This window comes from Gracilinanus agilis, chromosome 1 (genome assembly GCF_016433145.1).
Source record: "Gracilinanus agilis isolate LMUSP501 chromosome 1, AgileGrace, whole genome shotgun sequence".
NCBI classification, from domain to species: Eukaryota; Metazoa; Chordata; class Mammalia; order Didelphimorphia; family Didelphidae; genus Gracilinanus; species Gracilinanus agilis.
This window is the reverse complement of record NC_058130.1, coordinates 632,740,970-632,865,348: the sequence shown is the minus strand read 5'-3', so window position 1 is coordinate 632,865,348 and position 124,379 is coordinate 632,740,970. Positions and strand designations below refer to the sequence as shown.

At 36.9% G+C, this 124,379-nt stretch overlaps 3 protein-coding genes across 3 annotated transcripts; 2 read left to right on the top strand and 1 right to left on the bottom strand.

The window, feature by feature from the left end:
• Positions 1-9,636: 9,636 nt before the first annotated feature.
• On the top strand, positions 9,637-14,167 carry TP53INP1 (tumor protein p53 inducible nuclear protein 1). The gene is made up of 3 exons (XM_044658202.1): positions 9,637-9,748; positions 10,282-10,621; positions 13,837-14,167. The coding sequence occupies exons 1-3, from the start codon at positions 9,637-9,639 to the stop codon at positions 14,084-14,086; spliced, it is 702 nt and encodes a 233-aa protein (XP_044514137.1). The 3' UTR covers positions 14,087-14,167.
• A 21,963-nt stretch (positions 14,168-36,130) lies between these two features.
• CCNE2 (cyclin E2) lies at positions 36,131-49,571 on the top strand. Its single transcript, XM_044668456.1, has 12 exons — positions 36,131-36,232; positions 37,476-37,515; positions 37,604-37,700; positions 37,792-37,848; positions 38,845-38,996; positions 41,293-41,428; positions 43,172-43,318; positions 45,372-45,467; positions 46,635-46,769; positions 47,519-47,630; positions 48,769-48,926; positions 49,458-49,571. Exons 2-12 carry the CDS (start codon positions 37,502-37,504, stop codon positions 49,569-49,571), a joined length of 1,218 nt encoding a protein of 405 aa, XP_044524391.1. The 5' UTR covers positions 36,131-36,232; positions 37,476-37,501.
• Positions 49,572-50,344: 773 nt separating this feature from the next.
• Positions 50,345-108,835, bottom strand: INTS8 (integrator complex subunit 8). Its single transcript, XM_044668446.1, has 27 exons — positions 108,706-108,835; positions 106,294-106,468; positions 105,091-105,231; positions 104,604-104,675; positions 100,872-100,923; positions 99,492-99,674; positions 96,438-96,545; positions 95,456-95,608; positions 91,406-91,506; positions 88,908-89,049; positions 88,145-88,215; positions 87,027-87,202; positions 79,249-79,382; positions 78,317-78,427; positions 74,242-74,443; positions 69,729-69,850; positions 67,780-67,964; positions 66,752-66,785; positions 60,974-61,030; positions 60,836-60,897; positions 59,510-59,628; positions 58,419-58,522; positions 55,963-56,013; positions 54,463-54,536; positions 54,315-54,379; positions 53,970-54,013; positions 50,345-50,987 (listed from the first exon to the last, which is right to left on the bottom strand). Exons 1-27 carry the CDS (start codon positions 108,833-108,835, stop codon positions 50,871-50,873), a joined length of 2,985 nt encoding a protein of 994 aa, XP_044524381.1. The 3' UTR covers positions 50,345-50,870.
• Positions 108,836-124,379: the final 15,544 nt, after the last annotated feature.

Sequence of the window (124,379 nt, the reverse complement as noted above, 5' to 3'; positions counted from 1 at the left end):
CCCCCTACATCCCCCATCCTGGGAAGATGAGGGAGCCAAGGGGGCTGAGTTCAGACTAGACAAAGTCCCTGCTCCTAGCCTGGAGAAGGCTCCCTCCTCCCCCGGCTTGGCCAAGTAACACTCAAGGGCATTCTCTCAGAAAGTGCTTCTTGTCCCCCTCCTCTGGAGCAGGGTCCTCCCGTCCAGCCTTCTCAGACTTTCCTCCTCGCCCCCCCCCCCCCCAACTCTGCCCCGCGTTGTCCCCCAGCTTCTCATCCCTACCCACCCTCGCTCTCCACTTCTTTGTTGCCCGGGCTTGTTTCTAACTTAAGAAAGTCTCCGGGTCTCCGCTCCAGGTCACGTGCGTTGGTGACAGCCTCTCCCCTGGCGGCCCCACGGCCCCTTCTCTCCCCATTGGCTGCTGGGACTAAAGGGGCGGCTCCGGGGGCGGTGCAGTTCATCAGCTGTTCCGAGCTTTCTACAACAACAAAAGGACCGGAGGCGGTGGCTCTGGAGCTTTAGTCACTGCGGGAGCGGCGGCGGCGGCCCCTGGAGACTGAGAAGGAAGACTAGGACAGGAGCTAGACGCCGCTTGCTCCCTTTGCCCGGCCCTTCGCAGCTACCTCAGCCGCCCGGGGGCGTTGAACCTGCGCCCCCCCCCCCCCACTAGCTCCTCAGTCCCTGGCTGCAGCTTCCGAGGCCAGCGTAAGTGTCCGGGTGCGGGAGGGGAGTGGGTGCCCAGGGCGCCCCGACAACTCACAGCGGGTCTCTCTCCCGGCTTCTGGCGGGATTGGAAGCTGACCACCCCTCACCCTGCAGCCGGGGTCCCCCAGCTCTTCTTCAACCGCGCCCGGAGCGCTCTTTATTGACTTTATAGCCTTTTCACTTCCTCTTCCCGGGCCCCCGGTCAGCCCCAGGCACCTCAAACCTTAGATGACCCTTTAACTGCGGCTTCCCCTAGAACTCGGCAAGGGGGGCCGAGCGGCGGTCGGGGCTAGGACACAGGGCGGATGCCCGGGTGGGGGGCTGCTTTAGGAACCGCTGGAATCGGGTGTGCATCGGGTGTTAGGTTACTGCCTCCTCCCCCTCCCGGGTGGCCTGTTTTCTCTGCCGGGGTGGGCTGGACCTCCTTTTTCTCCGCCTCCTCGAGCTCTCCTCATCTGCACCACCTTCTCAGACTGGCTGTCCAGGCACCTAACCCAAGACCCTCTCTCTGTCTTCTGTGTTCACCCGCCTTCATCTCTGCCCCTCGACTTCTTTCTAGTCCCAGCTACAATTCACTTTCTGCAGGAAGCCATCCTGAACTACTACTAATTCTACTGCTAATTTCTCTATCTTGTATAGAGTTGTTGGTACTTAGTTGTTTGCATATTTCCTCTCCAATTAGATTGTGAGCTCCTAAAGAGCAAGGACTGGCTTTAAAAGCCTTTTTCTTTGTATCCCTGGCATTTAGCAATGTTTATAAATTAATTGACTTTATTTGTGGAAACCGAAGCAGGGATCCATTCCGCATCCGCTACTTTTAACTCGTACTGTTTACATTTTTATTCTTACTGACATTACTTAACGCCAAAAAATCAATACGCATTTATTTATTATACAGTGAACCCCAAAGAGGGCGAAAGTCAGATACACTTAGTAAGCTCTCGATAAGTATTTTTCTATTTGCTTTCTTTTGGCTTCCACCAATAGATTATTTGTCAAGGATACTCTTGAGAGTTGGCTGCTTAGTCCCACGTTTTGTTCCTTTTCCATAACCATCTTAAGGCACTTAAACTTCACCAAACCTTGCGGTCTACATCTGTAAAATAAGGATAGTATTGACTTCACAAAATGTGAGGAAAGCCATGTGTGTTAACCTTAAACAAGTATAGGAATAAGTTATTGCTTTCCATTAAGCTCTTGGGATGATTCTAGGTACTACCTTTACTAACCTAGAAGAACTAAAATTTGGGTCAAGATCTTAATGGCTTTGGTGACAGACATCAAACATTCTGGTGCCCAAGAACTATGCAAGTGTGTTCCTCGCTTTGGCTGCATCTGATTATTTTTTTTAACTAAATCAATTTTCAGAAAACACTTTCTGCTTAGAAAAGTTGATATCTGCTTCAGTGGAGGAAGTCCTCAGAGGTCCCCCAGAAATTGAATCCAGTATGACTGCTTTATATAACAAAGCTGGATGCTAGTGCTGTTCTGAAGCACAATGCTTTTCATTTAAAAATAACAGGACCTGTTCTTAGTGTTGATAAAAGTATACTAGTTAATCCTCATGATTGCCTTCTGTACTAATTATAGATTTAAGGCTGGGAATAGTAGTGAAGAGATTAAAGAAAAGCCCCTTTCTTGTAATCTCTAGGGAATTAGCCTCTGTTGTAGTCCACTCTTGCTCTTCCATATTTTGAAATAACTTTGCCTGGGGAGGGGAGAGGAGTGAAAACTGATCTTTCTGGTTAAGTTTAACTTTGTATTCCTCCCACCTACTTAAATATGCCATGAAGTAATGTACATCATATAAGCCTATCCACCCTAGTAGCTTTCTTGATTAAAAAAAACAACAAACAAACCTGTGAATAGTATGACCTATTTTTATTATTGAAAGTGACCTATCTTTAAGGAAAATGTGCCTTAGGGAAATTCAGTGATTTGCCCAAGCCATCCAGCTTTTTACAATACTTTTTTATTTTTCATACCACTTTAAGGAGTCTTAGAAATCATGAAGTTCAGCCCTTTCATTTTACAGGTGAAGAGACTTTGTCCATAGTTAAAGCTTAATTTGTAAGGAGTTCGGACTATATAAATACAGGTCACCTGACTATTAATTCAGTTCTCTTCCAAGACTGTATTTAAAAAAAAACAACAACAACCAGGGGGCAGCTGAGTGGGTTGAGAGCCAGGCCTAGAGATGGGAGGTCCTAGGTTCAAATCTGGCCTCAGACACTTCCCAGCTGTGTGACCCTGGGCAAGTCACTTGACCCCCACTGCCTAGCCCTTACCACTCTTCTGCCTTGGAGCCAATACACAGTATTTGACTCAAAGATGAAAGGTAAGGGGTTTAAAAAAAAAAAGAAAAGAAAACAATAACACCAGAAGTGGATTTTTGTTAATGTAGTGGGGAAAATTTGTAAGTTCTGGGAGGGAAAGATAAAGTTCGTAATCCTGAATCTATACTGTAATCTTCTGAAGGAAAATGTTTTGACCAAAGTCTTAAAATAATTTAATTTCTGTGACTGGTTTATCTCTCCACCTCAACCTTTTTCTTAAAAAAAAAAAAAAAAAAAAAAAAAAAAGTTGTCATTCTTCTCTAGGGAGTGGCATAACTTTGAAAGCACCAAGTTAATGGGTGGGAATTAGTACTTAAATTATATCTTTTTAGATTGTCTTTCAACCTTCTTGGTAACCACAAACCTGAATGAATCTGTTAGGGGAATAACACTAATTTATAATTTGGCTGAATAGTGGAAGCAAAAAAGCATTGGGGGAGGAGTCCATATAGTTGGCTGAAAAGAAGGTGTATTCCTTTTTGTCCCTATTTATTTTTCTCCACATATCAATTAAATCTAATTTTTCTAGGACTTCATTCACCTCTCTTATCTCTTTCTTTCTTTTTTTTTTTTTTTTGCCCAATGTTGGCTGATGACCCCTATAAGACTTAGCTTGAAACCCCTTGTAGCATGCTAGGATTTGGCAGAGCTAGAGGTCTGACTCCTGAGGTATGAGAATAAGACTTTTAAGTGGAACCTTTAAAAATCATTTTTTAAAGTAGCTTACAGAAATAAGGGGCATAAAGAGGAAAAGAGAAGATGATTCTTTTAGCCTGGTAGTGTGAAAGTGAACACAAGCTCTGACTGTACACCCAGATTGAAAACTTCAAGGTGTGTAATGTTTTTTGTTTTGTTTTGTTTTTTTTGAAGTTTGTTTTTTGGAGCCGCCTACTGGCAGCTGAAGTACAATTGAAAAAAACTATCCCAGTGAAACTAGTGGGTTATAAAAAGTAACTCTGATTGAGGCTACATAGTATCTTAGACTTAAATTCTGGGACACCAAACAAAATAAAACCTCTTTGTCCATTTTAATTATAAAATAAACAAATTATAAGGGAAAAAAAGACTTCTTTTCTACACCATGTAAGAACATTTTACCTTGTATTTATGTCTGGGGCTATACCTTACAGATGATAGGAAATCCACTCTACTAATGGCTAGTTTTTAAATCTGCTGAACAATCTTTTTCAGTTTTTTTCAGTTAAGGACCCTATTCCTTTTCTGTAAATATTTAGCTCAATCTTGTCTACACAAAGTATATGTCATTTAACTTGATTCACCCAATGGAATAGGCAGTATAAGTATTTATCCCATTTTTTCAAATGAGACATAAAAGCATCAAGTGGTTGTAGTCACATAATGGTGAACCTATGATGTGAACTTGGTCTGTAGATCACTAATCTTTCTACTATATTATAGTATACAGGTGTATAATTCAAGGAGAGGTTTCTCTTGTTTTGATCCTAGAAACACAGACTGCTCTCTTGCTAGCTGTTCTCTTTAGTTATATTATACATAATCCAAGATCCACTAGTTCAAATATAATTTGTAGTCCTGTTAATTTATTGGTTGAAAAGAGCTAACACCATGCCTCAGTATTCTACTTGATTTGCCAGGGTTGTATTTTAAAATTTTATGTTTTGGGTCTTACAGGTTAGTATGGAGAATACTGGTTTAATTTGAGGTAGTGTCCAGTATAGTAAAGATAACTGGTAAATATGCAAAATCAGTGAATGCATAGTGAGCTCATGAAAGCACAGTCCCCCTTGTGAAATGAATTGCATGTATTATCTGAAGTAGTGTTTAGCCCTACCAGTTCTATATAGAGCCAGACATTCAAATTGCAAAACTTCTTAATAATAAACATTTATGTAGTACTGCTATGTACCAGGTTCTCTAAGAGCTTTACAAATATTTGTCTCATTTGATCCAAATATTACCTAATTTATCCAAAGAGTATTCTGCCCAGGGCTCAGAATGGCAGTGGAAGGACATTGCCAATGTCTATGTTAAATCATAAGGTATTTTAAAATTTTAATTTAATAGATATTCTTCATTGAACTCATCAGCTAAGGAGAGCAGCAAGGTTACAGATCTATAGTGCTAGACTTTGATCCAAAGGACCTATTGTTTGTATCCTAGTTCTATTTATTACCAGGGTGACCAGGGTCAAGTTTCCCTGAGGCTCAGTTTTTTCTGTTATCTATATTGTATTTTTATCTATTTTGTTACATATTTCTCAATTACATTTTAATCCAATTAGGGCCACAGTTGGAAGTTTTGTTGGCCATGAGTTTGATACCTCTGGACTAGATTTTAGAAGATTCTGTCTAGGTCTAAAACATGATCTTTTGAAAGCTTGCCCTTCCTAATATTCTTTTGATGGCGGCCATTTAACCTCCCCAAGATTTCTCCCAGCAGACTGCTCCTTTCCACCCTACTCCAACTATTGGTTCCTATCTCTTATTCCCTACAGTACATAGTATAATCACTTTCTAACAACTGCATGACCCTAGGCAATGATGGGAATGGCCTATATAGTCAGTTCTCCAAATCTGTAATTCTGTGATCTTCTTGCCTGTACTAATTCATCCTTCACATCCCTGAGTAACCTTCCATTTGATTGATACACTGACTTTTTCAGTTGTTTAGTCATGTCTGACTCTTCATGACCCAATGGACCAAGTATATATAGAGTTTTCTTGGCAGATTCTGCAGTAATTTGCCATTTTCTTCTAGGTTTGTTTTTGTTTTGTGCAGGCAGGGGTTAAAAGACTTGCCCATATTTGAACTGTAGTCTTTCTGACTTTAGGCCCAGTGCTCTTATCCACTGTGCCACCTAAGCTGCCCAAATGATCAGTATATTACTCAAAAGCTTTCATTGTTCCCTGTTCACTGTATTCAGTGAACTTATTTCATTACCTTATTTGGGGTTTTCTTGGCAAGGGAACTTGAGTAGTTTGCCATTTCCTTCTCCAGCTCATTTTACCGATGAGGAAACTGAGGCAAACAGGGTCAAGTGACTTGCCCATGGTCACACATATTTGAACTCCTGAAAATAAATCTTCTTGACTCCAGGCCAGATAATCTTATTTCACTGGGCCATTTAGCTGTCTTTGACTCCACTCTCCTAATTGGTGATTATTTTCCTGATTACCTGTTCAGGAGAAGCCCATCCATGATAACTTTATTCAGTTACAAACCATTCTCTGAACTTTTCAACTCACCCTGCTATGGTTACCATTCTCCACCCCCCCAACCTAGTTTGCCTTAATGTGGTTTTTCCCCATTAGAAAGCAAACTTATTAATAGCACAGATTTTTTTGTTTCCTTATTTCTATCCCTACTGCTTTAATATAAGTAGCTCCAATTCTAGTTATCTAAATTCCTTCCAGCCTAGCTCCACCCTTCATTCTATCTAGTGAATCTTCTGCTCTGTTGACTGTCTTCTACTTTGTCCAGCCCATATCTTGAGGTCCATCTCCAGTTTTGCTTCAGACCACAACTTCATGCTTATCTGTCAAATGAAAGTGAATTTTTGAAAACTCCAATTTTTTAACATTTTACACCTTTAGTTGCATTTTGTCTTTCTTGATGTTATCATTATAATTTTTAAAATGTCTTTTCCCCTCTATTAGATTATGGACTTGTTGGAACAAGATTTGTGCCATGTTTTGGTATCCTGATTACTACAACAGTGCCTTGTGCTCTGTGGAACTTAATGAATCTTGAATACTTGCAGAATCTAGGTTACTGCCCAACTAAATGCCATAGTTGGACCAATTTTCACTTGTTATGGAATTACTATATACCAGGCACTACATACAGTAGTTAGTTGCCTTAGAATCAAGTCTCTCTCTTTTTTTAAACTCTTACCTTCTGTCTTGGAGTCAATATTGTGTATTGGCTCCTAGGTGGAAGAGTGGCAAGGGTGGGCAGTAGGGGTCAAGTGACTTGCCCAGGATCACACAGCTGGGCAGTGTCTGAGGCCAGATTTGAACCTAGGACCTCCCGTCTCTAGGCCTGGCTCTCAATCCACTGAGCTACCTAGCCGCCCCTCAAGTCTCTTTTTAAAAAATGGAATTTTGAAATGGAAAGATGTTGCAAAATCCTTATTTTATAGGTAAAGAAATGAAGTTCCAGAGGAAGAAAAAGGCACCTGTTAATAACTAATATTGCCAGGTTAGAGGTTTGCTCTATTAAATATAATCTGTGAGCAAATAATGTTGGGAATTGATTAGGCTCCCTATTCATTGGATTAAGGAGGTCAAAAAGTCTTGGGCATATCTTTCTGGAATTGTGCTTTTAAAAGGTTTGAAACAATATCTTTGTTACAGAGCAATGAAGGTTCCCAGCATAAAATAGTTTCCACTAAATAAGCATCATAGGAAAGCTGACAGTCAACTGATTCTGGACCACACCCTTGTTCCTCATAGTAGGAAAATTTACCAGGGGGCAGGGAAGCAGCTGTAACCAGCAGTATTTTCCTGAGCAGGATTTCCTGCCCTGTAACTGCAACAATACTTAGCCTACTTGGGGCCTCATCCCTAAGCTTCTTCAAAGCAATGATCAAAAGGGATGAAATAATAGTACTATAATAATAATAGTAATACCATCTACAGTACCTAGCATTTATATAGCTCTTTAAGGTTTGAAAAATTCTTTATTAATATCTCATTTTTTTTCTTGTAACAACCCTGGGAGATAGGTGCTATTCCCAGTTTACAGATGAGAAAAACTGAGACAAATGGTCAGTCAGTAAACATTAAAATGCCTACTCCAGTGATGGGTACCTTTTGAGCTTGGTGTGTCAAAATTCGCCAGAAAACCAAGCATAACATTGGTGGTGTGTCACTTTGAGGAAAAAACCCATAATTTTGCGATATTAATAGTTTAAATAACAAATGTATCATTGCAATCTATAACTATTTAATAAACTAAAGTAGGTAAATTAATTTAGGTAGAATTGTCATCTATAGTGCAGAGTGTCTACACTACACTACAGCAAATGTTTCATCCTCGGCATGCAGCCCCATACTTCTGTACGTGGCCGCATGTTATTGAAAATGGCAACATGTGTCAGTGCGTGTCATAATTTTGCCATCACTGGCCTGTTCTGTGCCAGGTACTGTCCTTAGAGCATTAGTGATAGAAAAAGAAGCAAAATAAAGTCCCTGGCTTCAAGGAGCTCACAGTCTAATGGGGTAGACCGCAAATAAACATATACAATCCCGAGCTCTATATATACAGTAAATAAGAAATAAAATAGAAAGCTCTAGAACTAAAAAAGTTGGGGAAAGGCTTCCTGAAGAACTAGGGTTTTAGTTGAGACTTAAAGGAAGCCTGAGAAGCCAGTCATACCAGTGTCCCAGGAGGAATGTGAACTAGGTCTTCCTGACTCAACAAAGCACTTAATCCATCTCTGTCCCTTGGACTGAGGGTGAAACCTTGTAGAATTAGGCACTCAATGTTAATTGAATTTAGCAGGCATTGGAAAGATTTTGGCAACAATGTGCCAAATAATTTTCACCTCAGTTGAAGTCAGTATGTAGGACATTACAGAAGAGGTACAAGAGCTTGGAATGCATTTTAAAATTGCATTTTACTTTTGTCTAGTAGTGAAAACATGCATGAACATGATTTTCTTCATGAACTTTTTTTTAATCTAAAATTTACTTTCCATTTCTAAATTTGAGTGTTATTTACAGACTGCCTGTGTTGAATAATGTTAAATCTTAATTTTACATGAGTAAAACCAACGTTTTATATTGAGCTTTGTTCTCCTTTTGAGTTCAATACCCATATAATAAATCCCATAGAGATAGGAGTACCATGAAAGATGCTGTGCTGAGAATAAGAAATCTGTATTAAGGCTGTCAGAACTTTGGCTCTGGCTTTATAATGCTCTTCCTTCAGTGCCATCTTTGTTGATTGATCATGTAGAATGTTAGCCACTAGAACAGTGATGGCAAACCTTTTAGAGACAGAGTGCCCTGTGAAGTGAGGAATGTCCTAAGCGCATGTGGAGAGGGGGAAGGGAGTGGCCTGAGCCCCCTCCACTTCCCTCCAGGTCCGCTGCCTGTGAGTTGCCCACCTTACTTACTCCCCATGGGCTCCCATTGGCTGCTGGGCAGAAGGGCAGAGATGTGAAAAAATTTAATTGGAGAGAGGGGAGCAGCTCTGCCTGAGTCCTTCTGCCCTTCTAGTTAATGAACTTGGGGTGGGAGGTGGGAAAGGAGGGTGGCTATATGCCCACAGAGAGTATCCTGCGTGCCATCTTTGGTACCTGTGCCATAGGTTTGCCATCACTGCACTACAGCAAATAGAGGGAAAAAATTACTTTCCCTTCCCCTACCCTCCCCCCATGAAGTACATTTGGCTAATGGCCTTTCTAGAAATAAAAAGACTCAAGATTGAGAGTTCTATAAAGTAAATGTTTAGCAATAATTATTCTTTTTCTTTTTCAGCTGAGAATAATGACTCTTCATGTTCCATACCTTATTTAAATAAGAATTTATGCACTTTAATTTCCTGTCTGTGCCATTGCGCTAATTTGAAGACAGTGTTTTGACATCACAGCTAAAGAACCAGCCAAAGTTTCATTCTTGCCTTAACCATGTTCCAGAGGTTGAATAGTATGTTTGTGGGTGAAATCAAGAACTCTTCTAGCAAAGAACCAGAATTTAGTGAAAAAGAAGATGATGAATGGATTCTTGTTGACTTTATAGGTAAGGGATCTTTAGTATGTAAACATTATGAGAAATGATAAATATTCTAAGTTTGTACACAACTAAATCAGCAATTTTAAGGTCTTTCAAGATTAAAATTTAAATTATCAAGGCTTTATCAGAAAAATACATAGTATTTTATGCCAAGTAACCAAAGTGATTGATTTTCTAACCTTAAACTGATAAAATTGGAGCTAGCTTTATAGGAAATTTACTTTTATTGTAGAGAGTGAACTCTTTTTTTTGGCAGTTTATTTGCTTAAAAACCCTAACACATGAGAAAAATCAGTGATTAGAATCCATTAGGTGTTTAGTAAAAGTCATGGTTCATAATCATTTATCTGACTGAACAGATAACCTAACCAATTTGTTTATGAAAGAGAAGCATTTGAACACAATGTGATGTTAATAACATTTTTCCTTTTTTCCCCCGTATGCCCTATGAATTTGATTATTTAAATAATCAATGTGACATCCATTTCCACTGTGGAACTCACAATTCAACATCCTGTTCAATTTGGAACATGATCCAGACACTAATTTTTCAACAGAAGTAGAAGAGGAAGACGGCAATGAAGAATCTCCAACTGATCATCCTCCAGTTTTTTCCTGTTTACCAGCTTCCCTGGAATGTTTAGCCGATACTAGTGAATCTTGCTTTGTCCAATTTGAGGCCTGTCCAATGGAGGAGAGTTGGTTTATTACTCCTCCCCCATGCTTTACTGCAGGTGGATTAACCACTATCAAAGTGGAAACCAGTCCTTTGGAAAACCTCCTCATTGAACACCCCAGCATGTCAGTTTATAATTCCTCTCGAAATCTTAATGAGACTAGCTGTGAGACTGATGAATTTCATAATCCAAGCAGCCCTAGGTAAGTTGTCAGTAATTTATATGATCTATATATAATATGTCAAAGCATTCACTTTCTTTAACTGTAGAACAAAGTCTAATTTGAGATGGGAAAAAATCCATTTCAAACAAATGGCTTAATGAAAGAATGTACATGTTGAAACAATTGTGGTTGTAAAGTGAGAAAACCCCCTTTTTTTTTGGTCTTTAGAAGCCTTCTCCATGATTATAGTCTGTGCATTAAATTATCTCATTTAGATATAATTTAAAATAACTGAATTATAGTTGGCTTTGTAAAGTTGCAAGTGGCATCTAAAAATATTGCCATGTGTATTAGATTCTTTTTTCTTTTCCCTTATCCACATTACAAGATTTGAATGTTTTTTAAGTTAGGACGTCACATAACTCAGAGATCAATGTATTTCCCTCCAAATGGTGAACAGCTAACTGAGATGCTGAAATTTGAGTTTTGGACACAGCCTGGCATTTATAATTATAGCAATTGGACCAAAGTTATTTTGCCAAGGCATTTCTTTGCCATTGATATCATAACTCATAATTATATGACACCTCAAATCATAAAGTGCTTCATATATATATATATACATTGATTTATACAATTGTATGGGGTGAGGTTGGCAGAGAAGGTATCCCTAGCTAAGGAGCCACTTATTTTAGATTATCTAGAGCAAGATTCCTAGGGCATTATCACTTTGTTTTCCTACTGCCTTATTTGTACATAGCTCCTGTCATTCAATAATATACATCATAATTATGCCAAAGTTTGCAAAATGCTATTTGCAATGAATATATGCCTTCTGAACTAAAGAGAACTTACAAGAAATCAAGGTAGGGTTCAAAATGGGTAGGATTGTTGATTTGCTACCTTCTTTGATTGGTAAAAGAATGTGTTTGGGAAATGTGCCTTTAACTGGCATGAATTACTGTCTTCACCTAAAGTCTGTCATAATAATTAATGTACCTAAAGCACTTGATCCAAAACATTAAATATACAAATTAAAAAACATTGATTCACTCTAAAACAATTTGGGGAAGAGAGAAAAGGGAAAATTTATCACTTTGTTAATTAAAGTGATTTATTTAAAATGTCATTGAAACTATACCTAATTACCCAATTTCTCTGTTAAAGAGTTATAAAGTTTAAAAACCCAACTATGAGATTGTTAATGTATAAATGAAACCAAGTTGACATCTGATTTTTGCAGTGTCTTAAAAACCCTTTGTATGTCTTCTAAAATTCTGTGAAAAAATTTTGTATTTCAATTTATTTTTTTAAAACTCTGGAATGTAGGCATTTCCCAGCTTACACTCAGACAGGTGCTGCACCTTAACACCTGGGAAGTTCTTATGCTTCCTTCCTGCTGTTCCCTCTGTCATCCCTTTTCCCAGCCTACCACTGCCCCAACTTTTACTGGCTCTTGCCTGCAATTGCTTGGGAACCCTCTGGTTCTCCTCTTACCCCAGACCTGGTCTAATTCTAGGCCTGGAGGTGGTGAAGGGGAAGTAGAGGGAGGAAAAACTTCAAACCCAGCAGCCATCCCTCTCTCAGACTTCCTTCTGGCTGCAGTGTCCTAGTGAGGGAAAAACCCTGATTGGAGGATGACAGTGGAAAGGTAAGCAATGAGCCAAGCCCTGGGGCCCAAAGGAAAAAAAAACCAATGAGTCAGGGTGGGGCCTGGGGGGTGTCAGGGACAGAGAAATTAAGTAAAGTTTAATGAACATTAAACATACAGTGTTTCCCACTCAAGAAACGCCTACATATTACATAGTTAGACATTTAATAACTGATTTCAGATCCATCTATCCCAGTATCAATGGTAGGTATCATTTTTTAAAAGAAGGGATAGACTATTTTTAATCTGTTCTAGCTATGTTACTGGTTAGTCTGTTTTAGCAATATTATGCTTAGTAATGTTGCAGTAGAATATTTTACTATTTCACTTTAGAACTGAAGAAGAGTCATACAACGCTATGAAAATGATGGATCTGAGTCCAGGTTCATACCTGATTGCATTTAAACCTTTGTAAGGTTTTTTTTATGATAAATTATCTGCGGCCATAATCTTAATTGGTTTAAATAATATATATCTTAAGAAATTAGAGTCAGATAGCTTTTGATAAAGAAAATTTGACCAAGACCTTACATTAAAGTTAAAATAGCACTTGAAATCTCTTTAGTTGTTTAATAGTTCACCGTTTGACATTGTAGGGCCAGGAAAAGCTGCTTAAGGCTCACTGGCACAGTAAGTATTTCACCACCTTGGGATTTATTCCACATTTTAAAGTTTACTAGTAAGACTGTGAACTTTTAGTGGAAGAGCTTTGTTTTTTATTGGCTTTATATGGGTTTCCTTATATTTCTTTATATATTTCCTTATAAATTCTGCTATTTAGAAAAAGCCATATAGTCAGATATTTAAGCCATCCAGCAAATATTTATTGAGCATCCATTTCAGATGATTGTTATTCCTAAATACATATAACCAAAATTATGCAGATGAATGAAAATAGCCATGTAAATTTCAGTGTGCAGACCCAATTCTCATGTGTATTATGTATTGGGAATCACAGGTTTTGCATTCTTGTTATAAATAAATTTCAGATCAATACTATTTGATCTTGAATATAGAAAGCATGCTCTATGGGCAGCTAAATGGCTCAGTGGATAGACAGCCAAGTCTGGAATCTTGGGTTCAGATCTGGCCTCAGACACTTCCTAACTGTGTGATTCTGAGCAAGTTGGTTAACCCTATTTGCTGAGCCCTTACCACTTTTTTGCCTCAGAACTAAAACTTAGTATTGATTTTAAGACAGAAGGTAAGGGTTTAAAAACTAGAAAGCATGTTATAATGCTATTATTCTAAAATAAAAATTATTTAAGTAATAGAATCACATGGCTAGTTTTTAACACAAATTTGTATATAACATTGGTCAAATAATACACTCCCAACTATTTTTCAAGTCTAAAGACTACTCTATACTAAAATATAGATACCTTGTCAGTGAATTTTACATATGGATGTTTCTACTGACACTCCAAAGATTGTACAGTCAAAGATGAATTCTTTGGATACTAGCTAGTACCTAGGAGTATAGAGGGACAAAATGTTCAAATTTAGCTTAAAGTAAAATTTGTAACTTTAATTTACAAATAACTTATAGATTGAGTCAGTAATGTTCTGTTGGTGAACATCTTACGTATTTTTGTTATTTCAGATTGGAAGTACAGAGTGAAATGGGGCAACATGTTCATTGCTATGTTGCAGCTCTTGCTGCTCATTCAACTTTCCTCGAACAAACCAAGAGCTTTCGTCCCACCCAGTGGATAAAAGAACACAGTGAAAGACATTCTTTGAACAGAAATAGCCTCCGTCGCCAAAATCTTACCAGGGATTGCCACTCTCGGCAAATCAAGCACAATGGGTGGGTTGTTCACCAGCCTTGCCAGCGTCAGTACAATTACTGAATATTCCAAGTCTTAATCATATCAATTTGTTGGTATATTGCTCTTGGTTTTATGCATGAGAGTGTGTGATGTGTGCCTATGTGCTCGCATAATGAAGGTGTGTATTTGCAGCTTGACTGATGATCAATCATTTAAACAGAACTATCTCTAGACAATTTAAAAAAAAATTTACATTCTGTGTATCACACAATGCCTTGCTCTTAAGAGTTAACATTTCTTTTTCTAAACTTTTCCAGAATGTTTTAGAAACACCAGTACAATTGCAGTGTTTAATATTTTGGGAACATCTGACTCAACTAAGTTATACATGAGTTAGCCAGCATTTTAAAGAAACTTCTTAATGAGTGATGGAATAGGCAGGTTTCTGCTGAATTTTTTTCTTTCTTTTTGTATTACTTAATTAAAAGTTTGAGTAAACAAAATTTCTCAGGGTCAGTCATACACTTTAATGACCAGTACTTGATAATCTTTTCTGTATATAACGAATACATTTTTTTTACACACTAATACAAGCGTTAAAAGGCAATGGTTGCCATGGACATAATGGAATCATGACTGAACTTGTTGAAAGGGAACTTGATATTTTGCTATTTTCCTCAAATCAGTCATACAGTTAATTTTGATGTCAGGTACATTTAGGCTTTAGTTTGTAGACAGGAGTTAGCTATCCTTCTGATTATTATAATGTGGTACAAATATTACAGGTTATTGTGGGACAAAAAGACCTGTTTTATTTAGTAAGATTAAAAGCAGATCTGTGGTTTATACTTAGAAATGTTCATTTATGTAAAGATGCTCATTTGTTCCAGTGTTTTGATTTCTTAGAACTCTTTCTTTTTTACCTATCAGTTAGTTGCAGAATTAGAAAATAGCCATTTTTGTTACATAAAAATTAATACAGCCTCTTCACTTTTACACAATGACAAGTGCAGGTCTTTATTTCCAACCTTGAAATAGGTTATTAAATCCTTCTTTTCTACCATTGAGCCTGTGCTGATATGTGATGTGTGTGGATTGGCCCCTGATTAAAAAAAATGCTTCCAGATCAATATTGTCTTGAATGGAGATTAGTTTTTTGGCTCTTATTCAATGGGCTGATTTTTCTATTTCAGGCAAAATCTTGAACTACTCTAGCCTCTCTTTCCCTCATTCAATAGAGGAATAAAAATACCTACCTCACAGGGGTATTGTGAGGATTATAAATACATTTGAAATGGAGTTTTAGATTTCTAGAACTGGACCTTCCATGTAATTCCAAGGAACTAGCTCTACTGAATAAGTTGTTATTTGGGTAGGTAGTTCAGGAGAGCATGGTGCTAATGAAGCCAAGCTCTGATTTAATTTCTCTTTAAGATAATTAGATTCACAAAAGAAAAAACCTCAATGACTACCATTAATGTGTAGCTAGCCTTTTTACTTTTTAGTATTTTTAGTATTTAGTGATGGCTTTTACTGAGCTATCTACACAACAAATTCAGTTCCTTGTATTACCAGGGATTATTAGAACAATTAGAACTCTGAGCCCACATCTACTAGTAATAGAAGGAAATCATCAGAGTGATACTGAGTTTGTCCTATTCCAAACTACAATCCAGCCCTCATTAAATAAAGGAAAAGCATTATAATCATGCAGAGTATTACTTTAAATAGACTTCAAATGCCCGGGAATATGGGAGTCCTTTTCTTCTCTTTAAGTGTGCAGAGTTATGCTCTTTATCAAATAGCATGAGATTATTGGAAATCAGAAGTCAAATGGTTAGTTTATTTAGATGCTTAAAATACTTTGTTCTTCCAATAGCACTTAGAAAGTGTCATTTTCAAAGTACAGGACTTCAAGTCTACTTTTCATGGCCTATCCCCATTATTTACTTTTTCTAATTAGGGGCCACGTCCACAAAGCTCTGTCAAACTGGGCTAGTATTTTGTTACTGCTTGTGTTTACAATGGAGGAGAATGATTTTAGGGCAGTACAGTTTGATAACTTGAAAACAATATGGTTAAATGGTTTCTGAGTATTGAGGAGGAAGATTCATATATATAGGTTACATGAAGTGCTGGTACCTCACTATAGATCTGACGTGAAAATTTGCTGTGGCCACGTGAACAGATTTCTGTATAAAATTATTACATCTTTTCTTTTCCTTTCTAGAGGGCTTTTAATTCATTTATTCATTCTGTTAGATACTAACCCTTTGTTTGCCTATCAGCTTATTATTTTTTTTATTTAAATTTCTCTTTTAAAAACTGTTGGAATTTTATAGGGTGAGACGTACCAGGATATAGTCTATACTGTAAGGATGCTATGGTATTTATGTTGGCATCAAAATTTCCCACCTAAAATTTGGTTGAAGTTCTTGATTAATTCAAGGTGTAAGGCAAATAGCCTAGTAGGAAATGTGAATGAGATATTTTTTGATATATGGCCAAAGAGATTAGATTTGAAATTTTCTTAATAAGTGTTAGTGATGTGAAATGTCACTTATTCAGCCTGTACTCTATAAAATTCGATACAAGAAGTGTGCCCCTTTTAGAATTTCTTAAATAAGACTTCTTCCACTATCTTCAGTTTGAGTTTTTGTTAACACTTTCAGACATTACTTTCTGTCCTTCGTATTGTCTTATTACTGTGCTATAAACTGAAATGTTACTATTTTCCATATGAATGCATTTATACTTTCATTTTAAGTTTGATTTGTTTGGTGTTTTTACAGTTTTAAAGTAGTTTTATTCTAAAGTTTCCTACTGTGGGGAATTTTTGTTACTGTCCAGTTCTTGATTTGTGCATGCCCTGGTTTACATACTTTACTGTCATCGATTTGATTCTCTCCCAGCCCTAAGCTAACCTCTTCTGGTGGGAGAAGTCAGTTTGCCACCTGATAAAGACTTATTATTTGCTTATTTTATGCTTTCAAAGTGAAATCATACTCTTTAAGTCCTTTTTATTTTCTTAAAAGATCAAGGGAAGAGTATAACCTAACTCCTGATTTTCTTTGAGTTGGAAAAGACAAAAATGAAGGAAGATTAAATCTGTTCACCTCAAATTAGACCATACAAATTGTCATTTTAAATAGTGAGATTGAGGAAGGAAGGGAAAGAACTTCCAAGTGTTAGGCCTTCTCTTTTTGTTATTAGAGACAGTTTGAGACTGCTCTTTGCACAGAGAGATAATAATCTGTTGGCTGTTTTTTGTGTTTTGATTATGTTATTGCAATTTTTAAAGCCCTATTCTTGCTAAAAGTCTTTTGTCAGCAGTCAAGTCAGAAAGGTGATTTCATCCCTTTCCGTATGTATGTTTAAAATGTTATTTAAATTTTTATATTTAGAAAATAAACTGTCCAGGTTTAAGCAGTTTGAAAACTAGGAAAGTTAGGGCCCATGCAGCTAGGAGGAAATCTCTGTTTTAATTAATGTCTTTGTGTTGGGAGAAGAAGTTACTTTCAGAAAAGGCAGCTTCAGTGCAAGATGATATATATGGTTGCATATCATTGGGGATTCTTTTAATTTATATACATTGTATTTTGTTTGTTTGTTTTGGTTGAAATCTAAATGTTATGCTCCATAAAACAATGCTCTGTATTTTGTCTGGAATTTTAAGGGATTTTTGTTTTCTGACTGGATGGCTGTTTACAAATCAAGCCACTAGAGGGGAGATTGGGCTGAAGTGCTAGAAGAGTTTGTGCTGGCACCTTTGGTTTGTTTTTTCTTCAGAGGTTCTGAAATTTACTTGTTATCTCTGTTTTATAAAGAAGTGGCTTTGGTTTTGTTTTAGAAATGTTGTGAACACATTGATTTTTTTTTTTACCCCCCCAAGACACAATACATATTGTAACTAGATTAAATAGTATTGTCACTTGGACTATGTGCCTTGTAAATGTGTTTCTATACACAGAAAATTTGAACAACTTGAAAGACTCAAGGACATTCAGTTAGGAGAAATACTGTAAATCAATCTATGCATAAATGGCAGCTTATTTCTTGAGCCACTCACTGTCTAGTTTCTGTTTTTGTAGAAAATTTTGATATTGATTGGTTCATAGATGAATGGTTGGTTTTACAAAACAGACTGAAAACAATACAGCACTTTGCCAAAAAAACAAGTGTAGCATTGCTTAGACATGTACTAACACCAGTTTTTGTATGGGGGTGGGAGGGTGGGGTAATCTGGTGCACTTGCTGAAAGTGTATGGTCTTTATCTGTCAGCAAATAAAACGTCTTTTGCTCTGAAATTATTTGTCCACTTTTTTATTTAAATCTTTTTGTAAACACAAATAACAAGTAATCTCAGATGTAGGATGTGGTGTATGTAACCCAGTTTGCAGATTAGGCCTTCATCTGAAAGCATAGTTATTAATTCCAGAAGAAATGTACATATCTACTACAAAACATAAAAATACAATACAACATAGAGAATGTTAATTTGTGATTTCCTAAATCAATATGCAACCCACTGCTATATAATGGGTTCAACTCTCAAAGCTTCTGATGCTAATGTTTCTATAAAGATGGAAGGGAATGGAAAGCACTATTACGTGCCAAGCACTGCTAGGCACTAAGAATGCTAAGAGAAAATCAGGATAGTCAAAATATATAAGATTTTAGCTTCAAGAACCAGTGGACTCTGGGGAGAGCAACAGCTGAGCAAATGGTCTCCCACTATTTGGAAGGGAGCAGTGGGTTGGTGAGAATGGATTCGGATTTTGGGTTAACTAAGGAGCAGGGGTTCCATGAAAAAATGGTTAAGTAAAATAGGTTTAGTATAAATTCAATAGTATTTTATTTTTTTTAAAACCCTCATCTTCTGTCCTAGAATTAATACTAGGTATTGGTTCCAAGGCAGAAGAGTAGTAAGGGCTAGGCAATGGGGTTAAGTGACTTGTGCAGGGACACAGTTGAACTTCAGAACTCAATTCTCTAGTAAGTATTTTTTTCTAAGTACACTAAGGTTTGAAAAAAAACCATTATCCTAAGGTTTGTAAAAACACTTAAAAATAAACTCCCTTACTTTCCATCTTGGAATGACTTGCCTAGAATCACACAGCTAGGAAGTCTCAGACCAGATTTGAACCTGGACCAAGTCTCTAGGCTTGGCTCTCAATCCACTGAACAGCTGTCCCACCCCACCTCCCAACCCTTTTTAAAGATTATTTTTACAAAATAACTTTTAAAATAAAAGAGGTGGAGTCAAGATGGCAGAGTGAAAGTAAGGACTTAACTCCTCAAAATGAATTCTGGATTGGAGAACTTAACAGAGTGAAACAATGTCCTATCCCAAGACAACTTAGAAGGCTAACAGAAAAGGTCTGTCTCAGGGCAGCTGGGTAGCTTAATGGATTGAGAGTCAGGCCTAGAGATGGGAAGTCCTAGGTTCAAATCAAGTCACTTGACACCCCCATTGCCTACCCTTACTACTCGTCCACCTAGGAATCAATACACAGAAGTTGGGGGTTTTAAAAAATTAAAAGAAAAAGAAAAGGCCTGTCTCACTGGGACAGTGTTGTGTGGGTGAGAGTAGAGTGCCATCCAATGGAGATGGCCTTGGAGCACAGGCCTTGGAGGCACCTGAATCAGTGGCAGCGACTTTCAAAGCTCTTGGCCCACAGACTTCGGAGGTGGGGAGGGGGAAGACAATTGGTCAGAAGATTACTGTGGACACTTGTTGATCCTGTGCAGGACTCTGTTGTTTTGCCCAAACTGAGATTCTAGTTGCAGTCCTGAGTCAAAGCCCCAGGGCATAGAGGAGCCCTGGGCACACTAGTTCACAGTTCCTGATAGAGTTCCAGGGCAAAAAGAAGTGTTTGTGGCCCCTCACCAACCAGAGCACAGGCTCAAAGAGAAGAGATCATTCTTTAGATCATACCATCTTAGAAAACTTAATAGATTCCCCAGAATTGGCTTTTGAAAAAAGCAGCACAAAAATCCTAAAGGTTGGGGCACATGTCCCATACACCCCCAAAATAGAGCCCAAATTTAACTTAAAAGTTAAATCCAAAAACTAGCCTGGAAAAATGAGGGGAAAAAAAACAACAAACTTGATCTTACTCTGGGAAAAGGGAAGATCAAAACAAACTCAAAAGAGGTCAATGTCAAAAAGGCCTCAGGCTAGGCTGTGAAGAAAAATGTAATTTGGTTTAGGGCCCCAAAAGAATTCTTGTAAGATCTCTGTAAGGGCTTTTGAAAATCAAATAAAAGAGATAGAGGAAAAATGAGGGAAAGAAATAAGAGTGATGGAGGAGAATCATGAAAAAGAAGTTAACATCTTGGTAAAGGAAGCACAAAAAATGGAAAAAGATGTACACAAAATTCACTGAAGAAAACAATTCCTTAAAAAGTTCAAAGAGTGAAATATTTCACTGGGAAAATAACTGGAAAATAGATCCAGGAGAGATCATTTAGGAATGACTGAAGAGGCAACTAGATGGCTAAGTAGACTGAGAACCAGGCCTAGAGATGGGAGGTCCTAGGTTCAAATATAACCTCAGACACTTCCTAGCTCTTATTGCTCCTCTGCCTTGGAACCAATACGTTCCAAGGCAGGAGGTAAAGGTTTTTAAAATTAAAAAAAAAGTAAAGCAAGGATGGCCATTATCACCACTGTTATTAAATATTGTTCTAGAAATAAGAAAAAAAGAAAATGAAGGAATTACAATAGGCAATGAGTAAATCAAATTGTCACTCTTTGATGATATGATGGTATACTTAGAGAACCAAATTAAAAATTAGTTAAAATAATTAACAATGTTAACAAAGTTGCAGGATACAAAATAAATTCACATAAATCATTAGTACTGCTATATATTACCAACAAAGTCCAGCAGCAAGGGATAGAAAAATTCCATACATAATAGTAGATAACATAAAACAGTGATGGCAAATCTATGATACGTGTCAGGACCATTCTTGATGACACGTGGCCACATACAGAGAAGTATGGGGCTGCATGTTGAGGATGAAACATTTGCTGTAATGTAGTGTAGACACTGGGCCCTATTAGATGACAATTCTATCTATTTACCTATTTTGGTTTATTAAATAGTTACATATTACAATTATACATTTTTGTTATTTAAACTATAAGTATTGTGAAATTATGGTTTTTTTCTCTAAGTGACATACCACCCAAGTTTTGCTTGTTTTTTTGGCGAATTTTGACACACCAAGCTCAAAAGGTTGCCCATCACTGACATAAAGTAACTAGAAATCTACCTGCCAAGACAAACCCAGAAGCTATGTGAACATAACTACAAAACACTTTTCACACAAATAAAGTCAGATCTAAACAAATGGAAAAATATTAATTGAGTAGGTCGAGCAAATATAATGACAATTCTAACTAAATTAATTTAACTTATTCAGTGCTACACCAATCAAATTACCAAAAATTATTTTATAGAGCTAAAAAAATAACAAAATTCATTAGGAAGAACAAAAGGTCAAGAAGAAATTTTTAAAAAAGTGAATGATGGGGCAGCTGGGTAGCTCAGTGGATTGAGAGCCAGGCCTAGAGACAGGAGGTCCTAGGTTCAAATCCGGCCTCAGACACTTCCCAGCTGTGTGACCCTGGGCAAGTCACTTGACCCCCATTGCCTACCCTTACCACTCTTCCACCTATAAGTCAATACACAGAAGTTAAGGGTTTAAAATAAAAAAAAAAAATAAAAAAAAATAAAAAAAAAAAGTGAATGAAAGCCATGCCAGGTCTCTTAACTATATTATAAAGCAGTAATCATCAAAACAATCTGGTAATGGTTAAGAAAAAGAGTGATGGATTAGTGGAACAGTTTCAGGACACAAAACACAGTACTAAATGATCATAGTAATCTAGTGTTTGATTAAACCTAAAGATCCAAGCTTTGGGACAAGTACTCCCCATTAAACTGCTGGGAAAACTGGGTATGGCAAAAACAAAGTATAGACCAACATCTACCACCATATACCAAAATAAGGTCAAAATGGCAACATGATTTAAACATAAAAGATGTTACCCATAAGTAAATTAGAGGAGCATGGAATAGTTTACCTGTCAGATCTATAGAAAAGAGAAGAATTTATGACCAAACGGAGATAGAGAACATTAGAAAATATAAAATGACTAATTTTGATTACATTAAATTAAAAAGGTTTTGCAAACAAAATGAATGCAAGGAAGATTAGAAGGAAAGCAGAGAGCTGGAAAAAATATTTTAGAATGTGTCTTTGAGAAAGGACTCATTTTTCAAATGTAGAATAACTGAGAAAAATTTGTCAGAATACAAGTCATTCCCCAATTGATAATCAAAGGATATGAATAGGCAGTTTTCAGATGAAGAAATTAAAGCTATTTATATAGTCATATGAAAAAAATGTTCTAAACCTCTAATGATTAGAGAAATGAAAATTAAAAAAAAAAAAAACTCCGAGGTAGGTACTGTTAGATCGGTGAATTACACAGAAAAAGAAATTGATAAATGTTAGAGGGCATGTGGGAAAATTGGGACACTAAAGGACTGTTTGTGGAGTTGTGAACTGATCCAACCATTCTAAGAGCAATTTGGAACTATATATTAAGGGCTATGCCATTGTGGATACTTTTTAATCCAGCAATACTAGTACTAAGTCTGTATCCCAAAGGAATCCCCCCCCCCCCACAAAAAAAAGGAGAGAAAATGAGCTATTTATACAAATAATATGCTAATCTTATAACAGTATATAATATAATCTTTGCTGTTGAGAAGGGGAGAGATAGACATTCCAAACTTTTTTTTTTCAAACAGAGGAAGAAACTGTGACTCAGAGATCTGAAGTGATCTATACAGGGTCATAAATAGTAAGTGGCAGATCTAGTCCTTGAATCCAGAGCTTCTGCCATAATGGTATTCTTTTCATTATATCAAATTGCTTCTCTTTATATGGCACTTTTTTAACTCAAGTGCCACTCAACCATGGGTCACATACAAAATTCCAATGGGATCAAGCCATGCATGGAAAGTTCTCTCTCTCTTCCCTTCAGACTTTTTGATGTTTTTTTTTAGGGATTAGTTTAAAAAGATAATAGTCTTGCCTTAGTTTCTTCGTGTTGTTTTGTATGTGAAGTCTATCCTTGATTTCTTCACTACTCAGAACATGGATTTTGTTTTTCATTGGGAGGTATATCATTTGACATTGAGCACATATTGGCAGTCTAAAATAGATTTAACAGCATTTTCTATTTGGTGAGCGAGGAGTGGCAAAATGCCTTCAGCTGGCTCTTAATAGAAAAGTCAGGAATTTGATTTAATTTTTCTATAATTCATTTTACCATAACTGATTTCTACATGTTAAACCAACTAATTCAAAGAGGAATTTCAAAAAAATAAAATTATTTTAGTTGGATTATATTGATAAGTTGGAAAAAAAAAAGGGGGGGGGGAGCAGCTGGGTAGCTCAGTGTATTGAGAGCCAGGCCTCAAGATGGGAGGTCCTGGGTTCAAATTTGACCTCAGACACTTCCCAGCTGTGTGACCCTGGGCAAGTCACTTAACCCCCATTGCCTAGTCCTTACTGCTTTTCTACCTTGGAACCAAAACAGAGTATTGATTCCAAGATGGAAGATAAGGGTTTAAAATTTTTTTTTTATATATATATGTTTATGGGATTGGGAAATCCCATTCCCCTCAAAGCACTCCCTCTCATGTCCCACCCCATACATACCCACCCTCAGCTATAGTTCATTGACCCCTGTCCTACCACCATCACTCAGGCTCATTCAATAAATATCTACAACCCAATCAAAATTCTGGTAGTTGTCACCTATCAACCTCCAAGACATTCCTCCTTTCTTCCTTAAATGAATTTAGTACCTGGCCCACAATCTTTATTTACTTCCTAACTTTTGCGTTCAGACTAGAGAACTTCTACCTAAGTGATCCCATAGCGTCTTTTCTGAGAGATTCTCTTCCATCATCTTCATTTTCTCACTTATCTTGGCTCTCTCCCTATCTCCTGGCTCCTTGTTATTGCCTACAAATAGGCTCATAGCTCTGCCATCCTCAAACCCTCTCGCTTGATCCATCCATTTGTGCCTGCCATCCTTCCATATCTCTCCTGTCTTTTGTAGCTAGATTCCTTGAGAAAGGCTTCTAGAAGAGATATTTCCACTTCTAAGAACAATCAGTTCTCCTCCTCCCATTGTATCTGGAGAAGTCTTGGGGCTTGGAGGAGACGAGCCCCAGATGTGGCACCTCCAGGAAGAAGGTCAGTGGTACGAGGAAGTCCGCAGTCAGGCTGTGGGGAGTTGAGAGAATAAGGAGAGGATTGTTGTGATTGGATGGTTGATATGTATTTTGTCTCTCCCATTAGATGGTGAGCTTCTGGAGGGCAAAGATGGTCTTTTGTATTTCTTTGTATCTCCAAACATTAGCACAGTGCCTGGCACACAGAAGGTTTTTTAATAGGTGTTTACTGAATGATTGATACTTATTCTCAACTTGGTTTTGACTCTTTGGGTGGGAGAAACCAATGTCTCTGAGGGAAGGCAGCCAGGAGTTGGACAATCAATCTCTACCCAGAGCAGTCAGGTGGTGCAATGGATACAGTCTAGGATCCTGATGGCAAATCTATGACATGTGTGTCAGAACTGACACACGTAGCCATTTTTGATGACACACAGCTGCATGCAGCCACATACAGAGAAGTATGGGGCCACATGCCGAGAAAGAAACATTTACTGTAGTGTAGTTGGATTTTCATTAGCCAATGAAATTCAGCAACAAAAAAGTCACTAATAGGCAGGTTAAAGAATTCCCCCTCCCCCTCACTTATCTTAGTTCACAGCACCCCACACAAGTTAAGTAATATAAGACCAACAAAAGAAACCGACTGACAGATGAACAAAGAAGCCACTAAGCAGGTTAAATAATTAGCTTTTGGTTTATTAAATACAGTTATATATTACAATTATGCATTTTTGTTATTTAAACTATAATTATCGTGAAATTATGGTTTTCTTCTCAAAGTGATACACCACTCGAATTATGCTGGTCTTTTTGGTGAATTTTGACACACCAAGCTCAAAAGGTTGCCCATTACTGGTCTAGGACTCAGAATGAGAAAAACCTGCATTCAAATGCTGCCTTAGACATTAGTTGTGTGACCCTGGACAAGTCACAAACCTCTGTCTCAGTTTCCTCATGGGGAAGATAATAGCACATACCCCACATTATGGGGAACCACAGTTAACATACATAAAGAGCTTTGATAATTTGAAAGTGCTATATAATTGATAGAAAAATGAGTCTATAAGTTATACCTTGCTTATCTAAAAATTACCTATTTAGCAATCTCAGCTGTCCAGAAATTGTCAGAGATTAGCAAGGAAGCAAAACAGGTCTCTACAAAACTGAGAAAGGTGCTTAGAAGTCTATGAACTAAATTTTTTTTTTCAGGCCCAAATTCAATCTTGTCTTATACATGGAAAAAGAGAAAACTTGAGTGTTTTATCCTACTAAGAAAAGGACAGAGTGGTTTCTTATTTAATTAAATTTAAACATATTAAGAATTTATTCCCTGCAAAAGTTGGGACTAGGCATTCCACATAAAATATAATAGAGGGGGCAGCTAGACAGTAGATAAAGTGTCAAGTCTGGAGTCAAGAGGTTTCAAATCTGGCCTCTTATACTTTCTAGCTGGGCAAGTCTCTTAAATTCAACTGCCTAGCCCTTATTCTTCTGCCTTGAACCAACACTTAGAATCCTAAGACAGAAAAGGAAGATAAGGATAAAAAAAATTACGTACATATACAATACACACACACATATATATATGCACACACACAGTAAAGAGTATAATTAGGTAAAAGAAAATCAGTGTTTCCACTGAACAACAGAAATTCTTTTTATAAAAATAATTATTTTTTTCTAATTATATGTGAAAACAATTTTTAACATTCACTTTAAAATCTTTTGAGTTCCAAATTCTTTCCCTTCTTCCCATCCCCACTTCCTGTGACAGTAAACAATTTGATATAGGTTATTCATGTGCAGTAATACAAAATATATTACCATATTAGTCATGCTGTGGAAGAAAACAGATAGGGTGGTGGGGGAAACTCCCAAAGAAAAATAAAGTAAAAAACAGTTTGTTTCAATCTACATTCAGACTCCATCATTTCTTTCTTTGGAAATGAAGAGCATTTTTCATCTTGAGGCTTTTGGGATTGGCTTGGATCACCGTATTGCTAAGAATAACTGAGTCGCTCACCCTCAGTCATTTTACAATATTGCTGTTACTGTATAGGTAGGAAAGGGCCAGATTGTAAAAGACTTTTGAATGTGAGAGGATTTTATATTTGATCCTTGAGGTGACAGGGAGCCACTAAAAAAGGGAGTAACATGGTCAGACTTACACTTTAGGAAGATAATAATCATAGCCAACATTTATATAGCTCCTACTATGTACCAAGCTCTGTGATAAGCACTTAACAAATATTTGGTCCAATCCTGGGAGGTGGGTGCTTTTATCCCCATTTTGTAAATGAGGAAAAGAAGCCAAACAGAGGTTAAGGGACTTGTCCAGGGCCACAATGAGCATGTCAAAGGCTGAATTTAAACTGTGATCTTCCTAACTCCAGACCTCACTGCTCCCTCAGCTCACTCTGGCAGCTGAATGGAAGATGGCCTAGGATGAGGCCGCCTGTGCTAGGTTAACCAGCCAGCGGGCTCTGCCAGTGGTCCAGGTGTGAGCAGTGAAGGGGCTAGCTACAGGCCATGGGGACACCTAGGGGACAGGTCTGAGTGCCTGGGAGGATGATGGTGCCCCTCAGAGGCAATAAAAACACTGGGCAGTGGCAAGGGTTTGGGGGTAAAGGTAATGAGTTCAATTTTGGACACGTGGTGCTTAAAATGTTCTCAGACCACTCAGTTGGAAATCCACAATAAGCAGTTGGATATTTGAGCCCGGAAGTCAGGAGAAATTAGGGCTGGACAAGCTGGCCTAAGAATCAACTGCATAAAGATGATCATTGAAACTAGGAGAGCTGATGAGATCAGCTGCTGATAAGAAATAGCTGAGAGGGAGAAGAAAATGGAGGCAGGACGGGGTCCTGGGGAGAGCCAGCAGAGGAGACTTATCAGGCGGATAAGAGACCGAGAGGAGAGGGTTTTGGGAGAGAGTGGTGTCTTGGGGCTGGGGATAGAGCACAAGGCCTGGAATCAGGAAGACCTGACTCCAAAACTGAACTCCGGGCTGGGCAAGTTATAAGCCTGTTTGCCTCAGTTTCCTCATCTGTGAAAGAAAAGGAGAAAGAAATGACAAATCCCTCCAGTATCTTTGCCAAGAAAACTCCAAATGGGATCACGAAGTGTCTGACAGGCCTGCAACAACCAAATAACAAGAAAACCTAGAGAGAACAGAGTGATCAAAGCACTAAGGGTTGTAAAAAGATCAAGAATGGAAGACAGGAAATAAGCATTGATTGTGCCAGGCAAACCAAGGTGAAATGATTTGCCCAGGAAGTAAGTTTCTGAGGCCACATTGGAACTCAGATCTTCGTGACTCCAGGCTCTGGCACTGACCAAAGGAAATCATTAGTCACTCTAAAGAGAGCAGTTTGGGTCGAATAGTAAGGTGTGAAGCAGATTCCAGAGGAAGGGAAACGCAGGGAACCTTCCATCAGAGACAGCCTGAAGAGAGGATTTGGAGGGGGGGGGGGGGAGCCAGGAGGCCAGGAGAGACTGAAGACACGTGTGTGTGTGTGTGTGGGGGGGGGGGGGGTCAGTGGTGCTCAGAGAGAAGTTGTGCCTCCTCAGGTGAGACAGAGGAAGTAGATGGGGGAGGGGGCAAAGAACATAGAGGTGATGCTGGGGGAGGAGCAAAGGAGAGGGAGCTCGCCCAAATCTCTCAATTTTTTCAATGAAATGTGAACCAAGGTATTCAGATACTAGTATGGGTGAGTATTAAGAAGATATGAAAAGGGGGCAGCTGGGTAGCTCAGTGGAGTGAGAGTCAGGCCTAGAGACAGGAGGTCCTAGGTTCAAACCCGGCCTCAGCCACTTCCCAGCTGTGTGACCCTGGGCAAGTCACTTGACCCCCATTGCCCACCCTTACCAATCTTCTGCCTTGGAGCCAATACACAGAAGTTAAGGGTTAAAAAAAAAAAACAACTCTCCAGTGCAGTTCTGACCAGATTAAAAATGTAATTGAGAAGTACTTAACAAAATTAATAAAAATACAACAAAACAAATAATATTGTATCATAAAACTAAGCAAACATGTACTAGTATGGATCCTGATATATGATTTCTTTGGATTTAACACCACTGGTCTATTAGAGCACTATGGGATTAAATGACTTACCTGGGGTTGCACAGTCAATGTGTCAGAGGCAGTGCTTGAACCCAGGTCATCCTGGCTCTGAGAGCCCCTCTCTAGTTACCATTGTTTACAGAACACTAGATTATAACATGACTTGACAGAGTGCTACTATTACAACTATTCTATATTTCTGTAACTCTTTTGAAACTTATAGGGATAAAAAAATGTTTCAAGTTCATTTTTCTTGCATCTTCAGAAAAAAAACATTTCAGTTTTCTTCATTTTAACAGCATAGTACTTATATCTATAAAATGAGACCTCAAAGTCTACCAAGTTTCCAGCCAGGAAAGTCAGAAAAAAGATAACAGAAAGAAGATAAGAAGATGTTATAGAAGATGGTGAAATTCTAACAGATTCTCTCCCCTTTGTGCTATCATCTTCAAGTCTATCTAACCAAAATTAAGGAACTGAAACTGAAATAAAAAAATAAGCTCAAGAAACTAAAACTAGTTATGAAAGTGATTGTTACATGCTGTCACAGCATTTCCTTTGCATTATAAACTGAATTAAAAGGAAGTGAAATATTCCTAATTTATGTGTTTGTGTAATACTATAAAAGCACACATGTGTTCCAAATGGGCAGGGCCTATTAACAAAAAAACAAGCTACAATGTAGTTGGCTATTCAAAATTTCAGAAAAGCAACAAGAATCATAATAAAAATAGAAAATTTGGAATTTGGGATACTGAAAACTCAAAATTGTCAAAAGAGTCTTACAATGAAGGCATGAATCAGAATTAATAGGGACATTTGGTTTTTCTCCACTTTGAATCTGCCCTCCAGAGATCCCCTGCATCCCTAAGACTATGGGCTCTCCTGTGAAAATCCACATGATCTTCAAAGCAAGTATTTATCCATCCATTATTCATTCATCTAATAATCCACAAATATTTATTCAATATGCTAAATACTGTAGGAGATTCAGAGGCGTAAAAGATACATATTCCTGTCCCAGAATTTAGTCTTGGTAGGGAGATAAGATATTATACACAAGTAATTTGTCTTTAGCCGACATCATATTGCAAAAATGTCTAACACCTTATAACAAAATCCCATGTTAACATGAAATCCTGCTTTGTCTTGAGGCAGGAATCAAGTGGTTGGCAATCACCTGAACTAACTTCCTCTGTAACATTGTTTCATTTAATACCATGGTTAGGTAGGATATGCTCACACATAAATGCCACATGAGTGATATTGGCAATGATTGCTAAGAAAAGCTTCAAGGAAAAGGTGGGATTTTGACCAAATTTTTAAAAATGAGGTTTTTGATAGGTGGAAATGTGTTGGATGCATTGTAGGCAGAAGAAACAATACAAGCAAAGGTATGACAACAACAAAAAAACACAACACACTTTCATAGAATGGTGAACAAATTTGTCTGTGACATTATGTACTTTTAGGGAAGAAATGGGGGAAAAAATAAAGGAAAGCAAGTGGGGCAGATTGTAGGGGGCCTTGAATGTTGGTATGAGGGAGGGGAAATACAATGAATATGAAAATGACATGCTAAAAAGTTTTAGGAAGGTTAGTCTAGCAATAGTGCATAGGACGATGACAGACAACCTTTTGAGCTTGGTGTGTCAAAAAAACGAGCATAACTCAGGTGGTGTGTCACTTCAAGAAAAAAATAATTTCACAATATTTATAGTTTAATAACAAAAATGCATACTGTATTTAAAAAACCAAAATAGGTAAATTAAATAGGTAGAATTGTCATCTATAGTGCACAGAGTGTCTACACTACACCACAGCAAATATTTCAATCCTTGGCATGCGGCCTCATACTTCGTGTCATCGAAAATGGCTACGTGTGTCAGTGCTGACATGCATGTCATAGGTTTGCCATCACTGGCATAGGACAAGACTGGAGGTGAGAGAGACTAGTGATATGTGACCCATTAGGAACTACTGCAATAATCCAGGTATCTGGGACATTGGTTTGGCCTAGCCTTGATATTAGTAGGAATGGATGCTAGAGCTGGACACAAAGGAAGTTATAAAGGGAGGTGACTAGGACATGACGATTGACTAGCTGTGGAGAAAAGGAAAAAGAGATGAGTCTAGTATAGGGGGTAATGTCCTAGAAAGGCCTGGGTCCAAATGCTGCCTCCAATACTTACAAGTTGTGTGACTGCAGAGAAGTGGGTTATTTAACTTCTTAAAATCTCAATTGTCTCATTGGCAAAATATTTCTTCTGATTCTGCTGTATTGAGTATGAGCAAAGCACTTAACCTAACTCTTGTTTCCTCATCTTTCTACCCCAGGTGGCTAATCACAGTGCCTTGCACATGGGACATATTAATGAAAGTTCAATAAATTAAACAGAATTCAATTTTGCCAACCTGACCTTTCAAAAGACCTTTCTTTGATATTTCCCCCTGGTATCTCACCCTAGGAAATCTACATCCAGGAGACTATAAGCTGTGGGGGGCCATCAATAAGCTATTTGACAGCCAGGCCTATTGCAATTTTGTTTTCATATTTCTACTGCCTAGCACAGTGTCTGTATATGAATTCTTTTAGTAAATGTATTGGTCCTGAGGCCTGTCACCTTGACCTTTGTAACATCTCTGGCATATGCCCTCTTCTCTCCTTTGACAGTTACCATTCTGGTGCTGGCCCTCATCAACTCACACTTGGGCTCCTGGTTGGTCTGCCTATCATAAGTCCCTCCTCACTCCAGTCTATCCTCCGCTTAGCTGGTAAAGTGATTTTCTTAAAGCAAAGGTCTGACCATGTCCTGGTCCTATCCAATAAATTCCAGAGGATTCCTGTCACCTCTAGGATCATATATAAAATCTTTTTGTTTGTCATTCAAAGCTCTTCATCATTTGCTTCACCCTACCCTCCTCTTACCTTTCCAGGCTTCTTCTATCTTATACCCCACACTAAGTATTCTACAAGCCAGTGGCACTGGCTCATCTTCCTACTTTGGGCATGTTCTCTGCCTGTCCCTCATGCATGCAATGCCTTTTCTCCTCATCTCTGCCTCCTCAATTCTTTTAAATCCTAGATAAATTCTGCCTTCTAAAGGAAGTCTTTCCCAATCTACCTTAATTCTAGGATCTTCTCTCTGTTAATGATTTCCAATTTACCCTATATATAAGGTCTTTGTACGTAATTTTTTGCAAGTTGTCTCTGAAGGGTAGATATATCCTTTTATCTTTCTTTGTAACTCCAGGCCTTAGCATAGGGCCTGGCTCATAAAGAAGCATGTAATGGTTAGTTGGTTGGTGGTTGTCTTTGGTACTCAAAGAGGACCAGTGACATCATGCTGATGTCTTTGGACTCAGGAATTAATTGGATTGAAGTGAGGCAGAGTTGCACAGCTGGCTTCATTCTCTCTTCCAGGGTTATGCAAATCTAGTGGCTAGACAAAAGTCAAGGTAACTGTGATGGCTTAGGATGCATAGGATGGATGACTTTGGCTTCTTTGACATTTAACCAGGTGTGGAAAAAAGGATACAGAATAGTAATATTTTTGTGAAAAGATTTCCCCTTTATCACACACACACACACACACACACACACACACACACCTCTTAAACTTCATGTAAAACTCCAGACTTCCAGATTCTCCCTAGGCTAGGAAACTGGGCAGGACTTTTGTTAAGAGAAAAAGATTAAGGGCAGCCATGGTAAATCTGATCCAGTTAAAAGAGTAAGCTGGTCCCACCCTCCTATCCCCTACCCCCAACTCCTCAATAGATAGAACTCAAGACACTCCCTAGCTGTGTGACCCTGGACAAATTACTTAACCCCAACTGCCTACCTTTTTTTGCTCTTCTGCCTTGGAATCAATACTTAGTATTGATTCTAAGACACAAGGTAAGAGTTTAAAAGAAATAAAAGAATGAGTTAAAGTAGTTTGGCCATGTGGCAAAATGTGCTGGCATCTTCCCAATCAAAGACTCAAGCCTCCTGTGATGAAGTAATGAGGGAGGAGTTTAAGTCTCTAAGCCGACCTAAACACTTGAAATATTCGCCAATGGAGACTGGTAGAGGAAGTCCTAAGGTGGAGTTGTTAGGCCAATCACAAAGAGGACTCAATTCCTTTTATAAAGAAGAGACAGGACTTAATTACTCACAAGCCCCTGAGAAAGCCATTCTTAGTTAGCAGACATGCATGCATTTGTTAATAAATAATGTTATTCTTCGAGAAATGGCCTCATATTCTTTATTGGGTAAAAATGTGAACCCTATACACCCTCTAAATGTTTCACAGAGCAGCCTTCATGGCTGCTGGAACAAATTGTTATCATCTGATCCTTCCACATTGGGGAAGTCTGGGGTAGATACTCCTAACTCACCAATGGGTTTGAGGACTATCAGTTATTCTCAACTTGGCTTAGCCCATCTGCTGAGATGGCTTTATTGGGATGTGGTTGCTGTGCTATACCAGCTTCTTCAGAGCCACATGTGAGAGCTGGGTGGAAGATAGACATCAAAGGAGGAAAGCACCCTTGAAAAGGGCTTAGCAAACCCTTACAGCAGAGGTCTCAATCTTCCCCAAACACCCCAGTAGGCATATAATAAATGTTTACAGACTGACTATATCCATTGTTATGTAAAACCCATCACACAATTAAATAGCTATAAAAGTACAATCAATAGAAACCACTATAGTTTAACAAATCTTGTAAATTTCCCAATTTCCTGTCCTTTTCATTTGTATTTTTAATAACTCTTTAAGGTTTTGTGCCCATATTTCCCTAACCATTAGGTAAGAACAGGATTGTAAATTTCACGAGGCTGGGACCAATTTTTTCTAAAGTTTTTCAACTATCTAGCATGTTAATAAATATTTATATGAATTGCCTGGATGAGAACATTCACTCTAGTTAAGGCTTCGTATTTGTCTTCTCCATCCAACTTGTCCTTTTCACAGACTGAATCCAACATAAGAAAACAATATACAAATATTTCTAGGATTGCCATGGCAACCGAGGTTATTCTGATATGATTTTCCCACCCTATTTGGGTTTTTTTCTTAATTCAAAAAGAGAATGAGGTTCACAACTTTGCACAATTCTACCTCACTTAAATCCAATTCATTCACAAGTCAAGATGTTGATCCATGAGGTTCCTCTTCATGTCGAAAGGACAAACAACAACAACAGATGTATGCCAAGATGTTGTAATATAACTTTGGCAGAGGTAAGATCAGTCATTTCTACCTTGGAGTTAATCTTACTTTTTAAAAGGGCCTAAGCCTACAAGCACTAATAGATCATGTTTTTGGCTCCAACCTCTGATTTCATTGACAAAGAAAATTGCAGGGGGGACATTAAGAGAGAATAAGTGTATCACACTGACATTATGTGTCAGAGGCATGACTTGAATCCAAGGCTGGGTCTTGATTATTCCCATGATCCCTTTCCTCGAAAGCTGAAAAAGTATTGAGTATGGGCCTCTAATGAACTGTATGTTTGTAATCCAACAATCAGCCTACCTAAAAGTATTCTGAAAACCTCATTATTGCTAACTTGATCTGAGTATTCTTTTTAGCACTTAACATAACCAAAACATGTGCATTTTTACATATAAACACACACATGTGTGTAAGCACATGGTATGTATATACATAAACATATAAAATATATAAAAACCTATGATATATACATAAACATGTAAAATATACACCTCCATGTATATTTTCTTAATATCCAGTGGTACTTAATATATTCTCTTTTTTCTAAAAGGGCAGAAATGACTCCAATTTCCCTAAAAAGGTGACCCTAAAAGTAGGATAGATGCCTATACATGAATATATAAACACTCATGTATACACATACATATATGTATAAAATATTCACATATGCCTATAAAATATAGGTATGTAGTCTCTTAATACACGTTCTCTCTTTCCAATATGGCAGAAGTGACTCCACTTTCCCTTAAAGGGAAAGACCTCACTTAACTGCCACACTAATCAGGGTATTTGTTTAAAACATAACCAAAAAAAAGTGCATATATAATACGTGTATACACATATATACTTACCAGTATATTTTCTTAAAACACAATGCTACTCTGCCTCTTCTCTTTCCAACATGGCAGAAGTGACTCCAATTTCCTTTAAAAGGGGACCTTATTTTGAAGATCTCATTTACTGCCAGTCTGTGTACATATAACATGTTCATATTTTAAATTGAAGTGCCTCCTTTACAATTTGGTAATTGGTTAAGTGCTCTTTTATTCATTCTAAATACTAAACGGTCTCGGAGCCACTGTCTTGATTTCCTTTATATTTTGTCCATAGTGGTTAGGTTTTCATAGCGATCAATTCACAAAGACTTCTGAATGCATCTTCTACACCCCATTCTCCCTCACCCCTTACTCGCCGCACCCTCGGATATAGCCAGTTCACCCCTCCCTAGAAAGGAAGCCCAGCCGGACACCAGAGAAAGCAACCAGAACAAACGCAGCTGGCCCTTCCACGCGGCCAGAGCCCATTCGGTCGTCAGATGACTGAGGGCACGGAGGGTCGGCGCTTCCCGCTCCAAACCACAATCGGCACCGCCCCCCTTCCCCCGCCTCAGTAGGAGCTCCTCGGGGAAAGAACCCTCCTCCCCGATCCTCCGGTCCGAGGCTGGGCTCAAGCGACTAGGGCTCGCGCTTAGCTACAGCTTCCTCCAGTCAAAGGAAACTGAAAGTCGACGTGTCTCTGGGGTCTGTCCCGCACTGCTAAGTGAATGGAGGGTGAAGAGTGGTGATCAATTCGCAGAAGTTAAGGAAGAAGAGGGAGCAAGGCGGGTGCCACTCGTCTTTCATAGATATGGAAGGGGCTGGGCGGACTCCCCAGCAGAGCCTCCGAAGGCTCCCGCCCGCGCAGGGGCTCACGCGGGAAGCTACAGGGCGGGCTCACTGCGCCGTGGCGGGACTGGAGGGGGGTGGGCACTACACGTGGTCCAGACCTGGGCCCAGCTCGTCCCCCTCGGCGAGTAGCAGAAGGCCAATCCCCACTCCTACCCTCTCCCGAACGTCCCGCAGACTAAAGTCGGGGTTCACAAGCAAGCATGGAATCTTAGGGGAGCTGGAAGAGGCGGCACGGGGAAGACCGGGCGGAGCGCGCAGTCTGCCACAGGCCTCTGGGGATTGAAGGAGAGGCGAAGACTCAGAACAGCAGCGGAAAATGGAGAGATACATACCCGAGTCCGCAGGCGGTGGCAAAGGGCAACGTTTATGGCTAGGTCCTGCCTTCCTGCCAGCCTCCTTCACGCCCAGGGACTAGGATGAAGAGCGGCAGCTGGGGCTGCACGGAGCCCCGGGGTCGGTCAGGAGCTGACAAGCCTACCAGCTAGGTTCAGACCAGGGCCCCGGCACTGTTTACATTCTGCTGCAGCTCCACGTTGTAGTGCCTTTCTCGCTTCCCATTGGCTAGAGCTGCTGTCCCAACCCCGCCCCCTTCCTTGAAGAGGCGGAGCCAGCGCTGTGCTGGGAGGGGGAAGGAAGAAGTTGCCTCTGGCCGCCGCCACCTCCTGCTTCTCCTCCGGTACCGCCGCCCGTATGGCCCCAGCGTCTCACCTCTTGGGTTTGACGGGTGTCCCCTCTTCGATCAGCATACCCACTTCTTCCCCTTACTCTGTGGACCCTCCTTACAGTTGCCACACCCTCGGGTCTGGCCGCATCCTCGCGGGCGAAGAGGCGGGAGGAGAGTCCTGGCGGGAGATGCCGGGACAGGAGAGGAGGGACGAAAAAGGAGGCTCCGCCTCAGCTCCCCTGCTCACCCCAGAGACTCTGGTCTGGCCCTGGCAGCCCGCGACTACCGTCGCCCTTCGCGAAGGGGAAGAGGACCGGGCGAGGCGGGAGCCAGGTGGGGCTCGCGCCGGTTGAGTTGGGGCTCGCGCTGGAGGACGCTCGTGCGCTGGGCGGGGCGGGCGGGGCTGGCGAGCGGCGCGGGCCGAGGCGGGGGAGGGGAGCAGGCGCTGTCCAGAGGTGTCAGTCTCAGGCGCATGCGTACGGGGCGGTGCTGGCCCCGAGGTATATATAGGGTTGGCGCCGGCGCCAGCTGAGAGCAGATCTGCATCGGGGCTGATGGTGGAGCAGGTAATGGGGGCTGGGGACCGGGGGAGCCCCGCTGGGCGGAGCTCATCCATCCTATCTGGTCTGGTCCCTTCCCGCCGGCGGGAGCTCAGGCCGGGGAAAGGGGACTCTGGAGGGTTCAGCTTGAGTGGGACAGCTGCGTGTCATGACCCTGGCGTCCCCCCAGGACCCTGTTGCCCGAGGGCGGGCTGGCAGAGCGCCGTGGAGAGCCCGTGAGAGCCGGGAACCAAGAGGGTGTCAACTTAAGAGGGGATAGGGCCCCTTGCCTGCTTTAGGGTCAGGATGGGGGAAGGGGCGGGCAGGGTGAGATTTGCCCCCTTTGGTCTGGGGAACCTCCTCTCGTTTGAAAATAACCCATTCTTACTCTCCCCTTCCCCAAGCTGTGGTTCGGGAGGGGGAAATCTGGCCGCCCCCTCCCTGGCCGCGGGCGGAGAAGGAGGGAAGAGAGGAGGAAGAGTGGAGACTGAAGGACACGACCCGACTCCCAGTTCCCTCCCCCTTCGGCTTCCCCGCCACTGCCGCTCTCCAAATTGGCGCGGAACCGGCTTCCCCAGCATTTTGGCTCTCCACCTTTCCCCCGCCCCCAGCCCTGGTGCAGTTGGGCCAGGGTCCCAGGCGCCCCCTTCTAGAGGGCCAGGGAAGCATGGAGTTCAGGCTTCTACCTCCAGGGAGGGACAGAGGGCTGAAGTGCCCATACCTCCCCTCCCGCATGGGAGTGGGGGTCGTGCAGAGGCGAAATCTGTCTGGGGTAATTTGCTTTGGGCCTCTCTCTGTGGGATGCTGCATATGGATATTTGGATTTTTTTTTCCAGTGTGCATACTATGCAACTTGGAGCACTTCACCTGGTGATGGGTAAAAAAAAAAACATTGTTCTCCATAAATTAATTTGGAAACAGTCTAGAATGAATAATGAAGGGCTAACCAAAATGACTGACCATCTCCCCAGTTTACTTTGGTTTATGGAACACATATCTGAACATGTGGTTTACTGTTTTTCCCCTTCCTTCTCCAGAACTTTTGAAGAATCCAAAGAAAAAAATGTCAAGACGAAGGTAAAATTTTGTCTTGTCTGTATCAGAGTTTGTTGAGTCACAACAGATCTTTTTTTAAATTCTTTCCCTTTTTGTACCCCATTTGTAGTAGCCGTTTGCAAGCTAAACAGCAGCCCCAGACTAGTCAAACAGATTCTCCCCAGGAAACCCAATTCCTTCAAGCCAAAAAAAGGAAAACGACTCAGGTGAGTAGAGAAGCTCAGAAAGCTAACAAGAGCACTTGCTGTTAGTGTTTTGGAACCTCGGTTTATCTTTGGTTGTTTCTTATATTTCTAGGATGTAAAGAAAAGAAAAGAGGAGACTGGAGCCAAGAGACAGCAATATGAAATTAGGGTAAGGCAAGACTGGGTGGGAAAAGATGGATTGGTGAAAGCCTCTTAAGGGTAGTGGTGGAAGATTTCTGGGCAGTTGCTTCACAATAGAAAAGGTCCATGTGACATTTTTACCTTGAAATGCTGCCTAGAGGTTCAGCCTGGAGTCTGGGTGATTTAGGGTATATGAGCCTGACTGTTACAACTGCAGGGTACAGAATAAGTCAGTCTTCTAGCAGCTGGTTCCTCTTTATAAATCCCTCCCCCTTGGAGTGGCCTGGCTAGTCCAGGGCCCGCCTAATCCTTTCGGATATACTGCTCTTTGTTCACTTCTTGACTAAAAGTGTTCTGTTAACTACAACCTGGGTAGCCTGCTACTGGGGTCCAACATCTAGAAGCCCAGACTCTTACTGGAACCTTATTATCCATTTTCCTATACATTGCCAAGCCTACACACTTTTCCTACTGCTCCCCTTTGAACCCATTCTTTTAGAAAATTTCACCTAGTCCTTTTTCAGTGTTTTTACTTTCCCAGTTAAAAAAGGTTGAAGTGATTCTTGGGGCAGGTTTAAGTAAAACCTGAGAACTTTATTTTCAAAAGGCAATGAGGAAAATGTAAATGTAAATTTTTTTGAAGTCTAGAAATTTGGTATTCTAAAACTATACATTTCCCATGCTCCCTCCCCCACTACCTGTTTCCACTGAATTAGCTCTATGGTGACACCATTTTCAACCCTTACTTCTTGCTTTAGATTTTTGCTAGTTGCAAAAATTTGGTCCTTTTGCCATATTTTGTTATGTCCCTTACAAACTAAATGTATGTTTTTATAATTTACGTGTTAAATATTTGGTTGCTAAAAATCAAATTGCTATGTATTTACAATTGTTTTAAGAAAAAAGTGTTTTTAGAATCACAAATTTTCATTTGTAAAAATAATCAAGATAGTAGCCATCTTTTACTATTGAATAAAATGTCATCAAAAAAAACCCAAAAACTTTTTTCTCTTTCTAATGATAGAATTGTTGGCCACCTGTGTTATCTGGGGGTATCACTCCTTGCATTATTATTGAAACCCCACACAAAGAAACTGTCACCAGTGACTTCTCCAGGTTTACTAACTACAGGTTTAAAAACCTTTTTATAAATCCTTCACCTCTGCCTGACCTAAGGTAAGTTGTTTTCAGTTTTTCTAAAATATATGGAAAACCCAAACTATTGCTGATTTAATTTAGTGTTGTGTCTGAATTATTATTTGGCTCCTTTCTGAAAAGCCAATCTAAAACAAAGGCAAATATTCTAAAATTAAAGCAATTTTGTGTGTATTTTAAAAATTTACTCTTATTATTTGTTAATGCTTCCAAGTGACATAAAAGATAGGATAATGAACTTAAAGAGTCAGGAACATGCACATTTTGATTCTGGCTAAGAAAATTGGTGATTCTGGCTAAGAAAATTGGTGAATGACCCTAGGCAAGTCCTAACCTCTCTCAGCCCTAATTTCTAAATCTATTTAGGAGAGATTAAAAAGGGACACCTAAATGGCTCAGTGGATAGAGCCAGGCCTGAAGACAGGAGGTCCCAAGTATAAATCTGACTTCCTAGCTGGGCAAGTCACTTAAACCCTGAATGCCTAGCCCTTACCACTCTTCTGCCCTGAAAAAAGAGATATTAGAAAATCTGTAGCACTTAGTTCAAAAGATTGTTATAGGAATCAAATGCATGTAAAGAGATAAGGAAACTTTTATAAGTCTATTATTATTAGAATGAATATTGCAAATATGGCACTTTTAAGAGGTTCAAACAACTATTAGGTATCAAAAATCCTCTTTGTAAAAACATTCTAACTGAACTCATTATCTCTAGTCTCCTCTCTTCCACTCTTTATACAATTGTCAAAATAATCCAATACAGAGAAGGCCTGACCTAAGTCTAATAATCATGTTCCAAATCCTTTATGGCTTCTTTAGTCAACAAGCATTTTATTGGTTATTACGTGCCAGGTACTGTGCTAAATGCTGTGAAAACGAAGAGAGAAAACTATGTCCTATCCTTAATAAACTGATTCTAATGAGAGAATTGCAAATAATTATAATTTAATGAGAGAGCTTGCAAATAATTATGTACATGCAATATACAAACAATGTATATCTAGTGTAAATGGAAAATAATTTTAGAGGAAAAATATTAGCACTTAAAGTCCAAGAAAGGCTTCCTAAAGAAGATGGGATTTGAAATGAGTCTTGAGATGCCAGAAAAACTATGGGGAGCAGAAGGAGGGAAGCATTCAAGGCACCAGTGTTATTAGTTCATAGACTTAAGTGGAAGGGAAAAGTACAAGAGTAGAAAGGTGGAAAGGAACAAGGTTGTATAAGACTTCAGTACTACACCATTTTATATTTGAGTTTAGGGGTAATAGAAAGTCATTGGAGATTAAGTGGGGGCAGGTGATACGGTCACTCTGGGACTTGAGGCAGTTGAATGAAGGACAGACTGTACTGGGGAAGAGACTTGAAACAGAGAGAATCATCAGAAGACTAATGCAATATAATACAGTGGAAAGGGTAGCAGTTGCTAAAGTGGAGAAAAAGCAATATTTTGCCCATAGATTGGATAGGTGGGATGAGTATGAATGACAAGTTGAGGATGACACTGTGGGCATATTCCTTTGTGGAGCTTTTATGGATAAAATTTTTAAAAAAAAAACTCCTTATTGTGGCATGCTGATATACAAGTTCCAGCCTCCTGCCTTATTTCAGATTACTTTTACATACTGTATAAACTGGACAGCTAGACATTTACAAAATAACCTCCATGCATTTGTTTACATTCTCTCCTGGCTAAAATATTCTTTCTCTGTCAAACTTCTTTCTCAAACACTAAGCTTATGTTTTACCTTTTTTTTTTTTTTTTAAACCCTTACCTTCCGTCTTGGGGTCAATACTGTGTATTGGCTCCAAGGCAGAAGACTGGTAAGGGTAGGCAATGGGGGTCAAGTGACTTGCCCAGGGTCACACAGCTGGGAAGTGTCTGAGGCCAGATTTGAACCTAGGACCTCCCGTCTCCAGCCCTGACTCTCAATCCACTGAGCTACCCAGCTGCCCCCTGTTTTACCTTTTTAATGAAGTCTACCATGATGTACTTCCACACCCTTTCCTAATGCTTAAATTTTCTCTGTCAAATCTTCCTGAAGCTGTTTAGGTCCCTTCTCATCATTTTATTTGTACTGGTGTATTTGTACATACATGTTGTGTCTCCCTCTTAGTCTGTAAAATCTTTAAGGGTGGGAAGGAACTGTTTATTCATGTACCCTTATTTCCTATGCTTAAGACTGTGTGCAGGGTACCAACCATCCTCCTCAATGTTTGAATTTAAATGCAAAATAGCCATATACCTTAATAGGTCCCTCAATAGAAACAAAGTACATTTTTGCCCAACAAATTCTACATAATATTTTCTCTCTCATAGTTGGGGATGTTCTAAGGATGTCTGGTTTAATATGTTAAAAAAGGAGACCAAATATGTTCATGATAAACATTTTGAAATGCTACATTCTGACTTAGAACCACAGATGAGATCAATACTTCTAGACTGGCTTTTAGAGGTATGTATTCAACTATTTTTTCTTCATTTCTGAAACTAAAAATCAAATTGTCCCATACTCATACATATGTCTTAAAGCAGAAATTAGGCTAGTGGTTTTTATAAGAGGTTTACAGTTGATGGCATGAATAAAATCTGAAACGATCCTTATGTCAATCACCACATCTGCAATAGAGAGACTTAATTTAAGATAGCTGGACTAAAGGGTTCAAAAGCAAACTAGTTTCATGTACTATTTATGACTTGCTAGCTGTCATTTACTCACTTAACTTGGGCTATATATAAGTTTCTGTATCTGTGAAATAGGAAAAATACTCTACCTACTTTTAAGGGTTCTATGAGGGAAATGTCTTAAATACCTTAGTGGTAAAGAAATGTGAGATTTTATTCTGCAATATGAAGGAATGAAGTTGCAGCTACATGACTTAAATAGGGTCCTCAACTTTCTTAAATAAAAATGAAGTGACCAAAGAGGAAGACTTTAGTCTTCAGATGCAATTTCTGCATTCCTAAACTATGCCAAGGAATCCTGACATATAATGTGTGGATGAGAGCTGAAGTCTGATTCAACAGTTCTTAAATCACCAAGGCCAGAGTTATGAAGTTCCTTGAAAAGGGTAGTCTAGTCTCTGGAGAAAAAAGAGCAGAATAGCTAGAGTTCTGAATGTCCTTGAAAGGTTTGATGCTTTTTTGGTTTAGTTTTTTTGTTTTTTTAAACCCTTCTGGATTTCATGTAAGAACACACTATGAAAATATCCTTTTGACTTTGCCCCCTCAACACCCTAAGCAACCCCCTCTTCCTCTCCAGCAAAAAACAAAAACTATAAGTCTATCCATATTAGTATAATCACTTTAGTTTTGAGAGCCACTTATACAGTTAAACAATAGCTGAGTACAATCAGCACTCCCAATGAAGTCCCAGAGGGGAGTAAAAGAAAAATTTTTGAACCAAACCTACTGCTCAGCAGAGGTGGTAGACTATAGATACAGAATGAGACATACAATTTCAGATATAAGCCAATTAATTTTGAGAGTTTTCTTAGGGAAGAAGTCTAAAAGGAAGGGACACGCTGTAGAGATGATAACCAGCAATTGCTTGAAGTGTCCCTTAGAAACTCCAGTATCTGCAGATCAGAGAACCACTGGTGGTACAAACTGCTTCACGGAGCTGCTTGTGTCTCATTTCTACCAACCTAAATCTTCACAGGGCCCTCACTAAAGATGCTTAAAGGCCTTTCTCTAGCAGCAGTTTTAACCCTGTATAATAGACTCTTTTATAAGGAAAATCAGTTGTACTGAAGTACTCATTTGTTTCCCATGCAAGTTTACAGATCCCCCGAATCTATCTGTAGATCCAGGATAAGAACACATACAAGTACTTGTAAGATTACATTAATATCAGTGGCACACAAGGGCCGATCATGTATCCTTTGCTTATATGACTGGCCCCTTTTTCTGTCATATTGTTTGTGACAGCTTTTGGAGGGAGCTGACCAAAATATTCATAACTTTCTGTAGATGGAAGTAAAATTGGACTTAAGTAGTTTTGCAAATCTTTTTGGTGATCTGGACCGTAGAAATAAATCCACCCATTCTAGAAACAACAACCTTTAAATTTTTACTTTGGGCAATTTTTAAAAAAATCTAGCTTTAAAAATAATTTTAACTCTTAGTATGTCTAGAATTTGTTTTTAGTTTACTTTCTGAAGAAAGGGTAACTTAAATATTTTAATTCTTTTTTTAGGTATGTGAAGTGTATACACTTCACAGGGAAACGTTTTATCTTGCTCAAGATTTTTTTGATAGATTTATGTTGACACAAAAGGATATAAACAAAAATATGCTTCAGCTTATTGGTATTACCTCATTATTCATTGCTGCAAAACTTGAGGTAAGTGATGATTACTAAAATATATTGTTAATGGAAGAACCAGCTAATGCTTTTCACTTCAATTTTAGCACCATGCTACTTGAATGGAATATTAAATGTTTTAGTACTTTATAGCACACCTTTGTTTTTGAAGGTTCATAGTGATTTTGTATCAATACGTTTGTCCCCATCATAACTTTAGAGAAATAGAAATTTCAGATGCAACAAGCAAACTATTTCAGAAATGGCACTGCATACATCACTGATGGTAGAAAATTTGTCATCACTACTAAATTGTGCCCAGTGTACATGTTTTTCAAATTCATCTTCCATTACTAGACTAATTTAGACTATGGTATCCTTTTCTACCCTTTCTGTGAAACTTCGTTTTTCAAAAAACAAGGCTCTTTGTCAAATTGTAACTGGCTTTCCTTTCCTTGCTTATCACCAACTCAGAGTAGTAACTTCCTCTCAAGGTTTCCCTCTTTTTTTGTATTGGTAACCAATTTCTTCTTATTGTTAGAATGACAATTGTCCAGAATGACTTTATTCTTCAAAAGATATAGGGAATGGGGCAGCTGGGTAGCTCAGTGGAGTGAGAGTCAGGCCTAGAGACAGGAGGTCCTAGGTTCAAACCCGGCCTCAGCCACTTCCCAGCTGTGTGACCCTGGGCAAGTCACTTGACCCCCATTGCCCACCCTTACCAATCTTCCACCTATGAGACAATACACCGAAGTAAAAGGGTTTAAAAAAAAAAAGATATAGGGAAGCAATTATCTCAAAGACTAATGAAGAATTGAGCAATTCTGCTTTTATTAGGAGCTCCAAATGATGGGGTTTTTTTAAGTTTTTAACTCATTACCATAATATATTGTGTCTCATTAATCACCTAGATAATAGTAGCATCGCTCCACTCTAGCATATTCCCACTACAATTAATCTTGACCTTATTGTGTGTACCACCTTCTGGTTAGTCGATTTGCTAATGAACATATTAATATATAATGACATTTTAGCACTTATGTTAAATATTCCTTTTGAATAAGAGATATTCTTTCAGAGCCATATTTCATCACTGACATCCCATTGAAATTGTAGAATTTGTGAAGATGCTTATATTTAGATATCTAGTTCACCATATTGCCCTTACATTTTACATCTGCATGAAATCATAAGGTCATAACTAAGTACTGTCCCCCTGTTTGGATATTGTTTCATTTTTAATACTGTTACTTTCCCCTGAGTAGTATAACATATTGTTATTATGTGGTTTATGTATAACTGCACTTTAATCACAATATGAACTAGTGCCAAGATTATCCTCCCAAATTACACTTCTGTCCACCCCATTACTCCTGGAACTAGGAACAACTGCTTCTATCTGAAGTTAGGGTCCTAAATGATTTGGTCCCAAACCTTTAACCCTGGGACACTGCCTTTACACTTTATATAATAGAGTATGTATCTTATAGTAGTTCAGTATGTTGGATTCTACGATGCATTCTCAAAATCTTGCCTTTTGCTTATGCTGTTCATTACTTCTCAGTAAAGCACAGGGTGTATTTAAACCCAAGTCTCTTGCTAAATTACTTTTTCCTTACCCAAGATCTAAACTCCAAGATCATTCCTCAGACAGTTACTTACATCTTTTTTTTTTTAAATTTTAAACCCTTAACTTCTGTGTATTGACTTATAGGTGGAAGATTGGTAAGGGTGGGCAATGGGGGTCAAGTGACCTGCCCAGGGTCACACAGCTGGGAAGTGTCCGAGGCCGGATCTGAACCCAGGACCTCCCGTCTCTAGGCCTGGCTCTCAATCCACTGAGCTACCCAGCTGCCCCCAGTTACTTACATCTTAACTCTCATGTCACTGCATTATATACAAAACTGAACATATGAAAGCAAGAACTACTTATTCATTTTAATGCCTCTCCATCCACTTCCACCACCCATTCTGTAGGCTTTCAATAAATGTGAAGATTTATAAGGATGATATAGCTCAGTGTACAGTTGGTACTTTAATGTTCTCTTACTATGAGATCTTATTTAAAATTCAAAATTTCTTCTTTATAAAGGAAATCTATGCTCCTAAATTACAAGAATTTGCTTATGTTACTGATGGTGCTTGCAGTGAAGATGATATCCTAGGGATGGAACTCATCATATTAAAGGTAATTAAGATAAATTTTTATTATTTTTTCCTCCCAGAAAACCCCTTATCTTCCATCTAAAAATCAATACCAAGTACAGGTTCCAAGGTAGAAGAGAAGTCAAGGCTAGGCATTTGGGATTAAGTAACTTGCACACAGCTAGTTAGTGTCTGAGATTTGAACACAAGACCTCTAGTCCCCAGGCCAGGCTCTCTACACTGAGCCACCTACCTGCCTCTATTTTCATTGTTTCTAAGGGGTAATTAAATATTAAGTGGATACCAATTTGAATCAGTCCATTATTATATCTAGTTAATTTTCATAATCTAGCCCAGGTTGTTAATGACTTTTCTTTCACCTTGGATATCACATAGAACTGACCTGTTTATTAGATTGTAAACTTAAAGAAACCAAAAACTGTATTTAGTCTCAACTTTGTAAAGCAATGCAATGTATGTCAAATATATGAATGAGTAATCAGTGACCACATAATGGCTAATTCAGAGCTGTCATTAAGAATATTTTAAATGGTGAGGCAAACTAGATTAGAGTCAAGAAAAAATGGAGAAACAAAAAAAATCAGCAGTTTCAGTGTAAATGAGACCTGGCTAGTAGCTAATAGGACTAGGCAGTGATTGTTCTGGTTATTTAAATTCTGATTTTCTAAAACCAGAGATGATAATAAATATTTCAAAGAATCCATAGATCAACACACTTCAGGCAACCTGGGTGTCAGATCATATATTTCTGTCAAGAAATCAACTTAAATAGATCTTTTTTTTTTACATATTTTATATTTTAGTTTTTACAATATTATTAGAGGCAGTATAATGTGGAAAGAACCAGGAATTATGGAAACCAACTTTTCCTCAGTTAATTACCAGGTAGTTTCCTAATTTAAAAAGAAAGAAATTGGGGGCAGCTGGGTAGCTCAGTGGATTGAGAGCCAGGCCTAGAGACAGGAGGTCCTAGGTTCAAATCTGGCCTCAGACAGTTCCTAGCCGTGTGACCCTGAGCAAGTCACTGGACCCCCATTGCCTAGCCCTTACCAGTATTGACTCCAAGATGGAAGGTAAAGGTTTAAAAAAAAAAGAAAGAAATTAACTAGATGATATTTAATAGCCTTTTGAAAGACCCAATAATACGAATTCTTTATTGTAACACATAACTTTGAATTTCTCTTAACAGGCTTTAAAGTGGGAGCTCTGTCCAGTAACAGTTATTGCCTGGTTGAATGTCTTTCTCCAAGTCGATGCTCTAAAAGATGTTCCTAAAGTACTCCTACCTCAGTATTCCCAGGAAAAGTTTGTTCAGATAGCCCAGGTATTGTATGAAGTATAATGAATAGATTCCACAAAGAAAAAACTATTTCTTTGTTTTCCCTCTTGTGTTTCTAGAAGACATCAGAGATCATTGTGCTTGAAATTGAAGCAAAATAATACTGCTTTTAAAACTCTCAAACATATTTCCCCCAAAAAAGAACCAAATCAGAGTGGAATAAAAGAGGGGGAAAGAAATACTGAGAAAAAGCAATTAAGTAGCAATTCTGATTAAATTCTATAGAAATTTGACTCTTAACTTATAAACAAGTTTATATGGCATTTCAGCATCCTGTAAGACCTGTGACTTTTTTTGGTATATGTAACCCCTTATACCCTACCCCATTATACCTTAAAACAGTTTTCATTAGTTATGATGAGAACCTCCCCAAACATAGCTAGCCAAGTCTAGAAATAGTCTGCCACCACAATTGTACTTCTGTAGATTTTACATGTTGATAGGCCCTCCAATAACTTGCAACCATGCTTGCCAGCTTTGAGAACCCAAGGTAATGTCTAACATTACATGAAATTATATTCTTACTGTGATAAGATCTATTTTTTATAAATTAGCTATGATATAAAGTCTTGTGTATACCATTGACAAATCCAAATCCAAGTGCTTTGACAGGAGTACAAGGGTAGGATGTAGGACATTTCTGCCATTCTCATAAAATACTGTTACAACATTCATGAGGACACATAATCTTCATTCCTCAGACTGATCATAATTAGTTGTTTTTCCTTGGACAGCTCCTGGATCTCTGTATTCTCTCTATTGACTCATTAGAATTCCAGTATAGAATATTGGCAGCAGCTGCTTTATGCCATTTTACCTCCATTGAAGTTGTTAAGAAAGCGTCAGGTAAGATATTCCCCTACTTGATTTCTTGTTTATATGATATAGTAACGAATGCTACCAAGTTTTGTTGTTGTTGTTTTTTAACCCTTAACTTCTGTGTATTGGCTCCTAGGTGGAAGAGTGGTAAGGGTGGGCAATGGTGGTCAAGTGACTTGCCCAGGGTCACACAGCTGGGAAGTGTCTGAGATAGGATTTGAACCTAGGACCTCCCATCCTCTAGGCCTGACTCTCAATCCACTGAGCTACCCAGCTGCCCCACTACTAAGTTTTTAAAAATTTAACCTAAACTCTAATTGTTGGAACTATTTTTCAATTCTTTTGACTTGAGTGGGATTTTCTGATCATAAAATAATAGATTTAGAGCTTCTAATCAAACCCTTTCATTTTAAAGATGAGGAAACCAAGGCCTAAGAAATATAGTGACTTGTTCATGGTCATACAAAAGTAGAGATTTTGAACTGATATCTTAACTCTAAATTCTGTGCATTCTTTTCCTGGATGCCATTTCCCTTATTTTCACTTAAAAATCCACATATAAAAGAAAGTTTTAGGTCAAATGGAAATATATTCATTACATGGACTAAGTAAGCAGTCACTGTTTTACACTAAGATGTTTGACCGCTATAACACTCTTGTGTGTAGGTTTACTAGGAGGTGAATAAGAATTTATGTTCTGAACAAAACACAGATAAGAAATTTTATTTGTGTATTATACTGAAAACTTGACTTGCTACAGTTGTCTTTAGTTGGTTTTAAGCCTAATTAGACTGAATCTTGACATGTCCCACAATCATGATTCCAAGACGTAAAAAGCAGGTAGATGAAATTAGTGTATTATCTAAAATAAGATCAATTACCATTACTAAAATCTAAAAATCAAATAAGTCACCTCTAATGTTGCTAAAAACCCAACTCATTTATATACTAGTCTAAATGGGCGAGATTAATAAACAACTTCTTTTCTTTCTAAATCTTAAAAGTAAACATATTTATAGTGAGATAAAGACATGAAACTTGGGGATCAAATAAGGTAAAGAAGAGAAAAAATTTCTTGCATTCTAGAAGATGAGGGCAAAGCAAAAATTTAAAGATAAAAATGTTGATCTATATGTGAACTATACATTTTCCTTTTGTTCTCCAGGTTTAGACTGGGACAATATTTCAGAATGTGTAGAATGGATGGTACCTTTTGCCAGAGTAGTGAAGGGTGGACCTCCGGTGAAACTGAAGATTTTTAAGAAGATTTCTGTAGAAGACAGACATAATATCCAGACACACACAAATTATTTGGCTATGCTGGTATGACTATTTTCTTTGGGGTTTGAAAAGATAATATTAAATTTAAATTGTTTTGGATAATGTATTAAACTAGGAATACTGCTATTCAATCTAGCTTTTATCTTGGCACCACTGAAAATGCAAATTGATACTTTTAGACTACATTTTTAACAAATTTGACATGGCTAGGGAAATAGGAAGTTGAGCTGGTCACTGTACCACACTAATAATGCCATTATTTTAAAATAAATCTGAATGATACACTTAATTTAATTTGACCTGCTTTCTATCAAGGGTATCTCAGGATTTTACAATTACCTATCATTATACAATTAATTGTAAAAGCTAGGAAGGACAATTATGAACATATGGAATACTTAATACATTCTTGAAAACTTTTGACAGCTGAATATATAAGCCAAGGAACTTGGGCTTTGGAATAGTGAACAAATAAAATAGAATTGTAGTGGGCCAGTGCCTGAAATAGAAAATTTTACAATTCTATTGCTAAAATGGTTTGTGTTGATAATACATCTTTGCATCTCTGTACAGGAGGAAGTCAATTATGTGTCTGCTTTCACAAAGGTGGGACAGTTGTCACCAGTGTGCAATGGAGGCATCATGACACCACCGAAGAGCACAGAAAAATCCCCCGGAAAACACTAAAGGCAAAGTTGAACTGAGAGCTTGCCGAGTGGATTTGTTCTGACTTGGCAGTAGAATATTATATTCCTTTTGGAGTACTAAAAAAGCTAAAACAACTTTAGTAATAGTCCTAACCAATTCAGAAATTACACTGCCATGAACGAGTTAAAAGCCTCTACCCATTCAGAATGGGATAACCATAGTTCAGATCTTAGCTGTCAAAAAAAACAACAGCCGAACTAGTTTACAAATATTAGTATTTCATTCCCAGGGTGAATACAGATCCGGGAACTATGTAGTCAGTCTAATTTTTACCTTAGCTACATTTTTGGGACTCGTGCAACAAAGTTCATTCTGATCAATTAGGAATGTTACTGTTTGAGATGTTTTGGACTAGATGAGTGCCACTTTAAATTGTACTCTGGAAGTTCAAGAACTCATTTGATTGGTGCTATTCAGTTAATTCTTGAAAAAATTCTTGACTGTTTACAGAGGTTTAAGTTATAGAATAAGATGATGACATTTTCATTACAGCTGCCATAGCATTCTGCTCCAAAATACATGAACTTTTGTGAATTTCAGTATAATCTTTGGGTAAGAACAAAAAAGATAAAACAAGGAAAAGGTTGGCTTTTCTAAACTCCAGATTCAGCAAAATAGCTGTGCACATCTTAATCAGAGCTTTGTTTAATATACGGGTTGTTTTAATATAAAACCTTTGTATATTATCACAATGATTTTAGTAGGGAAAATTTTTATATGAAGAATAGCTTTATGAAAATATCAAAGAAAATATCCCCTTTAAGGTACTTTTTAAAAACTGTAGACTAAAGTCATTTATGTTCAGAAAATTTAGGGTTCCCCTCAAAAAGTACATTATGAAAAAAGGACAATATGAGATGATTTAAAGTAGAAAAGACTAAAGCAGAATAAAGATGTATATACAGTGGTTTCTAGAAAACTTACTGGAAAAATAATGTAAGAACTCAAAGCTCGAGCACTCAAGAACTTGGTGTAAAAAAAGCTTCTATGTAAATAAATATTTTAGCTCAGCAGCTAAGCAACTGGACTTCATCAGAAAAAAATTACACTATATTATTTCTGCTACTTGACCTGTGAAACCTTTTCTTCTTTTGAAGAAACTGCACTAAGTTAGTTTATTTTCCCTAAAATGTTTCAGTGCATTGCTTGCGGAAAACACCACAACTTATTTGTACATATATTGTATAAATGTAATATTTTAATACTGTTTTATTTTAAACTTTGTTTAAAAAAATAAAGTTAATCATACTTTTTGAATGGGAAATTTCTTTCTTTACTTTAAAAGTAAAGTTTTGCCATTGCTTGGAGAAATTTCTTCTTTCTTCTCTGGGCTGCAAGCTGTAATACTTCTTCAGGATTACTCATGTTCAGTTCCGTCTGTCCAATGGCTTTTATCTTTCAAAACAGGATAGGTGTGAAATTTACTATTTATAATATATACACACACACACATATATATATAATGCTACAATGAAAATTCCCATAGCAAATTACTGATTTGTTTTTTTTAATCAATTTTTATCTAACAAGACATAAAATACTATAGTTGAATATTAAAACAATTTTCAGCTTAATCTGTATAAAATAATGGACCTTGGTTTCTACCCCACTTCCCCGCCTTTTATCCTCTGTCCCCCAGAGTATACTTAGCAACATAATAGGGAAGGGTTTTTGAATTTGTTTATTTTCACTGAGCACATAATTCCTGTTCTCAAGCTAAGAATGTAATGAACAAGGTACTTTATATTTTTACTATTATGTGACTAAAGTCTCTAACCAAAAAATGTGTGCATGTAATTTTCTATTAGTCATTTAAAAATCCTAAAATGCAGTAAGCCTATATTCTACTCACATGGTTTTAGTTTACAGTACAGAATTTTTCCACAAAATAAAACATCAGGTTAATCTGTCCTAAAGCCTTAAATCAATAAACATTTATTTGGCCCATACTTTGTGCACTGTGCTAAATCCTTGGGTATTAAAAAAGGCTAAAGATAGTCCCTGTCCTCAGGGAGCTCACAATCTAATATATGCAAAGAAGCTTTATACAGGATAAAAAGGATTAATAGAGGGAAGGCACAAGAATAAGGATTAAAAAAAAAATGGGATTTTGGTTGGGATCTAAAGTAAGGGAAGCTACTAAAAAGATGAGAAGGGTGAGCTTTCTAGGTATAGAGGACAGGCACCGAAAATGCCTGGAACAAAGACTGAGTGTCTTGTTTGGAAGAGTAAGAAGTGTGTCACAAAACAAAAGAGTATGGATTGGGGGTGAGGGGAGGGAATATAAGATGTAAAAAAAAAAAAAAATAGAAAGGCTAATATGAGGAAAGGAAGACAGTGCTGCCAATGCAGAAAGATGGCCAAAGAGAACTGGGGTGGGGCGGGGAGGGGTGTCAAAGAATTGAAAGTTACAGTGTTAAAGAGGAAGAATAGGGTTTTATAAAGAAAGGTGGAGGGAGATGTGAAAAGCCAATAGGTTATGATTGGAAAATGGAATTTCAGAATTCTCAAACATGGAGGAGGGACATTTGTTATTTGCAAGATCAAAGGTATAACCATCTTTATGGGTGGCTAAGGTATGGTAAAGAGGCAACTTATGGGATGTGAATAGGTTGAGGAATGAAATGAATGTCTGAAGGAGAGTCAACATATATATTGAAGTCTCCAAGTAGGAAGGTGGGAGTTAGGAAGTAGAGAAAATTTATTAGATGAATTTGTGTTCCTTTTAGCTATATATGCTTGTTTTTTCTTTTACACAGAAGTGCCAGAAACAGAAGATGGAAAGAACAGCATTGCTAATTTCCTTGACAGCAAAGGATCTTGAAAATTCTGCTGGATTTCAACTTATTATCAAGTTATAGATTAAATAATTAAATCTAATAAACTACCACTAAAATAAGGAGAAACTGGTTTATTTATGCAAAGGACTTTTGACAAGTATACTTTGAAGGTATCATATCTTCTGTGATTCATCTTATCTCTGGGGTACTGATGAAATACCTTGGCTTGTCACTATCTCTTATTCCTATTGAGCCTGGATGTTACCTCAGGTTTTCCTGCTTCTAGATCCAGCCCTATTAACTAAGACACTTTGAGTTATAGGGGATAATTAGAAATGGGCTATTATCTATCTCACTACGGCAACTTTTGCATTAAACTTTTCCAAGAAATGGTGATGAGTCACTGCATATCCCACCTTGTAGAACTGACAACTTTTAAAAATCAGGTTGCTTAGAGTCTTAGGTCCTGGGACTTTGGACACTTCTTAGCTCTGTGACCTAGGCAGGTCAGTTAACCCCAATTTTCTAGCCCTTTTCACTCTTCTGTCTTGGAACCAACGTTTAGAATCAATTCTAAGACAGAAGGTAAGGGTAACACACAGGCAAAAAAATCCATATTTGTAATTCCATATACTAGCCTCTCCACTCACAAAGTTATCATTTTAGTTTGGACTCATCAACTGTCATTTGTATTCTAAAAGCCTCCTAACTAGTCTTTCTGCTTCAAGTCAATCACCACTCCAGGCTATCCATCCTATGCACTGCTGGCAAAGTAGTACTTTCTTAAGCAAAGATAAGACCACAGAACTCTCTTATTGAATCAACTCCAAAGGCTTATTCATTGCCTCTAGGATAAAACAAACTTCTCTGCTTAGCTTTTAAAACCCTACATTACCTTGCCCTAAGCTATCTATTCAATCTCATAGAGACATTACTCTCTTCTCCTAATCTGAAATCCTACCAAATTGATCTATTTGTCAGACTCCATCTCCTGGCCCTATGCCGGACCCCCATGCCTTGAAGTCATTCCATCTCACCTTCCTCTCACAGAGTCCTCTCTCTTTTATGGTATAACTCAAACTCCAAGATGTACATGAGGCTTATCCTGATCTCCCTTCCTCTCTCAAATTACTTGTATTTAGCTACTTTATGTTTATATTACATATATTTACTATATATATTCCCTATTAGAAAGCTCCCTGAATCTTGTCTTTAATATTTATTTGCTAGTTCTGTGACCATGGTTAAGAAAACAACTTGAACCCTAATTTCAGAGGTGTTTTGAAGTTTCAAATAAAATATATGAAAAGTGATTTACAAAGAATAAAGTGCTATATTATGTCAATTATTATTATTACTCTGGTTTCATTTATAGTAAGAATGTCATGCTATGTCCAGAAATAATTAAATCAACCAAAAAAAGCCTTATCTGTAAGAAGAAAATGATTCTTTTAAGAAAAAAATGTGTTTTTGTTATAAGAAATGTTAAAAAAAATCAAATTCTATTGATTCCTGTCACATAAAACAGCATCATATATACCTGATTTCAATACTCTGAACAGAAAAGTAAACAACTGACCAAAGAAGAATATCTTACCACAATTTGTCTTTTATCTGTTTCTCCTCTTTTATGATGTAGATCTAAATAGATTAGTTAAGAATAATGGAAGTCTTGAACATTATCAAATCAAGTCTAGAGAGAAAATGTATTAAGAAATTCTGAAATACATTTAGTATGACTTCACATACATAATGGGTATCATATTGCTTGCCTTCTCAATGGATGAGGGAGAGAATTTGGAACTCAAACAAATGTTTAAAAAAAGTAAATTCTGAATTCGATTGTCATTTTTAGTTTTCATTTGGCAAGCATGCAGTGGCTTTAAATGCTTCTTTCTTCACAAAAATAAACTGCTTCATTAAGTTTATGATAAAAAGATACATGTCAAGTATTCCAAAATGGTAACATCCCATATGTAATCATAGTAGGAGTCCATAGCATCATAACTAAAAGAAAAAAAGAATTTATGTTACTTTGATTATTAGGCAAACAAAATTCAACTTTATTTTATTTTTAAAATGATACCCACCTATTTTGTTCCTGGAGTGACTTAAATGCTGTTTTATAGTCAACTTCTCTGAGGAACTGACATAAAATTGCTACCTACAAAGTGATAAAATTCTTTAAAAAAAATTTTTTTTATTCCGAATCAACAATTTATAAACTTCATTCATTTGCAAATTTCTCAGGCTATAGTAAGCTTATATTCTTCAGAGAATACTTAATTTGAACAAATCTTGAAAACTATTTCAATTGAATTAGATAACCATAATGTCACCAATATACAGTATTGATTCTCAGATGGAAGGGAGCAAGGGGGAAGACGATGGATGGATGGATGGACGGACGGACTGACTTCACTTAGGTATGTGGCCTAAAAAGCTCTTCAATTATAAAGAAATCTCTGGCTAAATTCTATCCAATTAGTTTAATCCTAAAACAGCAAAACACTACTCAATTTTTTTTCTTTTGCCCCTAAAGATCCAGATACAGGTGTGGCTCAGTGGATAGAGCCAGGAAATCATGAATTCAAATGCAACTTCAGATGCTAAGGCTATAAATGACTGTTGACAAGTCACTTACCCTGTCTATCTCTCTCATTTCTAAAATGGGCACAAAATAACAACATCCACTTCCCATTGTTGTGAAGATATAATGCGATAACAGTTGTAAAATTGTTTGCAAACTTCTTAAAGTACTATATAAATTTCACATTTTATATATATATTGTTATCGTCATTATTATAAAGTCAAATTTTAGTATTTTGCCAATATTTGTGAAACATTTCAGAACACTAATTTTCCATAAAAGCCTAACAAAAGAGTTAATGCAATTAAGTATTACTCAGGAAAAGAGCAAATATCATAAGCTCCAACTAAAATCCTAAATTAGGCCAGATCAATCCTGTTTCTGAATATAGAGAAAACATATAAGAATATGTCAGGTGGTGGGGTTACAAAGATAAATTAACAACTGCTCATGCCACTAAAGAGCCTAAAATCCAGCAAAGGAAATAAGAAGGGAAAAGAATTTATAATGCAAACTAAAAGGTGCTAAGTTCACAAAAGCAGAGTGGAAAGTATTAGGAAAAATTCAAAGGGCAGACTACTTTTGGCTGGGAGATAATCAGGTCAGGTTTCACAGAAGAGCTGGGCCTTGAAGAATGGAAAAGATTTCAAGGGGCAAAGGTTTAGTTAGGACACTCAATGCTAAATTAAATAACTATTTGATTAACAAATCTAATCCAATCTGTCATTTCAGCTCTAATTTTACATACTAATTTCTTCTCTGCCTAAGAATCTAATGTTTTTTAGAAGTTAATCTTTTTTCTAATCTATAAAAATTTTTATACTTGTTGAAATCCTACAAAGTCCTAATAACACTTAAGAACATCAAAATATAATCACAAAAAAAGCAATACTTTAAGATAACTATAATTTTGATAAAGATAAAACATACTCCCACAATAGCATATCTTCCATTTTAGCATGCAATAAACATATACTATTCTAATATTAGTATACTGACCTGTGTATGGCAATTCAGAGAAGAACAACATTTTATCATCCTTTTTATGACCTACAGAGAAAAGTAATTATGATTACTTTTTTTTTTAAACCCGTACCTTCTGTCTGACAATCAATACTGTGTATTGGTTCCAAGGCTAAAGAGTGGTAAGGGCTAGGAAATGGGGGTTAAGTGACTTGTCCAGGGTCACATGGCTAGGAAGTGTCTGGGGCCAGATTTCAACCCAGGACTTCCCTTCTCCAGTCGGATCCACTGAGCCACCTGCTGTCCTCTATGATTACTTTTAATAAATTATTTTATAAAAAGAAAAACTAGTGAGGAAACAAAATGGATAAAGTATGTCAAGATTCTGACATGGCACTAAAATCTGTACCTGAAATAACACTAAGGAACTGTATAACTTTATTCAAAAGCTTAGAGTAAGAAGAAGAGTAGCACTATATATTAAGAAGATATACCAAGGGGTAACTGGGTGGCTCAGTGGATCAAAAGGCAGGTCTAGACATGGGAGGTCCTGGATTCAGTTTGGCCTCAGACACTTCCTAGCCATGTGACCCTCCCTGGGCAACCCCAACTGCCTAGCCCTTACCCCTCTTCTGTCTTTGAACCAACAGGAAACAGGGTGCTAAGGGAAAATTATTATTCTTATGAAAAAGAACAAGAAGAAATTTATGAGCAGGGTACCAAGGGAAAACATGGTAAATAGCATAAAATCAAGAGCCACAGGAGCAGGTAGGTGGCTTGATGGACTGAGCACCAGGCCTAGAGAAAAGAGTTCCTAGATTCAAATCTGGCCTCAGACATTTCCTGGGTGACCGTGGGCAAGTCCCTTAACCCCCATTGCCTAGCCCTTACTGCTCTTCTGCTCTGGAACCAATACTTCATAGAGATTCTAAGGCAAAAGGAAAGGGTTTAAAAAAAACCCCATAGAAAACAGAAATGTTAATCACATCATTATAATATTCTAGACTTGGACAGAAAGAGAATAAGAAGTTTGGAAAATAAATCACAAATATGGCATAAAGATGTGCTAAAATGGAGATATGAAGGGGAATGGGGAAAGGAAGGAGTGGAAGAGATATAAAGGTTTTAATTCTTTTAATACTTACTGGAGCTCTCTTTCCAAAAGGCAAAGCAACAATAATACTTTCTTAATAACCAGACTTAATTTATTCTTTCAAAAGTTGGAAGAACAATGGAGGAATTCTAATCTAGATTCTTAACAAGGAGGCACTGATTGCTAAGGTACAAAGAGAATCTGAGGATTGGGAGAAGGGACCCTTCCATCCTATTATTGTGATAAAGAAGGAAAGGAAGGCAAGCTAGCAAATTTTATCTATAAGCTAGGTGGAGGGAGAACAAATCTCATAGGGTCCAGAGAAAGGACAGATATGATTCTATGACCAAAGATTCTATGAAGGCAGTCAGTCCAGGATAAAGAAAAACAATATCACAGGGAAGAAAAGACTAGTTGTATAAGACCAACATGGATACACTATGAAATTGCCAACTTGCATTAAATCAAAAACATGTACAAAAAGCCAGAAAGCAAGAATTCAGAAGTATGAATAGGATGTGTAAGAACAGTGTCAGAAGTATTAAAGATCAGAGTAAGTTTATGATGTTGAAGAAAGCTCAGGATAAGAAAAAAAGTTTTCCCTTTATTTCTGCTCTACAAAGGGGAAAAAGAGATTCCCAGGTGGGTGAGAAAATACCACTGAGCGGGTGAGGGGATAATCCCACAGGAAAACACAAAAGAGGCAGAGCAACATTGCTTCTGTTGTCTGCTAAGAAAGATGATAATTTGACAGGAAAGAGCAGAACAAGATAGATATTAATGTGTTGATACCCAAGATAAGGAGATAATAAAAGGCATATAGATGCCCATGATGAAGTCAAGACATGGATTCAAAAAGAAAAGACAGACGTATTTGCTGAACTTTTGTTTGGTGCTCAAGAGTGGCAAGCTACTCCAATTAAAATGGGTTGCCTGCAATAATAGTTACTTCTCCCTTACATAAGGACCTGAAGCAATGTCTGAGTGAGCACTTGTCAAGAACATTGTTGCAAGGATTCTTATTCAGGTAACTGCTGGATGAGAGGCAGCAGGAAGGGATAAAGTACTGGAATTGGAGTCAGATCCAAGTTCAAGTTCAGCTTCAAGACCTTTACTAGCTGTGTGACCCTGAGCAAATCACTTCATTTCCATTTGCCCTAGTTTCCTCAACTATAAAATGGAAATAACAATAGCACCTGTCTCCCAAGGCTACTGTGAAGAATGACTAAGATATAATATGCTTGGCACACAGTATATAAATATTGTATATAAATGCTTACTCCCCAACTCAAGATTTCTCTTCACTAACAAGTCACTAGCTTTTTATAAGCTTTTAACACCTTCTATTTTTTAAGTGCTACTTAGACATCAATTAATAGGATAATAAAGAACTACTCACCTGGTCTGTGTAAACATCTGGTGGCACAGCCTTATTAAAGAAATCTGAACACACAGCTCCAGCTTGAAGGTAATAGTGAAGAGCTGCTGAATATTGGTTTGTAGCTAAAGCGGGAAATATATAAAGAATTATAATAATCTCAAAGTCTACATAGCACAAAATTAGATACAATGTAATTGGAAAAACTTATGATTTTTATGTAGAGGGTAGCCAATTGACAGTTCTTTGCCTACTAATTGGAAGAAAAATAGATCTGCAAAAGTTCCAGTTCACATTTCTTATCAAGCAACTAATTATCAGGGATTTCATGTTTATTTTAATCCCCAGGTAGGAATACAAATCCACCCAGAGTAATTTAGGAAATTTAACATATTTGTTTTGAATGTGTATTGGGGTCCTGAAAAATATGGGCAGGAGAATAGTAAAATATGGTTCAAAGATAATTAAGATGAAAAATCTTATTAGGTCTATACAGAAATGGAAATAACTAGGCATTTCCTAGCCAAGAGGAAAATCAAGAAAAAGAGTAATAAAGTCTTAATAACTCCTAAGGATATAGTCAACAATAATACTGAATTTAGTCCAATTAATATCCACTTGGGATTTGGAATTCATTTACTAAGACACTTACGTTTTATTTTTTCAAAAATCCATTTTTTACTTAAATCCTTACCTTCCACCTTAGAATCAATACTCTGTATTAGTTCCAAAGCAGAAGAGTGGTAAGGGTGGGCAATGGGGGTCAAGTGACTTTCCCAGGGTCACACAGCTAGGAAGTGTCTGAGGCCAGATTTGAACCTAGGACCTCCCATCTCTAGGCCAGGCTCTCAGTCCACTGAACCACCCAGTTGCCCCGACCCACCCCCCCATCCAGTTTTTAAAGAAATAAGGGGATAACTATCAATATGAAATTAGAATAATTTGAACCAAAAGTTCCACCTGGAAAAAATTATGCAAATCACTTAAGTTTTAAACTGGGGGGGGGGGAGTGTGTGTGACAATTATAGAAAACACATGGAACTTAGAACTTAAGCTATATGAAAAAGTATTTGAATAACTAAAAAAACCATTTATAACAATATACCACTTACCAAAATAAATATCTGCCTGAATAATTAACCAGGAATGATTGTTTGAGTTTATAGTAAGTGCATAACGAACCAGCTCTTTCACGGTAACAGCCACAGCTTCAAAGTCCACTGATTGAAGGCTATAAGAATAGGACATCTAACATATGTCATCACTTTTGAAATAAATCTATTCCAAATAACTAATAAGCACTTATGAAATATATATACAGGAAAAACTTAAGAGTAATATATATAATTATCAACTTGAATGTGTTATCAGAAAAAATGCAAAAGAAACAACCTAGGATCACAATGAGAATTGCATGAAAAATTGAGATAAACTTCTTACAATGGACTAAATTATTAGGTGCTTTTTCTCCCGACATGCAAAGTGAGAGCAAAATACACTAATCAACAAGCAATTACAAAGTACTTAGTAGGCCTCACCAAAAAAAAACATATAAATCTAGTGAATGAAAATGTTTCACCTAAATTTCTGCTTTAGTCTGATCAAATTAAAATGAAAAGAATATTAAAGAGTTTTGCAAGTGATTCCTGAAAATATTTTTGTCTTTGTATCCCACTACACAGCAGAGTATCTGGAATATGGAAGGTATTAAATAGTTGACTGGCCCAAATTTCAGTATCTCAAATAAAATACAAAAGAATAAGGCTTTATTTACCTAAAATGTGCACTCTCTACCCCAGTATGCCCTCAAAGTAGCTAGAAATTTCTAGACATAATCACAGGAACCTGACTCCTTAAACTATGATCATTTAAATTTTAAAAACATTTTATAGGTAATCTCAGTACATTTCTCCACTGAAATTTAACTCTAGCACTTCATCAAGGTATGGCAGTGATCCCAGGTTTTCCAAAGCTATACCAACAAATCCCAAGTTGGGATAGTTCTTAGCAAGGTGGAAAAACAGAGTATAAGCCCAGTGATGTACTGTGTATTTGTCATGTAAGGGCCAGACTAGCTAAATTTGGAGAGGTTAATTACCAGAAGGTTGTCCATACCAAATAATAAAGATGGTTTACAAAAGCACAAAGGATTGTGATCTTTATTGCTACTGGTAGAGGGAATTTAAGTAATGATAAAATCACTGATTTTTGAGAAAGGAGCTCTATTAGGCACTAAGTATTAATTTACTTTAATTTGGAAAAAAAAACTATGTCACTCAAGGTAAAAACCTATCCAGCTGGCTAAACTATCATTATTTTAGATAATCTTAAAAATTGATCCAGATTTTGGTAAAACAATGTCTTATTTTATTATGACTTCAGTTACTGAATATGCTAATAATTTCATAAAAGGTATACAAAAACTTGATGTTTCTTACTTGGGAATGGAAGAAGGCCAAATTGAAATGTGTTCAGCTGTAATCTCATTCACAAAGTTCTCCTAAAAATACATTAACAAATTAGTAAGATATTTTTATCAAAGTTTTAAAAGGGTAAATCATAAAATAAATACTAACCCGAACATTATGAAGTTTTACAAACAGAGATAATATTGTAGTCAAAACCAATGGTTCCTGAGAGGGAAAGAAACCAAAGAGAAAAAAGAAATTACAAAAATTGCACATTCTAATCCTCTTTTACCCTTAGAATTACTTTTTTAAAAAGTGAAGTATTTTCCCCCCTATAGTTACATGATTCATGTTATTTCCCTCCTTCTTCCCTAACCTCTCCTGAAACTGACAAGCAATTCAACAGGGTTATACAAGTATTATCACTCAAAATCTATTTCCATATTAAAACGAAGCATTTCTAAAAATTGCTTTTATTTCATTAGCTACCAATTGCATGTAAAAAAAAAACCTTTTTTGAATACCAAATTCTCTCCCCCTCTTCTTCACACAACTTGAAAAGGTAAGGAATCTGATTTTGATATACATGAGGTCAATATTTTTATATTAGCCATGATGCAAAATAAAAGAAAATAAAAAGAATAAAATAAAAAGAATGCTTCAATCTGCATGAGTTCATTAGTTCTCTCTCAGATTATTTTTCATCCTCAGTCCTTCATAACTGCCTTGGTTTGCTATACATTGTTATAATATTACTGTTACTGTGTACAATGTTCTTCTGGTTTTGCTCACTTCACTTTGCATCAGTTTATGTCTTCTCAGGTTTTTCTGCTCATCGTTTCTTGTAGACCGATAGTATTACATCATAATCATGTAACAAAACTTGTTCAGCCATCCCTTAACTGATAGCACTCTCTCAATTTCCAATTCTTTGCTACCACAAAAAGCTATCGTTATTTTTCCACACCCCTTCCAACATTTGTTATTTTCCTTTTGTCATGTTAGTCAATTTGACAGATGTAAAGTGGTATCTCAAACTTGTTTTAATTTGAATTTCTTCAATCGGTAGTAATTTAGAGCATTTCTTCATGAGATTTCTTCTGAAAATTGCCTGTTCATATCCTCTGACCATTTATCAATTGAAAAGTGTTTTGTTTTTTAAAACTAAATTTGGCTGTCCCATATATTTGAGAAATGAGGCCCTTATAAGAAAAACTTATGGTAAAAATGTTTTCCCAGTTTCCTGTTTCCTTCTCATTTTGGCTGCATTGATTTTGCTTGGTACAAAAGCATTAAAAAAAAAAAAACCCTTACTTTCCATCTTAGAATCAATATAATGTATTAATTCCAAGGCAGAAGAGCGGTAAGGGGTAGGCAATAGGGATGTGCCCAGGGTCACAAAAGGCCTTTTAATTTCATGTAATCAACATAATCTATTTTACTTCCCATAATCCCCATACTTATTTGGTCATAAATTCTTCCCTTATCCATAGATATGACAAGTACATGTTTTCATGCTCCCTTAGTTGACCTATATTACCTTTATGTCTAAATCATCTATCCATTTTGACTATCTTGGAATATGAAGTATGATGTTGGTCTGTGTCTAGTTTATGCTAAACAGCTTTCCAGTTTTCCTGGAAATTTTCGTTAAATATTAAGTCCTTACCACAAAAGCTTGGACCTTTGGGTTTACCAAACACTAGATTACTATAGTCATTTACCTTTGAGCACTGTTCCTAATTTAGTCCACTGATCCATTATTATATTTCTCAAACAGTATCAAAGTGTTTTCATGATTACCACTTTGCAACATAGTTTGAAATCTGGAACTTCTAGGCAACCTTCTTTAACATTTTTTTTATTCCCTTGATATTCTTGACCTTTAGTTCTTCCAAATGAACTTTGTTACTATTTTTCCTAGCTCTATAAAATGATTCTTTGGTAGCTTGGTATAAGTAAATTTATATATAAAATAAGTAAATTGTTTGTGGAAAGTGTTTTGTAATTATGTTCGTATAATTTCTAGGTTTACCTTGGCAGGTAGATCCCCAAATATTTTATATCATCTACAATTACTTTACTTAACTTTTGTTTATTTATTTTAAAGCCCTTATCTTGCATTGTAGAATCAATACTGTATATTAGTTCCAAAGCAGAACAGTAAGGGCTAGATGATGGGGGTTAAGTGACTTGCCCAGGGTCACACAGCTAGGAAGTATCTGAGACCAGATTTGAACCAAGACCTCCCATCTCTAGGCCTGGCTCTCAATCCACTGAGCTACCCAGCTGCCCCCTACAGTTATTTTAAATTATATTTCTTTCTGTCACTTCCTGTGAGGTTTTGAACATTTTAACAGGATTTTACCCTTAGAAGAAGATTAAAAACAAGAGCTTTAACATAAATTATTTCATCTGATATGACACTTAATAGTAACTTGTTTGTATTCTTTTCTTTATTTTTTTAACCCTTACCTTCTGACTTATAATCAATACTGTGTATTGGTTCTAAGGCAGAAGAGTGGTAAGGGCTAGGCAATGGGGGTTAAGTGACTTGCCAATAGTCACACAGCTTGGAAGTATTTGAGGCCACATTTGAACCCAGGACCTCCTGCCTAGGCCTGGCTCTCAATCTACTGAGCAACCTAGCTGCCCCCTTTTTTTCTTTTAGAGGATGAGACATCAGTTTCACTTTTTGCTACTTTAAAATCTAGGGCTCTCAATTTATGGCAAACTTCTAGTATCTAGACATATTATGGTCTCTTTGGCCTTAGCTTACCTCAGTAACTGGATTCTCTACTCAGTACCCAAAGTGACTGGAAAGTCATTTTATAACTATACTCATAAGTTACCAAATTGTGCTTGCCAAGCATACCACTATTAGGTCTATGCCCCAATAAAATTTAAAAAAAAAAAGAAAGAAATTATATATACAAAAATATTTATGGTAGCTTTTTTGTTGCACCCCCAAAATGGAAACCCTGGGGCTAGTCTTCTTTGGGAAACTGGTTAAACAAATTATGATATATGAATGTAATTAAATATTATTGTGGCATTAGAAATGATGAACTGGGCAATGACAATTTCAGAGAAACTGGAAAGATGTTTATTAACTGTTATAGACTAAAGTAAGCAGAATTAGAACAATTCACACAATAACATTACGGAAAAAACAACTTTGAACAACTGATGAAAAAGATTCTGGACTTCTGGGTTAAGATGGCTGCAGAGTAGAAGCAGGGCACTTAACTCTCCTAACTGACTAATACATGATACCTCAAAAGGACTCAAAAACCAAATCCAGATGAACAAAGGGACCCCACAATAGGGTGTAGCATTGAAGGTACATGGGATTTGGGCATTTCCACACTATAAAGGGGTGAAATAGCTCTCACTAAAACGTGAGCTGATCAATCCGCCCCCGACCCCCCCCCCACCTAGTCCTAGAACCAGCACATAAGAGCATAGGGCATCCACTAAGTCACTAAGTTCTTGGCAACTAACTGGGATCACCAAAGGCTAGCTCCTAAGAGCAGCAAGACTTAAGACCCCAAGAAGCTAAAGAACGGGGACTTTGAGCACAGACCTTGAGCATGGTCCTTGGGCACAGACCTAGAGCAGAAGGGTGACAAACTGTAGAAGCAGCGCGCTTAGACTCGTAGAGGAGCCTCGGGCAGAGAAACAAGCAAGGGGACCATCAGGAGACTTGACTCTGAGAACAGCTAGACTTAAGACCCCAGAAGCCTAAAGAGCACAGACCTTAGGCACAAGGATAAAGCTGAGAAGGGTGGCACTGTGCTGTGACTCAGGCAAAAACTACTCCACAGCTCTATACACAGAGAGGTTGCCCGCCTCACCCAGACTTCCGACTGAAAAGGAAAAACCAATATAATGATGGCAAGCAATGTCCAAGAACTAACCAAGAGAAAAAACAAAAGGAAAGCACTAACACTCAATTTTTACACAGAAAAAATCCAGACAAAGAGCAGACAGTAGAGGAGGTCAAACAAGGAAACACATCCAAATCTTCCCCCAAAAATGAAAATTGGTCACAAGCTCTTGAAGAGTTCAAATCTGAGATCATAAGAAAGAAGGAAGAGATTTGGCAAGAAAAGTGGGAAATGGCTCAAAAAAAAACTTAACAGGTTAAAAGACAGAAACTCCCAATTGGAGAAAGATGCCCAAAAATCAAACAAAATGAAGCAAATTGGAGATGCAAATTAAACAGCAGGAAACCATGAAAAATAAGATAGACCAAATTGAAAAGGAAAATCAAAAGATTATAGCAGAAAACCAGTCTCTAAAGACCAGAATTGGGCAAGTAGAAACCAATGATCTTTTTTCTTTTTTTTTTTAAACCCTTACCTTCCGTCTTGGGATCGATACTGTGTATTGGCTCCAAGGCAGAAGAGTGGTAAGGGCTAGGCAATGGGGGTCAAGTGATTTGCCCAGGGTCACACAGTGGGGAAGTGTCTGAGGTCAGATTTTAACCTAGGGCCTCCCATATCTAGGCCTAGCTCTCAATCCACTGAGCTACCCAGCTTCCCCCAGAAGCCAATGAACTTGCAAGACAGCAAAAACTAATAAAGCAAAGTCAAAAGAATGACAAAATTGAAGGAAACATGAAATATCTCACTAGGAAAATGACAGATCAAGAAAACAGGTCTAGAAGAGACAATTTCAGAATCATTGGTCTTCCTGAAAAAATCAGAAATTAATAGAAATTTGGATACCATACTACAAGAAATTATCCACAAGATATTATCCACTACAAGAAAACTGCCCTGATGTTCTGAAAACTGCCCTGATATTCTTCAAGAGGGCAAAACAGACATTGAAAGGATCCATAGATCACCCTCTACACTAAACCCCCAAAAGTCACCCCCTTGAATATAATTGCCAAATTAAGAAAAAAATATTACAATTAGCCAGAAAGAGACAATTCAGTTATCAAGGAACACCAATTAGGATTACACAGGATCTGGCAGCCTCTATGCTAAATGACTAAAAGGCATGGAATATGATATTCAGAAAGAGATTTGGAACACCTACCCATCAAAATTGACTATATACATCCAGGGGAAAGTATGGGCATTCAACAAGATAGAAGATTTCCAAGTATTTGCAAAGAAGAGACCAGAACTAAATGGAAAGTTTGATATCCAACCACAAAAATTAAGAGAAGCATGAAAAGGTAAATAAGAAAGGGAAGGGAAAGAAAGAAAAATCTTATTTTTAAATTTGCTTCTTTAAGGACTTCAGTAAAGTCAAATTATTTGTATTCCTATATGGAGAAATGTTATGTGTAATTCTCAAAAATTGTATTCACTATTACAGTAATTAGAAGAATTATTCTTAGGGAGAGGTTGGAGTACTAAACGGTCTAAGATGATATGGAAAAAGATTCTGATCAATGCCAAAATAAATCACAAGTACAAAAATAATGACAAGGGAAAAGGCTTTAACTGCCTGGCAGAGATGATGAACTTATAATTCATAAAGAGATACAATTTTGGATATGGCTAGTATGAGATTTTTCCTTATAAAACTATGTTGCTAAGTGTTGATTTGGGGGTGGGGGTGGAATTATTTTTTAATTGCTTCATGGAGGCAAGAGGAGTAATGAGAGATAAAAACAAATAAAAATAATAAACTTTTTTTAACAATGAAATGAGATCTTCATTTATGTATCTTTTCCTTATGGATATTATTCTTCAGTCACAAAATATTTAGTATTTGTTGTTAAGGGAAAAATCACATTTAACATTCTCCATTTAGACCACATTACCTCTAAGCATTATGGTTTGAAATTATAAAAACAAATTGAAGACCGATCCCTGAGTTTTCTGAAAATTTTCTCTATGTTTAGAACCTGGAAAAACATTGCAGTTCAATTTTACCCTAAAATAAGATCAACAATATGATCAATTTTCTTATCAAACTTACCCGTAGCTTTTTGATAAAAGAGAGAAGTTCACTCCTATATAACAAAAAGTTTTAAACATATTAATTCAATTATTAGAAATTCAGACAAATAAGAAAAAAAATTTTTTTGAAAGCTTGTTTATAAAGCTGAATATTAAGGAAGAGCCAAATCCCAACTTTCTAATTATACACACATGAAAGCAATAGTTATTATTATGCTATTTCCTCTAAAATTTTCAGTACTGAATAACACTTCAGTATTATTATTTCATGTTATATACTATATATTAATGTTACATATGTTATTATATATTGAATAGTAATCTTTATTTTCAATTTTGCTAGATTAAATTTAGCAGTTAGTAACTATATATGATCACCAAGGATTTATATTTCACCAAAGTTATGACTAAGAGACTCTTAAGAATGGGTGTTTTGGGGGCAGCTGGGTAGCTCAGTGGATTGAGAGTCAGGCCTAGAGACAGGAAGTCCTAGGTTCAAATCCAGCCTCAGACACTTCCCAGCTGTGTCACTTGATCCCCAATGCCCACCCTTACCACTCTTCCACCTAGGAGCCAAAATACACAGAAGTTAAGGGTTTAAAAAAAAGAATGGGTATTTTTTAATGTGGTAGCTCAAACACACACACACACACACTTTTAAGAACATAAAAGATATAAAGAAAAAAGATGTTGCATGTCTCTCAACAATAAAGTAGAGGTTTTTAATCACTGCCTTTCCCATGGGACCGTTATTCTGGAGAGCAGACTTCTTTGTTTCTCCATCACATACTGGTTACTGGACTTACCTGTCTTCTTAACTGTATGTATGTGCTGCATTTACTCAGACTTACCTACCTATGAGCAAAGAAAACCTTAAAATTAAAACAAAAAAATGATCACCAACCCTACTGACCATAAAATATCTAAAGCTACATTAAGCCTAAGAAGCTCTCAGTTTAGGTCCCAGTTACTGTCATGGAGAAATTAATGAAAGCCTCACCCATTTTTTATATAAGGAAGAAAAAGATATAACTAGCAGAAACTTACCTGTACATAATACCCAATGTAGATTCTCTCTGCTTTATTAAACTAATCCTCCCATCATTGCCTCGCTTATGCTGACTGGATATACTACAAATCTGAACAACCACTTCCCACAGGTCTTTAGCAGTTCGGGTACTTTCTTTAGGGCCAGGGAGTTCTTTACATGTAGCTGCCAAAAGCTGTCCCAGCTATAACAAGAAAAAAATGAAACCATGTACACAAAGGAGAAAAGTATCATTTTGTCATAGCTTTCTCTTCAGAGTGTATCTGAATAGAGATAATAAACAGAGATAATACACATGCTTGTTTAAGGTCCAAACCAAATTTATTTCATGTTGTGTTATTAAAACTGGACCACTAATTGTTCTGAATCTCTAAAGTTGAAGGTGAAAGTGGGATCATGATTTCTCAGTAATTCTGTACTAGAATGAAATATAACTGATAGTATGTATTAGAAATAACATTTTAGAGGGCAGCTGGGTGGCTCAGTGGATTGAGAGCCAGGCCTAGAGCCAGGAGGTTCTAGGTTCAAATTTGGCTTCAGACACTTCCTAGCTGTGTGTCCCTGGGCAAGTCACTTAACCCCTATTGCCTAGCCCTTAACGCTCTTCTGTCTTGGAACCAATATACAGTATTGATTCTAAGATAGAAGGTAAGGGTTAAAAAAAAAAAAGACATAATATTTTATATTTCTATAGTTCTTTACAACTTACATAGAAGTCTATGGTGGGAAATCCTGACAGACCCAACATAGTAAGAGAATCAGAATTAAGGATACCCTAAGTGTTCTAGGAATTTCCCTCTCTCGTGAAACAATGGTACAAGTAGATGATATAAGTTGGCCTGAAACAGGGATGCTAAAGTCCTTTAACTCAAACTAATTTTCTGCATACAGAAGTCAAGTTTAGAAAAAGAACAAGCAGGAGTAGTTAAACTTTTGGCTAAAGTAATGTAAAATCATTTTTAAAAGTCAAGTATCATCAAACATACATATATGTGTATACACACACACACACAAAAATACAACCTTTATGCTACTATTTCCTTTCTATCATACTTACTGATACGCCTAACTATAGCCATCTGAAATTTACCCCCACAAATCCATCCTGCCATGTTTTTAGAAGGGGAAAGGATTTTTTTTTTTTTTTTTTAAACCCTTACCTTCCGTCTTGGAGTCAATACTGTGTATTGGCTCCAAGGCAGAAGAGTGGTAAGGGTAGGCAATGGGGGTCAAGTGACTTGCCCAGGGTCACACAGCTGGGAAGTGTCTGAGGCCAGATTTCTGGAACCAGATTTTGATAGTCTATTTCCTTCAACAATGAACTTATTTTCCTTTCCATTTAAACTCTGGTCCTTGAAGAGCCCTTATCCATCTACTCCTTCCCTTCCTGGAATTGCAGGGTCCAGGCCCTTAAGTTGTTTTTATGTCATACTTTCCATCTGCCACAGAATAACAGGATGGTAGACCTTTCAGATATACTTTCTATGTTATTCATGTATGCCACCATCTTGTACTCATTTTAAAATCCAACATAAATTACAAACAAAATTCCTAACAAGGTCTAAGAATACAAAAAGCTGTGTAAACCAAATGCTGCTACTTCCTCAAAATATCTCATGATATTCTTATGGATAAGATGGAAAAATGTGATCTAGAAGGTGGTAGAGTTGGATGGATTCATGGTTGAATGAATGGCCATTAAAAGTCTTGACTAACAGATCAAAACCAACCTGAAGAGTGAGGTGTTGAAGGACAGTTATACAATATTTTTATCAGTCACCTGGATCAAGGCACAGAACATATAAAGCATCTTAACATTTATGATGTAATAATAACACTGTTTTTATAATAGTAAAATGTGCTTTAAAAAGTTTCCAAAGTATTTCAGACCTAAGTAGGTGGTAGCACCAACCTCCCCAAAATTTTTTCACATTAATATCACTATTACCTTCACATAGGGGTTACTTTGAAGCAGGAAGGATGGAACTTGAAGAGTCAAGTATTCATTTTCTCGCCAATTTAACATAAAGGCAACACACTCCTCTGCCACAACTTGTCTAAGAGGGATATCTAAATGAGTAAAACCAAATAATGTTTGGGTAACTACTACAATATTTAAGTTGAAGAAACAGAAAAATATTAAAATAGAGTATTTTCTATATATCCTTACCCCTGAAAGCCCAGGTCTTCCTACAACTGTTGTTGCTAACATTATTATTACTATTTTAATAATTTTAGTATGTTGAGTACCCAATTTTGAATTCTTGTCATTGTCTAGATCAGTGATGGGCAAACTATGGCCTGCAGGCCAGATGTACCCCCCTGAAATGTTCTATCCCACCCGCAACATTATTCCTAATCTGATGAATACAATGAGTAGGATACAATACAATGAAACTTTGAAATAGTTGCCTCAGAAACAGACTGACAGATGAGCACTTCCTTTCCTTTGGCCCCCCTCTTTAAAAAGTTTGTCCATCACTGGGCTAGATCATTCCAGTTTGAACCTGCCTGTGTTCTCCATCTTGCAATGATCTATGTGATAATCTAAATTAAAAGTGCAACCTCCCTGTTTTTCTAATTTCAAAGAGTATATAACATTTATTAAGTATTATGATTGCAAAAAATCCTACCACATTCTCAAAATCAAGTAATGCAGATAAAAGGAGTTTTAGGTATCTAAGAGACTAAGATGATTGTTGAAAGTCTATTCAATAAATATTATCCATTCTCAAATATCCAAAAGCTTAGAAAGTTGGAAGGAATCTCAAAAACCAAACTCCTTATTTTACATATAAGGAAAAGGCAACCCAGAAAACCTGACAACCCAAAGACATAAAGAAATTAAGTAGTAGAGAGGGGATTTGAACAAATCCTTTTCATAAAGAAAGCTTACTAAAAAGTAATGTTCAAATGTAGAAAATGCATTTCCATTTTCATTGACAAATGTGGGGAGGCAGGATATGCAAATATTGCATCAGATACAGAAATGCTGATTTAATTTTGAAGAACTCCATTTTTTCCTCTTTTGAAAATCTTTGTAATTATATGGGGTTATATGGATAGTGGAAGGAGGAAGAATAAATATATCTGTATACACTTAAAAACATATTTTAAGCAAAAACAGATCAATTTTTAATCTTTTTGAGGTGAGTGTAGTTTCTTGGCAAAGATACTAGAGCCATTTCCTTCTCCAGCTCATTATGCAGATGAGGAAACGGGGGCAAACAGGGTTAAGTGAGGCAAATTTAATAAGTGTCTGAGGTCACATTTGAACTCAGGTTTTCCTAACTCCGATCTAGACACTCTATCTACTAAGTAAACCAAATGCCCCTAATGAGAAGACTGCACAGGTAAAATATATAGAAATAAATCAACAAACCAACAAGCACTTCCTTTGTGTTAAGTTCTATAAGAGTTAGGAATCCAAAGACAAAAGAGAAGCAGTCCTTGCACTCCAGGGAGGACAAAACTGAAGTAGAAGGTAGCTCTTTGTTTTAAATTTAAGAGGCAATAAAAGCTCTCTAGCACTTGTTTTAAAACTCAATGAAATACACTAATAACTTTAAAAGTTTTAACACTAGGGGACAAAGATCATGTCTCTACGTGTAGCTCTATCAACAACAATGTATAAACATTTAAGTTCTGACTCTGTTCAAACACTTTTGAGAAATACCAAGAAAACCAGTCAATAAATGAAGTTGAATGCTAGGAGCTAAGAATGCAGTGCAACACTCTCTCTGTCTCTGCTTCTCTCTCTCGTCTCCTTCTTGGTCTCTCTCTCTGTCCGTCCGTCCATCCATCCATCCGTCCGTCCATTCATCTATCTATCTATTACCACTCACTCTCTGGGGCTGCTTCTCTGCCAGAGACAACAAAGCTGCAGAAGAAGAATAAGCCTGGCCCAAGCCACCTGACAAAGGTATAGAAGGCAAAGAGGGCAGGAAATTTACTCACCCTCAAGTTGCAGCAGAATGCCTGAGAAGTAAAATGAGACAGAGTACCTGAGCAGAAGAGTCCATAGCAGAGGACTTGCCCAGCCCAAAGACACTTGGCAGGGGCCAAGAAAGCAGCTGGGTGGGGATCAGTACAGCCCATAAGACAACAGAGGAAACAAGAAACTAGTAACATGGGGTACTAAATCTAGCTGGACTAAGCCACTGCAAATCTCCCCAGAGCAAGCCAATAGGTCCACCTCTTTGATAGACACATCGTAGGAAATAAAAGCAACCAGGCCTATCCCAAGTACCAGAGAAAAAAACTCTGCAAGCTTCCATCAGTGCTTCCTCTATACTAGGAACAGAGAAGTACCTCAACTAAAAGATAAGGTGATGGAGAAAAAATAATTAGAAAAATGAGTAAAAGACACCCCCCCCCATGCCCAAACTACATAGAAAATTACTTTAGCAACAGGAAAAACCAAAATACAAACTCAGAAGAGGACAACAATGTCAAAAAGGGAATATGTGGAGCCTCAAATGGAAGTGTGAAAGGATGTAAGTCCCCAAAAGAACTTGAAAAGAAGTTTAAAAATCAAATAAGAGGATTAACAGAAAATTTTAAACCCTGTGGGGGAAAATTCACTGAAGAAATCAACTCTCTAAAAAGTAAAATGGCCCTAAGGAACAGAATGGACTGAAAGAAAATGGAAGCCAAAAAAATCAAATTGAAGAAAGTAACTCTTTAAAGCAGGGGTCGGCAACGTATGGCTCTCGAGCCATATCTGGCTCTTTTCAGGGCCAAATATGGCTCTTTCTGCAGGAGCCATAACGTCAATTTTCTTTCAGGCACTGTATGGCTCTCACAAAATTAATTTTAAAAAATGTGGCGTTTATGGCTCTCACGGCCAAAAAGGTTGCTAACCTCTGCTTTAAAGAGTAGAATGGGACAAATGGAAAAGGAAACAAAAATTCAAAAAATAGAAATAACTCTAAAAATTAGAATTGGGCGAAGAGCAGCTAATGAACCCATAAGACATCAGAAAACAATATGACAAAATAAAAAGAATGAAAAAAGAAAAGAAAAAAAAACCTCACTGGAAAAACTAACCAATTTGGAAAATAAACCCAGGAGAGAGAATCTAAGAATCATCTGAATACCTTAAAGCCATGATCAAAAAAAGAGCCAGGACATCATATTACAAGAAATCATCAGGGTAAGCTGTCCTGATATCCTTAAACAAGAGGGAAAAATAGAAATTGAAAGAATCCTCCAATCACTTCCTGAAACAGACCCAAAATAAAATAATCCAGGACTATTATAGCTAATTTTTAGAACTCCCATGACAAGAAAAAGTACTACAAACAGCAAGAAACAAACAATTCAAATATCCTAGAGCCATAGTCAGGATTACAAAAGATTTAACAGCTTCTACATTAAAGGACCAGAAGGCATGGAATATGATATTCTGAAAGACAAAGGATCTAAGACTACAACCAAAAATTACATACCCAGCAAAATTGAGCATATTCCTCCAGATGACAAAATTGGTGTTTAAACAAATAGAGGGACTTTCCTAACCAAAAAATCAGTGCTGAAAAGAAAATTCAATGAGAAGCTTTAAAAGGTAAGGTGAAAACTTAAGGGTTTCAAATTGAAAACCAATCAAAAGGCTTTTGTTAAAATGTGGAGGGGCCATATGGAGAAAAGGACAAAAATGGAAATCCCAAATAAAGATAAAAAAAACAAAAAAAAATTGGTTTTAAGCTAATGGAATTTATTATCTAATTTAAGAGATGTGACTATACATAATTTTATTCTATATATTTTACACATACTTTATTTTATAAAAATCTCTCCCTATCTCTCTCTCTCTCTCTCTCTTTCTCTCTCACACACACACACACACACACACACACACACACACACACACACACACAGAGAAAGAAGGTAGTTCCTTTAAGACAAAAGTATCTTATGTCTTTGAATGTTTCCCAATTATGCCGTACAGATTAGGTGACTAATAGATACTGTTTGATTTGAAGAAAAATAAAGATAGGTGTATATGAGGCATAATAAAAATGCTATAGGTAGTCTGGAGTGGGTGGGGAAAAGGGAAAAGACTCAGAGCTTCATTTGAGCTGAGCCTCAAAAAATGAGGAGAGAGAAAGATGCTGGTGTGGAGATTAGAGAAGACAGCTTAAGCACAGAAAAAAGCACAAAAGTGAGACATCACAGAATGAATCTCGAGTCATCAGGTATTTATATATCTGTATGACAGAGGAAGCTGAAATTATATACTACCCTTCCTATTAAATTTGATCTTTCATACAAATGACATATTTCTATGGATGTATTCAATTCCATGTGTTTTCTCCTACAGGAAAAATAGCTGGCATATAACAACTTTCAAATATCACTACCACTATGCATATGACAATTAGGTACCAAAGTAATGAATTGACATTTTTTTCTTAACTGAAAGGAGTTTTCTCAGCCTTCTAAATGTAAAACATTCATACCAGGAAGCCTCATTTCCAGGTATCCACGGACTCTGCTGATGAGGTCAGAAGGGGGACGCTCCCCTGATTGCCCTGGTCCAGCTTCATGTGTGTGAATGTCCAAGAGCAACATCTCATTTAGCATTACCTGACGAAGCTTTGGGGAGAATTCTGTCACCAGCTCCAAACAAGCAGCAAACAATTGTTTTGCATGGACAAAATCCTATTAAAAAGTATTTAAGTTATGTCAGAACTGTACATACACTTCAATCATTATGATTTTCGCTTGAATAGATAGGCAATATATGAACAAATACACTTGTATGCAAAAATACAAAGGCGACATATATATACATATATATATACACACACACACAAATAGATACACATATATGATGAAATGAGAAATGCAACACATAATAGCATTCACTGTTACCTATGCATTCAAATTTTATGAGAAAAACAGTAATGCTTTAAACATGAACAAATTTCACAATCTAAAACCTACAAATAAATCTATATCCCTAAGATCAAGATATAAGTGTTATATAGTAAAGAACTCTAAAACAAAAGGCTTCTTGAATATGAATAAGATGCAATAGTTATGACTTCAGATGCTCTGAAGCCTATTTATTGTCATCCCATTATGAATCTGGACTGAGGTACTATCAATAGTCAAGTCAACAAGCATTTATTAAGAGTTTATATGTGCCCAGGAATTGTACTCAGTGCTGGAGATACAAAAAAGGGTGGGGAGAGAAAGAAGAGGAAAAACACCCCAAAATTTAATGGACTATCAAGTAGGAGGAATGGCAAGATTAGTATAAATTAATTTTAGATTTAGAGGGTAATAAAGTATGAAAAGACAGAAAAGGGACAGGTAATAAAAGGATTTAAAAGCCAAAAAGGGGATTTTATATTTCATCCTAAAGGCAACAGATTTGACTGATAGAGTCAGACTTCTATTTTAAGAATATCAATTTGCAGCTGACTGGAGATGGATCCAAGTGGAAAGAGATTTGCAGCAGGGGAAAACAACCAGTAAGTCTCTGCAGTAGTCCAGACACGAGGTGAGAAGGGCCTGCACCAGGATTATGGTGGTGTCAGGAGAGAAGAGAGATGTTATGAAAGTAAAAATGACACGACTTGACAACTGATTGGATATATTAGGTTGATATATAAGGAGCAGCAAAAGACACTTTATATTAGACACCTGGATGACTAGAAAGATATCACCACATTTAGTAATAATAGGAAATTTAAGAAGAAGGTAAACCTAAGTTCAATTTTATGCATGTTAAATTGAGACTAGAGGTCAGGAGAGAGGGTAAAATTAAGGCATAGAAATGACTAAATCCATTAGAGTTAATGAGATCACCAAGGGGATGTAGACTATAAACAACCAGCCTAGTTCAAATATCAATAATATGGAAATAGGTCTTGATCAATGACATATATAAAACCCAGTGGAATTGTGTATTGGCTACAGGAAAAGGGTGGGAGGAGAGGAGGGAAAGAATATGAAGCATGTAACCATGGAAAAATTTTCTTAATTAATCAATTAGATAAAATTTTTAAAAAATGAGATCACCAAGGGAAATAGTATCAAGAAAGAAGGGAAGAAAATTTTTCCATGATTACATACAAAATTTTTCCAGATCTAGATACTGGAGGTCCTAGGTTCAAATCTGGCCTTAGTCACTTCTAGCTGTGTGACCCCGGGCAAGTCACTTAACTTCCATTGCCTAGCCCTTACTGCTCTTCCACCTTGGAACCAATATACAATATGATTCTAAGATGGAAAGTAAGGGTTTTAAAAAGAGAGAAAAAAAGAAAGAAGGGAAAAGGACCCAGAGTTAATGGGCCTGACCTAGACTAAGCTACAGCAAAGGACACTGAGAAGAACCAGAATAATATAGGTCAGAGATGGGCAAACTATAGCCTGTGGCCCAGGTGCCCCCTGAAATGTTCTATCAGGCCAATTATTCCTAATCTGACAAATACAATGAGTAGGATACAATACAATGAAACTTCAAAAGAGTTGCCTTAGAAACAGACTGAAAGATGAGCATTTCCTTTCCTTTCCTTTGGCCCCCTCTTTAAAAAGTTTGCCCATCACTGATATAGGTAATCCAAGGGTAAGGACTGGCAGGACAAGATTAGTGATATGATGAAGAGGGCAAGAACAGTGTATAGAACTGAACTATTCAGGAAGGAGTTTAGAGAAAGGGAGGAAAGAGTGTTGGGATCATGGCTTGATGAACTAAGTAGTCTAACAACAATTTCTGTGGATAAGTATCAACATCAAGACTGAGTTAAATGATTTTAATACTATCTTCTCTCTTGGTTTTCATGACACTACTCTCTCCATTCTCCTACCTATCTGGTCTTTCTCAAACTCCTTTGTTGGATCTTCATTCAAGTTTTACTTACTAACTTGGGCCATCTCTTCTCCCTTTACATTAATTCCCTTATCTCACTGGCTCTCAGGGATTCAATTATCATCACTATGTTAATTCCAGCCCTGACTTTCAGTCTTGCCTTTTCAACCATTTATTAGAAATAGTGAACTTTAGACATTTTAATTTAATTCCTGTTTCTGTTGAAAATTTTATAAAATACTTTAATTGGCATCTTGAAGACACTCTCTGTAGAGAAAGTGAGGCATGGTATCTCTTAATTTTGAGAGAATTTCACAACTTAAATGCAGAATTTTACAACTCAAATATTTCTTGTGTTTGCTGTTTCCAATAACCCTGGACAGCACACTTGATTATTGACTCTCTATTCAATCAAAGGCAGAAAATAAATATTCTTCAGTAAATAATAGGCAAGTCAATTAAAACAAAATGCCTTTCCTATACTGAATTATAATAACACTGAAGCCTAAAAAAAATATGAATTCCACCCCCCCCACCACCACCAAATTGGGAAGCTAGTCTTAAAAAGAAAAAAAACCTCATTCGGAATCAATGTGCTGTGAATTAACATAGTGCTAAATGTCCCTTAACTCTTAAGTTAAAAAAATAAAGGTATACGTTACTGAATTAATTGATCAAAAAGAAAAAAGTCACTACAATGAGAAGATAAAAGTTACTTGAGAAAATGGAGTTGGATTTTGGGAAAAGAAAACTGTTGATACCCTTCTCTGACCTTGTGCCCTGTGCTGAAGTAGTTACTTGGCCACTAGCAACAAATTTGCTAAAGAAAATATTAAACTATTTATTACAGGGGAAACACCCCTGTAAAACAATTTTTAAAAAAATTATACATATGCCTATATATAAGCACACCTAATTTGCCCTAATTCAGACACAAGTTTCCTGTGATTTGCCAGGCAAAGGTCATTGTCTTCACTCAATGAACCTGTATCTTTCCTTATTTCTCAGTAGAATGCTTATAATTTCTTCCAAAAGGTCTCTTCAGTGTTCCCAGAACACCATTTATATTCTCGATCATCACTACAATTGCAATGCCCTTACTTGGCCTCTTCACCTATAAAACAATATCTACTCTTAAGGTTCCAAGTCAAGTTTTAGCAATGCAATGAACAGCTGACATCAATTCCTCTTAACTTCTACAGCACCTTGCCTTGGATTATTAATTAACCTTTTGTGTGTCTGTGATTATTAATTCAGCTCTATATGGCTACTTTAACATTACATACACTCTTGACTGATGCCCTAAGAAATGATATTAAAATTTACTATTTATTATAATGAACTGAATATCAGAATTAGAAAAAGGCATAGAAAAATAAGTCATAGATCAGGCACCTGGGACAATTTAGACAAGGTGTAAGTGAAGAGGTCTAAAGAGGGATAAAGGCCTAGACCTGTGATTTCATTGGTATAAACAATTCCTTGATAAGTAAAGTCTTAGGAAATATGGAAAGGTTAAATAATTTGTCCAGTGATACAAAGGCAGTGTGTGCCAAAGATGAGTTTTGAATTAGTCATTTTGACTGTAAGGCTGGCTCTCTATCTGCTGGGCCACAGACTATAAAATAGGATTAAGAGACTTTAAATTACATGCTACTTCTCTGGAAGTATATTCTACTAAAAAAAATAAACAACACAGATCTTTCTTTACTCACCTTAACAATACTGCAGTGTAAGCCCTTTGCCATAAGAATGTAAACCAAATCTCTGGTTAAGCCATCTTTAATTCCTAGAATAACACTACTGTAAACACCCGGCACTTCCCACTAGAAGAAAAAAGGTCACTATTAATAAACCAAGATGAAAATAACCATTATGATGAGCCAATAGTTAGGATACAGATTGAGAATCAGAAGCAATTCTGGTGTTCACTTATTCCAACCTCTACTGAAATCATAAACCTCTTCAACCACGGCTTGAAAACATCTAATAATGAATTTATTGCCACAAAGTTATTAACTCATTTCACTTTTGGATAGCACTAAAATGTTAAGTGGGTTAGGTTATTAAGATGAAGGGAACATATAGGAAAAGCTTTCTTAAAAGGAGCCATTTTTTTCTTCCTGTCCAGGCAATCTAGAATATTCTTAGATGACAAAATTGCTTATTTCTTACTTCAATTTGGTTTAAAATAATGCTCTCCATCACCCTCCCCCCCAATCTGGTTCCTGGATTTCTTCAAAGGAATAAATCTTTTAAATACTGTATAATACTACTACTCATCTACCTTCACCTTATTTCTCTTGAAAAGAGCGTATCTTTCCAGAGTCATAGTTCAATCATGGGTCTCATTCTATCAAGTCTCAGTGATAGCATTAAGGTCAAATTACCTTCTATGGATTAGGACCTCTAATTTACCTTGCTTGTAATTCATACTTTGTATAGCTGTGTCTAGTTAGCTGAAGCTGGGTGTTTTTACTACTGGCTCTCTTGAATTTTTCTTCTGGGAATGTCATTGTAGCTCTACTGTAACTCCACATATACAGTATCTAGCTTAGTGAATAAACAAATCTTTTTCCCCATCCTCTTTTTAATTTAAAAACTTTTTTTTATTAGATTTGTAAGATAGCAAACAAATACATCATACCTTACTAGATACTGTCCAAAACTGGCGTTCTGAAGTCATGCCGTGTAATTCAATTAAAATCTGGCGAATTCTCCACGGATCTACAGATAATATAAGCTGATGCTCCAATTGCCCAATGTTGACACTTGCTGATGCTAAAAGAAGGAATAGATAACTTATGGTTAACCAATCATTTAAAAAGCACATTTTTTGTTAGTTTGATGTCTTGGTTTTTTTTGCGTTTTGTTTTTGTTTTTAAACTGGACCTATGGAGGGCAGTTCAGTGGTTCAGTGGATTGAGAGCCAGGCCCAGAGACAGGAGGTCTTGGGTTCAAATCTGACCTCAGACATTTCCTCACTGTGTGACCCTGAGCAAGTCACTTGACCCCCATTGCCTAGCCCTTACCACTCTTCTGCCTTAGAACCAATATACAGTATTGATTCTAAGACAGAAGGTAAGGGTTAAAACAAACAAATAAATAAACTGGACCTATGATTTCATTTGGCAAAGGGAGCTCCCAATGAGTTAATTGCCTTTCCAAATGCAGATTTCAGCCTCACAGTGTGACCCAGAGTATTGGGAGGTTAAAAGTCTTTTCCAAGTCATAGTGATAATCAGAAGCAGTACTTGAGTATGAGTCTTCCTGACTGCAAAGGTGGCTATGTCGATTAGGCCATGTTAAGAACATATCTTACTAAATATGACATGAACGACATCTGGAAATTGGAGAAGGGAGAATTCTATCTCAATATTAAGTTGAATTCTGTATTAACAGATAAATGAACCTATTTAGAGAACTGAAATGTCTTGTGCATGGAAATCTATTTTTCTTTTAAAATAATTTTATTATTAATCTTTTTGTTTTATTTTTTTAAACCCTTACCTTCTGTCTTAGAATCAATACTGTGCATTGGTTTTAAGGCAGAAGATTGATAAGGGATAGGCAATGGGGGTTAAGTGACTTGCCCAGGGTCACATAGGCTAAGAAGTATCTGAGGTGAAAATTGAAACCAGAACCTCCCATCTCTCGGCCTGGCTCTCAACCCACTGAACCACCTAACTGCCCTCTGAATCATATTAAAATTGATATTCCAGTGGAACCCAAAGACAAATAGAAGGTGAAGTTAAATGAAAGGAAGGCCTATAAGTTCTCCATAACAGAGGCAAATAAAGGAGTTACTGTATCTGGTTCTATCATATATCCCAAAGCAATAAGAAATATTATTTCATGGGACATGTGGTCATCTCAAATTATAACACTTGTGATAAATAGAATATAAAAATAATAGCACATTATAAATTAATATCTGTTGCAGAGGATAAAATAAGAGAAATTCAATCAAGAATCTTATTTAATTTTCCGAAATAAATCAACTCATAAAACTTCAATACTTGGTGACCACAATGAGAAATGGGCAAAAAGGAAGATAATAAGGCAGAAAATACAGGCCAGAATTAACAAAAAAGAGGTCAAAGGCTTGCAGACTACACAGAAGCTTCATATTTATATATCATGAATATACTAAAAAATTTAGCAGAAAAGTCTGGTTATTAATGTGAGAATTATCACTAAATCAACATTCTCTAAATAATTAAGCCTGGTATAACAAGACCAAAATGAATAAACCAGAACAAAAATGAGAATATACTGAACACAACTGAGGCAACAACTCTGATCTATCTAAATAAGAAATTCTTCATTATTAGCATTTCCCAAAGGAGTTCACCCAATGTAAATAATTCACCACCAGAAAACCAAAAAGGTCCTAGAATCACTGATCTCCTTGCAAGGCAGAAAGGCACAGAAGAAAAGATAATAGTTGATATTGAATACATACTCATTTTACAGTTAAAAATGGTAGAATAAATATAATTGGTATTTTCTTAGGAAACAATGAGAAGTCAAAGGAGGGAAAAAGTTTACATAAAACTTGGTAAGATACTCAACTAAGCAAAATTCCCTTAAAGAAATTTAAGGAGAGGGTGAACCCAACACGGAGGCTTAGAAGTAGCAAAAGCTAGAACTGCTCCAAGAATTCTTCCAAACCAACCTTAAAAAATGACTTTAGTCAGAGATCCAACAAGACGAAATGAGGGGGCTCTCCTGTAGAAAACAACTTGAAAGGTAAGCAGAAAATCGGTTTTCATGGGATAAGTGAGAACCAGAAATAAAACTGCACACAGAAGAGTATGGGTCAAGCATCCCCCACCTCCTGTGCCAGGTTTCAAGCCTGGGTAAAGGCCAATATTGGGATCCCCAGACCCTGCTGAAGCCAAGAGTAGAGCACCCCTGACCTATCCCTTGAAATCCCAAGCACTGGCACAAGCCAAGAGTAAGGCCCCAAAGTCTATAGTGCTTGGTCCTTTCAAGCCTGATCTAAGTGAAGCCCCTAGCCTCAGGAAAAATAGCTCACTGTATTCTAAATCCAGCAAGCCATCAGAATTAGCAGTTGTCAGAACTTCCAGTCTACAAGCAAAAGAAGGCTGGGAAAATGAGCAAACAGCAAAAGAAACTCCAAACCGTAGAAAACATTTACAGAGACAAAGAGCAAGGCACTATTCAGTTAGGAACCATGAGAACAAAGCAACCACATGTAAAACTTCAAAGAAAAATAGGAATTGGTCTCAGGCACTGGAAGAGATCAAAGAGGAATTCAAAAATCAAATGAGAGAGAAGAAAAATGGGAAAACGAAATGAAAATAATGCAAAAAGAAAATAAAAAGTTTAAAAAGTAAAACTGGTCAAGCTTAAAAAGAGGCACAAAATAAATGAAGAAAAGAGTATTTTAAAAAACAGAATTAGGGCAGCTGGGTAGCTCAGTGGATTGAGAGTCAGGCCTTGAGACCGGAGGTCCTCGGTTCAAATGTGGCCTCAGATACTTCCCAGTTGTGTGACCCTGGGCAAGTCACTTGACCCCCATTGCCCACCCTTACCACTCTTCCACCTAGGAGCCAATACACAGAAGTTAGGGGTTTAAAAAAAAACAAAAACAGAACTGACCTGAAAAAAGCGGTAAGAATATTCAATGAAGAAAAGAGATCCATGAAAAATAGAATTGACCAACTGGAAAAGGAGCATCAAAAGGTCATGGAATAAAATCAATCTTTTACTTCAAGAAACATCAAGAAATAACAAAACCAAATCAAAAGAATTAAAAAATAGACGAAAACATAAAATATCTCATTGAAAAAACAACTATAATAGGGAAATTGTAGAATTGGTATAAAACTTAAGATTAGGCAGAATAGATAACAGCTTGAAGAAATCTTGGACTTCATGGACATTCCATCTATTCTGGCTTATCTTAAGTTTTATACCAATTCTACAATTTCCTCATTACACAACTGACCTCGAAAACAGATCCAAGAGAGACAATCTAAGAATTATTAGACTATCTGAAATTCATAGTCACGATTAAAAAAAAAAAACAACCTAGACACAATTTTATTTTATTTTTTTAAAACCATTACCTTCTGCCTTAGAATCAATGTATTTTATTCTATGGCAGAAGAATGGTAAGGGGTAGGCAATAGGGGTTAAATGATTCACCCAGGGTCACACAGCTAGGAAGTGTCTGAGGCCAGATTTGAACCCAGAACCTCCCATCTTTAGGCCTGGCTCTCAATCCACTGAGCTACCTGGTTGCCCTTCTCCCCCCATCCCTGACACAATTTTATAAGAAATTACCAAAGAAAACTGCCCCAATATTTTTGAAGAGGGTAAAATAGAAAACAAAAGAATCCACAGATTATCTTCTGTAATAAATCCCCAAATGAGAACTCCCAGGAATCCAAGTTCAAAAGGAGAAAATACTACAAGCATCCAGAAAGAAACAATTCAAATATCATGGCGCTCCAATCAGAATTACACAGGATTTGGAAGCTTGGAATATAATATATCCCAGAAGGCAAGGGAACTTGGTTTATAACCATGAATCGCGTACCCATCAAAACTGACTATGTTGTTTCAGGGGAAAATATGGTAATTTAATAAAATAGAAGAGTTCCAAGCATTCCTGAAGACAATGTGATGTCTAAAAACAAAATTCAAGAGATGCATAAAAAGGTAAATAAGAAAGAGAAAAAAATTTAAGGGACTCAATAAGGTCAAACTGTTTATAAAAATATATAGAAAGATAATATTTGTAACAATTTAAATTTTTATCATTATCACAGTAATTAGAAGAAGTAGACATAGACAAAGGGAATGGAAGTAAGCTATTTAGGATGATATATAAAAAAAAATTAAGGGGTAAAAAAAGCCTTGCACTGAGAAAAATGAGAAAAGAGAGGTAAAATGGGGTAAATTACATCACATAAAGAGGCACAGGAATAAATTATTATAATGGATGGGAGGATAAGAGTGGTAACAGGTAATACTTAAAATTTACTCTCACTAGAACTGGCTCAGAAAGGGAATAACCAGCAAGATTCTTTGGGGTACAGAATCCTATATTATCCTATACAGAAGTAAAAAAGAAGAGGACTAAGAAAGAGGGGTAGGGTGGAGGGGAATAATATAAGAATGGGGAGGTGCGATTAAAAGCAAAATATTTCTTTGGAGAGATAGACTGAAAGGAGAAAGTACAGGATAAAAAGGAGAAAACAAAATGGAGGGGGAATACACAGATGAAATTTATAACTGTGAATGTAAATATGATGAATTCATCCATAAAAAGGAAGCAGATAGCAGGGTAAATGAAAAAACAAAATTCTACTATATACTCTTTATAAGAAACACATTTCAGGCAGGAATCACACACAGTTAAAGGTAAGGGGATGGAGTAGAATCTATTGGACTTCAACTGAGATTTAAAAATAGCAAGAGTAGCAATCTCATATCTTTCTACATTCGATTTGTTGTGATATATTGTTTTGATTGAACGTTATAAAGAAAATCTTGTCTCAAAAAATGTAGCTGGAAAAAAGAAGGGTATTTAATAAATAAAAAAGATTTCAGTATGTTGTTTGAAACATTGGAGATGAATTATGAAAAGATGAAAATAGTTTTTACTATGAAAATAAATTCATACCCACGGAACCCTTGAAAGGCTCTTAAGAGATCAAATAATGGACCACACTTTGAAAACTGATGGTATAGATTACACCAGATCCCTCTAACCTGTTTACTGACTTATCTATAAAAGGAAGGTGGTTGAAACAGGGGTATGCATAACATGGCCAACTCTATGCCTATTTCTGATATAGCCAGAGAACTAAGACTACTTTTCATTGTTTTGTTTTGTTTTTGGTTTATTTTTTAAAATGTTTTTACATAAAGAAAAACTTCATTTTAAAATGTAAAAACCATTCTTAGCTCAGGGGATACAAAACCAGGCAGTACTTTGCTGACCTTGGGTTAGACTAAATGATTTTTACAAAGCATTCTGGGGGTGACAGTTTATAAACATATGTCTTAAGACTGGGAGAACACTGTGTATAGTAACAGTAATATTTTTTGATGATTATCTGTGAAAACTTGGCTACTCTCAGCAATGCAATGATCTGGGACAATTTTGAAAAACTTACGACAGGGAATGCTGTCCATCTCCAGAGAAAGAACTGTTGGAGTCATCTTTCACATGGCTTTATTTTGGAGATTTGGTTATGTATGAATGTTGCAAAAGGAAATTCTTTGTTCTCTTTGAGTTTACACTTGTGAAAGGGAATCCTTTATTCCCTTTGTCTATTTTGAGTTAACACTTTGGTTAACAATAACTTAAGTACCCCTACTTAGTACCTCACTAGATTGTGAAGACAAGATTAACTATCTTTTGTCTACTTTTGAATTGAATCAACAAAAGATTAAACACCCTATTTAGTACTAGGTGAGAAGCTAGCATGGTACTTGGAGAATTCACACCCTTAGAAATTCAATCAGTCAGAATCTGCAAATCTTTTTGATGAGAATTTAAACCTTCAGAAGGTGAGAAGTAGATCCTACAGAAATTGCCCCCTGGAAAGTGCTAGACAATTTGTTAACTGTGATTGGCCCCTGTGAAGAGGGCGGGGACAAAAAGTCACCAAAAAAGCAAGCCCCTAATTCCCTCAGAGGAGATTGTCTTTGAGAAGATAGTCTGAAGAGATTGTTTTCTGGAGATAGTCTTAGATAGTCTTCAAGGGAGCTTGACTATAGCTTGGATCTTGGGCTTGGAGCTTAGCTTCTACTTGGACTCTGACTCTTGGATTACTTCGGTGGGTGAGTAAAAGGCTGACCCCTTTCCTAGCTTCTGGAGAGACAAGCTTCCATCTTGGAGGAGGCCATATGGTTACTCACTACCACCCTTCCTGGTTGAGAGCTAGTTAATCTCTGCCTGGATTAAGCAGACCTGGAGCAAAACATTTAGGTTGATAGGATAGATAACTTCTCTATCCCCCTCACATTTCTCTTCTTTATTGTTTTCTTTTTATTTGTAAATATAATAAATACTGGTAATCACATAATTTCATATAATCATCATCCAACCATTAATTTTAACCTTTACAGTATGCTCTTACAACAATGACCAATATGGAAATGTTTGGCGTGAAAACAAAAATTAAATTAAAAAAATAAGAAGAAGAAAATATGTCTTAAATTCAGAAGAAAAGAGATGCAAATTTGTGAGTTGCTTGAATAAAAAATGGTAGTTGAAGCCAGAGGAATAAATAACACTGCCATGAGACATAAATAAATAAAGAGGGCACTGGAGAGCCATAACAATAAGGAATTCAGGAGAATGAAGACTAATAAAGGAACAGAGAAGAAACTTTTAAAGAGGCAGAAAGAAAACCAGCATTCTTGCTTTAACTAGTCTTACTAGTCTATTTAATAAATGGTAGCACTAAAGCAAAAAAAAACCATTCCCCCTACAAATTTTTATGCACTAAGACTTCTATTTGCTCTAGTGCAATAATGGCGAACCTATGGCATGGGTGCCGAAGATGGCACGCAGAACACTCTCTATGGGTACTTGGTCACACCACATTCCAGTTCGATACTAGAAAGGCAGAGGGACTCAGGTGGAGCTGCTCCCCTCTCCCTCTCCACAGTGCCTGATGACATTTTTTCACACCCCCCACCCTTCTGCCCAGCAGCCAATGGGAGCTCACAGGGGGTATAGTGGAACACCCACAGGTGGCAGAGCTTGAAGGGAGGGGAGTGCTCAGGCCACTCCCTTCTCCCTCTCTACACTAGCTGATGACATTCCTCACTTTACTCACCCCAATGCCCAGCAGCCCAATGGGAGCACTTTCTTCCTCCCCTGTGTGGTATAAAGAGAGGTAGAGCACGCCCAGCACTTGGTGTGGGGGAGGGGCCTGCCATGCCAGGTATGGGTGTTGGGGAATGACATAGCACTCAGTCTAGGGATGGAGGTAGGGCCTGGCACTCCAACTCTAAAAGGTTCACCATCACTGCTATAGTGCCTAAAAGTAGTTCTTAACAGGCAAAAAAAGAGAGGTAGATAATTTTTTTTAAACTCTTACCTTTTGTCCTAGAATCAATACAAAGTATAGGTTCTAAGGTAGAAGAGTGGTAAGGGTGAGGCAATGGGGGTTGAGTGACTTGCCCAGGGTCACACAGCTAAGAAGTGTCTGAGCTCAGATTTGAACCCAGGACCTCCTGTCTCTAGGCCTGGCTCTCAATCCACTAAGCTACCCAGTTGCCCCCAAGTGGGTAGATAATTTTAAAATCTAATATGCATTTTATTTATATATGTAAAATATAAATAAGAGAGCCTCATGGTATTTTACAATGTAAATTTCCATTAAAGCAAAAAAAAAAATCAATATTTGGCAGCAGATTTGTAAAACTGACCTGGGATATCATAAAATGAAGTTACCGGTTTGGTGCACAGATTTATTCTAGGTGATCTTTTCCTCATCTGTTCTATAAGTAGCTTCTGTTCATCATCTTTCAACAATGTAATGAAGAGTTCATGAGAAGAAATCATAAAGACGAACTGAAGATCGTCTAATCCCAAGCAGAGATTTCTACATTAACAAGAAATATTGGGAAATAAAGATGTGAGCAATTTAAATTTGTCACAACATTTCTTTTGTCAATAGATAATCCTTTGAAAAGCTATTAAGTATTTTATAACAGAATTTTGACATTATTGAGACAAAGCTTTCTATTTTTTCTCAATTCAAACTATATAACCCAAGTGGAAAGAGATAAGAAAATCAACAGTTTTGCATAGATGTACAGATTCTAATACTGTACTTGGTTAAGACCAGTGACAATGCAAATGCAGTAAACAATAATCAAGGCAAGTGAATATTTCATAAATTCATTGAGGAAATAAAATATTGAAGAAAAAAACACCTTCAGGTAATATTACACATTATAAAGCTATCAAAAATAAAGCACATACAAGTAAGTCAGCCTACCATGACTAAAAGAATTATAGTACATGGAAATAGTAGAAGCTATGCTGTAAGAAATTATAATTATGATTAATACAGAGAAGCTACAAAGACTTACCTGAACTGATGAAAAATGAAGCAAGCTAAGGAAACAATATTAAGAATGGCTGCAAAAACATAAACTGAAAAACCACAAAAAAACTGAAAATGAATATTGCAAAAGTATAAACAAGTTCAGCCTCAAAACAGAGATAAGAAAAGACATCCCACCCCAATTCCTCTGAAAAGATAGGGAGAACAAGGGTGTGGAATATTGCATAAGATTATCAAAATTTTTAAACACTGATCAATTTTGCTGAATGCTTTTTTCTCTTCTTCATTATAAAACAATCCTATAAAACAGATGGCTTTGTCAAAACAAAAAACATTGATAAAAATGTACTTAAAAAGAAAGACAATCTAATGTATATCTGTTCTTTTGAAAATACTAAGAAATGCAATTTAATAAGACTTTATTAAATTGTTTACTATATTGAAAAGCCCAAAACTACAAAATCGAGTACTTACTTTAGAAAAGCAGCCATGTTTCCTTTCAAAGTATCTGAAGCTTGTTCCAAATTTATTGATTTTGAACATACCTATGAATTAAAAGTTATAGTTAAAACAAAGACACTATAAAACAAAGTCACTATATAAAGTTAAAAAAGCACTTGTTCTCCCAACTACTACCACAAGGAAAGCTGCAGTGCAGCAAAGTTACAAAGTAATGCACACAAAACCTTTGTAATCTAATTGTTAAAATAAGATTTAATGATATTCTCAACAAGCCCAAGAGATCTAAATAATAATTTTCTAATTGATTTTAAAATGACTACAAAATGATTATCAATTATCTCAGTATTTTAGAGTAGTAATTGTAAATTTATATTGAAACATTTTATTTCACACCTCTGGATATTAAGATAATAAAATAAATATGCATGTACAATTTTTGAGTTTCTCTGAAAAGCATTCAATACTATCATTAAGATATTAGCTACTATATACTTCAGTTTCTTGTGAAAATCAAAAAGAAATTATACATGATTCATGTAATACATATGCTTTTATATATTTTGAAGAACAACCTGTGGAAAATAACATGATCTAAACACCATATGGTAAACAAACAATATAAAATAATTCTTAGTAAATATATAATACAAATGAACAAAAATTAGAAAATTTACTACCAAACTTTTTAAAGGTGGATGTTTTAAATTCCAGAAATGGAAAATTTACAATCTTCAAAAGAAGTTTAAAAGCATAAGTTAGTAAAAAAAATTCTTACCTCAAGAAGGAAGTCAATTTTCTCTTTGTTAGGTCTAAGAAATAGCTGGTTAAACTGAACACTAATTGTTCTACCCTCAAGGATATCCCGTACTGTGTTACAGGCAGAAACTTTAAAACAAATTTCATCTAGAGCTTCATTTCTGCAAAACACAAAATGACAACTCTCTTAAACTAAATAAATTATGAATAGAAAAACTTGTTACAAAAACTAAAAAATATTATTCATTTATTCTTAAAATAGCTGTTATGTGGCAGCTGGATGGCTCAGTGGATTGAGAGCCAGGCCTAGAGATGGGAGGTCCTAGGTTCAAATCTGGCCTCAGATACTTCCTAGCTTTGTGACCCTGGACACCTCATGTAACCACCATTAACTAGCCCTTATTGCCTTGGAACCAATACACAAGATGAAAGGTAGGGATTTTTACAAAATAATAAAATAAAAAAACAGCTGTTGCAGGGTCCTTTCCCAGATCTTTATTATTCTTTAAAGTGACAATAGGGAAATCCTTAGCCTAATCTAATCAGGGTTAGAATTAAGTCTGGGAGCCCAAGAGTCAAACTATATATCAAAAATTAGTTCCCTCTGTGCCAAGAAGGCTAGGGGCAATAGGGGGCAGGCAGCTAGGTGGTTAAGTGGATAAAGAGCCAGGCCTAAAGACGGGAAGCCCTGAATTCAAATCTGGCCTCAGACACTTCCTATCTGTGTGACCCTGGACAATTCACTTAACCCCCACTGCCTAACCCTTACCACTCTTCTGCCTTGGAACCAATAGTTGGTATCAATTCTAAGACAGAAGATAAGAGCTTTAAAAAAAAAAAAGAAAAGAAGAAGTCTGGGTAATGGACTCCCATAACCAATAGAGGGATTGAGATCCCATCTCTAATTGTCAATAGCCCATATACTCTGAGATTTACAGAAGAAAATTCTAGGGAATGAAAATTAATAAAGAAGCATTTATTAAGTGCTCAGTAAGTGCAAAGCCCTGTGCTAATAAATACCAGATATCAACACAAAATTGAAATAGTCTGTGCTCTCAAGGAGTTCACATTCTAATGGGGAAAACAACACATATGGAAAATTTCAGAGGCAAGTCAGATGAGAAAGTCCCATAGTCCTTAGGATGCAGCTTCAAGATACATCTTCTTTAATGTCTAAACTATATTAACACAAAGTGTGAAGAACCTTCTGTGCCAGTTTTTCAGTAGCTGTGGCTACAGCCCCTTGTAGGAGCAGGGCTTGCTTCCCAGGCTGATGGCTGAGGGCACTGAGCTGTCTCTATCAGGGTCTGAGGGCAGGTAGGTGGTGGTGGTTTGACTTGTCTGGCACTTGGCTGCCTCCTATCTTTCTCTCAGGGTGCTGAGCTACTTTGGATAATGGCTTGTCTGCCTGGACCCTGGATCTGGCTCTGAAGATTGAGCTGGAAGCAAGAGTGGTGGCCTGAAGGGAGCTTCCACTCCCAGAAATGCTGTGCCTCTATGTCAGTGACAGCTGATCAGCAGGTAATATTGGTATTGCTGAGGAAGACAAGGCCCTTCTTTACCATGATTCACAACGAAATATGAAAATCACAAACCAAAAAGGAAGAAAGATCTCCAAACCTATGCTACTATAGGAGCTACATTGGATCTCTGACCAAATTAGTAATTATCAACATAAAGTCCCTTGTTGGTGCTGGTGCTAATGCTGGCTTCAACAATCTGACTCCACAGAAGACAATAAGTAATGAATGTGAGCAGTTTCAGAAGAGTTCCCATTGCTCTTACTATCTATTGTGCTTCACCTGCAGTTGTTTGTAGCCCTCCTGCCTCAAATAACTGGCCATTGTGCCTCAAGAGGGAGTCTGAGGCAGAAAGAGTATTTTGAAGGCCAGACAAGTGGAGGGAGACACCAGAAGCAGGGAAAACAGTTAGCCTAGAGAAGTGAAGGAAAGAGGCAGTAAGGGCCTAAATTCTTGATTGTGGCAATTAGAGCCAAAAAGAGATACAGGTAAAATACCCTAAAAGAGGAGCTGATGAGTCTTAGCAGTTAAGTTCTCATGTAAACCTCACATGAACACTACATTTCCAGCTAAGGGACATGTCACAAATATGTCCTATTCATAGCAGATGCAAAAAGTGAGACATAATCTACCTTGGTCTATCTCAGAGCAAACCTGAGGCCTATCATAGGAAGTCTCACAAGTAACCGGAAATGATTTTCACATTGCACTACAAATACAATATCCCATTTGATCCCAACATTAACTCTGTGAGGCAGATACTAAAAGTATTGTTGCCATTTTACAGATTAAAAAATTGAAGCTTAACAAGATGAAATGCTCGTTCACAATGTAGAAATGGGATTTGAATCTCTGGTCTTTCCCAAATCCAAGGATATATCAACAATACCCAGTACTCTGTATGATAAGATGAAATTTGAGGGTCCCCCCCATAGGTGAAAATGCACTCTTACTTTTATCTAGAATGCAAATTTAATCCTTCAAGTTAAAAACTTACCCTTGCTGAGCTTTCTGGTAAAGTTCTCTTAGCACTGACTGCCTGAATTGAACAGGTAAACTCAGCGTTAGATTATCTTCAAGGAATATATTTATCACCTCCTAGAACAGATTCATAGCACTGTGTCAATTTCAAAATTCACAAAATAATTTCTTTCTTGAAAATGTTTAAAATGATAGATTCTGTTGCATAAAAAGTAAAATTAAAAGAAGATACTAAACTGGTAATAATTCTTTACTCTTTTTGTTAAAAATCCTTACCTTCTGTTGGCAATAGAGAAGCAAGGACCAGGCAATGAAGATTAAGTGACTTGCCCAGAGTCACACAGCTAGGAAGTGTGAAGTCAAATTTGAAACCAGGTCATCCCCCACCCCCAACGACTCCAAGCCTGAATCTTAACCACAGTGCTATCTAGCTGCCCCTTCTCTACTCTTAAGATTTAAAATTGATACCTTCCCTCTACCCCATCCCTTACTAATGACCACTTCCCAAAATCTTGAAAAAAAATAATAAAAGGCCATAAATTTGAAGCAATGGAAGTGATTTTGTACATGTCTTTTTCCCTATGATCTCTTTGGGGTACAAACCCAGCAATGGTATGGCTGGATCAAAGGGCAGGCAGACTTTTAGCGCTCTTTGGGAATAATTCCAAATTGCCATCCAGAATGGTTGGATCAGTTCACAACTCCACCAGCAATGCATTATTTGTCCCAATTTTGCCACATCCCCTCCAACATTCATTATTCTCCCCTGCTGTCACTTTAGCCAATCTGCTAGGTGTGAGGTGGTACCTCAAAGTTGTTTTGATTTGCATTTCTCTAATTATTAGAAACTTAGAACACTTTCTCATGTGCTTATTGATACTTTTGATTTCTTTATCTGAAAATTGCCTATTCATGTCCCTTGCCCATTTATCAATTGGGGAATGGCTTGATTTTTTTATACAATTGATATAGTTCTTTGTATATTTGAGTAATTAGACCTCTGTCAGTGTTTTTTGTTAAAAAGATTTTTTTCCCAGGTTGTTGTTACCCTTCTGATTTTGGTTGCATTGTTTTTGTTTGTACCAAAACTTTTTAATTTAATGTAATCAAAATTATTTATTTTACATTTTGTAATTTTTTCTAATTCTTGCTTGGTTTTAAAATCTTTCTTTTCCCAGAGATCTAACAAGTATACTATTCTGTGTTCGCCTAATTTACTTATAATTTCTTTTGTTATATTCAAATCATTCACCCATTCTGAATTTTATCTTGGTGTAGGGTGTGAGATGTTGATCTAAACCTAATTTCTCCCATATTGTCTTACAATTCTCCCAGCAGTTTTTGTCAAATACTGGATTTTTATCCCAAAAGTTGGGCTCTTTGGGTTTATCATACACTGTCTTGCTGGCGTCACTTACCCCAAGTCTATTCCACTGATCCTCCCTTCTGTCTCTTAGCCAGTACCATGTTGTTTTGATGACCGCTGCTTTATAGTATAATTTAATATCTGGTACTGCTAGGCCACTTTCCTTCACTTTTTTTTTCATTATTTCCCTTGATATTCTTGATATTTTGTTCTTCCACGTGAACTTTGTTATAGTTTTTTTCTAATTCTGTAAAGAAGTTTCTTGGTAGTTTGATAGGTATGGCACTAAATAAGTAAATTAATTTGGATAGAATGGTCATTTTTATTATGTTAGCTCATCCTACCCATGAACAATTAATGTTTTAATGGAAGTGATTTGGGGGAGAACACCTGAGATTCTTTCTATTATCAAATTAAGAAAAGAGAAAAACTTTGTTCAATAAATACAACAAATAATTTAAAACATACTTCAGTCCCGTATTACAACCAATCAAAGAAGATTGATAGGTATAGGGAAAAGAAGAACAAAAGAAAAAAAAAACAGATCAGAGGCAGAATAATACACATTAAAGAAACAGAAAAACAAACTTTCAGGAAGTTAAATTACTTATAACTTCAAATAATTCCACTAAAAAAATGTAAAAGCCTATTGTGTTTTGGCAACTACGAGAATACTGTCTTTTGAAAGTTCCCTCATGGAATTATCTCTGAAAGTCAGAAAGAGTTTATTAGGATTTTCTAGTCCAACTCATCCATATATTTTGTAGATAAGGTTTGGTTAATTAAGTGACCTACTGAACTTTACACAATCAGGATTACAACCCAGATCTTCAGACTGACCAATTCAATTTTAAAGCATTAAACACCTATAATACAAGATAATTAAAAGCAGAAAATAATATTAAAAACTTGAGATCAGAAAAAGTTTCTTGTAAGAGATAGAATATTAGAACCCTAAAGGAAATTAGAAATGGTGGTAAAAAAGGTATCAGGAGATTAGACATCCTGTGCAAAGGCAAGGAAATAGGAAATGGAACATTGGGTTTGTGGGAACATCAAATTAGATCAATTTGATGAGAAAAAAAGCATAGCTCCAATACCACATGTGGCCTTTCCTAACTTCCCTAAATTTCCCACTTATTAGTATTCTTACATTCCTGAAATTATCTTGTACATAATTTGTGTTACCTGTCTGTGTAAATGTTATATTCCCTCAGAAAAACATTAAATTCTTTAAAGACAAATAATATTTCATTTTTGTCTCTGTGTACTAATAAATATTTTTAATTCAACTTAAGGTATATGAATAAGTAAATAAGCCTAAAAGGGTAGCTGCAGTAAAATTATTAAAGACTTCAAAATGGCAAGTTGAAGAGTTTGAATCTGATGCAAAATTTACACGAGAATTAAAAGTCTCATTTATTCCAAAAGCTGGGATCTTTGACTTTACCAAATACTAGGTTGCTAAGGTCATTTATCCCTGTATATTGTTTATCTAATCTGCTCCACCGATCTACCATTGTATTCCTTATCCTGTACCAGATTGTTTTGAAGATTGCTGCTTTATAGTACAATTTTAGATCTGATATTGCTAGGCCTCTTTCCTTTACATTTTTTTCATTAGTTCCCTTGATATTCTTGACCTTTTGTTCTTCCAGATGAATTTTATTATTGTTTCTAGTTCTATAAAATAATTTGGTAGTTTGATTTGTATGACACTGAATAAATAATTTAGTTTAGGTAGAATTGTCATTTTTATCATATTAGCTCAGCCTTACTGAGCAATTAGTATTTTTCTAATTGTTTAGATCTAACTTTATTTGTGTGAAAAGTGTTTTGTGATTGTGTTCATATAATTGCTATGTTTGTCTTGGTAAGTATATCCTCAGATATTTTAATCTGGTCAGAGTGATTTTTAATGGAATTTCTCTTTCTAATGCTTGTTGCTGGACTTTGTTGGTAATATATAGAAATGCTGATGATTTATGTGGATTATTTTGTATCCTGCAAACTTTACAGAATTTTTAATGACTTTAACTGGTTTTTTAGTTCATTCTCTAAGTATACCATCATATCATCTGTGAAGATGGAGAGTTTAGTTTCTTCATGGCCTACTTTAATTCCATCAATTTCTTTTTCTTCCCCTATTGCTAAAGCTAGCATTTCTAGTACAATATAAAATAATAGTGTGATAATGGGCATCTTATTAGGAAGGCTTCTAACTTATCCTCATTGCAGATGATACTTGCTGAAGATTTTAGGTATATACTACTTGTTATTTTAAGAAATGATCCACTTATTCCTATGCTTTCTAATGTTTTTAATAGGAATGAGTGTTGTATTTTGTTAAAGGCTTTTTTTGCATCTTTTGAAATAATCATGTGATTTCTGTTAGTTTGGTTATTGATAGTCAATTAAGCTGATAGTTTTCTTAATATTAAACCAGTCCTACATTCCCGGTGTAAATCCACCCGGTCATAGAGAATAATCCTTGTGATATACTGCTGTATTCTCCTTGCTAGTATCTTGTATTTGGACCATGAGGATAACTCTCTACTTTTTCAGTTATGAAAGCTAGATGTTCTGTTATCTTTCCTTAAAATGTAGGTTATAAAAATAATCTTTTAACAACAAGTAGCTTCAAGAAATAGTGATATCAACCTCCGTCCTTAGATCTAAGGTAATCCTTCTATATCTTACCTGATAGTTGCCTGATCTCATACAGATATGGATCTGACTATATGGAGTTGACTGCTGTGATGTGTTATCAGAAGGTGCAAGAACATCACAAGCCTGACAATAGCCAGCTAACCGCTTTTCATCTATGGAACAATGAAGAGATAATGAGCCTATCTGTAAAATAAAAAAGTATTTTCAATTAATTATCAATATATCATCCTAAACAACAACAACAACAACAACAACAAAAACAAATCCTAGACCTTGAATTTTAACAGAACAATTGGCAATGATGAAAAAATAATTTTCATAGGAAATATAAGTAACAAAAACTACTCTTGGAGATCTGAATTTTCAGTTTAAGGATATAACTTATATGCCCCCACCGAGAAGGACTGACAAGTTAGCTAACACCAAATACGTATTTGAAAGTATTGAAAATCAACAAACTATAGAATACTAAAAACCAAAGCTTGGGGGAAATAAATAGCCAGAGATTTAAAAACAAAAAAAGGCCACAAAAGACTTTTGTGAGGGACTGCTTTAGGTAGGAAAGCAAAGAAATATTATTATAAAAAGCACAATACATTTTGAAAAACATAAAAGTATTCCAACAGCTAAGTCAAATATTAGGCAAATTAGGGATTTGAAAGATTATCTACGTCACAGTGAAAGATTAAGGCGCAAAGGAGTTCTTTCTTTCAGTCTTAAGAGCCTTCAAATTTTGTGTATGTATGTATGTATGTATATATATATATATATATATATCAAGGAGAAATGAAAAGATGAGTTGTTATTTACAGAGGAATAAATCCAAGAGTCAAGCAAGACACAAGATTCAAAATCCTGGTTGCCTAGTTTTTAAAAAATGATTAAAATTTAATTTTGCATGTTTGCAGTATAATTCAAGACTACAGATTATGAAAAATACTATATTTGCCTGAACATAAATCATACATCTTCTACACCCACCCACCCTTCCAAATATGGCCAGCATGATTACCTTTGAAAGCAATTCTTTGGTCCTGAAAAATTTTTCCCTGGCATTTTCATAGACAGCAGAATTTGTAGAACCTTGTTGGAAGTAAACTGCACCCAAATCATAACAAACCTGAGACAGGGAATATGTTTAGTAATACTCATTTTTCAAGCACAATGTATTTATTTCTTTAAATCACACACACAAATAAGGAGCATGATAATTAATTTCCACAAGCAATTAGTAATAAGAACAAAATACTTCAAAGTTCATCAGTGCGGGTACTCATATCTACTTGCATCATAAGAGCTGCCTGAGGCTCAGAGAGGTTATATGACTTATCTCTTTCTGATCCCATGACACTTCTCTCCAGCTTCTCCTCCTACCTTCTTTTGTCAACTTTATTAGATCTTCCTCCAGATCTCAGACCTCTAAATATGGGTATCCTTTAGGGTTCATGACCTGGGTCATCTTCTTTTCTCCCTCAATACTACTTTACTAATGGATCTCATCATCCCATATCTACACTGATGATTCACAATCTACCTATACTGCCAAAACTCTCTTGTGGACCTTTCATCTCACATCTCCAATTACCTTTCAGACATCTCTAACTGGTTGCTCAGTAAATATTAAATTCAACAAGTCCAAAATTTAATTCATCTGTTTCTGAGAGAACAAGATATATGTCAGAGTCAAATTTTGGAGAGCAAGGATGATTTAAATCCAACAGACGAAATCTGAAAGATAATTTGTCAGCAGATTTCCTCATCTTCTACCTTACTAGCAAGACTGAAGTCAAAAGGTAAGAATTACCTCATTTGTCACTTTCTTGCTTTAAGATAGGATATATCACTGTAACAATCTTCCTTCTCTCTTATTTGAGAAAAAAGATGTCACTCTTCCTCTCCAAAACTAATTCCTAAAACTATGGTCTCAAACTGCTCTGATAACTATGAATTGTCCAATACCTTCAATATATCTGCCTACAATAAAGTGTTAGTTTAAGCTTTTCTCACCGCCAGCACCTACTACAATGCCCTGCATAAAGAAATGACAAAATTTCTATATAATTGTACAACAGTAAATAAAGCAAGACAACATAGAGGGGGTCTATGTTGTTGAGGGACAGCAGAGAATAGTGAGTGTGTATGTTGCAATTAGAACAATATTATAACTGAAGATTCCACTTATTTCTACAGTACTTGAAAACTTTCTTTTTTTAGGAGGAAAAAAAGATCATTTATTTATTTATACTAAGCGTCCACGCTATTCCAGGAGTGATGCTTGTTACCAGGACAATAAAAATGAAATATTCTTGCCCTTGAAGAGCTTTATATTCTATCAGGGTAAACATCATGTACAGATGTAGGAACATATAAAATAAATGCAAAGTCATTTGTTAAGGGAGAACTATAAGCAGGAGGGATCAAAAAAGTTCTTATAAAATCTGTCTATCCCTTAGAGCCAGGATCAGGCTCTCTCTCACTGCAGAACTATTTGAATTGGGAGCCTGATTCCGTAGCTGATGGATGTTACTGGGCTAGGTTTTTGCCTGAGTGGCAGCCACTGACTTAAAGCTCCAACCCACAAAAGAAAGAATGCCCAAATTATTAGGAATTGTGTTAGGAGTTTCCAAAATAACAAGATTTCATCAGAGTTTATAAAAACTATTAACTTCCAACATTAACAAATCAATGTACAACAGAACAACTTAAAATCTTACACTATATCTAGATGTTTCTCACGCAGCATTCTTTTTTGTTCCAGAAGTAAGGAAGCTAGAATTAGCTACTGGAATGAGTAGAACTTCAATGCAGTAGAAAGAATTCTAGACTTGAAGTCAAGAGAGCCCTAAGCTTAAACCCCAGCTCCAACAACTTAGCTGCAAAGGCCTCCAACAACTTAGTTCTCTGTCCCTTCAAACTTATGACAGTTCTCCTCTTTTCCCTCTTCAGATTTATTTGAATAGGGAACTTTCTATTGTGGGTGACCCTGGACAAGTCACCCGGCACCTCAGAATCTGTTTCCTTATAGGTAAAACACAAAGAAAAGTGTTTTATGCCATTTACCTCAAAGGGTTGTTATAATTCAAGTGTTTTTTAAAGCATAAGAGTAGTATGTGCATACATATGAGCATCATAGATATCTATAACGCTTTAAAATATTCAATAGACACTTCAAATAGATATTAGATTCTCTTCCTACAACATTGATCTCAGATACTACTAAAAATCAGAGATCAGATATCTTTTAATTCCCTGACTGACTTTTCTTCCATCAAGGTCACCTTGACCCAAAAATCTCCCTACTGTATTTCTGGCTGTCCAATTCTAGTTCCATCTTCCCCTACCTCAGTATCTGTAAACAGAATTCTTCCCTATTAGATTATGAGCTCTTTAAAGTAAGAGACTGTTTTTTGCTTCTTTTTATATCTCCAGCACTAAGCACAGTGCCTGATACATAGAAGACATTTAATAGGTATTTACTGACAAAAAAATGAAAGAAATCAGTTGCATATAACTAATAATAGGGATGCCAAAAATAGTCACATTTAGCAGTCCTGATTTTTCTTCAAAGGCAATAAGCCAAAGAAATATTTAATGAACACAGCTTCAAAGATAGCAAATTTCTGCCCTCAAGAATTTTACAAGTTAGACAGCAAATTAAAACACAAATATCAAACTTAACAATAACAAGCATTAAATGATAATTCATGACTTTTAAGGTTACAGAAACCTGGGGTTAGAGGAAAATAGCTTTAGACTCCTTAAAAAGTTCATCAGATCACCTAACTTTAAAATATTATTTATCCATTGTTTGCTATTAAAAACAGGAAAAGACATAATAAAGAATAAATGGGGGGGGGGGAAATCAACCTGGTGAAAAGCTTAAATTATCATTAAAATTTAAGAATCAAATTCTGTAAATATAAAAAAATATTAAAAAATATATTCTGGTTCCAACAAAAACTCAAGTAAAGCAAAGAACGGGGTGGGAATCTAATTATAAGTACAAAATTGACTCTATTTCTCTATAGTTTTAAGTAAAGCAACTATGAATGCTTGAAATAAGTACCTGGCATTGCATTTCTTCAGTTTTTATTATTAATCCAGCTGTTAAACTCTCAGTTTCTCCATTGACCATACCCGGTTCCATAGCCAATAAATCCAGTGTTCTCATTGTATGGACATAAAGATCCTTGTTTAATTTCAATGCTGCTTCTAATACCAGAATAGAATCAGCAGCTTGTTCTTTTAGCTACAAATGTTCAAATATATTAAGTTAAAATTAAAATGAGGTACTAACTAGTAATCAAACATTTACTAAGCATCTAAATACTTAAAAGAAGCATCTACATCAGATCTGTGACACAAAGAAGGACAAAAGGATGAATAAAACACGTTCCCTATTTTCAAAGAGTTTACTATCTGATTTGGAACAGTAAGACACAAATATAATATGAAGCAGAATTCAAAAGAGAAAAAAAAGATTTAATTTGAAAGGAGAGAGGGATTTCTTTTCGTAAGTGATAAGAATCAGTAAAAAGATAAAGCAAAAATAGAGGTCAAATTTAATATGGATCTTGAAGAATGAACAGGATTATAGTTGTCATTCTTGTGGGGTTTTGAGAAGGGGAGAAGAGGGAAGGCTATCAAGGAACAGAAAACAGTGTAAGCAAAAACAAAAATGGAGAAGTTAAAAACTATAAAGAAAATTAAAAATTTTATCTTAATGATAATTCTGAAAAGTTTAATACTGACATCAAAATAACTTTTATAAATGTTTCAATAAGATTTGCATTCTTCAGTATAAGCAATAAGTATTCAATTTAAATGAAGCACAAAATTGAGAACTTTTTGGGGGCAGCTGGGTGGCTCAGTGGCCCAGCCTAGAGATGGGAGATCCTAGGTTCAAATCTGGCCTCAGACCCTGGGTGAGTCAATTAACCCCCATTGCCAAGACCTTACCACTCTTCTGCCTTGGAACCAATACATAGTATTGATTACAAGATGGAAGGTAAGGATTTAAAAAAAAAATAATAATAAAATGAGAACTTTTGCTTCCACATCTTATTTCTATACAATACTACCAAATTTCTATTTTTTTTTTAATATTTTTATTTAATACTCCAAGATTTTTAGGTATTTTAAGTCTCCTTCAAATTATGGGCAATAGAAAAGTATCAGAAACAAATAATGTGAATAATGGTAAAAATTAATGTGTTCCAATGAAGAGTGCTAGATTTCAGTTGGATTAGATCATCAGTAAGGTCCCTCTCAAGTTCTAAATATATGATTCTAATAAAATCCTATAATCACCAATCGACAGGGAAGAACTAAATCGCATTGAATCTTACAACTGTCATCTATCTAATATTATATTTAGTAGATTGCTTTTAACATGCTTGAATATGCTTCAAAGTTATTAGAGTTACTAATTGACATTAACACTCACCACTTTCAAAATGTTTTCTGTTAACTCTTTCTCTTGCTGTATTTGATTCATACTAAAAAAGTGAAATGAAATGGAAATATTTGAAAATAATAGGAAGCAATTTTATTTATACTGTAAAGGCATTAATAACTCTTTATATTTTAGTTAGGCCACTTAGGAGCATAAAATTCAAATAACAAATGTCAAAACATCCATCTTACAAGTTTAGTTCCCTTTAGTGCACAGAGAATTCCTTGTGTAAATGAAATCATAGATATAGCCTCAATACCTATAGAATATTGTAAATAGCTGTTAGCATAGTAATAATGTTTTATAAGCACATTTGAATATTATTTTGATATTTTAGTATTTGTTTTACCAAAATTACCTCAATCCGAAAACAAGCAGTTTAAATCCAAAACCTGATCTTTTTTTTTATTATTTTTCATTAATTTATTTATTTTTAAATAAAACCCTTACTTTCCATCTTGGAGTCAATACTGTGTATTGGCTCTAAGGCAGAAGAGTGGTAAGGGCTAGGCAATGGGGGTCAAGTGACTTGCCCAGGGTCACACAGCTGAGAAGTGTCTGAGGCCTGATTTGAACCTAGGACCTCCCGTCTCTAGGTCTGGCTCTCAATCCACTGAGCTACCCAGCTGCCCCCTAAAACCTGATCCTTTAAAGTATTGGAGCACAATAGTTTGGGAGATTCTGATTTGTAATTTCACTGGTATAAGAAACTCCTTGTGATGAAATCCCCTTTACCAATATAAATCTTCAATATCTCATTTTAAAGAGCTGCCTGGAAACTGAGAACTTTTGGGAAAGGTAAATGACTTCTTCAGGATAACAGCCAGTATGTTTCAGAGGTGGCACTTGAACCCAATCTTCCCAACTCAGACTGGCTTTGTATTCCTTTCAGTCTATGATGTCCCCAAGATGTATCAAAGTACATGTGCTAGTAAAAATAAGTGACAGTAAAAATACGACTTATAAAATGTCTTTGGTCCAAAGCAATTATAAATTTGTATAATACAGTTAACACTTCAGATATATGAATAACACAATTCTGTCTTCCTCAAAACTTCAATAAACTTGAAAAAAATTCTACACAGCCATCACCGTTAACATAACTGATATTCATAATTCTGATCTTAGGCCATCAAAAGAGACATTTGATAAGTCCTAGAAGTATCTGGAAAAAAAAACTTCAAAAAATAGTTTTTGCTTTTTTAAAAAACAGGACATTTTGGTGATTACTAGGGAAACCACATTTCTCCAAAACTTCATTTCTCAGATTTAATCTCCTAAGGATGACAGACAAGTGAGACATCCTTATAAAATTTTATGTTTTTTATATTTTAACATTTGAAAACTGAAATACCTCCTTCTGATATTCTTCATCTATTGATTATGTGAGTTACTGAAAACTGATTAATTTTTAATTATGTCTAAGAAGGAAATAACCATTTATTAAGCACTGAGTCCGGAATCAGGAAGAAAGGAGTTCAAATCTGGCCTCAGATAACATAATTGTGTCAATCTATGCAAATAACTTAATCTCTATCTGAATCAGTTTCCTCATCTGTAAAATGAGGGTATTAATAGCATCTACCTTATGGAATTGTTGCAAGAACCAATGAGTTAATATTTTTAAATTGCTTAGCACAGTGTTTGGCATATAGTATTATATAAATGTTAGCTATTCATAGCTATTAAAAGTCAACTAAGTATCTGAGAGCAAATATGAACTCAAGTCTTCCTGATTCTAGGTTCAGCTCTCTACCACTCAGCCATCAGCTATCTCTTTATAACACAGAATTATAGAGTTCAATAAACTTCTAGCAACATACACAAAAAATGGCAAAGGCATTAAAATGAGTCATTATATACAATTAATTCTCTACTATATTCATTTATCCTCCTTCCAAATTCTCATTAACACAATATCCAAAAAGTCTCTGTTAACACTAATCTTGACTATCTTTACAAATAGTAAAAAACTAGGATAGCAGGAAAAAGCAACTAAACCAAAACATTTTCCTTCCTAGTGTTATAGGAAATTTGTAGAATAGGACTTATTATATAGCTAGTATAAAAGCAGATCCAGCAAAACCTGGCAGAAGCTGAACATTCCAAACCTGGAATTGTTGGCAGGGGCTAGTTCAGGTAAAAAACTGACAGTTTTGCCTTGGAGAGGGAGTAGTGGAGATGGAGTTTTTGGTAACTGATCAGCTAGCTTGTGGACTTATACTGGGATCTTGGAAAAGTGGAGCTAATCTTGAATTCACTGAGGGACCTTCAATCAAGATACTAGGTTGAGTTAGGTGTTTTACTGGGCTGGTGGACAACACAGTAAACTCTATTCTCCCTAGCCTTTATTGGATAATTGGCTGATTATCTGGAGTCTCCTGAGACCTGATTCATATTGATATCATCCTGAGAAGTGCTCCGTGAGATTCCCATTTTCCCTTGCCTTAACAGCCCTGCCTAAGCTGGCTGCTTTAGTTAGTGTTAGTAAAACCATTTCCCCTACCCAACATTCTAACAGTTGGCCCATAGACTTAAGATGTCAGTTGATCCTCTTACCTCCTTTCCTGCCCTTGTAAACTATTAAAACCCTTTTTATAAACTTCCTTGACTTCTCCTTCCTAGTCTTCAAGAACCCACTGTTAATTTAAACTATTTCCCTGGCTGTGTTTGGTTTGTTACTTGTTCTTTCCCCAGCTTAGTGTGATAGCTTGTTACCTCTCCCAAGACAGCTGTGGACTACTTTTAACCCAGCTGTACTGGTGTTTCCCCTTTTAATTCCCTTATTCCCCAAGTCACTTATTTCACTAGCACAAAACAAGGAAGGCAAAGGCAGGTAAGACCAAATTATACACACATATGTATGTGTATGTTTAACTTTGATCAACATGCCTTTCTTTAAAAAAAAAAAAAAAAAGAGTAACATTTTAGCCCTACTTATAGAAAACTTAAAGCACCATTCTGAACTATTAAGGTCACAACACTTATTTCACACACATGTACATATATGTTCATGTACGTGTGTACATAGTTCATTCTAGTTTTTATGTAAACAACTGCATGGAATTTTAAGAAATTTGGGCTCTATGATTGTCCTATTTTTTAAAAAATACGCTAGGAAGAAATACTTAATCTATACTAGTTTAAGATAGTTAATGTATTCTGGATCATTTAAGAGTGGTACTGGACACAGAGTTAGAGAGACATGGTGGGCTTAAGTATCAACACTACTAGTCTTTAAGAAATCATCTCAAGCATACCATTAGACTCTATAATTATTATTTCCTTATCTGAAAAATGAGGATCATACTTGCAATTATTAACTTCATAGGATTATCGTGAGGATCAAATGAGATAAAAATATATAAAACAATGAGACATTAAATTTTCCTTTGCATGACACCAGAAATTTCTAAAGAATTAAGTTTAAATTTCTATTAAGAAATTAAAAGGGGGCAGCTGGGTAGCTCAGTGGATTAAGAGTCAGGTCTAGAGACAGGAGATCCTAGGTTCAAATCCGGCCTCAGACACTTCTCAGCTATGTGACCCTGGGCAAGTCACCTGACCCCCATTGACTACCCTTACCACTCTTCCGCCTAGGAGCCAATATACAGAAGTTAAAGGTTAAAAAAAAAAGAAATTAAAAAAAACTGTCAAGAAATCAATGATGCAAATAGAACTCAACAATGATTTCAATATGTCAAAGTACTCTGAGCAACTTACACACTCAGTTGTGGAGGTCCAGGTTTCACCTGTCTGATGGGGAAGCTACTTTGAACAATTGTTCTAATTGCCCTGAAATAAACAAAAGTTAAAATAATTATAAATGTAACAATTCAATATTTTTTTCCAAAAGTTCAACATAAAAGTTTCTTAAACTATAAAATGACTGAGATTTCAAATAATGAATAATAAAGATTGCTGAAATCATTCACAAACTGGTCTTTTCAGAGAGCTAAAAACTAAAATCTAGCAATCATAGAATGATGCTGTCGAGTCAAATTTCTTATGGCACTCAGATATGTTACTGGTATAACTACTACATCTTAAAGAATACCCTCAAAGACCTCCACATCCTTTGGAAAGCTGCCACATAAAAGATAGCTTCTTTTCAAAGTAGTTATAGAACTCAAAAGAAATAATATTAAAAGACACGCTGGAATTTGGTACATGAAATGATGCCTAATAAATTACCATCTTTGGGACTTACCATCTATTGTAGAGTAGTATAGCCATGGTAGTAGTTGGAGGTAAAGTAGATAGCTCCATATCTACATGTTTTGTCCCTGGAGGAACTTTACTGATACACAGCAGTTCATTTAGTAGCATATTCAGAACTGGAACAGACAAGCTAAAAGAAAGCAAGCATATTCTCTATTTTGGGGGATTTTATACTTTTATTAAATAATTCTTCAAGTGTGAAACCTCATAGCACAAAGACAACTTGAGGTTTTCAAAAATTGTGCCAGCAAAGATCTTAACAAGAAGGAAAGCTTTGAATGTAGTCCTGGAAAGGAACCATACTGACTTCTGTCTAAGGATCAATATAAGTTTGAATATGAAAAATTGGCCCTGTGTGATAAAGTTTTCTTCCACAGAAGATCTAAGGTACTGAAGAACTGTATGATCTATGTCAATCAAATGACCTGCACCAAAATCAACACACATCCCTTGATTTATCAAATTTTAGATGCATGAACAACAAAATACATTTCAATGTATAAAATTCAAATCACAGGACTCCCAAGTACAACTCTAAACCAAAGTTTAATTAAGCAAATTGAATAAATTTGCATAAAATTGTTTCTCTATTGTGAAATCTGTTTACCTCAAAATTATTAATTTTATTAATCATTAATGTTTACTCATTGATTATTAATAAATACTATTAATAGTTAATTAATAAATGAAACTATTTTCTTTTTGCTGCCAAAAAAGGAATTCATATTTCCAAACAAATAAAAACTGATTCCAGTACCTCAAAAAATGTAATATTAATTTTGGAAAAAAAATTTTCCATTAACAAAACTGTCACTAATTGAAAAACAATTCCATTATCATCCATTTCTTCTAACTCAATAATCACTCATTTTTACTACCTAAAGATAAAATTCCTTCCATTTTAAAACATATTTCAGCTGACATAAATGTTAAACAGCTACAAAACTGCCAGTACATTCCCTATTAAACCATCTTATCAAGTTTATATTTATTATATTCTTACTTTCTTATGTTTTATTTTAAAAATCATTTGTAAATCTCACATCTAGATGAATTCCTTTACTCACCGAGACATTTTCAAATATAATAGAAATCAAGATACATTTTCACCTTTTTAAGTGCCAAGAAAAATGGAAAAAAAGGGAATACCACAAAGTAGCACTTTAGATAAATCCAGTAGGAAGTTGCATACCTTTTCTCTAGTGTGTCTAAATCCCATTTCAAATGTGCAGCAACTTTAAGAGCAAGAAGTTTTAAAATTCTGTTTCTCTTGTTATCAGCTGGAGGTTGAACCTGGTTCTGTTCATTAATTGAAGGTTTAGAAGCCTGCTCCAAAAACTGAACTATTAGCTGAACCGGTGCAGGATCTAGGTTAATAGAAAAGCAGACATAGTTTTAACTTTTGATATGGAAATAATTTTTTCTCTCACCTCACAAGATAATCAATTAACTGTGCTTATACAGGATATGGCATAACCTACTTACAAATAAACTCTGTGCTATCAGATAGAGTGGGGAGAAATGACAAGTGTGTTCAAGGAATACAAAGTGAAGAAAAAGAAGACATTCTGTAGTACTAAGCAGTCATTCAAATATGAAAAATACAACGCTTACTACATGCCAGACACTGTGCTAAATACTTTAAAAATATTATTTCATTTGATCCTCACAACAACCCTCCAAGGTAGGTGCTATTATCCTCATTTTAGCTGGGGAAACTGAGGCATAATAAGCTCTAAGGGTCAATAGGTAGGACAATGAATAGGCTTGGAAGCAGGAAGACCTGAATTCAAATGCAGTCTCAGAAACTTATTAGCTATGTGACCCTAGGAAAGTTGCTTAACCTTGTTTGCCTCAGTTTCCTTACCTATAAAATGAGCTGAGGAAGAAAATGACAAACTACTCCAGTATCTTTGCCAAATTAAAAAAAATGGGATCAAACATCAGAAATCACTAAAAAATAACTGAATAATAATTACAAAGAAAACCAATTATACTGAGCCTCTTGGGAGTATGCTGTGGACCTCAGGTTAAGAATCCCTCATGTAGAGAGAGCAGTTTAAAAATCACACTGTATCATCTTTTTAAAAAGATAACTCAGTGAGGGAAGAAAATTTTAATAGAATGACTCAAGTCTGGAGACAGGAGGACCTGGGTTCAAAACTGACCTCAGATACTGTCTAGCTGGGTGACCTCAGGGAAGTCACTTAAACCCAACTGCCTACCCCTTACCTCTCTTTTGCCTTGGAACTGGTAAGGATTCTAAGAAGGTAAGGCTTTTAAAAAAAGAAAAAGGAATGGCAAATACCACAGATGCTATTAAGAACAAAACAAAATGACAGTAAGAAAAAATACTGATGAATATGCCTGCGCTTATGAGTTCCCAAAAATCTGGAAAGACCTACTTGAAAGGAGGCAGAGTGAAATAAGCAGAACACTGCACAGTGCTACAGCAATATCAAACGATAATCAACAGTGAGAGAATTAGGTTCTCTCAACAATACAAGGATCCAGGATAATTCTGAAGTACTTACAACAAAGAATGCAGAGAAAGATCTGTTGGATCATAATGCTGATCAAAACTTACCATTTCTCACTTTAGTTTATTTGTGTTTTTATTTTGGAGTTTTGGTTTTATATGAGTATTCTCTTACAATGACCAATATGGAAGCATGTTTTGCACAATAATACATTTATAAATATGTACTCCCAAAACGCGAATGTTTACTTACTCATCACTATACAATTTTTATGAAATGTCTATAAATGTCTCGAAAGTATCTTTGATGAAAATGTTTATAAGAAAGTAACAAGAACACAAATTTGATTTTGACTTAACAATCTTCCTAACTTCTCCACCTACCTAAAAATAGAATGGCTGAGTCTATTCTGGAGCATCTCAAGCAAAGGCAGGAGGACCACTAACCATTAGTGCGCTTGGGCGGGAGAGATGATGGCGTTATATAGGTAGGAAAACTTTCAAGCCGACAAAAGGAGGTGTGAGTAGCATTAGATAATTTTAAGTGAAGAAAAAAAAATGTTCGTGGTGAGGGGGTAATTTCAAAGGTAGAAAAGATGAGTACAGAAGCGGAATAATGTCAAAGAGAGAAAAGGAGGTATGTTGTGGTGGAGTAATTTCATGGGGAGAAGTGTGTAACCTTTTTTTAAAAAAGATTTTATTTATTTTAAAAATATATTTATTTTATTAATTACCTCTAAGGGGTGTATTTTCAGGCGGAGAAAAGGCGTGTGGAGTAAGGAATAATTTAAAACAAGAATGCGTTTCGGGGTTGTATTTCAAGAAAGAATAGGGATGTGGGGGATCATTTCATGGGAAGAAAATGAGATGTTAATCGTAAGGTGTTTATTTCAGAAGGAGGTATTATATAGGCGAGGGGTAATTTCAAACGAGAAAAAAGGAGGTTCGACTAGAGTCAGCTCGCAGATGCGGGGATGGCCCAGTGTTTGCGTGCGCACGTGCGCAGGGGCAGGGGGCGTTCCCCCCTTTCCGCCCCCTACCTAACAAGGGCCAGGAAACTGGGCAGGGGCGAGGCTCTCAGATTACCCTGGATCTACCCGCGGCTGCCCCAGGTGCTGGGCTTACCCGGGCAGGGCTTCCGCAGATGCTTCTCCAGCAGCGACTCCTCCAGCAGGAACTCGAACCAGCACGTCTGTGGCGGGGTGCAGGGCCGGCTGGAGGTAGCCGCCTCCCTGTCCGCCGCCTCGGCGCTCATCCTGCCGCCGCCGCCACCGCCACCGCCACCGCCGCCCCCTCCGCCGGCCGGGCCGGGACTGCTTCCCGGATCCAACCTGAGGCTGTGATGCGTACCTGCAGCCAAGTGACACGGGATGGGGGCCACGGAATGGGCCACCCAAATGCCAGCCGTCCCGTGAACCCAAGATAACAAAATGGCGGCGTCGAGGAGCGAGTATGATTCCTCACCCCCTCCGCCCGGGATCGGGCCAATCGGCATGCGAAGCTTGAGTGGGCGTGGCCACATCTCAGATCCCGCCTCCCGAGGCGGTTTTTGAAAGAAGACTTAGGGGCCAGAGGCAGGTGCTTGGAAATTGTTGGGCCAAGCCCAGAAAGAATCATGAAGATAAAAGAAAAACATCAAAGTATATACAGTTTATTATTCACTGGAGTCTGCAGCTATAAATATTTACCTAAAGCTAGAAAAATCCTTTCTCTTCGGAAGAGCCTTTAAGAAACTTCTACAGGGCAAATTTATATTTTTATAACTTAAATATCTAAACAATATATGTAAAATGAATGAAATATCAGTCTGTGGAAGTTTGCAGCTCTTCTGGATGCTGATATTCATTAATAATTATCTAATATAGAGATATTTCAGGCTACATAATACATAATTTGTGCTATACCTTTTAAACATAAGTATTTTACATATGAACAAGGGACATGCTTAGCTAGCTGCAGTTAGGTGCCACAAGGGCAGCTTAAGAGGCACAAAGGATAGAGCACCAGATCTGGAGTCAGAAAAAACTGAATTCAAATTTTATATCAGACACTTGAAAGCTGTGAGACCTCAGGTGTGTCACCTAACCCAGTTTACCTCAGTCCCTCATTTATAAAATGAGCTGGGGAAAGATATGGTAAACCACCCCAGTATCTTTGCTAAGAAAACTCCAAATTGGGTCACATTTGATCACAACTAAATATGCATTAAACACTTTTACAAACATCTCATTTGATCTTCACAACAATCTTGTGAGGTAGCTGCTATTATCCCCATTTTATAGTTGAAGAAACTGAGGCAAACAGAAATTAAGTGATTTATCCAAGATCACATAGTAAATATCTGAAGATGGATTTGAACTCAAGACTTCATAACTCCGGGCCCACCACTTATCAAGCTGCCTCTAGCTAGCTGGGAGTATGGCATGTTGGCTCACACAAAATCATTTCACCAATGTCTAAGATGAAGTTTAAATTTTGTATTCTGTTGAGACAATTTTCCCAAAGCCCCTCAGCTGCTAGTGACTTACTCTTCCACTTACTTTCCATCTACTCTGCATACAGCTTTTTTTCATTTAGATCAGTGCCAAAGTGGGTGCCACCGCCCCATCGTAGGTGCTGCAGCGATCCAGGGAGGCAGTGATGGCCACAGGTGCATTTATCTTTCCTATTAATTGCTATTAAAATTTTTAAAAAAATTAATTTCCAGGGGTGCCAAGTAATTTTTTTCTGGAAAGGGGGCGGTAGGCCAAAAAAAGTTTGGGAACCACTGATTTAGATATTTATATATTGTCTCTGCCATTAGAATGTGATTTCCTTGCATCCAAGGCTCTTTTTGCCTCCCCCCCCCCACACACACACACACAGCACTTAGCACTGTTCCTGATACATAAAGAATGCTTAATAGAGGCTTATCTATTTCTTTTTTTCCCCTTTGTTTGTTTAACAAATTTATTCAGCAAGATAACACTGAACTTGTGTCTAGCTCAGTGAAGGGCAAACTTTTTAAAGAGGGGGCCAAAGAAAAGGAAATGCTCATCTGTCCAGTCTGTTTCTAAGGCAACTCTGTCAAAGTTTCATTGTACTGTATCCTACTCATTGTCAGATTAGGAATAATGCTGGATAGAACATTTCAGCCCCCCCCCCCCAATCTGGCTCTCGGGCCATAGTTTGCCCATCACTGGTCTAGCTCATTTTCAAATTCAATTTAAAACAAATGCATTTCTGTTTATAATATAGCACGAACTTCATAGCAATATTTAATAAATTTATTGTCATATTCACTAAAAAAATTAATACATAAAAAATAATAAATTGCAAAATAATCAACATTGTACTATTCTCCATTTCTCTGAAGAGTAATCCCTATTTTGTGATTCATCAGAAGAGATAAATGCTTATTAATTTCTTGACTTCCCAACTCTTATGATTCTGTGTTGACTTCCTTGGTTTCTCATTACTAATAAATTCATTTTTTCACTTCTGACTAGCTCCTTGGATTTTGCTATTACCCCATATATTCTGGTTTGATTTGGTACTGTTAACTCTTCCAGATCCTGCTTGGCAAATAGTAGGCATGAATCAGTATTTGTCAAACAATTGTTTCTTTATTTTCTAGTCACAAACTTTGTTATTTTTTTAAAAATAAACTTATTATTTTTTTATTTTTGTGAAGATAGGATTAACTCTCCCCTTGTCTATTTTTAGCTAATCAAATCAAGAACTTAAGGTACCCCTACTTAACACTAAGTAAGAGAGTTCATGAATACCTAGTAAGGTCATACCTCCAAAAGCTACTGGCCCCCCCACCCACCTGCCTGGGCAGTACTAGGCAAATTGAAAGACTGCCATTGGTTTTTGTGAAGAAGGGGGAGTGGCAGGAAGTGACAGGAAGTGATGTGGGAAAAAGGAGCATAAAAAGAAGAGACCAGCAGCATGGTTGGCTTTCTTTCCTGGCTTTGGAGAGACTGGTTCTGGTGATTCCTGGCATTTGGAATGAGTGGCTGAGTTCCCTGCCTTGGTTTGCAGGAGATCTTTTCCTTGGATCCTGAGTCAGCTTGCTGGGTGAGTGGCTGAGATTCCTGCCTTGGCTTTGGAGGAGACTGCATTGGTAGAACTCTGAAGAAAACACCCGGACCTCTAGCTGAGGATTACCAGGAAATCCACATGGAGATCGGACTTGGAAAGGCCCTGCCAGGGCTGAACCGGACACCAGAGCAGAACTTAGGGTGGTAGGCTAGACAATCCTCTACCTTCTTACAGTTTTCCACTTTCACTCTTTCTACCTCTTTGTAAATAAAGCTGCTAAAAGTCATTTTGACTTAAGCTATAATATCTTTAAATCAGTGACCACAATATTACTTTATAATTCTCAAATTTAGTTAAAAACCCTAAATTTAATTCTTACATTTTAAACATTCATTTAAAAAATTTTTTAGTTCTGAATTCTCCCCTTTCCTCAAATTCCTGCCCTATTCATTGAGAAGGCAATCAATATGATACAAATTGTACATGTGAAATCATGCAAAATATTTCCATATTAGCCATGTCACTTAAAAAAAAAGGCATGAAAAAAATTATACTTCAGCCTCCACTCAGATTTCATCAGTTTTCTTTCTGGAGCTGGATAGTATTTTTTATCATATCCTTTGGAATTCTGTTGGATCATTATCTTGTTCAGAGTAAAGTCTTTCAAATTTGATCATCATTTCAAATATTGCAGAAACTATGTGCCATGTTCTCCCAACTCTGCTCACTTCACTTTGCATCAGTTTATATTATAGATTTTTTTAAAACCATCCTGCTCATCATTTTGTAGAACACAAGAGTATTCCAGAGTGATTGATTGTTGACAAGAACCCCACAGTCTTTCCAAAAGAAAATGTATCTTTTGTATGTATTCATTGTATCTTCATGTCTCATCAGGCTACACTCCTCTGGACTTCTTTCACATGCTCCAGAAACTTCTTCATCCTGTAAGATCATTTCAGCCCTAGATTTCACACTTCAAAAGTATCCTCTGCCCCTGTGGTCTCTTCTTCAGATTAGAATGTTCCTCCAAGAACCTCCAAACAGGCTAACTATCCCTTCATCACTTCATTTCTCAGCTGGAGGGAGGGAAGGAGAGAGGTTGGTTGGTTCCTGTAGGTGGCGCATCCCCCACACTCTGGCTTGTAGAGTGCCACAATTTAGGAATAGATCATTCCTAAGATAGCACCTAACCTCCCTCTTGAGGTCTGGGGAATGATGACAGACCTGATGTGCCTCCTGTTCTGAAGTGCTGGTGTTTGACCTTAGTTTCACTCCCATAAACCTCTAAACTTCTCATCTAATCTGGACTTTTCTACATTTCTTTTCTACAATTCTTTCTACAAAGTTTCAATTGTTCATTGCCATAAAGAACAGTATACACATACATTTTTATGATGGGGATATTATGCTTTATAATATGACATGGGGCAAGTCTCAATTAACTCGAAGAATGTCTAACAACCAATTGTAAATGTATTCTAGCCAGAGAAGTGTGTAATGTAGCCATGCTTTCACAAGTTCAGTGCCTAGGACAGTGCCATACAATACGTATTTAATAAATGTAGAATTTAACAGCAAGTGACTTTAACTACAACCTTATGATTTAAAAAAAATTGTATTTTACTGATTTCTTTTGCTGGGAGAGGGGGTTGGTTGTTTTTTATATTATGTTCTCTGATACATCTTCCTCCACACTGAACCCTCCTTTATAACAGAGAAAAGCAGTTAGGCAAAACCATTAATAAAAGAAAAGTGTTTGACAGCATATGTGATATTTCCTATTTCTTATCCCCCCCTATCAAGAGAATACACCCTATGATTTCAAATCAGTCAGGCTATCTTTTCTTTACATTAAAAACATAACTTTACTATTTCATTTCTTTGCAAAATAAACTTTAAAAAAAACCCAAAACCAATGATGAACATGATATGAACAAATCATCTTGAAAGTATTCTTTTTAGTCTATTATAAGGAAAAGGACCTACCCATTCAAAAATATTTGTAGCAGGTTGTTTTTTGTTTTTGGTTTTTTTTTTTTGTAGTGGCAAAAAATTGGAAACTGAGGAGATGCCCATCAATTGTGGAATGGCTAAACAAGTAGTAGTATATGATTATGATGGAATATTGTGTCATGAGAAATGATAAACAGGATGAGTTCAGAAAAACCTGGAAAGACTAATAAAGTGAAGTGAGCAAAGCAAAGAGAAGAATGTATATGGTAAAAGAAATATTATAATAACTGTGGACTAAACCATTATCAGCAAAACAAGTTTCCATGATGTTCAAGGAATTCATGATGAAAAAAATACTACCTACAGCTAAAGAAAGAACTGTTGAGTGCAGTTCAAATCATTACCATCTTCCACTTTATTTCCTTTGGGAATTTTTTATTGTACATATGTCTTCTGTCACAGCATGAGAAATATGGAAATACGTATTTTTTATTTCATTGCATGATATATGTAAAACCCAGGGAAATTGTTCATTGGCTATTGGGGGAGGGAGGAGGCGAAGGAAAGAACATGAATTATGTAACCATGGAAAAATGCTCTTAATTAATTTAATTTTTGAAAATTTTCATTGCATGTCATTTTTTCCAAATTGCATTTTATTTTTCTCCTATTACATGTAAAAAGTTTCCAACATTTAAAAAAATTTTTTTTTCCTCAAATTCTTTCCCTTCCTCCCTTTTGCATACTCAACCCCTCCCCTCAACTGCCTCCCACTGAGTTGGGAAGCAATCTGGTATAGATTTTATGTGTCCCATTATGTAAAACCTTTTTTCCATATTCATCCTTTTGTGTAAGAAAACCTAAAAAATAAGTTAAGAAAGAAAATTATAAAAGTTTCCTTTGCTTTGGAATCAGACCCCATAAGTTCTTTCTCTGGAAGCAAATAGCATTTTTTATCATGAGTCTTTTGGATTATCATGGATCATTGTATTCTTTTTTTTTTTTTTAATTTTTTTTTAAACCCTTACCTTCCTGTGTATTGGCTCCAAGGCAGAAGAGTGGTAAGGGTAGGCAATGGGGGTCAAGTGACGTGCCCAGGGTCACACAGCTAGGAAGTGTCTGAGGCCAGATTTGAACCTAGGACCTCCCGTCTCTAGGCCTGGATCTCAATCCACTGAGCTACCCTGCTGCCCCCCGGATCATTGTATTTTTGATAATAGCTAAATTATTTCATGATAGTTCATTGTATAGTATTTCTGTCTACAGTGTTCTGCTGGTTCTGCTTTCTTCACTTGGCTTCAATTCATGTAAGTCTTTCCAGATTTTTCTGAGTTCCTCTTGCTCACTTTTTTTACAGCAAAATAGTATTCCATTACAATTATATACTGTAATTTTCCCCATAGCCATTCCCTAATTGATGGGTATCCCCTCATTTTCCAATCCTTTGCCCCCACAAAAAGAGCTGCTTTAAATATTTTTTTACTTATAGGTCCTTCCCCTGTTTATTTTTGCCTCTTTGGGATACAGCCCTCTCGGCTATGTGTGCCATAAGTTCGCCTACATGAATGGATCTAAGGAAAGGTATGTTTAATACTCTCCTGGCCTGTGCTCTGGTCTGTGAGTAACCACGAGCACTCTTTTCCTCCTTGGAACTGTGACCAAGGTTCTCTGCTCCCTTGGGACTGCAAGCACTGGTGTGTGCCAGTGCTCCTCCTCAGCCTGAGAGAGGAGACCCAGGACAGCAACCTGGAGCTGCATATGGGCAATGGGACAAGAGTCTTGTGCCCAGAGCCAGCAAAGGGACCTCTGTAATCTCCTGAGCAATGGTCTGACCCCCCATTCCCCTTACCATCTGTGGCTAAGAGCTCAGGAAGCTTTTGTCATAGATTCAGCCATCCTCAATGCAATGGTGGGGCCTGCCTTGGAGTGCTGCTTTGCAATCCTCTTCCTTTTCAGTGCAATAGGTCTTTCATGCCAGCCTTCTAGGTTGTTTTGGACTGAAACATCATTTGACTTCATCTTTTTGTGGGTTATACTTTTCTAGAATTCATTTTGAGGCATTAAATCATAGTTTTTTGGAGGATAATTGGAAGAGAACAGGTGGGTCTATGTACCTTTTCCACCATTTTGGCTCTGCCTCCCTTTGGAAATATGTATTGCATGAAAGTCCTGGTATAACGTATATCAGATAATTTACCACCTGTGGGCGGGGGGGGGGGGGAAGGAAGGGAAGGAGAGAATCTGAATCATAAAATGTCAGAAAACAATTGTCAAAAATTGTTCCAATATGTAATAGAACCAGAGGCAAGCTGGGTAACTCAGTGGATAGAGCACCAGGTTGGAGACAGGAGGACCTGAATTCAAATCTGCCTCAGACACTTCCTAGCTCTTTGATTCTGGGTAAGACACAATCCTAATTGCCTAGCCCTTGTCCTTTTGTCTTAGAGTTGTTACTAACACAGAAAGTAAAAGTTTAAAAAAAAAAAACTTGCTACGGTCAGAATTTAGTAATATCACAATGACATAAAAGTTCTTTTGAGTTCTTGTGGCTATTACAGCTTTTTGGAATGAGGTTTATGCAACTATCCCGTCCGCGGTATTATACTGACATTTCTCAGATATATTGCAGGTTTGGTCCCAGACTACCACAATAAAGTGAGCCACAAATTTTTTGGTTTCCAAGTACATATAAAAGTTATGTTTATACTATAATATAGTCTCTGAAGTATACAATAGTATTATGTCTAAAAATGTCCATACCTTAATTTAAAAACACTTTATTGCTGAAAAATGCTAACCATCTGAGCCTTCAGTGAATTAGAATCTTTTTTGCTGATGGAGGATCTTGCCTTGATGTTCATGGGTAGCAACAGATCAGTGTGATAGCTGCTGAAGGATGGGGTGGCTGTGGCAATTTCCTAATATAAGATAACAAGGAAGGTTGTATTGATTGACTCCCTTTCACTAGAATACTTAGATGCCATTATAGGGTTGTTAATTGGCCTAATTTCAATATTGTTGTGTCTCGGTGAATAGGGAGGCCTCAAGAAAAAGAGAAATGGAGCAGTCAGAACACATACATTTGTTGATTAAGTTTGTCATCTTATGTGGATGCAATTTGTGGCACCCCAAAACAATTACAATAGATCAAAGATCACTGCTCACAGATCACCAAAACAGATATAATAATAATGAGAAAGTTTGAAATATTGTGAGAATTCTCAAAATGTGACACAAAGTTGCATGAGCACCTGCTTTTGGAAAAATGGAGTCAATAGACTTGCTTGATACAGGGTTGCCACAAACTTTAAAAAAAGCAAAATCTGTGAAGCACAATAAAGGAAAACCAATAAAATGAGGTATGCCTGTAATTTCAAAACAGAAATTACTTCAGAGATCTCTGCAGAAGGGTTATTATAGCAGCTGGCTAGTAGAAAGAGCATTGATTTTGAAGCAGAAGAGCTGCAGTTGTGCCCTTGTGCCATCACTTGCTAGTTATGAAAACTTGGACAAGTTATTTTCCTCTATAGAACTCTTAGTTTCCTGGTCTGTAAAAGGGGGGCCAGAGAGGAGGGAAGTGCCAGGAGTGATCCTGCCAGGTCTAAAAGGCTGTGATTCTATGAATTGGGTCACATGGAGTAGCTAGGCTTTTCAAAAGAAGCAAAAAAAAAAAAAAAAAAAAAAAACCATTTTAAGGCATATTTCCTAGAGTCTGGACTGCACATCTGATAGCACTGTCCAACTGGCTTTGGGAAGGGTGCATAGATTTGTATGAAACCACCACATATCCAATAGAGCTCAATCTAATCAAGAACTAAGCCTTTTAAGAACAGCATTTTTGCTTTTAGATTTGACTGGGGTCCACAGCAGGGAACAACCAGTCTTCATTGTTAAGTCAGCCTGAGCTCTAAAGAAGCTCCCATCTGTAAGACTGAAAATGAATGAATACTCATTTAAGTATTTAAATGTATAGGATTTAATAACAACAAAGTGAGAGAGAAAAGGGGTTCCTTCAGCCGAGTGAGCAGAGCAAACAGCCAGAGACCCAGCAGCCTACCATGCTCCAGACAAAGCCCCACAAATGTCCCCTCAGTGTGGGTTTCAGCAAATTTATAAACAAACCCAAGCCAAGGCACAACACCTAGACTCAAGACAAGGGAACCCTGGGAAGAGTAAAGAATGCTGGGAAATGAAGTCCCCAGGGTACAATTTTTTTTTTAACTTTTTATAACCCTTCCCTTTCATCTTGGAGTCAATACTATGTATTGACTCCAAGGCAGAAGAGTGGTAAGGGGTAGGCAATGGGGGTCAAGTGATTTGCCCAGGGTCACACAGCTAGGAAGTGACTGAGGCCACATTTGAACCTAGGACTTCCCGTCTCTAGGCCTGGCTGTCAATCCACTGAGCCACTCAGTTGCCCTTGCCAGGGTACAAATTTTAAAAACACACACGTCCAATATTGTGGTAGAGATCCTGGTATCTAAAATCATAATCAGGGTTATGAAATGTTAATAATGTCTGGATTCACATGAAGCTGATGGCAAGAAAATTTCACTTTTTTAAAATTCCTCAGAAAACCTAGGGAATCTTCATTTCCTAAGGACATTAAAGCCAGAAACTACTCTTCCAAAGATAGTATGAACATAAACCAAGGAAGAGTATTTACTGCTACTGTTAAGTTGTAACTGCTGTTGGGAAGCTATATTTGAAGGAATTAGAAAGAAAATCCATTTCTCTCTGATAATCTGAACTTTAGACTCCTTTCTTTTGTTTCATTTTCTTCTCTAACATTCTTTCTTTTTTTTTTTTCACACTACCTGAATGTCTTTGTTGTTGGTTGTTTTGTTTGTTTGTGTGTTTGTTTTTGTCTTAGAATCAATACTAAGTATCAGTTCCAAGGCTAAAGAGAGTTAAGGGCTAGGCAACAGGGGTTAAGTGACTTGCCCAGGGCAAGGACCTGTTTGTACAAAAATATTTATAGCTGTGTTTTCTGTGGTGGCAAAAAATTAGAGAATGAGAGAGTGTTCCTCCATTGGGGAATGGCTGAACAAATTGTGGTGTATGATGGTGATGGAATACTATTGTGCTGCTGCTGTTGCTGAATGATGAATTGATGGTTTTTTCTTTTTTCCTTTTTATAATTTTTTCTCTTAAAAATATTTTTCCATGTTTACATATTTTATTTTCTCCACTCCCAGATCCAATCAGCATTTCCACTGGGTTATATAAATGTTATCACTTATACCTTTTCCCAGCATTGATGGATTTCTACAAGAATTACACAAACTAATGCAGAGGGAAATAAGCAGAACCAGAAGAACATTATACATAGTAACTGAAACATTGTGGGACAATCAAATGTAATAGACTTTGCTACTGTGAAAATAGGATTACTCTCCCCTCACCTACTTTTTTTTTTAAACATTTATCTTCCGGCTTAGAATCTATACTCTGTATTGGTTCTAAGACAGAAGAGTTGTAAAGGCTAGGCAAAGGGGGTTAAGTGACTTGCCCAGGATCACACAGCTGGGAAGTGTCTGAGACCAGATTTGAGCCAGGACCTGTCTCTAGGCCTGGCTCTAAATCCACTGAGCCACTGAGCCACCCAGCTGCCCCCTCCCCTCACCTACTTTTAAATTTAATCACCAGAAGCTATATACTCTATTTAACTCCTAAGTGGGGGGAGGTTTACAACCCACGTGCTAAAGTGGATGACAACTCAAATGACTGACTGCCCCTTGGGCAGTCCTAAGCAAATTTATAGACCGTAATTGGTCCCTGAAAAGTGGAGAAAGGCACAAGAAGTGATGAAAAGAAGGGTCTTTAAAAGTGGCTACAACTTCCTGTGAGAGGAGGAGTTCAAGCTCTTTCAAGGCTGTGGAGGCCAGTGGAGAATCATCTTCTTCAGCGTGGACTCTAGCATTTAGTAAGACTGCTCTGAGATCTTCTTCCCTTGGATTTTGGATTGGTGAGTGGAAAAATCTGACATTTTCCTGGCTTTCAGAGAGATTAACACCAGATAGACCTCCCTCTTTGAGGAGGCTGAGTGGGTGAAACTTTTGCTTAATTTACCTCTGAGCCCTCCTGCTGGGGCTTCTGGAGCTCTGCCAGAGTAGAGCCAGGGGCCAGAGCAAATATTTAGGGTGATAAGCCAGACTTCTCACTCTGCCCTCTTTAACATTCCTCTCCTTTCACTCTTTCCCTCCTTTTTGTAAATAAATTGCTAAAAAGTAATATTTTTGACTTGAGACATATTAATCTTTATAATATTGGAGACCACATTCTCTTATATTTAGTCCAACCACAAATTTATTCCCTACACTACTAATAGCAATGCAATGATCCAGGATAATCCCAAGGGATTTATAAGAAAGAATGGTATTCACATCAAGAGAAAGAACTGTGGGAGTAGAAATGCAGAAGAAAAACATGATTTATCACTTGTTTATATGAGTATGTGATTAAGGGTTTTAAGGACTGCTCTTTTCCAAAAATGAATAAAATGGAAATGGGTTCAAGTGACTATATATATATATATATATACTTGTAGGGGAGAGGACTAAGGGGAGGGAGAAAACATGAATCATAGAACCATGGAAAAAATTTAAAAATACTTTTTAAAAAATGTGACTTGCTCAGGATCTCATTGTTAGGAAGTAACTGAGGTCAGATTTGAACTTAGGATCTTCCTGTCTCCAGGAACCACCTAGTTGCCTTGGTAAAATATTTTTGTTTATTTGTCCAATTTTAAAGAGGCATCCTAAATTTTGTTATATTGCACCCCACTGATGAATTTTCAGCATTGTCATAGTTAATTCTTTAAGGTGATTTTGCTTCTTTTCTGTGTGCTGTTCTTTTTTTTTTCTTTCATTAAGAAAGTTTTGGCTTGATATTTGATGATGGCATTTAAAAATTATTTATTTGGAATATTTTTCCATGGTTCCATGATTTATGATTTTTCCCACCCCTCTTTCCTCCTCCCTCCTGGAGCTGATAAGCAAATCCACTGGGTTATATAGTGTTTGATGATGGTATTTAACACACAAAAGAGAACTGAAAATGGGGAAGAGAGGACTGTATCTGGTAGGATAGCATATTTCTTCAAATCCAGGCAATTAGTAACAGGACTAGAAGGAGAACAAAGTCAGGCCAGTTTAGGATCTTTCACAAAATAGAAACTTCATCAGGAACTTAGCAGTGGAAGAAAAGATGTAGGTCTTTCACAAAAATAACCTAGGGTAAGCCACTGCAAAGATTTCAAAGCTGTTCTAAGACAAAGTTATCTCCTCTCCCTCCTTCCCCCCTCCCCCCACTGCCCTGAGAGAGGTTCTAGGATGAGTTAGCCAAGGAAGGGGCATGATTCTGAGGTCCAAAAAGTCAGGAACTAGGCAGGGAAGAGAATTTCTATGTTTATAGGCAATAGGGAAGCAGCTAGGAGTCAGGGAATGATTAAAGAGAAGTAAAAAAGGAGATGAGCTCAACTATTGAGTCTTGAGCAATCTGATGGAAAAGATGGAATGAAATGGGATCAGTGTAGGGAGAAGGATCTGCCTGGGCAAGAAGGGCCACTTCTTCATAGAATGGGAGTGTAGGCAGAGAAAGCAGAAGGCATTGGGTTGATGTGAGATGAGAAGGGGACAAAAGTAAGACTTTGGCTGATGGTTTCGACTTTTTTTCACTGAAATAGCTGAGAGGCCTTTTTTTTTTTTTTTTTTTGTCAGCTGAGAGGGCAAGGTCAGGGGGAGCTATGGAAAGTTTGAGGAAAGATGAAAATGTTTGGAAAAGGTACTGTGGTGAGTGGGATAATGAGTTATTTAGGAAATTGTAAAAGGCTGTATAGTTGGAAGATCTTGAACCCCTGGAAGAACTTGAACCCCAGGATTCCTTTCTGTATTTACCCACAATTCCTTTTCCTTTCTGTTTACATGTGTCTTTTGCATGATGATATAGAAGTTTTGGGTAATGCCCCTCTCCCTCTCTTTTCCACATCAATTGAGTTGTGACTGATCTTTGTTGCCCTAGCTCTCTCTTCCACATGAAGTGAGCAGGGAATGTTACCTGTGATCTCTAGCTCTCTAGTTAAATATTAATAAATCTCTATAAATATTATACTTTGGAGATATTGAATATTAATTTTAAAATCCACAATTTGATGACTTTACAAAGGGACCCCAGAGCCTAATCTATAGGTAAGTAGGAACTCCCCGCCACCCCAGTCTCCAGGACTTCCTGCCCTCGCAAAAGGCGGGAAGCCCCTCCAGGCTCCCACTCCATCTACTACCTTTTGGATCCTTTGCACCCCCCACACACACACATCTTTCCTGTTCTCCCTTCTTCTCTGTCCATTCTTTCCTCTACCTCCTCCTTCCTTCCAGATCCCCTGCAGCTCCTTCACTGAGCCCTCCAGCAGGGCCAGTGTGCCCAGCAGCTGCACTTGGCTCAGGGTTTCCCAGCTGCCTCCAGCCTCTGCCTCCTCAAGGTGCTGCCTTGAGCTGCTGCTAGCTCATGCAGCTGGTCCACCACCTGGCATTGTTGCAATGACTGTCCCTGCTTCTGCCACTTCTTCCATGATTGGTAAACTTAAAAGACTCCCTCTCCATCTCTTAGCCCCAGTGTGAGGGGAAGTCCCTTTCCTTGCAGGGCAGCTGGTTACCTCCTAACCTCTACCAGGCTCTTTGCCTTGGTAGGTGAGGTCCTGACCTTTTTCACCCACCCCAGCTTGCATCCTAGCTCCCTCCCTGCCCCAACTTCGGTTTCAAAAAACAAGGAAACTGCTTCAACTTCCAGTTTCTAGCTTCAATGGCTTTTAGACCCTTTTAGACCTCTGAGCAGCAAACCCAACCTGCTTTGTAGTAATATCCTCCATTTTGGATTCTGGCAAACATAATCACACCCCTTACTACCACCCACCACCATAAACCCACCCCCTACCCTAACCCTACCCCTTACTCCCACCCTCTACCCTAACTATACCCTTACCCCTCCCTGTTGTAGTGTTGCCTCTTAGCCACCAGAGGCCAGTATTGAGCACTCAGTTTCCCCCTGCCTTTTTCCTGCTGAGCTATAGTGGCTGTTTTCTGCCACCAGAGGGCAGCAACACCCAAAACAAACAAACAAATAAAAGTATTACAAATAAAAAAAAATTTTTTTGCAAAGCAAACCCAACAAAATCATATAACATCACATCACATAAAATAAAATGACAGATACCCCTTACCCTGCCTCTACCCCAAATAAGAAAAAAATATTAAAAAAATTTTAAAAATAAAAATGCATATATAAATAAATATATACATTGAAAATTATTCTCTTTTCCAATTTCCTTTGATCTACCCTTTTGATTGCAATGATCAACAGTATGAATACTACTCTACAAGAAACTCTTCTGGCTTTTGACCAATTAGGAACCTTTAAGGTTCTAGATGGCCTCCTTCTCCTTATGTTGCTTGGAATTTTCCTTTTTCAATTGTTTTCTGTTAAGTCACAAGCTTCCCTACAGAGAATGCAGGCCTCCCAATGGAGAATTCAGGCCAACATGCAAGTTCAATTGAACAATTTCATGCATTACTTCCAAGGTCAAATGGCAAAGGAAGATTCCCTCTGACACATGTCTGATTTTTGTAAACCTGTTTCTGAGTCACTAAGAGAGGAAAATCCTATTTCTCCTGAAATAGAGATGAAAGGCCCCTTTACTATATCCCAGGTGCAGAACTTCCTCTCTCATACTCTGAACCACCTCTCTCGTGCTCTGCAACTCCTGGCTAAACTTACCTGCCCTGATCCTTCTCCTAATGGCTCATCCTCCCCTGTTTCTCCTACCCCACAACCATTGAATGATTCCTATGAAGGCCTTTTCCCCTTAAGGGAAGCGCCCACAATAGGACGCAATGGAGATGTGGTAAACCTAAGACAACATACACCTCAAGATATAAAAGAATTGCTATCTAATACTCCCACTTTTGAAGAAGAACCATAACTGGTAACTAAAAAAATGGCTGACATATTTTTCCAATATAATCCATTTTACAAAGATGTTGAAATTTTGCTCAAGGCTTTTCTAACAGAATGTGAGAAAAATAAGATCATCTCTCATGTTAACAAAGTCCAAGGGTCCAATGCAGCATGCTAGCCATCCCAGGATCCTGAATGGGACTATAACAAATCTGAGGATTATTTGCAATTATATCATTGTAGGGAGGCCATTATTAATGCAATGTGAGAATGCTCCAAAAATACAGATGCATGGACCAAATTTGAAAGCCTTAAACAATATGATGATGAAATACCCTCACAATTCATGGATAGGCTCATTGAGCTTGGAAGCAGATATCTTGAACTTGATTTTTCTAAAGAAAGCGATATTAAGCAAAATAAGGCAACACTTTGTCCACAACAGTTGCAAAGTGGTCCAGGATTATTTTAAAACGCATTGCCCAAAGTGGCCTCATATGAATCTGGACAAATGAAGAAAAACTGCTGTTTATCTAAAGGTCATAAAGAAAAACAGGAAGAGAATAATAATTTAATGGAAATGTTTCAAAAGAAACTAGACTCTTTAAGTGGTAAAAGAGGGCATGACACCCAACCAATGGCACTTGCCCCTCTTCAAGAATCTTACTATCAGTCCTTTATATGCCACTTATGTGCAAAAAGGGGTCACATTATGATGAAATGTAGGAATTGGAAACAAGCAATTAGAAATAATAACTTCAGAAATTACAACTTTAGAAATAATAACAATTATAGAAATAACAATTATGGAAATAATAATTACAATAATGATTTCAGGAATCACAACTTTAGAACTGATAACAATT

What these genes read in the sequence shown, in the direction of transcription:
- TP53INP1 (XM_044658202.1), top strand. Translation starts at nt 9,637, where the DNA reads ATGTTCCAGAGGTTGAATAGTATGTTTGTGGGTGAAATCAAGAACTCT. An exon ending in GATTCTTGTTGACTTTATAG is followed by an intron (nt 9,749 to 10,281) that starts GTAAGGGATCTT and finishes AACATGATCCAG; the next exon opens with ACACTAATTTTTCAACAGAA. An exon ending in CATAATCCAAGCAGCCCTAG is followed by an intron (nt 10,622 to 13,836) that starts GTAAGTTGTCAG and finishes TTGTTATTTCAG; the next exon opens with ATTGGAAGTACAGAGTGAAA.
- CCNE2 (XM_044668456.1), top strand. An exon ending in AAAAAAGGAAAACGACTCAG is followed by an intron (nt 37,701 to 37,791) that starts GTGAGTAGAGAA and finishes TTATATTTCTAG; the next exon opens with GATGTAAAGAAAAGAAAAGA. An exon ending in AGTTGTTAAGAAAGCGTCAG is followed by an intron (nt 47,631 to 48,768) that starts GTAAGATATTCC and finishes TTTGTTCTCCAG; the next exon opens with GTTTAGACTGGGACAATATT.
- INTS8 (XM_044668446.1), bottom strand. Translation starts at nt 108,835, where the DNA reads ATGAGCGCCGAGGCGGCGGACAGGGAGGCGGCTACCTCCAGCCGGCCC. An exon ending in CAGAAAACATTTTGAAAGTG is followed by an intron (nt 99,675 to 100,871) that starts GTGAGTGTTAAT and finishes GAACATTTGTAG; the next exon opens with CTAAAAGAACAAGCTGCTGA. An exon ending in TACCAGAAAGCTCAGCAAGG is followed by an intron (nt 89,050 to 91,405) that starts GTAAGTTTTTAA and finishes TGTGTTTTGCAG; the next exon opens with AAATGAAGCTCTAGATGAAA.